The sequence below is a fragment of the Lissotriton helveticus genome, chromosome 4_1, assembly GCF_964261635.1.
Source record: "Lissotriton helveticus chromosome 4_1, aLisHel1.1, whole genome shotgun sequence".
Lineage (NCBI taxonomy): Eukaryota > Metazoa > Chordata > Amphibia > Caudata > Salamandridae > Lissotriton > Lissotriton helveticus.
In genome coordinates this window covers 1813073339-1813217517 of record NC_136063.1, presented here as the reverse complement: position 1 = coordinate 1813217517, position 144179 = coordinate 1813073339, and positions in this window count along the sequence as shown.

The window sequence follows — 144179 nt, the reverse complement described above, 5'->3', positions numbered from 1 at the left end:
TATCAATTAGTGTATTGATACAGAGAATATTTTAAAAACATTCTCTACGTGGAGAAGTGTGGCTCAATGGTTAGAGCGGCAGACCCTGATGCAGAGGTCTAGCCCGGGACCAGGGTTCAACTCCTCGCCTCGGCTGGTCTTGGGCTCAAAAATTCCATCGACCTGATCATTCTTGCCTCGGTGCTTATTCCAATCATGGAGTCCCACTCTGCAACTCTGGGCAATAGCTTGCTTAATCTCCACAACGGCCCCCACAACGCTAAGGATGCCTGGCCTCCACCTTGGGGGTGCCCAGGAGTGGACACCTCACAGGGAAAGCTAGGATGGGTTCCACAGTGGTATTCGTACAAGCGCCTTAAGACCCTTGCAGCTGAGTAGTGCGCTATACAAGTATCAATTTACATTTACAGTCCCCTTTCTATTTTAAATGCCAGTCAATGCCCCTTTTATTAATACCATGTGTTAAATACACATTTGAAAGACTGAAGGGTCACTTGCAGCTAAGCAAGTTATTTATTTAGCTTACATCTCACTTACCAACTGGTGACATTACAGTCCTCCAATGATCCCACTTCTGACACCATTTTGATGGGAGAATACTGGCACCAAGAGCAAATGGATGAAACTCACTAGACATAGCAGGTTGACTCAGAAACAGAGTGAAATGTATGTATTGGTACCAAAAGCATGCATCATTGCTAATTAGCAAGGAAGAAGTTAAATCTGCCACATTAGGGGCTCTCAGACTGCTTCTTCCCAGAGTGACCAGTTTCTAGGTGTTATATACAGTATGAAATGCAGTATCAGCGGAACTAGAGTAAGGCACCAAGCCAAATATGGCAAACATGGGTGTGCAATGTCTGCACCATGCAAATTATAAGCAGCCACGTATGGGCAGACCAGAAAGGCTGGCTCAGCACTGTGTAAGCAACTTGCACAACCAGATTAAGAAATATCATGTAGCCAGGACAAGCAAAGTGACCTCTAAGGAAGTACAGAAGAGCTTGTTGAAGCTTGTCCAGTCAAGGTCAGATAGGAAGTCATTTTGAGCTCCAGGCCTCATGTTAATGTGATCTATCTAAGCATGATATCTTTTGAAGTGCATACACAGGAATTTGTATGGCTATTCATATATATTTTAAAACAGGCACCACGTTGAAGGGTGTATAGTGACATACACTCAGCCATAATTAACATGCTCTGCCATGGTGTAATCAAGACTCAGTTCCAAATGTGTGACCTACTCGAGCACAGCATAGGTCGCGGGCAGTAGTCCACATGGGCCCACATGCATGTGTGGTTGTGATGCTACAGATTTGCATATAGCCATGTCTGAACTAGGGTGGCTGGGTGAGCTAAAGAATGGTGATGGATTAAACCCAGATCAGTTGACTGGGGGTGAGTGTTTGATTTGCTCAAACGCTCCGTCCATCATCCCCTTTTGTATCGCTTTGTTCGCCCTAAGTGTGGCAGGGTATGCTCAGATGTGAGTCCCTTGCTCACTTGGCCACTGGATTCAAGATAGCCTGGCTGATGAGGATTAGGAATCCTAAACCGGTCCCAGGATGCTTGTTTCTGGTCAAGGGAAGACATGGCTTGGCAGTTCGGGCTGGACTGTTCCCATGAGGCACAGGGTCAGACTGATTTGCATATAGCCATGTCTGAACTGGCGTGGCTGGGTGAGCTAAAGAATGGTGATGGATTAAACCCAGATCAGTTGACTGGGGGTGAGTGTTTTATTTGCTCAAACGCTCCGTCCATCATCCCCTTTTGTATCGCTAAGCACAGACTTGGTGGCACCACATCGAAGGGAGTATCATGATTTCAAGTCAGCCATCAACATCATCCTCTGCCATGGTGTAATCAATACTCTGTTCCAAATGTGTGACCTACTAGTCCGCAGTGTCAGGTGGTAGAGTATATAAATGAGAAAGGAGTCCTGCGCGCTTTGCTCGCGGAGGCCGTGAATGTCGTAGCAGGTTGCCAGCGTTGCAGGCATTGGGCTTGGAGTGTGCATCAGCACTTGTTGAGCCCTCTTCAACACACGCCGGTGTCAGCAGGTGGGCATTGAGACCTGGGGGTGCAGGGGCGGCTCAGACAGGTTCGGGGATCAGCTTCCCGGGGTGCAGCAGGCACACAGGATCGCAGGCAACCCCACTCACGGCGACGGCATCAGCCTCGTAGTGGGATGAGAGGCACCGCCCTGGCAGAGACATTGGGCATTCCCGAAGAGGACCGCGCCCAGAGTTACGTGCCTTTTATTCAAACCCCTATGCTGGCCAGGCGTATGCTGGGGCAGCCCACTCTGCTCATGCTTATGTGGGGGAACATAACAAGCTACAGTCCTGCGGTCTTCCTCACTGGCAGGGGTGATATGGTTGCATCCACTGTCCACTACACTCCAGACACCAGCAGTGTGTGTCGACATGTATATGTGTCTGTGGTCTGCATACCGTAGTCTGGCCATCACTCCATGCCACACTTGGCATTGTGTACATTCTCATTCATCTGTCACATGCCTCCTTTGCACATGACTGGTCCCCACCTCTTCCGACATTTTGCTATTGTGTGGCTGAGGTTCCGTGCCATATATGGCTAATGTACATGGCTGGGTCACGTTCCCACAGTGAGTTGTGCTGTCGTGTCTGGTGGGTGTGCATGTTGTATGTGAGCTTGTGACGTGTGCATTTCCTGTGTTGTGAGTTGCATGATTGTGGACTTGACGTGTGTGATGTGTACAGTTGGTATTAGCCAATGAGCAGTGCATTATCGTGGGTGCCCTCCTGATGGCGCAGGTTGATGATGAACTGTCGGAAGTGTATGAATCATACACACTGCCTGGTTGGATGGTGGCGACATTGGCGGAGATTCCCCGGTGGTCCACTATTGCCTGCACATTGGTGGGATACGTGCACTTTCTGTAGCGCTTATTGTGTGCAGTGTTGCCAGGGGGCACACGTGGAACATGTGTGCAGTCAATTGCCCCCTGACATGTGGGGGAATCCAGTTGTGGGGTAGATGCCTTGCTTGGTCTCCAGCTGTTCCTGCGCAGTGTGTGGGATGTATAGATTGAGGGGTACCAAGATGATGGTGTCATCCATGGGCATTGTGAGGGACCTGGATTGGCCTGGCTGTGTGACTCTGCCGACTCGGGCGGTTGTTGGTTGGTGGGTACCAGAGGCCAATACGTGCATCACGGCCAGCATCTTTGTCTGAGGTGGGATGTTGGTTGTCCGCTGTGTGGTACCGTCAGCCGGTGGCCAATGGTGGTCAGGATGCGGAGGTGGTTTGTCCCTTTGAGCATTTTGTGGGCAATGAAATTCTCTGCTGTTGGGTTTGCGTGGTTGGTGCATTTCCTGGGGTCGCTGTCTTTGTCTGCGCTGCCTCAGTGTTGGTCCGGGGTGGGCGTTGGCTTGTAGGGGGTCCTGGTGGTGGTGGTGGTGGGTTTTGTGGCCCTCTTGGGTGTCCGTCGCGCATGTTCAGTGGCTCCATAGCATCTGTTGTTCTTCAGGTGTGGCTCTGGGCTGGCCTCTCTTTTCTGGTGCAGGTTTTGGTCTGACTTTGCACCAGGTCAGAGCAGGTGTTAGTTACCTGCTGCTAATGCGCCTTATCGCTTGTTCCTTGGTCTTTTTGCCTATCTGGCTGGTCGTTGAGAATGTTGCAAAGTGGTGTTGTCGTGGCTTTTGGCACAGGAACGCCTACTTTGCATCTCATTAGCAATAGTTGCCGGGATCATCTGTGGTGATGTTTTTTGCGGCTGCTATCGCAGGTAAACTGGTGCTATGGGCTGTTAGCACCAACTTGTGAATGGGGTGATAACTTTATTGCGACTTTGGCTTCGATAAAGTGCTGTTAACTCGGTGATAGCTCCTTGAGAATATGCCCCTTAACTCCTAGAGCCCAAAAACATGCAAGTGCTGCTCATGTAAAGGGCTCCAATGGCCTTGGGCTGAGTTTGCGCTGTAGAGAATTGCAACAACAATAAAAAAAAACAGCAGCACAAGCAGCAGCATGTGCACAACAACATGCATGTGCATAGCAGTGGCAAACTATACAAATATAATGGAGTTGAAAAAGTGCCTTTATCAGTTTGCCACTGTTCAAAGTTGCTTTAACGAAATAGTGATGGGGCACAGTCAGTTTAAATTGGAGAATAGTAAAAATCACATAACGATCTTTGCCATCCATACAGGGGAGGCTCCTCTGCTATGGCGGAGGAGTGTCACCCCACTGATTTGTAGCAGTGTGAGAAACAAAAACATAATATGGTAACAACTTTAATTGTTACCATTTTATGTTTGCTTTGCAGGTGGGCAGGGTGGGCAGGTGGGCCGGGCTTCTCTGCTCTCCAAGCTCATTGGAAAAAATACCGGAAAGAGAAGAGGTTTGTGGCAAGAGTACCCGTGGAGAACAGTAATTACGGAGCACGACGCGACCCGCATTACATAGTCTGCCTGGTCGAGATTCGGCTTTTTGACATCATAAAAAGGGATGCCTCCTTGATCAACTACAATTATTAGGAGCAGCGCTGTCGCATTCATTTATTCATCGCCTTAAAGAGATACATTTATGATACTTGCTTCAAGCTAATATATAGTGAGATTTGGTCCTGATGAGAACCCCTAGACTAACGGGGGTTCGAAACGCGTAGATCTTTGGAGCCACCAAACATTTGTGTCGTGTAAATAGCACGTTCATTCAGTTGGATTCATTTCAAATTAATGGGCTTTTGAAATGTAAAAAATCTTGTGAAAATTGTACAGTCATTTTTTCAAACAAGACTTGTAAGCAACAATGTTTGGTGTGCAGTATGTGTGTATAATATTGTTTCTTTTTGAGGTATGATAGGTTTGAATGTGTAACGAGTGGGGTGGCGAGAATGATGAGAATTGTTGAATTCCAGAAACAATTTTTTTAATCATTTTTGTGTATGATCTTTTGTATAGTAGTCAAGTGTATAGTGTTGATATATTTTCTATATTGAAAAATCCTGAAAATGTTGTGAAAATAAGTGATGAGAAATAAAAGCTACTGATGAGCTTTAAGATGGTTTGATAGTTGATCCGCACATCTTGCTGAATTAGATTTCGAATAAGCAGCAGTATTGGCAATTCTTTGTGGTTGTTGGTTTAGAAGTGCTCAGCCTTGCTGCTATAGAGCCTTACCCTTTGTGTTATTGATAAGCTTTCTAAAAGTGGCATTCCTAAAATGGTGATGTAAAATCCAACTTTACCATTAAACCTGATTTATTTTACCATTTCAAAGATACAAAACATGATGCAGCTACACCTTTCTAATCATGAATTACAGCTTAAAAGGGTATTAAGGAATTCCCAGTGCTAGCCTATGAGAGGAGTAGGTCTCACAGTGAAAAATGAATGTAGCTGTTTGTCACAACCATGACATGCAAAACGTTAAAGTACATGTCCTACCTCTTACTTACAAAGCACACCGCCATTAGGACAACCTAAGGCCTATTATAGGTGTGACTTATTTGTAATAAAAAGGAAAAATAAGGCTTGGCAAGTAGTTTTAAATGCCACGGCGAAGTGGCAGTAAACTGCACATAGAAGCCCTGCAATGGCATGCCCGAGACAGGTTTGAAAGGCTACTTGTGGGTGGCACAGTCAGTGCTCCAAGCCTATTAGTACTACTTAATTGACATGCCCTGGGTATATTGTATATCACCTTACAAGGGACTTACAAGTAAACTAAATATTTCAACAGGGTATACACCAATGTTACCTTGATTAGAGGGGAAGCACTTGCACTTTAGCACTTGTCAGCAGTGATAAAGTGCTCAGAGTCCTAAAGCCAACAAATAGGCCAGAAAAATAGAAGGAGGTAGGCAAACAGTTTGGCGTGACTTTCAGAGAGAGCCATTTTCCAACAGATGTGTAGCCATGCTGTGCATTATAGCTAAAAGTAATATTAAAAAAGGGACTATGATGCATCTAGTTCCAATGCACTTTTAAAAAAGAAAGGCATTAGCTCCGGCTGCTTCATAGCGCTTTTTTTAATTCTTTTTAGCCACATTGCAAAGCATCCATGCTGCTGTACAATATGGCTACAAAACATTGCCAAGCCAATAGCTCTTTTTATGGGGTGTTGTTTATCTGGTTCTGTCACTGTTGTAATGGTGCTCAAGAATGCAATGAGGTATTGGAATCCTGAACACTGGCACCAGTCACAGTTGTAATGGGGAAAGCAGGGAACCCTCACTGATGGACCTGGGCATCAATAAATCTTGGGAAATAGCAGAAATGTATCAACGTGTTTACTTCAATTTAGCCACGAATGCCTGCCTTAAATTATCCAGCTACAGTGGGTCAGAACCCAAGCTTAATGAACTAAATATCTGCCTTTGCTTGGCTGGGGCCATGACCAGGGTGTTATGACATTCATCAGTTTATAGTGAAGAAGTGCCAGAACTTCTCCGATTTTTTCCAAGTAAGCAGCGTGGGTGTGATACTGTGAGTCTCACAAATAAATGGATTTTCGAGGAAAACTCAGGGGTCCATTAGGATGGCGGGTGGACTTTGTCCGCCCGCCACCCTAACAGAGATCGGGACGCCCACCTAAACGGCGAGGGTCCCGACATTGGCATTAGAATGCGCCCGCCACAGTGGCGGGCGCATTCCTCAATTTAACATTGTGGCGGGCGGTGCTCACTGCACCGCCCGCCACAATGTTAAAAACAAATGCACGCATTTGCATAATCGAAGCGGCAGGAACCGCGCGGTGCCTGCTGCTGCGATTATGCAAATGCAGGGGGGTACCACCGGTCCCCCCCGTGTGCCACCCCCCTTTGGCCGTCACTCTGGGGGCCCACAGGGGGCCCCCAGAGTGAATACTGCATTCCTTTCCGCATTGCAAAATGCCCATTGTAATATGGCTGGCGGTGTCTCATAGACACCGCCACCATATTCAACATTTTCCGCCCTGGCCGCAAGGCGACCGGGGCGGAAAAGTGGCGGGCGGTGTTTTCTTCCGCCGTGGTCCCCCCACCATACTAATATGGCGGGGGAATTCAGGGAAGGATGTCTTGCGGATTGCCCCCGCCAGGCTTTCGGTGGCTACCGCCAGCCTGGCGGGGGCAATCCTCCCTACATCCTAATGGGCCCCATAGTGCGAGGCCAGGAAATCAGAGGATGAGGCAAGGAAACCTCAACTTGAGGCAAGACAACAGCGTAAAGCCACCAAAGAAGAAGACAGTATGTGATTCACACACGTGAATAAGGGGCCCTACTTCAAGCTAGCAAGGCTTACTGAAGCATAAGCCTTTGCTATACCCCCAACTCTGCTTCATAAAGTTGTGGCGCAGCACAATTCTGCACCACTTTCCTTGTTTGGAGGGTGGAGCTGATGACCATTTGGAGCAGCAGAAAAGGAGGAAGGGCTAATTTCACAGAAAGGCAGGGCTACATGGTGGGCAAAGAGTTATTACCAATAAAGAAGGACTATAGTGTAGTTAATAGTGGGAAAACTTAATTCCACTGAGACAAATAAAGGACCACAACTAAAACCATTATGGAACGTCAAGCAGTGGTAGCTCCTGCCATGTTTCTTCAGCAATTTGGTGCTCCCCCTTTTGAATGGGAGGAGTGGATTGCGGAATTTCAAAAATTATTTAGAGGCAATTAATGGTTTGAGAATTTGAGCAACATGGAAAAAAGTGCTAATGGTAAAAACAGGAAGTGCATCATATTTTTTATGTTTTTGCCTGTCGTATCGGGAGCGGACAGTGAAGAAATTGAGGATCCAAAATTGGAAGCTAAGAAAAGGTTAGAGACTTATTTTGAAAAATCAGTAAGTGCAATGCCACAAATTCTATATACAGCCCCTGAACACATCCATAGACCAATTTGTTACAGGGCTAAGGGGGTTAGTCATAAAATGTGACATTGGTGCATACCTAATGAAATGATTGGGGACCAATTTATTGTGCATAGCAAGAATAAAATAATGCAGGTGTGGCTATAAGCTGTGAGAATTCCAACATTGCAGGGCCCAATGGGAATAGCAAAAGTTGTCAAGGAGTCAGATGCTTGCTTGAAAGAAATCTAACAGATGGAAACAAGGCAGTTGGGAGAAGTCAACATATTGAGCAAGAAAGAAGGAGCAGCAAGAACATCTAAGGATGTGGATGATAAAGACAGAGAATGGGGCACGCTGCTGTATTACAGAGGATGTTTCACAAGGGACAAGGGGTGCAATACGTGTGGCAGGAAAGGACATTTGGTGAAGTTCTGCAAAGATTACATAAAAATAAAGTAGCATGGGTGGAGGAGGACAGAGCACTTGAATGAGTACTGTCTGTTGATGGTAAAGAAGAGAGAGAAAAGAACAAGAGGCAAATTTGAAATGAATAGACCCAGGGAAAATGTATACTATCATTCTGAATAAAATAAGATACTGAATGGGCAGGTTTAAAGCTATAACCCAGTGACATTCAAACCAAATGTTGTGGGGAGACAACATACATAATCTTGGATTTGTGGAATCCAATTTTGAGTTTAAAGGAAGAAAGGTAGTAGGAAAAATGTATGTATCCTAGGAGGATCCAGCTATACTGGGTTTAGTGCAAAAGTATGATTTGCATATTGTGTTAGATCCTAGGTCCAGTGAACACGTTTTGGTGGTTCAGGATGAGGAAGGTTTGGATAATTTTTTGGGGGTGTTTAAGAATTGCATTGAGGCTCTAAAGATCAAGGAGGGTGCCAAACCAGTAAAACACATGGTGCATAAGTCTCCCATAGCAGTTCGGAGTGAGTTAAAAAAAATGTTGAATGACATGCAAAGAGAGGAAGTGATCAAGCCAATAAAGGTGTTGATACGGCTATTTCCGATAGTGATCACCAAGAAAGGGCATGGCTATTTGAGATTTTGTGTGGACTTAAGATCGTTGAAGTACATTAACTCAGGTGCCTGAGCCTAGGGAAACAACACAATTTACATGCACAGTGCCATGGGGCTATGATTCCAGATGATTGAACAAGACCAAGCGTGATATATATTCAAAAATATTTTTTATATAAATTCGTTTATCTTTTTTTCTTTCATTTTGATTTAGTTTACATTAAAAAAATACAATTCAAAGATTTAGTCAGTGCAACATATATGATTATTACAATACAGAAGGAATGAGCAAACACAACAATGAAAAAATATTAGAAATAATATAATAAATCAGAAATGATTAGTGAACAGATGAAGTTAGCAAAGCGGTAGATGTAAACTGAGTTTACATCTACCGCTTTGCTAACTTCATCTGTGCATGTAAATTGTGTTGTTTCCCTAGGCTCAGGCACCTGAGTTAATGTACTTCACTACTGTTCTTTTTCAAAATAATTATTGTTAGTCCCTACCAGTAGTGAGTCTATCATTAGTAGGGGTCCCCTCCATTTCCAAAGCTTAAGATCGTTGAATCAATGTATATTGATGAATAGTTTTCCCCTTTTGAGTGGTTCAGAAATTATATTGTTGCTCAATGATCCAAAGTATTTCTTGAGATTAGATTTAAAATCAGTGTACCATCAGATCAAGTTACATATTCCAAAATCCAAGAAGTAAAGAGCATTTATCACGCTGGAAGGTGTATTTCAATTCACTAGACTCCCTTTTGGTTTGGCGTTTGTGTCAAACATTTTCCAACATATGATGAATACGTTGTTTGGAGATGTTGCTGATGTACATTTTTTTAAGGCTGACGTCTTCATTTTTGGAGCAACATAGGCAGAGCACAATAGGAACCTTTGTAAGGTGTTAAAAGTGTTGAAAGAATCAGGATTGACACTTCGTAATGTTATGTTATGTTATGTTATGTTATATTTATTTTTATATAGCGCACGGCTACTCAAAAAGAGTGTCCCGGCGCTTTAGTAATGAGACCTACGATGAAATAACACAACACAGCAATAAAAACAAAGTGGAAAGCCCAATAAAAAGAAGAAAAAAAGAAAACCTAGAGAGTAAACAACCAGGTCTTTAGACCTTTCCTGAAAGCAAGTAGACTGGTGGCACCCCGAAGTGTCAGCGGCAGAGAATTCCACAGCTGTGGTGCCAGCAGTCCGAATGAGCGGCCTCCAATACGGGCTCTTCTTACACGTGGCACTGCCGCCAGAAACAATGACTCCGATCTGAGAGAGCGGGCCGGGTGATAAAAGGCAAGTCTCCTTTGGAGATACTTCGCTCCCCCAGCATGGAGGGCTTTGTAGGCCAGGGTTAATGCTTTAAAGGTGATCCACTTGCGGATAGGCAGCCAGTGTAGGGACTGCAAAAGACACGCAGCACTGGCTCGCCTATTTAAGCCATAAATGGCTCTCGCAGCAGCATTCTGCACAACCTGGAGCCGCTGCAGCAGATACTCTGGCAGGCCCAGGTAAAGAACATTAGCGTAGTCCAGCCTGGACCCGATTAAAGCCTGCACGGTCAGTTTCCGATGTTCTTCCGAAAGAAGGGGTAAGGAACAGTGTGAGTTCTTGTTAAGAGAAATAGAATACTTGGGATATACCGCATGAAAGTGAGGGGGTCAGACCCAAGGAAGATTTATTAAAGTCGACCAAATTAGCCCCAACCTTGAAGGGAAAGGATCACTTGTGTTCATTCATGGTATTGGTGGAGCTATGCAAAATTTCTACATGGCTTTTCTAAAAAAAATGGCAGCGTTAAGGGAATTGCTAAGGAAGGGAAGAGAACTTGTGTGGGGTGAAAGACTAGAGCAAGCATTTTCAGGGGTCAAAGCTGAAATAGCTGCTTCAGAAATTTTAACCCCAGTTGATCCTCAAAACAAGAGTAATTTGGCAGTTGTTACCAGTGCCCATGGGACTGGTGCGGTCCTGTCGCAACACAAGTGGGGAGTATCGTTCACTTCAAGGTGCCTGAATCAGATGGAACGCAATTATGGAGTCATAGAAAGAGGCATTGGTGACTGTATGGGGTGTGGAGTGCTTCTGCATGCATTTGTGGGGTGTCTGTTTCACATTACGAATGGACCACGAACAATTGGTGAAGGTATTTAAACCAGGAGGTGCAGATAAGGTTTCCGTGAGGTTAGCACGTTGTGCGTCAAGGTTATTGGGGTATCAGTACAAAGTGAAGTATGTTCCAGGGTGTAAGAATGTACAGGCTGAGGGGTGTGATTTACAAGCCCCTTTTGCAACCAGTAGGTCACTTTTTCCCCTTGTTAAAAGTTACGCCCCGACAGCACAAGGGGCTTATAAATGAGCCTCTGACTGCTCATCAAGGTTGCATCAAGAGATGTACAAGGAGGTATAGGGAGAAAGTGAGATGGCGTGTGTGGTAGCAAGTGTAGAGGATGGGGTGGAAAGTGACCTTGTTACTGTCATGTGGGAAGAATGGGAAACAGCTCTGCTGAAGATGAAGTTTTCAAATATCTTGTAAAGACTGTTCGGGAAGGGTAGTGACTGGAAGGTGATATGAAAGCTTCTTTGCGAGGTTACGTGAAGTTGCAATTAGAGTTGCGCCTAGAGCAGCATATGCCTTGTTGTTGATGGGTGGAAGATACGTCCCTTCTGAGGCACTTAAACGAAAGTTGATGATGTTGCTGCATGAGGGCCATTTAGGGCAATCCTTAACAAAAAAAGTTTGAAAGAAAGATTTTGGTGGCTAGGCATTAACAATGATGTGAAGGATTAGGTTTGAAAAGTGTAGTTTGTGTAGGGAGAGTCAGAAAGGATTAAGGTTGGAGTGGAAGGTATGGGTTCTTTGAGTGATGGGGCAGGTGCATGGACGAAAGCATGTTTGGACTTCATAGGCCCATTGATCATTTGAGTGATTCTGAAAGATTTGCAGTGTTATTGGTGGATGTCTTTTCCAGGTGGGTGACAGTGGAGTTTTTGAGAAACTTAACTTCTGAGAATGTGGTAAGAATTTTGAAAGACTGTTTTTGAGAGAAGATTGTCTGGCAGTGCTGATGATAGATAATGGTATGCAATTTACCTCCACTATTATGCAGGGCTTTTTGCGCAAGCATGGTATCAGACATGTGCGCACATCAATATACAACCCACAAGGCAGTGACATGGCGGAGCGTGTGAACCCATGGTTAAATGTACCATACAGATGGTAGTGAGTAGTAGGAAGAAAGTTGAGAATGTAGGGGATAAAATGGTATGGGCGTAAAATACCACAGAAAATGGAATTATGGGTAAAACACCTTTTGTGAGACTCAATCAATCAGTCAACATTTCTATAGCACAGCACTGTCACTGGGTGCTGAGGGTGCCATGTCTCTGTTGAACATCCAGGCCTTTATTTTCTTTCTGAATTCCGCCGGGGAGAATGCTGTTCAAAGGTAGAGGGGCAGGTTGTTCCAGTTCTTGGTGGTAATGTAGGGGAAGGGGCAGCATCCACTGAGGCTGTGATGGGCATGGGGGATGTGGGTGAGGGCAAGTGAAGCAGATCGTAGGTGTCTTGTGAGAAGGTAGAAGTTCAGTCGATGGTTAAAGTAGGATGTTCGTTGATCCTGTAGAGCTTTGTTGGTGTATATGAGGATCTTGAAATGGCACCTCTTCTGGATGGGGAGTCAGTAGAGGTTTCTCAGGGGGAGGTGATGTAGGTCTATTTGGTGAGGTCCAGGATGAGTCTACCTTCAGTGTTCCGTATAGTCGGGAGGCTTATGAGGAGCTAGGTGGATGAGGGGAAGAGAAGCTAGGACAAAGTTGTAACCACAGTGGATGAGTGGGCATGGAACTAGGAAAAAGGGAGTCTACATGTGAATGGTGGAAGGATTAAAGAAGGGGACTATGTGAAAGTCAAGCTGGGAAGAAGGAGTGATGAAGTAAAAAACATTTCAGATCCTGTGGAAGTGTGCAAAGGGCACGAATGGCATGTTGTGCAAAGAAATGGGCAGAGATTGAATAAGAAGAGGGTGGCATTGTATTGAAAGAGGAGTAATGGGGCATGGAAAAGGTGTAAAGGTAAGGAAGGAGAGAAACAGATGGATACATGTTGATGGAGGATACAGAAAGGGTGAATGTGGTGGGAAAGAGTGGAGCAGTGGAGTTATGTGAAAGTGTTAATGTGCAAGGTAGAGGCAGCCGACAGCATTGCATTCCTCATAGGTTTCAGGATTATGTAACATAACCTTAAGTTGTTTTAGGGGAAAAATAGTAATAGAACATACATGTAATTTAGTAAGAGGTAGTTATGTAGGACATGTTTGCAATTTTATAATAGATAATTATGTAGTTTTGTAATAGAAAGCATGTTTCAATTGTAATTATATGTTTTATACCTACAATGATTCTTTATTGTGTAAAGAAAGGAGGTATGTTATGGGGTGCAATTTATCTGGTTCTGTCACTTTTGTCATGGTGCCCAGGAATGCAATGAGGTATTGGGATCCTGGACACTGGCAATAGCGACAGCTGGAACGGGGCAGGCTTTAAAGCCTCACTGATGTAGCTGGACATGAATAAATCTTGTAAATAGCAGCAAAGTATCAATATGTTTACTTTAGCTCTAAGATGCAAAACCTATTGGCTTTGTTAGAGCTTGTTATGTCAGTTAAACTTTTTTAAATCTCGAGTGCCTCTTTAAACTTGTCCATCTTTTTCATCTTAACAAATGTATGGTACCTTCAAGCATTTTTGGTGTTCATCTTGGCTTTTAGCATCAAATAAAACAAGCATTGGGAAAGCCAACGGGTTTTGCATTTTGGCTAAACTATTGGCGTTGCTAATGCTGGCTAGCACAGGCAAGCAAACACATGCATCAAGACATATGTGCATGCTTGTCCAGCAAACATTTTGAAATGACTTTCCTATTAACAGAAAATAATTCCACAATAACTACTTGTTAGAATTGGGGGTCTCTAGTTGGCACAGGTAGGTACTTGTGACAAGCAGAGACCTCTCTCCTCTAGTTATGGCAAGGGAATTACTCTCCCAAAATAACCCCTGCTCACTCTCTAGGCGGTGTGGCATGAGCAGTCAAGGCTTATTTCAGAGGCGATGTAAGTTCAGCAGTTGTGACCACATGCAGTAACGCAGTGACAACACTACAAATGTACGCTGGCTTGTTAATCAGATGCAGACACTGGGGAGTCACATTATCGCGCAGCGGACCCGCGAGAGCTAAGCACAGTCTTTAACAACAAAAGAAGGTATTTATTTGCATTTCCCGGTTCTCATTCCTAAAACTCCATTGTACAAAATGGCGGGGGTCTAAAAAACTAAAAACTAAGGCCATAAATCACCTACTGTGCCCACGAGGCTCCCTCAAGATAAGACTCCCTCACAGTATGAAAACGAAACTGCTCTCCCTGCTCACAAAGCAAGAACAATAAACAGAGGACTAATGTCTCTTTCCCCCTATGTGGCGGCCATTTTTGTACAGTCTCTCTCTCGGATCGCCATCTTGGACTAGTCATTGTTGCTGGGCTATCAATTATTTCACTATCTGAGCTGACACTAAGAACTCACCTCTTTAGGCTAAGCCCAACTACTACTACTGTACTTTGAACCACTGTACTTTGAACTACGGTTCTTTGATCTACTGTACTCTGATTCACACCTATCTGTGTCATGTAACCGACTGCCTGCATTTGCATTCTGCTTTATAAGTATTATATTCATTATATATTATTTATAGGTTTACTTGTTAACAGAACTATTCCCCCAATTGTACACTGCACTACTCTGCACAATTCTGCAGCCTGCACCCATTTTTCATTTTTTCTCTCCTGTTATGCTACCGCATATATTTTAGGTCTATAGTTTTTCAGAACTATTCCTCCAATTGTACTCTGCACTACTACTCTACACAATTCTGCAACCTGCACCAATTTTTCAGTTTTTCTCTCCTGTAATTTACCGACTGCTACCTACCTCATATATATAATGCAGTCGCTCAGTAGTGATACTTTTGCTCCCTAGGGTCATTTCTGATACGCGTAACCTGGTGTTGGCATTGGCAGCGTGCATCCAGCACATTTATGCAACCTGTATTCACTTTACTTTTCTCTCCTGTAATGCACCGACTGCTACCTCTCATATGCTGGTCGTCTCACTAGTGACATTTCTGCCCGCTAGTGCCATTTCTGATCCAGATAACCTGTTGTGTTTGCATGTGCATCTTGCTCCTGCATATCATTATTGTTCACCCCCCCCGCGCTACATTGCTACCATACCAACATGGAGCTCATCGGCAAACACACATATAAAATAAACTACCCTTCCGTGCTCACCAAAAAAGCTGCTAAACGCTTTAAACACGACTTCCTTAGGTCCCACCCAGAAACACCCTTTGCCGACACCTACTTCTCATCGGTCAATGGACCCTTGAACACCGACATCATTTTCCACACCACACGCAGAGCTCAATGGAAAAAAGTGTTCCTCACCCTACTCACCGTCTCCACCACCAGGAAATCCGCACATGGCCTAACACTCTCCATCACATCGTCCCAACTCTTCCCAGGCAGAACCACCATCACTATTTACAACAACGGGATTGTCCTAATTCAAGCGACAGACAGGAACCTGGAACTACTTGACAACCTGTTCCCCTCTCTCAAAGAGCACCTTTCCAACCCTCGGACTTACACGCATATCACCTCCTGTCCTACCTCCCCTGATGTCACAGCACCCACCCTTAATTCTCCTAACCCAGTTCAGCAACAGGAAGACACTCACCTCACCTTCACACCCTGCTCCACAGTCAATCACCCGCCCGTCGCAGCTACCCCTCCCCGCCCCTCAAACACAGACATAGACCTCGCCCCTTCAACACCACTCGCTTCCCCAGCCCCCCTACTAACCTTCGTACCTCCGCTCATCTTCCCGTCCCCCCCCCACACTTTGCACTCCCGTCCCGTCCCCGCACAAATATTCTCAGAACACCCCTCCTCCCCCATTGGCACCCCACACAACATGACTCTCTCTCCGACTTCCCCCCCCACACTTAGCACCCCCACCACGCCTAGCCTGCACCCCTCCTTCAACCTCCCACCCCCCTCGCTCACTCCTCACTATCCCACCTCCTCCCCCACAACAGCCAGCCTTCACATCGCCCCCATTTTCCCTTCCCCCCCTAGCACTGATGCCCTTCCCAATAACACCTATCCTCTCGCTAATACCCCCAACCCCTTCATCAGCTCCACCTCTCCACCCGGACTCCCCCCTGTCTACAGCAACCTATTCGCCGGTTCAGCGCCAGTACCCCCCCCAACACCGCGCCCATCACCACCTTGGACATTATTATGTCCACCCTCCTCCAATTGAAAGAAGAATTACACTCCATTAAAGAGTTGCTCATCACACACCCCAGACACCCCCCTCCCACCACCACCCTTACACCTAATACCACTTCCCCCTCACCTCCTACTCGCCCTACCACACAACACTCCACACACCGGACCTCTATCCCCCCTCGCAATGCCAACAATCGCAATAACAATTGCAATCACATCACCACCAAGAGTAATACTCCTTCTACACCTAACAACACTTGCTCCTCACCTCCTACTCGCCTCATCACACATCTTTCCCCACATTGGACCTCTACCCCCTCTTGCAATACCACCAATCGCCCCAGACGCACTACCAACACGATCTCAGACCATGACGTACACACCCTTCTCCACTCTTACGTCCCGGCTCCCCAAAAGCCACTAGCTACCAACAACATGTCCATCCCAACGATTATCTCTAACCCCCTCAGGCACCAAAAGGATAACAACAGAGGCGCTGTCCCCAACAACCTCACTAATGTACCCCTCATTATAGAATCGTCCTCCACCCTTTGCACCCCTAGCCTTAAATGCATACTTCTCAACTGCAGATCGGCCCAAAGACATTCCACGGAGGTCGCCGACCTCATCATGTCCCTGGAACCGGACCTAGCCATTCTGACTGAAACATGGCTGTCTGATTCCTCTACACCTATATTGGATATCCTAGTCCCCCCCAACTACTGTATCATTAGACTTGACAGGGCCAAAAGGACAGGCGGTGGAATTGCCTGCATCTACAGAAGCAACCTCTCAGTCTCTAAAGTGGCCGTCCCCTCTCTTACTTCCTGTGAATACCTCTGCCTTGATATCATCAGCGAAAGCAAACCGGTATGCTCACTACACATTATATACCACCCACCTGGGGACAAGCTCTTCTTCGTCCAACAACTCATGGATACAATATCAGCCAACTCAGGACGGCAGCACACCCAAATTTTCCTTGGCGACTACAATCTCCACTGGAATGACAGCAGTGACACAGTGGTAAACAGCCTCAAAAGCTTTCTCAACGCACTTGATCTCAACCAAATATGCAATAGCCCGACCCATGAGAGAGGTTCTATCCTTGACCTTATCATCTCCAAAGAGGGCGCTATTCAACTGGAGTCAATCCAACCTTGTGACTGGTCAGATCATCATATTGTCTCCTTCCTCATCAAGGTAAAAATTAGACTTAACCCAGTTCAACCCCCTAAGCACAAAGCGTGGAAAAGAGACTTGAAGAAACTCAACCCAAACTCCTTACCGCCTAACAGCTGCAATCTCCTACTTCCCCCTTCCGGCGCTACGGACGTTCAACTTCTGACTGACCACTATCTCAATACTATGTCCAACAATAATCAATGAGGCGGCGCCCATGCAACTGAAAAGAGTTTCGTCCAAGAAGACTTCCAACCCATGGTATGACGGAAGCCTCAATGAGGATAGACGGGCCATGCGAATGGCAGAGCGCACCTGGAGGTCAGCCCCTTCTGCAGTGCACCTAAAAAGTCTAAAGAAACAGAGAAACGCCTACTTCAGGAAAATAAAACGCTCAAAAAGAGATTTCTTCAGCCTCCAGCTCGCCCAAGCTAAAAACCGCCCAAGAAAATTGTTTGAGTTAGTCAGAACACAATCCAAAGAGCAACCCCAGACACTCAGCTCCATGGGCGTTACACCTTCCTGCGAAGACTTCTCTGCCTTCTTTATCCAAAAAACTGAGAGAATAAGAAGCGATCTCCTCAATGACGCTATCCTGCACTCCAACCCCCGACACACAGCAGTGCCTCAACCAAAGAACAATGCTACTTGGTCATCCTTTGGTACCTACTCCGAAGAAGAAATTGGCAGACTGCTCAGCACCTTGAAACCATCCAATCACCTCTCTGACCCCCTTCCTGCTAACGCTGTAAAAGACTTTTCCCCTTGGCTTCTCCCACTCTGGTCTAAGATTATCAATAGCTCTCTTCAACAAGGATCCATCCCCAACGCCCTCAAAGTAGGGCAAGTCACACCGCTACTAAAAACACCAACAGCAGACCCCACTGATCTAAACAATTACCGCCCTATTACAAACATTCCCACTCTCGCTAAACTGTTGGAAAAATGCGTACAGCTACAACTGACTAAACACATAGATAAGTTTGATCTCCTAAACGCTCATCAGTCAGGCTTCCGAGCAGGGCACAGTATCGAAACTGCAATGACTCACATAGTGGACGACGCCCTCCAAATCCTAGACCAAAACGATACCTGCCTCCTCATCCTTCTGGATCTCTCCTCAGCATTCGATACAGTTAAACATGAGAACTTACTCGAACTGTTAAACACAAGAATGGGCATATCTGGGACTGTTCTCAAGTGGTTCACCTCATTTCTACACAACCGGACACAAAGAATCAAAAGCAACAACCTGCTGTCCTCTCCGGTACCTGTATCGCTAGGCGTCCCTCAAGGATCTTCCCTCTCCCCAACACTGTTCAACCTAGTTATGGAACCTCTCACTACTTTGCTACAGGCATCTAATGTTCACTTTCACATGTATGCCGACGACACCCAACTTTATCTCAAAATACAATCTCCCAAGGACATCATGCTTCTGAACACCACGATCAGAAACACCCAATCCTGGCTTGCTGAGAATCACCTCAAACTCAATGCTCTCAAGACCGAGTTCCTCCTGATCTCACCTCCCGCTAAAATATCCACGGCTCAAACATGGCTTAAGCACTTAACGGCTCTAAATGTACAGCCCATCATCGTAGACTCAGCAAAATCTTTAGGCATAACACTTGACACCAATCCCAACATGCAGCAGCACATCAGCAAGGCAACCAAAGGAGCGAACTTCCAAATCAATACCCTGAGAAAACTTAAACCCTTCCTTCCTGCCAAAGACTTCCAAACTGCAGTAAAATCTATAGTCATCCCGCACATAGAATACGGTAGCACCGCCCTCTGCGGGCTCCCCCTAACTACAACGGCACCCCTAAGAGCGTCCCTTAACGCCGCAGCGAGACTCATCACCGGCTCAAAAAAACACTCGCATATTTCCCCGGACTTTAAATCACTGAACTGGCTACCTTTTGAAGCCAGAATACATCTGAAAATCGCATGCATGACACACAAGGCTGTTCACATGAACTCACCCGCCTACCTCACTCAAAAGCTGACAATTTCGGGTGGCTCTAGAACTACTAGAAGCACAAACAATATTTTGCTGAAACCTCGAAGATTTCGGAAGGAAAAAACATATAAACGCTCCTTTTCAGGAATGGCACCCAGGATCTGGAACTCACTCCCTCCTGAAACAAGGCTCATCTCCTCCCACACACTTTTTAAGAAAGAAGTTAAAGCGATCCTCATGGCAAAATACACATGATCTACTATTCCGTATCACTCATGAATCTGCTCTGTAAGACCTGCCCGACCTCCCTGGTCTATTGTACTACCTGTATTATCGAGTTACTTGACTGTATACGCTCACTCTTTGTATTTTGTTATAATGTTTGACGCACCTGTGTGACTATGTATATTGTTATATTGTTGACGCACCTGGTTGACTTTGCACACTTTACTCACACCACCTCAACGATCCCTACTTCTCTACTACTGTCGCACCTGTGGGACTATACATCCTGCACACACCCACCTCAACTATGCCCACCTTTAAGCTCTAAATATTTTAAACACGCTTAAGCAAGTATATGCCACTTATTTTTGTACTTTATATTATTGACGCAACTGTTTGTCTATGCACCGTGTACCGACACTACCTCACCTGTGACCTACTTCATGTTCTTTGACTTACCTATGTAACTAAGCACCTTGTACCTAACTACCTCAAATATTACTTTGTATATACTCCTTATTACTTTGTATTTTTATCCCCGTGTCCTTGTAAAGCGCTCTGATATCTGCAAAGATCTTGTTCGCGCTATATAAAACTTTCAAAATAAATAAATAAAAATACAAATGAACACCACACAGGTTTATATAAAAAATAAGTTATGCTTTATATAGAGTTACCACAAGACCAATAAACGACAAAAAGAATCCACAGTACTATCAAATTTCAAGAGTTCAGGTTTAAAAAGCTTAGTTCAAGGTTCTGTGTGAGTCGGTAGCCTTGTCCGGCTACAGCGTTGCTGAAAAGAACACAGAGTCTAACAAATGCAGCGGACCGCGGTGGACCGGGCCCACTGAAATGTCGACAGACTCAGTCACAGTACCTTTTCCTTGAGACGGCCAGCACAGGTGTGCGAGCCGGTTCCAGGGTTCGTCACGGTGTAGAAAAAGAAAGAGTTGCAGGACATGCTGTCCTTCCAGTCGCGGTGCAGGCTCCGGCTCGTCGAGTCAGTGAGCTCGGAGCTTGATTTGTTCAAGGCGGAGGTTGCTTGTTGTGGTGCTCCCAGCTTTACAGTGCGGCGACAGAGCCGGAGTTTGGGAGCTGGCGTCAGTCAGTCCGGACAGCGGTGCGAGTCGGGCGGTACGTCGCAAAGCCTGCGAGGAGGTGCCCAACTCCGGTGCAGTCACAGGACTCGAAGTCAGCAGCAGTTACGTGTCGGTCAGACCAGTTCGAGTCGGTGTAGCGAGGCGTTGCACGTTGCAGTGTCCTTCCAGTCGCGGTGCAGGCTATGGCTCGTTGACGGCGGCGAGACGGAGTCGGTGAGCGCAGAGCTTCAAGGTGGACGGTGCTCAATGCGGTGCCTACAGGACACCAGGCCGGTCGTGAGAGTCGGTGTCAGCTCCCTGCCTCTGTAGCCACTGGAACAGCAGCAATTCACAACGGCTGGTGAAGTCCACTGGTCCTGGGACTTCGGTCAGGGGGCAAGCTCTCTTCCAAGCCCTTGGAGTTCTCTGCACAAGTTGAAAATTAAAGGTAAAGTCCACAAAGTCCTTTCTCCTCTCTTTGGCAGTCAGGCAACCACTGCAGGCCAATCCCCCAAGTAGCTTGGGAATAGTCTCTCCTCGGTTTCTTCAGGTTCCTTCTCCTCAGCAGAGGTTTTGTCTTGTCAGTTCCAGGAGTGATCTAATTTCATGGGCTCAGGGCCCCAATACTTATACCCCAAAATACTTTGTTCTCTGAGGGGAGAGGGGCCTTTGCCCAGTCCAAACCAGTTCCTGAGCACTCTGTTTACCAGACTGCTCCTTTCCTTTCACCATGCAGGGCAGGAACATCAGACGCGCCCCAGGAGGTGGAGCCAGCATTGTGGAAGGCAAGTACAGTCCAGGAGCACTTTATTGACAGTCTACCTTCTCTTCTTTCAGTGTGCAGGGCAGAGACATCAGACACACCACAGGGTTTGGAGCCAGCATTGTAGAGGGAAGGCCCAGCCCTATTCAGGTCCCAGGTGCAACTCCTCCCTCCCATCTAGATGCAGATCTCCCTATTCACCACCGGACAGCCCCAGCCTGTCTCCTGGAATTCCCCAGCCCTGTCACACACAAACCCAGACAAGGAATACACAACCTAGCAGAGGCGGGCTCAAATGGTTAGGCAAGCAAATATCTGCTTTCTAAAAGTGGTATTTGCAAACACAGAATATTAAAATAAACTTTACTAAAATATGTATTTTATTATTCTGAGTCCAGGCATACTAAACTCGAATTTCTACCATGTTCTCTGAGTCTGTTAGGATTATAGAATGTAATAATTCTAACAGCCCATTCTGGCCTATGGAGAACAGGTAGCCTTGCAATAGTGAAAAACGAAAATGGCTGTAATTCACTATTAGGACATGCCACACACATCAGGACTTGTCCTACCTTATGCTTACAATGCACCCTGCCCTTGGGCCTACCAAAGGGGTGACTAATATGAAGACAAGGGAAGGTTTAGGGACTGGCAAGTGGGAGCACTTGCCCAGTCAGTATGACAGTACCAGACTGCACGCAGGCTCTTGACCTTATAGTATTAAATGGCAGATTCCCAGAGGACTCTCCTGCAGCCTTCACCTTTCACGGGTCACATGGAAATTCCCTTCTCGATTATATGGCAGTGTCATTTCAACTGTTCGGGGTATGCTCCCAGTTTAAGGTTCTCCCAACTAATTTGAGTGACCACAATATATTGGCTGTTAAGATTTCTTTAAACTTCGAGAAACCCGAACTATGGAACCAGGGGAAAGAGATAGTAACATACTCTCGAAGTAATGGTCGTACTTGTTGGTCACATAAGAACCTTCCGAATCTACATTGGGTATTTAAGAACATTGCGTTCAGTTTAATCTGGGAGAACCCGATTGTGAGGTATGAAAGAGTCATGACTGCTGTCAGAAAGCTGGGAATAAAGATGAAAGGTGAGGGTGCTGCACCCAGAGTAACTCCTCTTAATGAAATTAAAACTTTTAATAATAAGATAAATGGGTTGATTAGATTGCAATTTACAGACCCATGGCCATCAAGACAAAAAGAGATATACAGATTAAAACAGGCCCGGAAAAGAAAAATAGCTGCAGTTCGCAGGGCCTCTGAAGACGAAAAATGGGTTAACCTTCGGGAAGTGGCAGCCTCGGGGGACACTAGAAAGTACTGGGCATTGATTGCCAAATACTGTGACAGTAGAGTAAAATCCCAGCCCATGTTGATCTCTGAATCTGAATGGTCTACTTATATATCCCTATTGTACGACCCCAATCCTACAGATGTTGGGATTGAGGGGTTTAATGGGATTGCATCATCCGTAGAAGAGGTAGAAGCACCTGTAATGAGCGAACTTGAGGGATACATTAAGGGGGCGAGATACTCCGGGGCAATGGGGCCGGATGATGTCCCTGTAGCGATAATAAAAAAAGACTGCGGCGATTGGGCAAAGTTGTTACATCCCCTGTTCGTCCATTGTTATAAGTTCGGGGATATCCCTAATTCCTGGAAGGGCAGTATAATACTACGTCTATATAAAAAAGGCCCTAAAAATTCACCTGCAAGCTATAGGCAAATCTCCCTTTTGGACGCAACGGGAAAACTGTTTGCAAAAAGCATCCTTGTCCACTTGCAAGAGTGGGTATTCGGTAGTAACTTGATTCCCCTTGAACAGTCTGGTTTTCGGAAGAATAGTGGCACCCTAGACGGCAAACCTTAATTGATAAATATCCTGCGGGGCGGAGGATACCACTGTATACTGCATTCATTGACTTCTCCACAGCGTTTGATAGGGTAGACCGGGGGACGCTGTGGAGGAAATTGATAAGGATGGGGATCCCAGGGAATTTGTTAAGAGTAATAATTGCTCTCCACTCCTCTACGTGGACTCAAGTTCTGTTGGGGGGGACTCAAGGCCTATCAAAGAAAATCACTACCCACAATGGGCTGAAGCAGGGGTGCCTCTTGGCCCCTTTACTCTTCTCAATCTACATAAATGACCTCCCTAGCCGGGTAGGGGAGAGTAAAAGGGACCCTCCACAAGTGGGTGATCTAAAATTAGGTTGTTTACTGTATGCTGACGACGCAATCATCATGGATCTAACTCCAATTGGGTTGCAAAGACGTTTGACGGAGCAGGTCAGGTACACTAAAGAATATTTTTTTAAAATAAACACTTCTAAGAGTAAGGTGATGATTTTTAGTCAGAAAGGCTGTAAGGTTAGATCAAATGTGAAATGGTATTTGGGAGATGAAAATATGGAAATAGTGAAATTTTATCCTTATTTAGGACATTTTTTTACAAATAGGTGCTCTGCTATCAGACATTTAGATCACTGCAAAAGTAAAGCTATTTCACAAGCTTCGGCAATTAACCGCTTGTATAAGCAATGCGGGAAAAGACACCTTTTACATACTATTGCAGTGTACAAAATAAAGATTCCGCCGACCTTGAATTATGCCAGTGAAACAATTGACGAATGTTAGTGGGTTAAGTTCGATTAAGTGGAAGGCAAAATCTGGTGCCAAATATGTAACCTGAGTCACGCCGCATTAATTGCGGCTCTTAGGCTCGAATTTGGCCTCCTCTCAACATATGTTTTGTCATTGGCAGGGTCTTTAAGGTGGTGTAATGCTTTGATAAATGGTCAAGAAAATCTATTAAGGCTAGCTCTGAACAAGGAAATTTTTGATAACTTATTGTGTAAAAGTGTAATTTTTAGAAACTATTTAAAAGCTTTAAGTACCTTTGGTTTGGACATAACAGGGGCAGCAGGTTTAAACAAAATAGAATTAAAGCATATAATTAAAAAAAACATATATGTGATCTCACGAGAAAGAGATCTGGAAATATGCCGAGGGAATGGTAAACTGGATTGCTTAGCGGAGAGTTCAATTGTAAAAAATCCTCAGCCGTATGTTCTTTGGAACTTGAAACATGGTGTACGCAGAGTGATTTTACTCCTAAGAATGAATTTGTTGCCGCTGAGGATAGTAACAGGAGCTTGGGAGGGTATCCCCAAAAATGAAAGAATTTGTGATTTATGCAATGGAGGCATCCAAGATTTTAATCATGTTTTGATTGTGTGCCCAGCACTTAGTTCAATGCGACGCAAATTTCTAAGGCCTGGTTTTTTACATTATAATATTTCAACAGCAGATCAGGCACGCAACTTTCTTCTGCATCCCCCGTCAAAACAGATATGTTTTAAGATTTTCTGTTTTTTTAAAGAATTTTTAAATATATATTAGAAAGTCTATAAGTAGGGGGTACAGTGGTTCATGTAGTTCCTTGTATAACTTCCCTTGTCTTAGCACTTTTCAAGCACTTTAAGAATTTGTAATACTTGCAACATCGGATAAGTATCATTGTTTAGTAGTGTGTTTTAACAAATTTTGTTTGCTACTTAAATTTTTCAGTTCTTTGTTCCGAGTTAATTTGGCTACATTGTTGCTAGATAATCATCCTGAGTTCTGTCCTGGATTAGGGTGTCGATGCACTAGCACTTTATCTTGATATATTTGCACTTTTAGTATCATCTTGCACAAATCATCTGCTGTTAACACTGTTCTCTGTCCTCGACATAAGAAATATTTTAATTGCTTTTGTTAACTACTGCCTGTATATTGGATAATAATTGCATAAATGTATATGATTTTAGTAATTTTGGCCTAAGCTAAAAGGGTTGATTCAGGTATTAGGCCTGGATTAGGATTATGGTTTCTTTACGTCTGCATATTGTAGATGGCATGTGCACTTTATACGGTACTTTATAGAAATCCTGCCGCTGCTTTCATTTAATATTTATCTCCCATAGATAAGATTTTAATGGTGTAACTCTTTGTACTTTTTAATACTGTTTTTTATGAATTAATGTTTTATTGTAATGTTATGTGGAATTCCTTGGAATTCCAAATCATAATAAAATGAATTGAATTGAATTGAATTGCACGCAGGCTCTGCAATGGCAGATCTTAGACATGTTAGGATTATAGAATGTAACAATTCTATCAGCCCATTCTGGCCTATGTAGTACAGGTAGCCTTTCAATAGTGAAAAACGAAAATGGCTGTAATTCACTATTAGGACATGCCACACACATCAGTGCTTGTCCTACCTTATGCTTACAATGCACCCTGCCCTTGGGCCTACCAAAGGGGTGACTAATATGAAGACAAGGGAAGGTTTAGGGACTGGCAAGTGGGTGCACTTGCCCAGTCAGCATGACAGGACCAGGCTGCACGCAGGCTCTGCAATGGCAGACCTTAGACATGTTTTAGAAGGCTGCTTCTGTGGGTGGCACAACCAGTGCTGCAAGCCCACTAGCAGCATTTGGAGTTACACACCCTGGGCACACTCAGTGCACTGTACTAGGGTCTGACAAGTAAACCAAATATCCAATCAGGGAACTACTAATCAATACATCAATTTACAGTAGGGAGCACTTGCACTGTGGCACTGGACAGCAGTGGCACAGTGCCCAAAGCATCTATTACCAGAAAAACACATGCGGCAACAGCGAAAAATGGAAGGGAGACTCACTCCAATGATGCCAGGTCTAACACTACTCATGATGCAATCGTGCACATGACAAATTCGCATGTTTGCAGATAGACACTGATGGAATTTATTTAAACTTACCATTCCAAGATTGGAGACCCCATCGTGGAGTTGTAAATGTTTTAAAATAACAAATCAATGTCTTTGAAAGTTCATTTTAACCCCTTCGACGCTCATGACGAGCTGGGCTCGTCATGAGGTAGCCTCCTCGCACGCTCATGACGAGCCCAGCTCGTCATGTAAAGTGCGAATCCCTAAAACCCAGCGTACGGGCGGAAATCCTACCGCACGCATGCGGTTAAGAAACAAGTGACCCCATAGAAAGCTGCAGCTGACAAGCCTTCCAACAAAAATTTATTTTAAAAGATCATGTGGGAGAGTGCTTGGGGATCAATGGTAGAGTGTGTGTGAAGGGTTTGTGAATAGAAACAACAAATAAAATGCAGAATTTGGAGAAAGGAGGATGTGAAGTGGTAAACAAAACAAAAGGGAGAAAGCAAGATCTTTGCACAAGTTGAAAATTAAAGGTAAAGTCCACAAAGTCCTTTCTCTTCTCTTTGGCAGTCAGGCAACCACTGCAGGCCAATCCCCCAAGCAGCACTTCAGCTTGGGAATAGTCTCTCCTCAGATTCTTCAGGTTCCTTCTCCTCAGCAGAGGTTTCGTCTTGTCAGTTCCAGGAGTGATCTTATCTCATGGGCTCAGGGTCCCAATACTTATACCCCAAAATCCTTTGTTCTCTGAGGGGAGAGGGACCTTGGCCCAGTCCAAACCAGTGCCTGAGCACTTTGTTTACCAAACTGCTCCTTTCCTTTCACCATGCAGGGCAGGAACATCAGACACCCCACAGGAGGTGAAGGCGTTTGACTCCTAGAGAGCAATGAAAAGAATAATTAAAAATATCCTGCTTAACTAAGCAATGAAAGAATACAACACATTCAATCAGAACAATGGAAACCCGAAATGCTCCTGGGAGAGACAAACAGGAAAGCCAACAAATCAAGAGCAGCTAAGTGAGATAGACAGTGAAGTCATTCAATTATGAGCTAGTTACTGACCCAAACCTCACTCTTTGTATATGCGTAACAATATGTTTGGCCAACATTCAGCTAACGTCTATCACCACAACTCTAAAAACACAGTATTTCCTCTTTTTAGGTCTGCCACCGCAGCATGCATGCGCTGCATAGGGAAAAGACCTTTTGAAATCGATTCAGCTTTGCAGCCAAAAACGTGCACGCGTTTCATTTCTTTCAATAGCAACGCATGCACGTTTGACGATTCCCTTGCGGGAGCGAGCTTTGAAACCATTAACAGATGGTTCCAGCTCGCTCTTTTTTTAAAATTTTGTCTGTTAAGCTCCCAGTTTCCTCCCTCGTGTGTGTTTTGTACGTTTGTACTTTGATACTAGGTAAACCAGGACCGGAACAGAAGACTGGTGGATTGTCCCTATGCATTTCCTATACATCACAGGAGCGTTGTTGTGGCGAAACAGAAGTGTGCTCGTGGACAGTGATTTTACAGGCGTGACAGCACGTCTCACAGTATTTGCCAGGTGCTGGTGCATCAGGGATTTCAGATAGTCATATTTCATTGTTTTACTTTTCCTTTCCTTCAAGTTGGTGGTAATTTGCGATTTCTTTGAAAAATGCACTTTATAGCATTTTTCAAAGTGCAATGTGAAGCACATATATGCCCTTAGGGCATGTATGTGCGCCACAGGTGCACCCATGCTTATTTCAGGGGTGCAACAGGGCGTCCTGTTGACACCCCTGCACCCTTGAAATTGCATTCTCAATTTGCGATTCGCTAATTGCTAATCACAAATTGAGAATGTTTTCCCAGTCATTCCTATGGGCCTCTAGGCCCATAGGAATGAATGGGGAGGTATTCCTTAATTGCGAATTGTAATTTGCGATTCGCAATTAAGGAATATGTAGGATTCGCAAAATGTATTGCAAATCCTACATACATAGCATTTTGCGATTCTCAATTAGTGATTCACAACAAATCGCTATTTGAGAATCTCAAAATGATTTTTTGATACATATGGCCCTAAGTCACGACGCACAATGTGTAATTCTGTAGTAAGTATTATGTTTATTACTCCAAAGAATATCGTGCAACAAATATCCACGTGCCCTTTGTTTGCAGATAGTGTGATGCATAGCGTAACGATATTTGAGAATTTGGCGATAAAACATGTAATATTGAGAGAAAAAAGCACGATTTGTTTGTCTAAGGCACTAAAGAGCCCATTGAAGATTCTCATGAGTGAGTCTACGTTTCAAAGCTTGAGGCACACAAAAAGGTGAGTCCTGGGCTTCATTCAAATGATGGTGAATAATTTACGATTGCTCCAAAATGAATCAGCGAATAGCATAAATCTTGAGGATTTAGGACCGTTTAAAGATAAGCACATAGATTGTGTTGACGTGCCTCATTTGTACTTCCGTGAGAAGGGGGAGGGGGGGGGTTGTTGGTGTGTTGAAGACATTAACTTTTACACTCTTCATTTTCTCTCGCATTATTTCGTGGTGTGGTTGTAAACTTTTGCAAGCCACGAAAAGTTGGACTAGGACAATAAACGATAAAGAAAAGTTTAGTTTAGGAAGCCGTGGTAGTTTTCTGCCCTCCCTCGTGCATTGCAAATGATGGACCTTAGAGAGGAGCACAAGGGCTGAATGCACCGTCACAAGTCCAGGAAGGAGGAGAGAGGCTGCTGCCAGCAGCAGCCGAACTCTGGGCAGGGGGGAAAGGTGGGCTGAGCTGGACCAAGGAGCAGGAGCACCCCTCCCTTCTGCGGTCCACTTTTCATCAGTTTATGCATCGTGCGTGTTGCCGTTTACTCTTCCATGGGTCCACACATCTGAAGGACCATAGATGAGTGGCTTTTGTTTGCCGTGGGCTTATAAAAGGATGCTGGGGTATTTGTGGTAATTTTTTTTACGTTTGTAGGGTCGGCAGGGATATGATATCCTCTGTACAGTTTCATCCACTTACAAGGTCCCAATGGCGAGACCTATTGGCTATGCCAGTGCTTGTTTTATAAGGGCACCACCAACAGTGCCAAACAAAATTAGCTTCCCAAATAAGCATTTTATATTAATGTCTCTAGCCATTATTTTTCACTTCTACCTTGGTCATTCGTACTTTTTCCTGTAGTACACATCTTAACAGCTGCGGTGTCTCATTCAGAACTTGGGCTACCAACATAAACAGCTCCACCTCTGTAGTCTTCACCATTCTTTGTCTGGTGGGCCATACCTGTTGTCTGACTACAGTCTCCTTGTTACCTGCAGAAACACCAAGTAAAGCAAATCTAACCTTTTGGTGGTCTTATTTTGAGAAGGATTATGGACTACTGAGGCAGGTAGGGGAATAATGGCCTAGCCTTTAAGAGATTCTACAAGGTACTGAGCAATATTTATATATTCTATCATCCTGGGGTGGATGTGAGTCCAGGTAGGACCTGCTCGGAGAAGGACACCATATTTCTCCTCTTCTGTCAGCAAGGACATTTCAGTCCACACTGTTGACCCCTTTCCAGTAATTGCTGGATGGGGGGGCAACCCACTTTATTCTGCCGTTTTACTGCAGGTTTGGGCACATAAGTGTTTATTTAAGAAACCCCTTTATCCTCAGATCAGGTAATGGGAACATTCTCCAATGTTCTACAATGAATGCCTAAGTTTACTCAAATAAACCCGTGTCAGGTCCTCAATGAAAAATGTATGAACTGGTTTCCGGAATTAGAGGTCAGGACAGAGTTGTTGTTTTTTTAGCCCATTCACAGATCATAATAGTGAATTGTGAAGTTCTCCAGACTCTTAAGTGATTTCTTTTTAAAATATTCCAAGTTTGTCTCATAGGTTGGACGATTGATGTCCCCCTGTTGTATCCTGAGTGGTATTGATACAGCATGGACGCACTTAAGCATCTCTGCTATTTATAGATATCTTAATAAATGTCAGGACGCAAAAGTATAAATTAACACTTGAAATTTAAACATTTATGTCAATGTCCACTCGGTACTGAAGGCATGCTGATCCTCACCGTTATTCTGCCATACTGCTCAGAAAAAACATCCCGATTTACAGGCACTGTAAATTATATAAGATGCCTTGATGTATGGCTGGAAATTAATGCAAGATTTCTAATAAAAACCTCAACAGGGGACTAAATCGTTTGTCTCTTTAATAATACAAACATTATCCTTATGAATGTGGTGCCACACTGGCAGACTGCACTTCTCGTTATGGATATGACTCGGTTGGTAGCCCCGGCTGCTAAATTGATCTCCTTACAGTAAAATGTTAATTGCAGTGAAATTGGGTTTTTGAACAACAAACAACGGGAGGTAGTCACTTTTGCTGAATTAATGAGTTAATCTAATTCCATTTTAGGAGTAATAGTAATATATATTATTTATAGCAATTTCCTCTTTTTTACATCTGTTTTTGAAGCTACAAGAGCCTTTCCTCACATGTATTGATTTCACATAGAACAGGAATTTTCCTGAATGAGTTTCTTATTTTTAGGGCTATTTTTGACATTTGTGATAATAAATGAACTGACATTTACAAATATGTGATGCCACATAATACAGTGAGTGGAATAAGGCAACTTGAAATGCTCTCTGCTCCTTGTAAAATGTGGTAAGGCACACTAAACAATATCTTAGGCTAGTTGCTTCATAGGTTTGTAATTGTCATAGATTATGCAAGGCCCCTCTGAGAATTGGGGCCTCTCTTGATATCCTCAACTAGCATACAAAAAAAACACATAACCCACCGAATCAGTACGTTTTTTTGTTTCAATCTTATTACTTTGGATTTTGATTAGACTGATACCTCATGATACCTTAATAAAGGCATCGCAGAGCACAATAATTAAGCACAATATATGTATGTCCATGTAAATGCACTGAAACAAACATTTCTTAATTTCAATTAATTTGTAGAGCGCAAAATCAGCTACGAAGTGTTCCACCGGGATGAACGTTGCCATATATTCATCATATAATGCAGGAACTTAAAAAAGCACGTGCACATTAGCGTGCGCGTATTACTAATGGAATATAAACTGAAAAATTAAATATATTAAATTAACAAGAGGGGTAGTTGGACCTCCCTCGAACAAGAAAGAGTGACTAATGGAAAATAATAAATACAAATCTTTGTAGAAGGAGGGGATTTTACAATTTGAAGAGTAGGGCTCTGTAATGTAACAACGACGCAGGAAACAGGAGAAGGATCGGAGCTTTTTGGTATTTGGTGTTCTTGATGTAAAGTGATTCTCTGCAACTTTCTTGCCCTCTGGATCCACCAGACGTTATGGGCCTTAATTGTTCACAAATTGTTTTATCTGTGTATTGGTATTTATAAAGCACAAGCCTAAAAGTCGATTCGATTCATAAACTTTTATTCGGTTACAAATCACGTAACCATAAAAAGTACACAAATATAGTATTACGATAAACATATAAAAAATCAATGGATGTTACATTAAAAACAGTAAACATAAAAACCATAATTATAAACAATTCATATAAATGGTGCGAAATACTTCAAAGATTACAACGAAATTTAAGACATGACTTTAAGAAGCAAGCTATGCATTTAGCGGTATATTGAGAATCCAGGAACTGCAAGGCTAAATAAGCGGGCCGACAAGTTCTTAGTCCCATTTTCCGTAGCAAAGGAATGATCCAGCGCCTGCGAGGTATATCATAGTATCTGCAAAACAGAATTACATGAATTGTTGATTGTGTTGATATACCATCACAAGGGCATTTCATAAGGGTGTGCGACCAGTCCTTTGCTGTTGGAAAAGTGACTAGGCGTAAAAAGGAATCAAAACGAAACCTAGTCAGAACATACTTTTCATGGTTTGTTAAATAATAAGACAAATAAGGCTGGATTCCAAAAACAGTCTGGACAGACAGAATCTGTACATGTGAAGTTTTCGTAATTTCTTGTGTAAGACGCAAATCTCTCAGGTGGCTTAAACACAGTTTTTTTTAGCTCTTTCCTGTTGATATCAGCCAATGAACAAGGGTCTGAGAAATAGGATGTACGATTCAAGTCATTAAGGAAGTTAGAGACGTAGGAAAGCCAGGGGATTTTGTTCCAGTTTGCCAAAGACAGGCAGTCAGTTATCAGAGAACGGGTAAGATGGCATTGCTCTTTAAACCAAATACGATGCCATAACAGGATCGGCTGGCATTTGATGTTGTCTGTCAGGTAATCTATACCCAGCTCGACATGGCATCCGTACGATGGGGCACTTTGTGGTAAAGCCAAAAGATATTTTAAGAACCCATTCTGAACCATTTGGAGGATAGCAGTAGCAGTGTACCCCCATACCCATGCTCCATAGGTTGCTACGCTGTGACATTTGGCATGGTAAATTTTTAGCAGCTCTCCTGGGGCTGGTTTGCCCAGTTTCCTAGAAAAGTTTCCACAAAAGTTTGTTGTCAACTAAAATTCCTAAATAGGGATATTCTCTGGTGCATTCCAACCTGTCTTGATCTATAAAAACTGACTTCGGTTTTTTCGCCTTGGGGCAGAGATGCATGACAAAGGTTTTATTTTTGTTGACTTTTAAGCCTAAGGATAGCATGAAGTGGCAGTACTTATTTAGCTGTTTTTGTAGCTGGTTTAATGTTCTGGCTAGAATCAATGCGTCTTCCGCGTATAACAGAGCGGGAATGAGGCGGTGATTAATAGTTGGGAGGTCCTGGCAGCCTTCAAGCATGGCAGCTTCCAAGCCATTAGTGTATAAATTGAAGAGAAAGGGAGCCAGGACACAACCCTGTCTTACTCCTTTAACAACAGGGAATGTTGATGTTAATTTTCCGCCGATGCCATATCTGACGCACGCAGTAGCGTCAGAATAGAGCTCGCGGAGAAATTGAATAAGAGGGGGATCCACCCCCAAATTACCTAGTATAGACCACAACCTGGTGTGAATAACACAATCGAATGCTGAACTAAGGTCAACATAAACTAGGTAAAGGTTACCTTTTTTGGCCCCCACGTATTTACCAATTAGAAGGGCCAAATTCAGCGCTTGTTCTACAGTGCCAAGGCCCTCCTGGAAACCGTACTGGAGATCAGTCAAGATGTTGTTAGAGGATGCCCAATCCTGTAGGCGTTCCAGGACCAGCCGACCAGCGACTTTCCCCAAGGAGTCCAGGAGGGAGATAGGCCTGTAGCAAGCGGGGTTGTTACTATCGCCCTTCTTGAATATAGGGAGCAGAATGGAGGTGGACCATGAGTCTATTAAGCCAGTTTTTGTAACTGCTGACATGACCACTGTGATAAGGGGTGTCCAGAGTTCTAGATTATGTGCAAAGATATCCAGCGGGACCCCGTCCGGTCCGGGAGCTTTACCAGTTTTTGAGGTTGACAACGCCGTAATGACCTCGTTGTGGTCAAAAAGGAGGTCAACAGGGAATGTGGATTCCGTGGAAGGGTTACCTGATGAGCACACCTCAGCACTGGTAACCTCTGGGGGACTACTAAAAATCTTTGAGAAATGGACCACCCACTCATTTGCTGTCACTGCCACGTCAAGGTGCTGAGGAGATGTGGCTTCTGACAGAAAAGGAGATTTTACTGTGCGCCAGAACAGTGAGCTGTCTTTATGTAGGCAGCTCACGTGTAGTTGGGCCCACAAATTCTTTTTGATTTTTTTTCTACGTTTATTAAGCGCTTGATTGTAGTTCTTTCTGAGTTTAGAAATTTCAGCGCGATCTCTAGGTTGTTTGTGAACCACTTTTTTTAGATTAGTTAAAGCTACACAGCAGGTAGAGTCAAACCAGCCTTTAAAGTCTAGGTTTCTGGATTTTTGTTTACGAGACAACTCATCTCGTATAATTTTGATAATTTCCGAAAAGCTGCTTAGTATGAGCTGTGGAGAAGAGTCTGTGGATAAACAGTTGTTCATCCATGGTAAAGCTCTGCTTACCACTTTTCTAGTTATTGCTTCTGGGTCGGTCTTGGACCACTTTACAGAGAAGCCATTTACTCTATCCATAGACAGGGATTGTTGATTCAATACACTGTCCCTAGATGTATGAGGAAGGGGATTTTTGAGTATTATATCAATACTAATGGGAAAATGATCGCTAGTAATATCAGAGCCTATATTAAAATTTTAAGTTGACCCTTAATTATCTGTGAACATAGAATATAGTCGATGACACTTGAAAGATCCCTACCGTGAAAAGTTGGAGTAAAGTCAACGGGTGGGTCTACAAGGTCATTTGCATATTCCAGTTCCAAGGAAAACAAGCAGTCATTTAGGCAGTTTCCTAACTTCATGTGGGAAAAATGGGTCATAGGGCAACCATTATCATCCTGTAGGCCACATGTGCCGTTCTTATAGTTGTTGCATAATTGTGCGTTAAAATCGCCCCCCCCAAATCACATACGGGATTGAAGTAATGAACCTATTCCTCTGTTTCCTTACATACGATGTAATCTCGGTCAAAGTATTAACACAGTCATTAGGATGAAGATTGTTATAAAAATTAACCAGAAAAAACAACATACATTGATTAAGTAAAACCTTTAAAATCTGAAAATTTTCACCCGACAATAGGACAGTTATATCCATTTCAGATAGTTTATTGGAAATATATACTGCAAGGCCACCTTTTGGTCTGCCCAAGGATTTTGAGCTAGCTGGGATGTGATAAGTTTTATAGCCTACAATATGGATGGCTTCAACAGCCCAGGTTTCCTGAAAGCATGCTATTTGGTGTGCGTTAACTACGTCCGACCAAGATTTAAGTTTTGTCTTGGAACGCAGACCAGCAACGTTCCAAAACACTACTGATAAGGTCGGTGTTAGGTTTATCGGAGCAATAATTTCAGGATGAGCGTTACGGGGTCTTGTACCAGGCGGAGGGAGCAGATCAGGCCACGAGGCTACAGAGGGGTTAGTAGCTAAATCATTGTGCGTAGATGGAATTGCACTAGGTAAACCTACTTCTGCTGCACTCGCGTAAAGAGTCTTCCCCCCATTACCGAGTAACTCATTTAATTCATTTAGGTTAGCGTGGGACTGTTGGAAATCAGGAGTCATTTGAAGGGTAAGTATGGATACATCCTTCATCAACGCCAAGGCTTTACTTGGGCGGGAAGTTCTTACAGAATTAATAGATGGGGATGGGGTTTGGAGTCTTATGGGTAGGGGGCCCTTATGTGACTGATCACAAGCCAATGGTGGTCAATCAACCATTTCTAGGCAGTCGTATCTATTGGCGACTGGTGGTCCTCTCCAACTTATAGAGGGGGCTGAATCTCTAGCATCGTATCCTGACCAATTAATCCAGTCTCTTCGCCTATGCCGGCTTCCAACATGGGTCCAGTTCCAGGATAAGCTGTCATTATAGCGTGGTTTTGGAGGATAAAAATAAGCAAGTCTTTTTGTGTCGACCCCGTCATTATCGACTTGCATACCCCAGGAGCAAATTTGCTCAGCTGTAAAAGGATTGTCAAAGTTAACTATGACGCAGTCACCAGAGAGTCTTTTCGGCTCATTGCCTATCCACGTGACCCTACGAACCGCAGACACTCTGGTTGTAGAATATGGTGGTAGAGGTCTATTTGTGGATAACCAATGCAGCACCTTATTTTTTAAAGACCATTCTGGTTCCTCCACATTGGAACTCAGCTCGGGAACCCCGGTCATAATTACCACGAAGGGACTTGATTCTGGTGGCAAATGTATTGGGTACCCACCCCTCCCCCTTTGTCTGTTATTAGTAGTTTTGCTTCCTGGAGGCTTAGCTTGGTTGTGTTTCAAAATGGTGGGGGGGACTGGAGTACTGGGTACCACAGGATTTTTTGTTGCCACTGGTGTTTTTGTTATCACTTTTTTTTTTTTGTCATTGGGGTTTTCTTAGCCCCTACTGGTGGTAGTTTTGATTTAGCAGTTGTTACATCAGCGGGGGTTTTTGGGTCTTTTGTTGCTTGCACGCCAACCTTGGAAGTTTTAGTACACTCTAATAGACCCCCTGTTTGAGCCGTTCCCTCCCCCTTGTGGGCAATTTGGGGTTTTGGTCAGGGTGGCTATCTGCTTTTCTATCTTAATAAGGGACTGTTCAATGGGATGCAGGTACGTTTTAACTAAATCGCCTAATCTGACTAAAAGTTGGTTGCTTATTGCACATACTTTGCACCCTCCGTCCGTGGTGCAGTTTAGACTAATATTTGCAGTATTCGTGGAGAGGTTAATAGTTTCTGTGGGTATAGTGTTTAACTCTCTTATTGATGGACTGGCTTGTCCTACTGGGTGAGTTATAGATTGCTCCTTATGCTTTGGGTGTGTCTTAGGGTGTTTTGCTTTGTGCGATTTCTTTTTGGTTTTTTGTTTGGGAATCGCACCCTCCCTCAAACCCCACTAGGAGCTAAACTAGGGTCCTCCCGGGTCAGACTTGCAAATAAAGCGGGGGTGTTTTCTAGCAGCAAAGATGATTCAGAGTCCGATAGCTCGAGTGAGGCTGACAAATCGACCGTACTTGGCATTTTGTGTGCTTCTGCCTGAATGTGTGCTTCTGCGTGAAAATCAGCTTGCACTACCAACAGGGGCCGAACTTCCTGATGCTGTGTGGGTGTGTTAGCTACAGCTATAGAACCTAACGAGGAGCGCTTGGCCATGGCCAAATCCATCGATACCCTACGTTCGAGTAGGATTATACCCTGATCAATAGCCTCGTTCGCCCTTGTTATAAAGAGGGCAATTGGGCCGGTTATAAGTGCGTTCCCCTGTGCCGTTTTACTCCTAATACCTCTAGTAGACATAGTTGGTAGGTAGGAGGTGACAGTGATATAGCAATAGGGGAAAGGCAGAAGGTAATGTCCAAACAGCAAAGTTCAGAGTAAGTAGTATCAAAGTTCAAACGTAAAGGGGGTGGCCCAGTCCAGTCTTACCCGGTCTTTAACGGGCTTAAATGGGCCCGCCCTTGGCCCGGGCTTCGCCCGGCGCTCCCGCGCGCTCTCACGCAGCGAGCGAGTAGCGCAGTTATATTACGTTTCTAAGGCGTCCAAGGGGCGGGGCTAGCAGGGGGCGCAAACCAGCTCACAGAGGTCAGGCAGGGACTCCTGGTAAAGCGAGTCCCTGCAGCGCAACACCCCTGTGATGTTCGAGCCTCACCCCAGGCACACACTCCAGGTCCCAAGGCAATGGTTGTAGGCGGTAAATCACCAGGCGCGCAGCGGCACCCGCGAAGCGGGTGCGGCCAGTCGTAGCTGCAGAGGCGAAAAGGTGAAGGCAGATGACGGCGTCCCAGGTAGGGTCTCCACAGCAAATTTGAAAGTTCCCACTCACAACCGGGAAAGGAGATTGATTTATGCTTCGTGTCGTCCGGGTGGCGGGGCTAGCAGGGGGCGCAGACCAGCTGACAGAGGTCAGGCAGGGACTCCTGGTAAAGCGAGTGCCTGCAGCGCAACACCCCTGTGATGTTCGAGCCTCACCCCAGGCACACACTCCAGGTCCCAAGGCAATGGTTGTAGGCGGTAAATCACGAGCCGTGCAGCGGCACCCGCGAAGCGGGTGCGGCCAGTCGTAGCTGCAGAGGCGAAAAGGTGAAGGCAGATGACGGCGTCCCAGGTAGGGTCTCCACAGCAAATTTGAAAGTTCCCCTAAAAGTCAAAAGCAACGGTGAGCTGTACATTGCATAGGGTTAAGAGACATCAGATTAAGAGGCGAAATTACCACAAATACATTTCAAATTGTTAGGTATAGGGAGATAAAGTGATTTGTCTAAAATCATATGATGTTGAGCCAAAAACCAAGACTGGGCCTTCCTACCCCTGCCAAACTGACGGTCCACCCACGGTATTATGAGTGTGCGGGTTGGACCTACATGAGACTGCCGGCTAATCTGGGATCAAGGATCCAGCTGCGGCAGTGGTCTGGAAATTACCAGGAATATGCTGATGGAATATGCTGGTGGTGGAGTGCCGACACTACTCTGCATATTCCGATTTAAATATCCACCGCCCATTTCATGGTGGTTAGCATGTCATGAAAAGGTGGGCGTACATGCAAGGAAGGGAGTCCTAACAGGGCCCATAGCCGCTTGTAGGCTTGGGGGTGCATGACTGGGGGCATATGTTGCGTTCCCTGGAAACGCACCCCCATTCTTGCATGGTGTTTCATGAATGGCATGGTGCAAGCCACACCATGCAGGAATGTGCTGCAGGCACTGTCATGGAGGCGGCCTGCTGTTAAGGATCTCCTATGAGTCTAACAGACCACTGCTGTGAGCCTGCCACAGACCCACCCGCCTACCATGGATTACACTCATAATGCACCAGGAGGTCACACTACGGGCTTGGTGGTCCTGTCGGCGCAGCAGTGGTGTCCCAACAGGAGGACCACCAAACTCGTAATAAGGCCCTAAGTCTCTACCAGCTCTCCGCCTGTGCTCTGTCTTGAATAGGTACCAGAATGGTCAGAAATACATCCCAGGAGCAAACATTACATGGACCCGATTTGGCAAAGATGACTCCTCTGGACTTCACAGAATATGTAAGGTGGGGGTTTGCTATAAATGTGGTCTCTAGTTGGCAGTGGTTTGCACCTTGCCCATATAAGGACCCATAGACTAGTCAGGGTAAGTGTACTACATACTTGGGGGCATGTTAACAAGGGCTTTATCTTAACAGCGGAGATAAAACTATCGCTAATCGCATGTTAGCACCCTTTTTCCCAATGCCTCCCTTTGCATCTTTAATGAGATGCAAAGTGGGCATCACTGGGCGTACCCCGGATGGACTACCTTGTAAAATATCACTGATGTTCACATCGCGAAATTTACAAGGCAGCCCACAGGATTTTAGCACACATTAGATTTTGGCGAAAACAGCGGTTTTTGCCAAAAACTAACGTCTGCCCAAATCCTGACTTATCTATGCTTTACATAGGGGGTGGATTATGCTGATACGACCACAGGGTCATATCAGCAAGGTTATCGCCGTTTTGCAGAGAACATCGCTGGAAAACCAGCGATCTTCCCTGCCAAACGGCGATAGCCTGGCTATATCTGGAATTTTTATTGGCCTGGAGAAACGCGTTGTTAATAACGTGCTACCAGGGCGATAAAGTCCAGAGATAGCCTGTGATCAATCAATCAACCATTTGTAAAGCGCACTACATACTCGTGAGGGTCTCAAGGTGCTGGGGAGGGGGGACCGCTACTGATCGAACAGCCAGGTCTTGAGTATCCTCCTGAAGGTCAGCAGGTCTTGAGTCTGTCGTAGGCTCAGTGGGAGGGTGTTCCATGTCTTGGCGGCGAGGTGGGAGAAGGCTTCCCGCTGGTGGTTGTTCTTCGGATGCGCGGGACGGTGGCGAGTGAGAGGTCGGCGGAGCGGAGCTAGCGTTTGGGGATGTAGAAGGATATTCGTCTGTTGAGGTAGGCTGGTCCGGTCTTGTGGAGTGCTTTGTGTACATGGATGAGGAGCTTGAAGGATATCCTCTTGTTGATGGGGAGCCAGTGCAGGTTTCTCAAGTGGGGGTGATGCGGCCATGTCGTGGAACGTCGAGGATCAGTCATGCTGAGGCGTTTTGGATGCGTTGTAGTTGTTTGATGAGCTTGGTCGGGGCTCCCGCGTAGAAGGTGTTTCCGTAGTTGAGTCTGCTGCTGATGAAGGCCTGGGTGACTGTCTTTCTTGTATCTGTCGGGATCATCTGTAGATCTTGCGGAGCATGCGGAGTGTGTTGAAGCAGGAGGAGAAGACGACGTTGACTTGCTTGGTCATTGAGAGCGTTGAGTCGAGGATGATTCCCAGGTTGTGTGCGTGGTCGGTGGGTGTCGGGGTTGCCCCCAGTGCCTTCGGCCACCAGGAGTCGTCCCAGGCTGAAGGGTTGGAGCCGAGGATGAGGACCTCCATCTTGTCCGAGTTCAGCTTCAGACGTCTGATCTTCATCCAGTTGGCGACGGCATTCATTCCTTCGTGGAGGTTGGCTTTGGCAGTGATGGGGTCCTTGGTGAGGGAGAGGATCATTTGAGTGTCGTTGGCATAGGAGATTATGTTGAGGTCATGCTGTCGGGCGACGTGTGCGAGCGGTACCATGTAAATGTTGAACAGTGTCTGGCTGAGGGAGGATCCCTGGGGTACGCCGCAGATGATTTTGGAGGCTTTGGAACAGAAAGGGGGAAGGTGGATGGACGCTCTGGGTTCTGCCGGAGAGGAAGGAGGTGGTTCATTCCAGAACCTTGTCTCGGATCCCTGCTGCGTGGAGGCATGCACGTAGAGTGCGGTGGCAGACGATGTCGAAGGCGGCGGAGAGGTCTAGAAGGATGAGTGCTGCAGTCTCACCATTGTCCAGCAGGGTCCTGATGTCGTCAGTGGCGGCAATGAGGGCCGTCTCGGTGCTGTGGTTGCTGTGGAACCCTGACTGGGAAGGGTCCAGAATTCGGTGATCAAAAATGTATCAATAAGCACGGCCAGCGATAATTATCGCTGGCCGTTGATAATATGCCCCTAAGTTTACCTGTGCTCACCCTCTGCTAGCTTGGCTCAGAGCAGTCAGGATAAGCTAAAGAGGCAATATGTAAAGTTTATGTGCACACACACACACACACACACACACCCATGCATGCATGCACACATACCCACACACCCCCACACACACACATACACACACACACACTAACACAGTGAAAATACCACAAAAGTACTCCAACCAGTTTAGAAAAATAGCCAGCATTTACCTACTCAAGCACTACTCAAGCTATGAATCTTTAAAGACTAAATCAAAATGCAGTGTTCCGAAGTCTATAGCTCCAACTGCGGCTATCTGTTCGCGCTTGACTGCGACAAATCCAAAAAGTCTGACCGCTATGGAGCGTGGGCTGTCTACAGGAATCACGCAGACCCCCTAGCAGTACCAAAGAGGTTTAAAGAAGATGTGTAACGCAGAGGAGGTGAGTAATGGCTGACGCAGGTGACACATTGATCCCTCAAGGCAGTGCAGGGTTGTTGAGCTTCCACGCTTGGGGACGATCCATTGCTCAGAGGAGGTGATACGTCGGTTGCGGGTATGAGGCCTTGGTTTCTAAAGGTGACCCAAGGTCAATGATGCATTGATGTCAAGAGCACACTGCGTCAATTCCACGACGGAAAAATTGAACCGCTGGGCTGAAAGTGATGCGTCGGTCAATAGTCATGCAGGGCCTGGGCTGCGTCGGAGTCTGAGCAGTGCGTCATGGAGTTCGGATATGCAATGCTTAAGACTCCTGCAGCAGCAGTTCTTGGAGGTGGTGGGTAAGCAAAGTTGGGGCTGCTTTGAAAGTCGAGGTCTTTGAATTACGCACTCGGCGAGCAGTGTCCACTACTTCGGTGCAGGTAGCAGCAATGCGTCGGTTGTGCAGGGATGCACCTGTTACAAACAGACTAACGGTGGGCGTAGTGGGCGTAGTGGGGCTTCGCGAAGCTACGCGAAGTGGGCAAAAAACTACGCCCACCCACGCACTTCGCGTAGCCCCACTACGCGCCACCCGCCTCCCTCCCGCCTCCCTCCCGCCCTCCCTAAATGCTTAAATGACATTATAAATGAATTCTAAAACCACTTACTTTGTCCGCCGCGTCTCCGGGGCTCCCTCTCGTCATCGCGCTGCCGGCGCGCGCGTCTTGGATACTAATGCGCATGCGCGGCTGCCCGCGCATGCGCATTAGTATCTAAGATGGCGGCGCCGGCGGCGCGATGACGAGAGGGAGCCCCGGGGACACGGCGGACAAGGTAAGTGGTTTTATAATTCATTTATAATGTAATTTAAGCATTTAGGGATGGCGGGAGGGAGGCGGGTGGCGGGCAACTTCGCTACGCCCACGAAGTGGGCGTAGTGTTTCCTGCTTTGCCTACTTTGCAAAGGGCGAAGTAGGCAACACTACGCCCACTTCGTGGGCGCAGCGAAGTTGCCCGCCCAGGGTTAAAACAGATGCTTGGAGTCGATCCGTCAATTTCTTGGTTGCTGCCCCAGAATCACCTCAAAGGACCATGACTGTAGTTGGCACCAGTTGGCAGGTCAGGCCTCACAGCAGAGCAGCACAAGTTCTGGTAGTAATATACAGGTGAAGTCTTTGATGTCCCTGAGACTTTATCAACAGGAGGCAAGATCAGTCAAGCTCTTGGAGAACTTTAGAAATCAGAATACAGAGAGTAAAGTCCAGTACTCTCACTCTCATGGAAAGAAGCAGCAGACAGCAGGCCAACACAGCAAAGCAAGCAGCAATGTGGTGGTCCCTCCTTGAACTACAACTCTTCTTTCTGGAAGAATGTCCTCAGTGCAGAAGTGTCCTGACTACATGTTGTTAGAGGTGCAGTACTTAAACCCATTTTAGCTTTTGAAGTAGGAAGACTTCAAAAAAAGTTATTTGTAGTGCACAAGACCCTGCCCTTCCTGGCCCTGGCTCCAGACACTCCACAGGGGGGTATGCAGCCTTTTTGAGGGGATAGTCACAGTGTCGACCTCGCCTAACACTCTAGCTCAGGAAGACCCTTCAGCCCGGTGATGGGCCATCAGTATATGTAGTGCACACTTCAGCTCCCTTTGTGTGTGACTGTCTAAAGTGAATTCACAAAGTCCAACTGTCATCCCTCCCAGGCATGTATTATAGGGATGGACAGAGGCACAGGATGGTTAAAGTAAGAAAACCCCAACCTTCTAAAAGTGGCATTTTCAGACCTGCAATTGAAAACCAACTTCACTAAAAGATGTGTTCTCAAATTGTGAGTAGAGACACCAAACTCCAATTTTCTATCTGGCCTTCATTGGAAGATACACTTGTAAAATGTTACACTGCAGCTCCAATGCCAATCTATGGGAAAGTTAGGCCTTACTGTTGTAAAAAACAAATGTAGCAGTTCTTTAGAACATTTTCTACCCTTTACATATACTCCATCCTGCCCATTGGGGTACCTAAGGCCTATTTCAGGGGTGCCTTACATGTAATAAAAGGGAAGGTTTGAGCCTGTCAAGTAGGTGAACTTGCATGTTGACATGGCAGTTTTAAGCCTCTGCAGTGGCACTGCTGAGACACGTTTGAATGGCTACCCATGGGGTGGCACAAACAGTTCTGCAGGCCCACTAGCAGTATTTGATTTACAGGCCATAGGCACATCTAGTATACTGCACTAGAATGTACATTGACCGATAGGAATTTACACAGGGTCCTGTCAGCCAATCTGAGGTGTGCTATAGATATTTAGCTGGCATGAAGGGAATATAATACGCCGATTTCGAATAGGAAGAAAGTTCTCCTAACTGAATGCTGGGAAACCCTTTGTAAGGCAGCTAGTATAAAAAAGGGTAATATATTTTGGTCCACAGTAAGGGACCTCCATTCAATGGGCCAGTTATCAATCCCCATCAGCTGTAACATTTGCAGCGAGACCTGGAAAAATAATTTCTCGAAATGTATGCCACCCCCCAATTAGAGACAAAACATTATGAGCTTGGTCCATTGGCTACCATAGAGCTAACAATCATAGAAGTAGAAGAGGCCATCCACCCGAGTATAGGGAACAATGCACCTGGGCCAGACGGGTTGCCAATTGACCTAATTAATTGAAACCCAGATTTTTGGGCCTGCTACTTTTGAATGTTTTTAATAGTCTAACTCATGCCACTTTACCTGATACATGGGGTAAGAGTATTAAAGTCCCAATTTTTAAAAAAGGAGACAGGTCCCAGCCGAGTAATTACAGACCAATGTCATTGGTTGATAATACCCTAAAAATATTGGGGAGAGTTCTGTGTAAGAAAATTCTAACCTGGACAGAAGAAAATGGCATTTTAGAGCCATGCCAGCTAGGCTTCCGAGAAAAGTGGGTACAACTGAACAATGCCTTAACCTTAATTTGGTTATTTGGAAATACACCATTACACAGAAGTCTCTGGTCTATTTGGCCTTTATGGATCTCTCCACAGCGTTTGACCTTGTCAAAGGTCAAAGCTTTGGACAATCCTATTGGCATATGGGCTGGATGAGCCTTTAGTACATTTGTTAGCGTACCTTCATAAAGATCTCCAGGCACAGTGGAGGATTGGCATGGGTGGAGAGGTCTCGGGACTTTTCAAGGTAGGAAGGGGTGATAGACAAGGTTGTTTCTTGGCCCCCCTTCTCTTCATTATCCACATCAATGGGTTGAATAGCTCTCTGAAAACTGCAACTCATGATGTTCCCATAATTACTGGGAAACGTCTTCCCGTGTTATTATTCACAGATGATGCGGTGCTCATAGGCCGCACTCCAAATTCTCTGCGCATTTTAGTACAAAATTTTGTAAGATAAATGGACGGCTTGGATTTGGGTGCTAATTTAAAAAAATTGCTTATAATGTGCTGTGGTCCTGGGAAGCTAGAGATAAGCTCTGTTTCAGTGGTTAGCCTAAAACTGACATGCACTCGCACATTCCTTTATCTTACGTTGGCCTTTGCTGGGAACGGCTCCTGGAATGAGCACCTTGCCCATTCCAGGAGCAAGTTCTCAAAGGCCACCAATTCAATTCTTGGTCTTCCTTGTCCTAGAACCACCGGAGCCATTTTAGCTATTAAAAAAATCTATAAATTACAGTGCACTCTTGTGGCCACATATGGGGCTGAGATTTGGGGTAGTGTAAACAGTTTATGCATCCTGAAGGAAGAAAATAGGTTTTGTAGGTAACTGCTGGGTATCCTAATCTCTACCTCACAATATATATATCACAGAGAACTTAACCTTAATTTTATATCTGCCTTTATACGTGCTCGACCTGCTCTTTTTTGGCTATCAGTATGGAAGAACCAGGCTTCCTCCCTCACTCGAGAGATTATTAATGACTGTGTTATGTGTGAGAAAGGGATGGATATCCCTTTGTTGAGTGGAGTGCAACAAATTCTGTACAGGATCAATAAGGAATCTATTTTCTTAGATCCAAGTACAGCTGAAACTGCGTCTAAAAAGGAATTAAGAGATGCCCTCTATTCTTTATATAACACAGAACGGATTGATCTGGAATCTATGAAACCTTCTCTTAGTTATATGTGCATTGAACAGTATTATCACCCTTTGCCTATATATCTCACTTTACCCATGAGTCATTGGGAAAGGAGCCTATTATTTCGTCTACGAGCAGGAACTGTCAGATTTGCACTGTGTTTTCCTCTTGGTTACCACCCCAACCTCAATCACACACCATGCCTTTGCAATGGAAAGAGTGGTCAATCAATCATACATGTTTTATTCTTTTGTAAGTATGATATCAAATACTCTAAGTGGCTTTTAAATCCATTTTTTAAAACGAGAAGGCCTATTAGTTTGTATAAGGCTTATTTGTGCATAGTAACTCTGGACGATGAAGATCTGATTTTTCGTATAAGCACTTTCCTCAGAATTGCTATTAGAGAACTCAAGTCCATGTCTGATCCCTGAGACTCTATTTTTGTATAATTGTAGGATGATTTAATGTCTAATATATTAGTAATTTATTCATATATTTATTACCAATGAAGTCATTCCTGATCTGTAAATTTAATTAATCAAAATGTTGTGTAATACCATTGTAAACTTTTATACCGCCGTGTGTTCTCTAACTCTCCGATTGTTATTTTAACTTGTTATTACATTGTGCTTTTATGGGTATCAAGGTACCCGAATAAAGTTTATGAACTGAACTGAACTATACTGCACTAGGGACATAGCGGTAAATCAAATATTCCAATCATGGAAAAACAAAATGGCATCACATTTTAGACACCTAGCACATGCACTTTAGCTCTGGTCTGCAGTGGTAAAGTGCCCAGGGTCCTAAAAACGAAGTTCAGCACACCATCAAAAACAGGCAGTCAGAATTAAAAAAAAACTGGTGAAACCATGCCAAAAGAGGTCTGTAGAGCTATATGCAAATCTTGGGGTGCATTTGAAAGGAATACAACAGGATGGCAAGACATTTATTGTGTATCCAATGTCTGGTTGCTGGACGACCCTGCTTTTGTTCTACTTGATTATTGTCTCTGGGTCTCTGGGCTGTTGGTCCAGTGCCTGCCTCAAACTGGATTTAGTATTATATATGAGAGGACACTAGGATCATATTAGCCCACTTGCTAAACACCCCTCCAACCTTAAGAACCCAGGTTTAGTGTGGCTGAGGTCTTTCACCATCTCAAAAATGCCTTGACAAATGGCATTTTAGGCTGAAAGGAACTACTGACAAAGTGGGTAGGGTTGGACCATGGAATGTTTGCCCCATTAGATAGGGCATGCCGAGGAGTCATCAAACTCCTAATTTGTTTTACGCATAAGTGAAGCTGAAACCAACATGCGACTCAAGATGGCCGACTGAACAGGAGGGTTCCTTTGAGCTCCCAGAGGGTAGGGATCTCTATCCCTAAAACTCCCCACCATCCTCAATCCAAACTGACCATAATCGATCAGGTAGACACACAGACCAAGGGGAGCAGAAACTCATCAACCTGAGACCCATTTCAGCAGATCTGCCATCGCTTGATGCATTGGTTCAGTACTCCATTCTGCCCCTGCGCCACCAGACCTCACAGTACAGAGAATGCAAAGCAACCTGATACCCAGGACTCCAGACCCCAGCTATGAGGGTCGAAATGAATATATTTATGACATCAGTGCACTTGACTAAGCTCTAGGCAATATGCGGATTGACCCGATTCTGGAGCCAGACAGAAGCCATGACTAGCAACAATGAAGATAAAGGACCCCCTGCCTGCCTTGGTCTGAATCGCAACATGATCCCTGCTGAGGTGGTGTAGGAGATGTGTTCCCAGACAGGAGCTCCACACTCAGTATTTAGTCAGCCACTGGTGACCTAAACCTGAGCCGTGCAGTGTACTTAGTATGTACTGCTTTGTCTAAGCATGGGACAGCTTGTAATCTCAAAACTAATCTATGCCTCAGTCCCAGTCTGACCCACAGGCCCTGTGAAATTGATGAGACACAACACATATGTGTCTTATTTCGGAGCTGCGTTTCTGCACTTGAGCTGGCTCCATAACTCAATATAAATCATCCTCAATACGGTGCTTTCTCAGGACATCTCGAAGGCGGAGTGGTTGGCGGTCTAATGGACCTCCTTGCTCTGGTAGAGAAAGCAGTCAAATGAGGTTCGGATGCTGACGGCAGTCAATTGTGCCTTATGTGGAAGGAACCACTGACGCTAACATTGTAAACTTACCCAGTGAGCACGGTAAAATCCCCAGCTCCTACCGGAAGGGAGTCAACCTTTGGAATAGAATGTCATGTGAAGTGGACCCTGCTGCACACTATCGGTTGGGGTTACTGGGTTCCCATACCCCTGCTTTTGGCAGCCATATGGGTGCTCACACAAGAGAATCTCAGTAAGATCAAGGGAACTCCACAAACTGAAAAGGTCCCTATCAGCCCCTCTTTATTACCACAGAAACAGAACTGAAACAGCAGGAACGGCAGCCATCGTGGATTGGATAGAACAATAGAGAGAAGACTGAAATACCTACAGCGGCGGCCATCTTGGATTGGGTATACACTCACCAACTAAAAAACCCAGAACACTGGCCATCTTGATGGGCCTGCTGCTCACTAATGCTCAACCCTACTGCTCATGCACCCTCTCCTCCCCACGACCAGTGACACATAAATAAATAACTTTTTGGCCTTTCTTTCTTGAGAACATCCATGAAGAGTCAGAGTTTCTTCTCATCATCAACTGAAATGTAGACACCTATATAATTACTGATATCTACAAATACATAAACATGCACACCTCCACAGCATCCTCAATCTCTACACTTTTCTCCTTCATCGTAATCTAACTCCTGAATCTTGGGTAATGCCACCAAATACCTCAAACACATAATGATCAAGTAACACCCAGAAGCACTAATAGCTGATATCTCCAACAATTACTCCAAAAGGCTTAGGAAAACTAATCTCCTCTTCCACACATATCAACCAGCAAAATGGTGCTCTACCCTAAATAACCTCCTTAATATTACAAAATCCGCCAACATCCCATATGTCCGAAAACTGGCAATTTGCCAACTCTTCCACCTTCAAGGACAAAGCCACCATAACCATATAAAGGAATGGAAATATCATGATCCAAGATAATTACTCAACCTACGTTCCTACGACTCCATCTTCTCAACACTGCAGAACACCATTTACGTCAAGGCCAACCTCTACCTCCCAATCCAACTTCCACCTCAGACTATAACACCGGATGGCAAACACTCAAGACCCGCTTATCATCCCTGCTCCTCCCCATAACTCTCTGTGCCCACGTCACTGCCCCAACATAACCTCCCTCCTCCACCACCTCGAACACATCACATCCCCTCACCCTCGAATGGTAGATCACCCAGCTAAGTCAACTACGGAGAGCAGTCCAACTCTTAGCAATACCAACAGCCCTAATCTGCAAACCTTCAACACCTCTGTCAACCCTGACCCAAACCTACCCCCTTCTCCCTCCCACCTAGACCTAGAGGCGCCTGCACCCAACAATCCCAAATGGCCTGCTATTTCATTCGACTTGACGAAGGGTAAAGTACAAAGATACTCCCTGAATCCCAACACCAACCCTGACCAAAACAGAGTAGAAGCACATCGCAACTCCTCCTTTGCCCTCACCAACCTATCTATACCCTCTGAAATTAAAATGCCTCATACAAGCTAAGCCTCACCTCATTCATTCCTCTCTCCCCTCACTAACCCCGTGCCAATGACTGAACTAAAGGAATGGCTAACTCAAATGCAAAATCAACTTAATAAAGTAACGCAGGGCATTAACAATATCCTAATGATACTCAAATCTTATCCTGAACTGGCCCACAGCCCACAGCTTAAAGATTTACTTTTGTGAATCAGGCACTTTAACCCTTCTTGTACAAGTGTGATAGCCAGAACCAGATCTTGTTTTCTTTAGTAAATGCCAATGTGCATGTTGGCAGTTTCAAACTCCTACTACCAGTGGGATCAAGAAAACTATATGTCCTAGAATGCAAAGTAGTGTTGCTTAAAAGCCAGGAATGATTGAATGTTATGCACATTACATGAATGTGGATATTATGTAGGCATCTAGAATTTTCTACACTGTATTTCCAGTGATGTTCAATTGCTAACAGCTAACATGAAATTGTTTTATTTCTTATTTTTTGATTGGATGTTCTTATTTAAGTGGGTGCGTTTCGAGAGCGAGTTGAAATATTTTGTTCCCTCTTGCAATATTCTCAGCAAGATTATCTTCCAATATAAAGTCAATTTAAATTGTTTTTTTGCGGACACCAGTAACTGCTCACAGGTAGCCTTGAAAAAAGGGGACTCTGTAGGATTAAATATTGATAATACACAAACTGGCGGTGAGGGTGGCGTAAAGTGCGCACAGGTGTTTGATCTGGGATACTTATTCGCAAAGCTCTGATCACACCCTACTTTATGTCGTCCTACCGCCAAGGCCACCATCAATAACTACAATCTATACAAAAGGAGTGTGTGATTCATCCAAATATTGATCGCGTTCCAAGCAATGCACTAATATATCGTCCATTCTATGTGTATCCAATCAAGACAATCCCAAGGGAATCTTATTTAATTGGAAAGCCAATTCCGAATTTATTATTCAATCCAATTTTTCAAAACAAAGATACATTATCCAATTTATCCAGCCAGCGTGTTTCGTCCTACACGAACATCATCAGGGCTGTAAATTGAAAACAAGCCAGTCAGTAATAATTTTTAACATACATATTTACACTTCACCATAACATAAATTTTCAATCAGTTACAATGAATATATTAGTTCAAACTCCCTACATATATCCAATCTAAAAATCAAAAAAGACATGCTCATTTACAAGTTTAAAGTAATTCAGTTGCTAGTTCCAAAACATAGAACCCAGTGTCCCCATTCTGTCCATTATATTTGCTTCATAAATTTTACATCATGCACAAAGTATACATTGTAGACCCTCTACATTACAACTTTCTTTACTTCTGCACCCTACAATGAATAATATTGTGCTACCTTAGAATATCAAGATAATCACATGACTTTAAATTCCATGCGGTGTGTCCATCCTTCTTCTAGTATCTAGAAGAAGACTCGCACCCTGCCCTCCTAAAAAGGGACTTAGCCCTACATTTTACTTATTATTCTCAATATAGGTGTAATAGTCCACCACATCTAATGTCACAAAACTCATGTCCTGATCCCAAACCACATCTTGCAATGTATTAGGGACATGATGGATGTCCTTAATACATTGCAAGATGTGGTTTAGGAGGGCGGAGTGCGAGTCTGCAGGAACATTAAAATATGATTTTAGAAATGAGTGATTTGATACTCAAGAATAATTTGTTCCTGTTTGAAGGGGAGTGGTTTCATCAAATCAGGGGTACATCAATGGGATCCAGGTTTGCTCCCTCATATGCCAACCTCTTCATGGGGTGGTTTGAGTTGGAGCATGCTTTGTCAAAGAATGCGAGTAAATGGATGGACCTGATCCTATTTTCGGGAAGGTTCATCCACGAAATTTTGATGATCTGGAGAGGAACTAGCATTGAATTGAGGGAATCCTTGGAATATTTGAATACAAATAGTCATAATGTGTCACAACTCTAGCCATATTGATTTTTGGACGTTCAGTTATTCATAGTAGGTAATACCACCCAGAATAAACTTTTCTGTAATGACACCGCAACCAATATTATTTAAAGAGCAGATAGTTCACATCCTCCCGCAGTAACTAGGGGTATCCGCTTTGGGGAAATGATAAGAACCAGAAGAAACTACAGCAAAGAGGAGGATCTTGAGAAAGGGTAGCAAGGCTTCGAGGCGATGACTAGTGGCCAGGGGATACACTAAGTCAAGTTTAGATGTAGCAAAAATATGAGTTCAGGGATTCAAAAGAGAGGAAACATTGGTGCAAAGACCTATGCGAGAAGCACAGGGGAAATTGGCCTCCATTTCCACCTATAATACTGAGCATAAAAGGATTTTTAGTATTCTGAACAGGAATTGAAATCTCTTGAGGGGGCTCCCAGGTTTAACTGACATCATTACCGACAAACCAGTAGTGACATATTGGAAAAGCCCTATTATAGGGAACTTGATTGCAAGAAACTATTTGGAACGTGTACAAGAACCAGCCACTAACTGGTTGCCAAGCCAACCAAATGGTTTTTATACTTGTGGTTCATGTATTATTTGTGATTTGGGGAGGAATTGTATGAAGTATTTCAAATACAATACAAACAATATTGTATCATTGAATTCATAAATTGCAACAGTTGTGGTTTAATTTATGTAATCAAATGTGAATGCAACAAAATGTATGTGAGAAGCACCAAGAGGGCTCTGAAAGCCAGGATTGAGGAACATCATTGTGCAATTATAAATAGTGATATTAGATCCCCCATTTACCAACATATTCAGGATAATCATCCGGCCTTGACTGGTTTTAAGTTTCATGGACTCAAAGGGTTGTAGCTGACAGAATGGGAGGGGGCAGTGACTGGGAGCTTAAAATACGTCAAGAGAAGGCAAAATGGATCGGCAGATGAAGATCTGTAGAGAAAGGCCAGAACAGTGATAATGAGTTTCATTATTTTCTATGATGCTTTTTGAGCATGTGTTTGAGCCTCTGGTAACCATGGAAGGTCATGAGTGAATGGACTGTGGCTATTGCGATCATTGTTTCCCTAATGACAAGATAGAACTGAGCAGTATTAATTAGGTGACTGGGATGTCCGGTAATGTCAGATGATAGAGGATATAATATTGAACAAGTTCCATTATTCTCTATTTAAGATTTTGTAGCACAGTTTGAACCACTGGTAGTGATGAAGAGTCGTGGGTGAATGGACCACAGTTATAGCGATCAATGTTCCCCTAACAAGCCGACTAATAATATTGAGGTGACTAGGATGTCAGGTGGTGTCCCTTCGGAGTTTCTTTTCCAACAGGCACCAAATGGGACCAGGTTGATTGATAGAGAGTGGGTGTTTTACCCGAATAGAAAGAACAGGAATTACTGAGATTCGTATCTTGATAGTAAGAATTGGGAAAGGAAGCATGTGCTGGGTAATGTTGTTTGATACAGTGTTGAGACGTAGAGGGTATTGGAGTTGGATGGTATGGAATTATAAGTGGATAATGAGTGCAGTGGGAAGAGAAAATAAGAATTTATATTACAGTATTAGTAGTAAACATGGATGTGGTGTTTTACTGTGGGTAAGTCATGTTGATTTTGATTATTTGCGGTTATGTATATCAAGTTGAAAAGTGAAGATCTGTATGATGGCTTGTTACGGCTGGAACAGGAATGATGAGAGGAACACTAAGGGGTCGATTAGGATCGCGGACGGACTTGAGTCCGTCCGCGACCCCTGAGGAGGAGGGAACGTCCGCATGGGCTGCGGCGTTCCCTCCGATCTGATTAGGATGTGACCGCCAGGGTGGCGGTCACATCCTCTATCTCTAACATTGCGGCGGGTGCAGCTTCAAGCTGCACCCGCCCCAATGTAAAAAATGCATGCACAGCATTTCCGTGCACAAAGCGGCAGGCACCGCGCGGTGCCTGCTGCATTGTGCACGCAAATGCAGGGGGGTACCATAGGTACCCCCCATGTGCACCCACCACCACCCCTTCACCCAGGGGGCCCGCAACGGGCCCCCGAAGTGAAGGTCCGTATGCTTTTCCATGGCGGCAATGCCGCCGTGGAAAAGCATATTTACACACACATCATAATATGGCGGACGGTGTCTCATAGACACCGCCTGCCATGTTATGGCTTTTCCGCCGCGGTCGGCTCCGACCGCGGCGGAAAAGCGGCGGACGGAATTCCAGACCCACCAGCCATCCTAATTTGGCGGTGGGTCTTTGGAGTCTCCGCCGCGGTTTTTCCGCATCCTCCAGGCCGGCGGACACTTCCGCCGGCCCGGAGGATGCGGAAAAACCGCCATCCTAATCGGCCCCTAAGTGTTGTCTTTAGACAGGGTGAATGAATGTTTAAGATTAGGAAAGGATACAGCTAATTTACGTCCAATTTTGTGTTAAAATCTTGGATTTTTTAATAGGACCGTGTACCCATAGTGATAAGAGTTTAAGGTTGTGTAGAATATGCCACGGACTGTGCAGATTACATAGGGGGTGGTGTCTTGCCATGGGCTGAATTAGTTGAAAAAGGAAGGCTCGAGAATTATCAAATGAATGTGAGGGCAACGCCTTGGGTCCGGCAATACAGGCAGAAGGCGGCACCCGAGTGGGTGAGAATGCATGTGATTGGCTGCAGGACAGGAGAACCAGAGAGGAAACCTGATTCGGAAAACAGAATGAATGCTGATTAGTGGAATATCATTTTGAACTAGCAAAATCAACGTGATTGGCTTGAGGACAGGAGAACCAGAGAGGAAACCTGATTTGGAAAACAGAATGAATGCACATTAATACCACCTTGATGAAGTTTCTCGAGGGAAATCATCTCATCGATGCTTCCCAGATGGGTTTTCGCCCAAAACATGGGACAGAGACTGCTCTATTGGCTGTGACTGAGGAGGCGAGACGGATCTTGGATCGTGGGGGGTCAGTGGCAGTGATCTTCCTCGATCTGAGTGCCGCTTTTGATACGGTCCATCATAAGATTCTGCTGAACCGTCTCGCCGACCTAGGAGTGTCTGGAGAAGCCCTGGTCTGGTTCAAGTCTTTTTTATCTAACAGAACCTTCCAGGTCTTTGACGGCACATCCGTCTCAGCGAGCAGGCCTTTGGGGTGTGGAGTTCCTCAGGGCTCATCATTGAGCCCTACGCTCTTCAATGCATATATGAGGCCGCTGGCTGGGATTGTTCGTCCGCATGGTATCAACATCATTACCTATGCGGACGACACCCAGCTGGTGGTTTCCCTTGTACAGAAGAGTGGCCTCCAATCACCGCCTAACTTAGCAGTGTGTTTGGAGGAGGTGAGGAGCTGGATGATGAGCTCATGTCTGAAGCTCAATGACGATAAGACCGAGCTCATGCTTTTGGGCCCGGCGGCCCCCTCCACCTCGGAGCTGCTATGGCCCGCGAGCATGGGGACGTGCCCTGCCCCGAGAGATAACATCAAAAGTCTGGGGGTATGGCTAGATAAGTCGCTGAGCTTCAATATACAGGCCACCAAGGTGGCGGCCACCTGCTTCGGCCTCCTTAGGGTGATCAAAAAAACCCTTCCCCTTCTTCCATTTGAGGCCAAGCAGATAATCATACAGGGCCTTGTTCAATCCCGTCTGGATTTTAACAACGCCCTTTATCTTGGAGCACCGGACTACACCCTAAAAAAACTTCAGCGCGCCCAAAATTGTGCTGCTGGTGCGCTACTTGGAGTCCCACGAAGAACTTCAATAAAAGCTGGGTTAAGAACGTTGCACTGGCTGCCTGTCAAGGACAGAGTAAAGTTTAAATCTTTGTGCATCGCCCATCAGGCTTTTTGGAAAATGGGCCCAGAAATCAACTGTTCTTTGATTTTACCTTATCTGCCCAACAAGGCGCTTCGTTCCTCGTCTGCATCTCTGGCCAAGACTCCCAGAATCTTTAAAGCCAGAGCAGGAGGACGTTCCTTCTATTATAATGTATCAAGACTATGGAACACCCTCCCTCTGCACATGAGAAGCAATTCCAACCTAACCAGCTTTCGGAAGCAACTTAAAACTTTTTTGTTTCAGTAACCAGAATCTCTGTTTGTTCGCCTGAGGGCAATCCTGTTTAGTCACAGCGCCTGGACGCCTGAGGGCAACTGTAGCGCTTTATAAATTCTATTTTCATTTCATTTCATTTCAATGCTGATTGTTGGAAGAAGATTTAGAACTAGCAAAATGGAAACTAAGCAGAATTTATCGAGAATCGTTTGAATGGCAGATAGAACCTTCTGATTGATAACGTGACGCCTTGGGTCAGGCAGGACTGGTGGAAAGCGGCACCCGCGCAGGTGAGAATGAACTTGATTGGCTGGAGGAAAGAAGGACCAGAAAGGAAACCTGAACCAGAAAACAGAAGGAATGCTGATTGGTGGAAGTAGATTTTGAATTAGCAAAATAGAAACTAGGCTGAATATATCAGGAATTGAATGATCGGTAGATTGAATCTACTGAGTAACAAGGCTATAGATTGCTTGAAAGATGCATGGACCAGAAAGGGAACACACTGGAGACTTTGAGTGAACACTGATTGGTGGAAGTGGAGTATAAAAGAATGGGTTAAAAACCAGTTTGGACATGACGGTGTACGAAAAAAAGGCACTGTTGGAGACGAGCTAGAAGGAAGCATGGAACGTAATTGGAGAGTGCACAGTTTTTTTTGAGGAAATGTTCATAGAGACAGAGGGCATAAAGAGAGATGAATTGATATGGGACAGTGCAAAAAGAAGGAGTTATTTAGTATCATGCTACTAACCTTGAGGTCTATTAACAGGTAGTGATTGGTGGGTATACTAGTTCTGGACAGTATGGAGTTTATTGAGACACAGCAGGACCATGGGGCCCTGTAGGAGCATGGGAATTTGGGAATAGGTGATAATGTGGCCTCAGGGTTGTCTTGCATAGCAGACTTGAACTAACATTACATATACTGGAGCAACTTGGTGTTTTCTCTCATATTCTAGACTTTTGCAATAAACAAAGATTGAAACTAGAAGGAGGATGGGCGCGCGACATGGAATGTAAAGTCATATGATTATCATGATATAAGAAGGTAACGCAATATTATTAATTGTAGCATCACTGTGTGGTGTGGCAGTAACACATCAGGGGCCGGATTTGGAATGTTTGCCACACTGTGTGGCACTGACACTTCAGGGGGCGGAGATGTGGATGGAGTGATAGCAGCAGCATTCATCCGCGCCAGGCCTTGTGGTGGCAATGTCATGAAGAGGATCTGCAGGGCATGGAAGATCACAGCTACATCTTGCTGGTGTGAAGCCGTGGCAAACATTCTTTCAGCCTGCATCCGTTCCAAGCTTCCCATCATTCTCCTTATGTGTCCCAACTACCGGCTGACATCCCTGGAGCCACTCTGACTCGACAGTTGTTCTTGGCTCAGAGTCATGACTCCAGTGATGTCAGCCATGGATTGTTGGAGAGCATGGAGTGGACAGTGGTTGTCCGTTAGGGACTGTAAGTGGTCCATGATGGGACTTAGACACCCCCGTATTTCATATAGTTTGACTGCCATGAGGTCGAACCCCAACCGCAGCTGATCAGCCATCTTCTCCTGGCACCCTAACACTCAGCGTTGGAATGCTATGTGTTGGTCGTGGGGGCCCTGAGAGACAGCAGGTGGTGGGGTCTCCTTGAAGCAGCTGGGCTGCTCTGCTCCTGGAGGTGGGGTGCCGGAGCTGTCCATGAGCTGTTGGAGGGCGTCGGTGTCGATGTTAGGGAGGTCCTCTTCATCATCAGTGCTGCGTTGTTGGGTCTGCTCTGCCGGAGGTGTTGATTCTCCCTCTGCAATGTGAAGGGGAGATGCAGTTGACATCATGTTCATATGTATGTTCACGCATTGTACAAGTTTACTAACAGACTGCATGACAAAGTACATTGTGACTGTTTGTGAGGAGATGCCTATTTGATGCAGGAGAGTTGCCATTTCTATACCATCACAGATGTGAGGTTGTACTTGTACATTGTCATCTCACAGTTTCCTGCTATGCCAAATGCGAATGGCCATTTTCTACACACAAGCGGCAACAGTTGTGTCCTCTGTTCTGTTGTGAAAGCGTTGCAGTTTGTATCACATTGTTATCAATGTTGAGGTGCTCTGATTCTTATGTGTGTGTGCTGCATTGTGGGTGAGTTGCCCTTTCAGCACTGATTTGGCTGCCCCTTATCCCTTTCAGGCGGCGTGCCTTTCACTTCTGTGCTTATACCAGTGCTGAGATATTGCAGACTTGGGTAAATTGGACTCTGCGTCGGAGTTGTGACTCTTGAGCATGGTTTGTCCGCAGATGTGCTATACTTAATTGTGCATATGTGCCATTGTGGTCATCTCCCCCGTCACCCCAGTACCTGGCCGTTACTCACCCTGTTGCTGTTGGCTCAGGTCATGTTGTGCAGTGTCCGGTCCCCCAACTCCTGCCACCATCTCCCCAATGATGGTCCCAGGCTGGTCCACCGTGGGGCTTGTGGGGTTCTGTTTGTCCTTTGTACTTGCTCCGGCTACCTCCATGGTGCTTTGCAGTTGTTTGTGTTTTTGTTGCCGCTTTTATAGTGATTTTTACCGCTTGACTTGTGGGACTTGCAGTTGAGGCCCATCGCAACATTTTTAACATTCGGGTTTAGATTTTTATCACCGTCCCAGTGATTTTATCATGGATATTTGATAAGTTATCAGGAATCTATCGCATGTTACCGCTGTGTTGTGAATACAATGTTAACACAGAGTTATTTTCCCGCGATAGACGGGGATATGAAAATTTGCGTTAACCTATTTTGACAAGGATTATCGCACGTTCTTGAGAATATCCCACATTGTTTTTTATGCTGCCCCCTATGTACAAGGGTGTCATACATAGTAGGCAGCGCCAAAATTAAGACCAGGTAAAACCTGGCCTTAAGTTGGCGAATTGAGGAGAAATGCATTATTTCTCCTCGTTTTTGCTTTTTCCATGTGTGCTGCCTTGTTCAGCACACATGAAAAAAGCAAAATATCAAGGGATAAACAACCTACACATAAACAAGCCTCCCCCGCATGCAGAAACCCTTGCACTATGGTGCAAGGGTGCCTGCGCTGGTGCAAAGTAGGAGGAAAGTAAGGCTGCACCACATTCTTGTAAATATGGTGCAGCCTTGCGTTTTAGAAGTGGAAGAGAGAGGCATTAAGCCTTGACGGCTAACGCCTTTCTCCGCCGCTGCCTTGTACATATATCCTCTATGTTTCTTACTTTGTGTGATGTGATGCCGTGCTTTGATGTAGCTGCAGTTGCATTTTGTTTTTCCCACGCTTTTCACAGGCCCGAAGGCGCATTTAAGTACATTACTGCAAGAATGCATGCATCCTTGATTATTTGGACATGTGGTTAGAATGTAATATCTCTCTTCTAAGTGACGCTTTGCCAAGGCCTTCGCAGAAAACCACTCCTCCCTTCGATTATTTTCCGTAGATGCCTTCCGATAATGTTTCCCATTTGGTGAAGTTGTTTTATGGAATTTGCTTGTCATTCTCTGGACAATTTATGGGTCTGCTTTGGGCGGACAGTATATGTTTGACGGTTGTGGTGCATTCTCTGTAATTACCTACTGGCGGTCGCCAGTAGGTAGTTATAGTTAGGACCTATCTACCATAGGAAATCCGCAACATTCTATTGGGAATAACTCTGGCGCCGTTTGAGGAATTTGTGTGTAATTTTCCAAAATTTTGGCCAGCTCCGCTCCTTCCCTGAAAGTTTCGGGGGGATTCGTGAAGTGGGGGCTGAGAAAAAAGGGGAGCCCCAAAACGTGTTTTCCCCATGTTAATATCCATAGGACGGTCTGACAAGTCTACAGCCCGAACCGCTGAACGGAATTACGCGAAACTTTGCCAAATTGTCGGGACTGGTACGCAGATGTGCCTTTGCTATATTTGGTGAAAATTGCTCCAGTGGTTTTTTTGAAAATTAAGTTCAAAATCACATATATATCTATAGACGAGCTCCGAGCGCTCACCGGTACGCATACCGGGGAGCGCACCCAGAGCGCTACGGGAGTGCGCGAGCGGAAAGCTGATTGGCTGTTGGATGTCTGTCAACATTCTAAACAGTCCGGAGAGTCCGCCATCTTGTGTCTCGATAGAATGGGGACAAAAGAGGTTAAAAAAAAGGGGGAAATGATTAAAAGGGGGCAGGGTAGACACCCCCTGACCCCCTAGGTTTTCTGAGGGGGCCTAGAAGGACCCTGAAGGGCAAAAAAACTTTTTTTTTAAAATAATTTCGCGGGGTAAGCGCTGTGTGCGTTCCCATGTACACTCACCGGTACGCGCACCCAGAGCGTACCACTGGGAAAAATATTGAAAGAAAATAGTGTTAAATAAGAATTTGGAGTGCTTAGAGCTAGGGTAGCTCTAAATAGAGCTGTTGTGTTATGTGGGTGATCTAAGTACCTACAAGTAGGTACCGATTCAGAGTCTAAAATTCACTTCAATACAATCACTTCGCTACTACTTCATAACTTAGATATATGTCAACTAATTTTGAATTTGTAAATATTAATTTATTGTTCAGAATGTTCATAATTTAATAGAACTTGTAGCATGTCCTCATCTGGAATTTCCTCTTCAATCATATGATCAGGAATGTCCTCTTATAAGTGTGCCATGATGATTCTATTGTATCCAAACATTCGATTAATTCTTCGTTAAGATATTCATCCCAAAAAATTTCTGTGTCATCTTGAATTTCAATAAATATTGTTGAAATTTCAAATGAAATTTCCTTGGTCTCCTCATTTTGATTCATTTTATTTTCAAATTTCTTGCTGTAAATTGCAGAAAAAAGTAATCATTTTCAATTATCGTTTTTAGTAATACATAACATAAAAGTAGCTTAATCAAGTATTTAGTTCTTTAAAATTAATTGGGCAGTGTATAGTATCAGGCAGGAACTAGAAATATAAAGCACTGCATGTGATGAAGCCTATCTTAATCCATAATTATAACAGAAGGACTGTAAATAACTAACAGAAAACATTTTCCAAATTATCTTAAAGTGTACAACATAGTTCCCTTTAGATATTACCAACTCACCTTTTTGAAAGTAGAAGAGTAAGTACTGTGTAATTGAAAGTCCAGAAATTGAGCAGCCAAAATTCCTCTCAAAAGTACCTAAGACAGGAGTATCACAAAATGGCCGTGTTTTCCTCTCATTTAAGATATATACATAACCAATCAAACTTCATCACACACAAATTCAAAACTAAAGTAATATTTTGATTGGTTCTAAATTTCAATACTTTCAAATGTGTTTTCCCCATGCAATTTTCCATAGGACATTTAGACAAGGGTACAGCCCGAACGGATGAATGGAATTACACCAAAGTTGGCAAAATGATAGGTACTGGTATGTTATAGGGCCTTTTCTAGATTTCTTTGAAATTGCTCCAGTGGCTTTTATGAAAAGCAACTTAAAAAAAACATATATATCAATAGGCGCGCTCCGAGCGCTCACTGGTACGCGTACCGGGGAGCGCACCCGGCGCGCTATGGGAGTGCGCGAGCGGAAAGCTGATTGGCTGTATGATGTCTGTCAACATTCTTAACAATCCGGAGAGTCCGCCATCTTGTGTCTCAGGAAAACCGAGACACCTGAGGTAAAAAAAAGGGGGAAATGATTAAAAGGGGGCAGGGTAGACACCCCCCGACCCCCTAGGTTTTTTGAGGGAGGCTTAGAAGGACCCTCAAGGGCCCAAAAACAATTTTTAAATTTTTTTTCGCGGGGTAAGCGCTGGATGCGTTCCCGGGTACGCTCTCCGGTACGCGCACCCTGAGCGCACCACGGGGGAAAACAGTGTAAAAAAATAGAGTAAAAAAAAATGTAGAGTGTTTAGAGGTAAGTTAGCTCTGAAAAGAGATGTTATTTTATGTGGGTGTTTTTTGTACCTACAAGTAGGTACCAATGCAGAGTCTCAAATTCAAGAGGAACACTCTATTCCCCTCATCTGTAAAATGTACACCATCTCTCCTATAGATGCCTTGCATGTTGTAACGCAAGTTGTTGTGGTAAATGGAACCCATACCATAGTCTCTGAGGAAAGCAGAAACAGATTTATTTACATGTTTCCTTGCTTTCTCAATCTGTGGACAAAATTGGTTGGACCAGTTCCATTTTTGCCTTTGGCATATATACCAAGGCAGTTTTTGGAAAAAGTGACATCAATTGCCCAAAGATGTCCTTTAAAAGCATTTCCAGACCTACGCCAGTCAAAGTGCCCAAGTCATTGCCACCACAGTGCACAATTATAAGGTCAGGGTGAGGAAGATGCATAAAGGATTTTATCAATGGTATTAATTGGTGACTTCTTAATCCTCTATGTCCAATCCACACAATGTCCACATTTGTTAAATCAAGGTTGTAAATCCCTCTGTTGCTTGAAAATTTTTCACTCCAGAAGACATAGCTATGACCCACAAACCAGACTTTTGGCATCTTGAAGGTAGATGTGCTTCTATTCAGATGAGTTGTGGAAATGAAATGGCAGTTTGAAAGTAGGATTTATTAAAAAAAAAGTGGTTGAGATTCAGTGCACTTGAAAACCCAGAAATGATTGGTGCTTTCTTAAAAATATTCACTGGAAATTAGGGTGCTTGCTTTTTTTTTTAAATAAGTCATTTCAATGGTTGAGAAAAAGTTATTTAAAGAAAGATTGCATTTGATTAGCTAGTATATTGAGAGGTCAAACACCCTTGCTGTATTCTTTTGCAACATTGTATGATGAACTTCTGAACTGTGTGCTGGGTTAGGAGGGAGTTACCATGGTAACAAGGTGAATGAGCACTGGGGGGATGGGTGAATGTCATGTGAGTTTCAAAGTCTTCACATGTACAACCAATTAAAATGTGCAGTTTAGTTTTGAAATTTTGTGGGAACAATTTTGATTGGTTATGTACAAGAATATGGGTCTGAAATGAGTAAGAATCTGTGCCATTATTCTCAGGCTCCAGTGAAAGAAGCATTATTCAGAGATTCTGCTTAAGAAAATCTGTTGAGTGTGACTGACACTGTTCTACATCTTTCAAAGCATTTTTAAATGTGAGTAATGATTCTTTTAATAAAGATAGAGTGCTGTATGTACTATGGGGAAGATTAAGAAGCATATTGTGCTTCTTTATTCTTGCATTTTGTGTCATTTTTTTGTAATGCTGTTTAAAAATAAAATGGTGCATATTAGCAATGTATTTTGAAAATGAGTTAGGTTTCTGATTTGTTTCTGTAGTGGTCATTTAAATGAGCTGTGCTTTGTGTCAAAAACGATTTAGTATGCAAAATCTTTTCTGGAAAAAAGTCTGCTTTTTAAATTTTGGAGAAGCATTACACTGACTTTCTGTTTGAAAGAAGAGAAAACATTTTCACATTTTTCAATAATGTCACCTGTGCCTTGTAACAGTTTGCCTCAATTAGCTTAAAGAGTATTCTTTGCTTCTGTCTCACGTTACTTTGTGCCTGTGTGTAATCTGATATATGATTCATTTAATGAAGATACACTGCTATTAAAAATATGGTAGTATATGTTATTTGTAGACATGCTAGATTACATGTAAAGTTCTGGTCATGTGCCTAAGATCACACTGATGGATGAATCAAGCTTCAGTCACAGTGTGATCTTAGGCACATGACCAGGATGTTACATGTAATGAGTAATTAATGTTATGTCTTGCTTATATATAGGTGGACTGTTTTTGGCCTGTAGAGACTGTGAAATTATATGAGTTAAAACACATATACTGCTTGTAGAGACAGACATGGTAGATTATATGTAACATCCTGGTCATCTGCCTAAGATCACACTGTGAGTCAAGCATGATTTTTAATGGATGTGGGTGAATAATGTGATTAGTTGATGTCTTTAAAAATATGGAAGTACATGTTTTTTAAAGATATGGTAGATTACATGTAACATCCTGGTCGTTGTGCCGTTGTTCACACTGATGGGTCAACCAAGCTTCACTCACAGTGTGATCTTAGGCACATGACTAGGATGTTACATGTAATGAGAAATTACTGTTATGTCTTGCTTATAAATAGGTGGCCTGTTTTTTGCCAGTAGAGACAATGAAATAATATGACCAGAAACACATATACTGCTTGCAGAGACAGACATGGTAGATTACATGTAACATGCTGGTCATGTGCCTAAGATCACACTGTGAGTCAAGCATGATTTTTAATGGATCTGGGTGAATAATGTGATTAGTTGATGTCTTTCAAAATATGGAAGTATATGTTTTAAAAAGATATGGTAGATTACATGTAACATCCTGGTCATGTGCCTAAGATCACACTGATGGGTGAATCAAGCTTCACTCACAGTGTGATCTTAGGCACAAGCCCAAGATGTTACATGTAATGAGTAATTAATGTTATGTCTTGCTTATATATAGGTGGCCTGTAGAGATAGGGAAATAATATGAGCAGAGACAAGGATACTGCTTGCAGAGACAGACATGGTAGATTACATGTAACATGCTGGTCATGTGCCTAAGATCACACTGTGAGTCAAGCTTGATTTTAAAAGGATCTGGGTGAATAATGTGATTAGTTGATGTCTTTAAAAATATGGAATACATGTTTTTTAAAGTCATGGTAGATTACATGTAACATCGTGTACATGTGTCTAAGATCACACTGATGGGTGAATCAAGCTTCACTCACAGTGTGATCTTAGGCACATGCCCAGGATGTTACATGTAATGAGTAATTAATATTATGTCTTGCTTTTATATAGGTGGCCTGTGTTTGGCCTGTAGAGACAGGGAAATAATATGACCAGAAACACATATACTGATTGCAGAGACAGACATGGTCGATTACATGTAACATGCTGGTCATGTGCCTAAGATCACACTGTGAGTCAAGCTTGATTTTAAAAGGATCTGGGTGAATAATGTGATTAGTTGATGTCTTTAAAAATATGGAAGTACACGTTTTTTAAAGATATGGTAGATTACATTTTACATCCTGGTCATGTGCCTAAGATCACACTGATGGGTGAATCAAGCTTCACTCACAGTGTGATATTAGGCACATGACCAGGATGTTACATGTAATGAGTAATTAATGTTATGTCTTGCTTATATATAGGTGGCCTGTGTTTTGCCTGTAGAGACAGGGAAATAATATGAGCAGAGACACATATACTGCTTGCAGAGACAGACATGGTAGTTTACATGTAACATGCTGGTCATGTGCCTAAGATCACACTGTGAGTCAAGCTTGATTTTAAATGGATGTGGGTGAATAATGTGCTTGGTTTTTGTCTGGAAGTACATGTTTTTTAAAGATATGGAAGATTACATTTTACATCCTGGTCATGTGCTTAAGATCACACTGATGGGTGAATCAAGCTTCACTCACAGTGTGATCTTAGGCACATGCCCAGGATGTTACATGTAATGAGTAATTAATGTTATGTCTTGCTTATATGTAGGTGGCCTGTGTTTGGCCTGTGGAGACAGGGAAATAATATGACCAGAAACACATATACTGCTTGCAGAGACAGACATGGTTGATTAACTGTAACATCCTGGTCATGTGCCTAAGATCACACTGTGAGTCAAGCTTGATTTTAAATGGATCTGGGTGAATAATGTGATTAGTTGATGTCTTTAAAAATATGGAAGTACATGTTTTTTAAAGATATGGTAGATTACATTTTACATCCTGGTCATGTGCCTAAGATCACACTGATGGGTGAATCAAGCTTCACTCACAGTGTGATCTTAGGCACAAGCCCAAGATGTTACATGTAATGAGTAATTAATGTTATGTCTTGCTTATATATAGGTGGCATGTGTTTGGCCTGTAGAGATAGGGAAATAATATGAGCAGAGACAAGGATACTGCTTGCAAAGACAAACATGTTAGATTATATGTAACATGCTGGTCATGTGCCTAAGATCACACTGTGAGTCAAGCTTGATTTTAAATGGCTGTGGGTGAATAATGTGCTAAGTTGATGTCTTTAAAAATATGGAAATACATGTTTTTTAAAGATATGGTAGATTACATGTAACATGCTGGTCATGTGCCTAAGATCACACTGATGGGTGAATCAAGCTTCAGTCACAGTGATCTTAGGCACATGCCCAGGATGTTACATGTAATGAGTAATTAATGTTATGTCTTGCTTATATATAGGTGGCCTGTTTTTGGCCTGTAGAGACAGGGAAATAATATGAGCAGAGACACATATACTGCTTGTAGAGACAGACATGGTAGATTACATGTAACATGCTGGTCATGTGCCTAAGATCACACTGTGAGTCAAGCTTGATTTTAAAAGGATCTGGGTGAATAATGTGATTAGTTGATGTCTTTAAAAATATGGAATACATGTTTTTTAAAGTCATGGTAGATTACATGTTACATCGTGTACATGTGTCTAAGATCACACTGATGGGTGAATCAAGCTTCACTCACAGTGTGATCTTAGGCACATGCCCAGGATGTTACATGTAATGAGTAATTAATATTATGTCTTGCTTTTATATAGGTGGCCTGTGTTTGGCCTGTAGAGACAGGGAAATAATATGACCAGAAACACATATACTGCTTGCAGAGACAGACATGGTAGATTACATGTAACATCCTGGTCATGTGCCTAAGATCACACTGTGAGTCAAACTTGATTTTAAATGGATGTGGGTGAATAATGTGCTTAGTTGATGTCTTTAAAAATATGGAAGTACATGTTTTTAAGAACATGGTAGATTACATGTTACATCCTGGTCATGTGTCTAAGATCACACTGATGGGTGCATCAATCTTCACTCATAGTGTGATCTTAGGCACATGACCAGGATGTTATATGTAATGAGAAATTAATGTTATGTCTTGCTTATATATAGGTGGCCTGTGTTTGGCCTGTAGAGACAGTGAAAAAATATGAGCAGAAACACACATATTGCTTGCAGAGACAGATGTGGTAGATTACATGTAACATGCTGGTCATGTGCCTAAGATCACACTGTGAGTCAAGCTTGATTTTAAATAGATCGTGGTGAATAATATGCTTAGTTGATGTCTTTACAAATATGGAAGTACATGTTTTTTAAAGACATGGTAGATTACATGTAACATCCTAGTCGTTGTGCCTTTGTTCACACTGATGGGTCAATCAAGCTTCACTCACAGTGTGATCTTAGGCACATGACTAGGATGTTACATGTAATGAGAAATTAATGTTATGTCTTGCTTATAAATAGGTGGCCTGTTTTTTGCCAGTAGGGACAGTGAAATAATATGACCAGAAACACATATACTGCTTGCAGAGACAGACATGGTAGATTACATGTAACATGCTGGTCATGTGCCTACGATCACACTGTGAGTCAAGCATGATTTTTAATGGATCTGGGTGAATAATGTGATTAGTTGATGTCTTTCAAAATATGGAAGTACATGTTTTTTAAAGATATGGTAGATTACATGTAACATCCTGGTCATGTGCCTAAGATCACACTGATGGGTGAATCAAGCTTCACTCACAGTGTGATCTTAGGCACATGACCAGGATGTTACATGCAATGAGAAATTAATGTTATGTCTTGCTTATATATAGGTGGCCTGTTTTTGGCCTGTAGAGACAGTGAAATAATATGAGCAGAAACACACATACTGCTTGCAGAGACAGACGTGGTAGAATACATGTAACATCCCGGTCATGTGCCTAAGATCACCCTGTGAGTGAAGCTTGATTTTAAAAGGATCTGTGTGAATGACATGCTCAGTTAATGTCTTTAAAAATATGGAAGTACATGTTTTTTAAAGTCATGGTAGATTGCATGTAACATCCTGGTCATGTGCCTAAGATCACACTGATGGGTGAATCAAGCTTCACTCACAGTGTGATCTTAAACACATGACCAGGATGTTAGATGTAATGAGTACTTCCATGTTTTTTAAAGACATCAACTAATCTCATTATTCACCCAGATCTATTTAAAAAGAAGCTTGACTCACAGTGTAATCTTAGGCACATGACCAGCATGTTACATGTAATCTACCATGTTTTTAAAAAAACATGTACTTCCATATTTGTAAAGACATCAACTAAGCATATTATTCACCAAGATCTATTTAAAATCAAGCTTGACTCACAGTGTGATCTTAGACACATGACCAGGATGTTACAGGTAATCTACCACATCTGTCTCTGCAAGCGGTATGTGTGTTTCTGCTCTTATTATTTCACTGTCTCTACAGGCCAAACACAGGCCACCTATATATAAGCAAGACATAACATTAATTTCTTATTACATATAACATCCTGAGCATGTGCCTAAGATCACACTGTGAGTGAAGCTTGATGCACCCATCAGTGTGATCTTAGACACATGACCCGGATGTAACAGGTAATCTACCATGTTCTTAAAAACATGTACTTCCATATTTTTAAAGACATCAACTAAGCACATTATTCACCCACATCCATTTAAAATCAAGCTTGACACACAGTGTGATCTTAGGCACATGACCAGGATGTTACATGTAATCTACCATGTCTGTCTCTGCAATCAGTATATGTGTTTCTGGCCATAGTATTTCCCTGTCTCCTCAGGCCAAACACAGGCCACCTATATATAAGCAAGACATAACATTAATTACTCATTACATGTAACATCCTGGGCATGTGCCTAAGATCACACTGTGAGTGAAGCTTGATTCACCCATCAATGTGATCTTAGACACATGTACACAATGCAACATGTAATCTACCATGACTTTAAAAAACATGTATTCCATATTTTTAAAGACATCAACTAATCACATTATTCACCCAGATCCTTTTAAAATCAAGCTTGACTCACAGTGTGATCTTAGGCACATGACCAGCATGTTACATGTAATCTACCATGTCTGTCTCTGCAAGCAGTATATGTGTCACTGCTCATATTATTTCCCTGTCTCTACAGGCCAAAAACAGGCCACCTATATATAAGCAAGACATAACATTAATTACTCATTACATGTAACATCCTGGGCATGTGCCTAAGATCACACTGTGACTGAAGCTTGATTCACCCATCAGTGTGATCTTAGGCACATGACCAGCATGTTACATGTAATCTACCATATCTTTAAAAAACATGTATTTCCATATTTTTAAAGACATCAACTAAGCACATTATTCACCCACAGCCATTTAAAATCAAGCTTGACTCACAGTGTGATCTTAGGCACATGACCAGCATGTTACATGTAATCTACCATGTCTGTCTCTGCAAGCAGTATATGTGTCTCTGCTCATATTATTTCCCTGTCTCTACAGGCAAAACACAGGCCACCTATATATAAGCAAGACATAACATTAATTACTCATTACATGTAACATCCCGGGCATGTGCCTAAGATCACACTGTGAGAATTCGTAGACAAATTTTTTATAACAGAATTAGATCTAATTTATTAAAAAATGTAAAAAGGTATCAAAAAAGACCGCTTTTTACAAGAAAAAAAAACATAGTTAAGATTGTGGATGAAGCATTTAAAGTGAAAAATAAATTGTTTAGTTTAGCGATGAATAGAATTTGTACACTCAATAAGGTAATCAATGTGTTCAAATCAAAATGTAAGTGGAGGAGAGTAATTAATTGGACTAATTTTTGTGATGTTTTTTCTGGAGAATGGAAGCATAGTTCAAGTTGTGAGCCATTTTTTAATGAAGAAAGTTACTTTCAGGATAATGATTTGGTGCATGCAGTTGACACCAGTGGTCAAGCATATGAGGTGAAGGACGGTTGTCCGGTTGAAAAAGAAGAGATTGTGCCTAGAAATACAGAAGAGGTGTTAGCTGATAAAGTTTTAGGGAGATGTCCTAAGGCTCCAGTGTATACTTGGAATTGTAGTAGTATTTGTAGTGTGCGACAGGATTCAATTGATTTGTTTTTCACTTTCTTATGGACATATACTAAGAAAAGTTTGAAACAAAAAATGAAAATTTTACAAGAGTTAGATCCTTGTAGAGTGAGAGAAAAAACATGTTTGCAAGGGCATTCACTGGCTTGTCTTTCAAGAAAAGTATGTCAGAGTTTTTTCACCATTTTAGGATGTTAGCAGTGCATCATAATAAAGTGAGAAAATTAGTGAGCAGGTTGTATTATGCAAAAAGTCCAGCACTTAAACTAAAACAGTTAAACAGTGCTCTTTTGCATGGAACTGAATTAGATGTCAAAAACATTTGTGATGAAATTGAGTTTTGTTACTTTGGTGAAAAAGAGGTCAGTGCAGAAATTGATACAGTAATAGAAGGTAATGTAGAAGAGAATGTAGAGATTTTAAGTACAGAAAAATTTGAAAATGAAATTACAAAGTTTAAGGTCAATTTAAGTGAAAGGCCTAATTTTACTTGTGTGTGTTGTCGACAAACTCATTATAAGCATCAGACTAGATTAGTTGATTTATATATAAAAAGCGAAAAGATAAATAATAATGAGTGGAAGGGTTTTGCAACTTATATGTTGGTTGAAAATTGTTTTGATTTGGGTTCTGATCAACGTATTTGTAAATATTGTTATAATAAATTAAATGAAAACAGAATGCCTGCTAGAGCTGTTCGTAATAATCTGGAGTTGGTAGACATTCCTTCTGAATTGATGGATTTAAATACCTATGAGTCTATTCTGATTTAATGTGTGCATCCTTTTCAGGCTATTGTTCGCATGGAGCCTAAGACAGGGAAATTGCCTCCTTCAGATATACAGAGAGGATTAAAGGGAAGAGTTGTTTATTTGCCTCTAGATTTTATGAAAAATATTGATACAATTGGTGTCGAAAAAGTAGAAGAGGAACCTCTGGTTATTCTAGTTAATGGTGTTCCGACAAAAAGTAAGAAAATCTGGCAAGAATTAGTGGATGTTAGGAAAGTCAAAAAGGCAACGTTGTATCTGGTAAAAAAATAATCAATACTATAAAAATGTGTATGTGGGAGAAGAGGAAACAACTGTACAAGACGACACTGATGTCTCTGTTGGGCAAATAGAAAAAGTTGATGTCTCTAGAAGTGAAGAAATTTATGAACATTATAGTGTTCATCCATTGCATTCCAAAGAAGTAATGGGGAATGCTATTGACTTGTTTCAGATGAAAACAGCCAAAGGAAGTCCCATTAGTGAATGGGAAGAAAGTTTGGAAGCTCATTGTTTTCCACAGTTATTTCCAACAGGTGAAGGTGGACGATATGACGACCGACCTGTTCAAATTCCTGCATTTGAATACCGGACTTCAAGATTATATGCAGAAGATCCAAGGTTTCGTCAATGCATTCCATATTTGTTCCATCTACTGTTTGAGAGTGATTTGTCTGGACTTTCCTATGCAGTAAACCATATACTGAAAAGTAGAACACATCTTCAAAATGTTTCGGGAAGGGATTTTATGGATAAAGTGAAACTGCAAGACAGTGTTTTGGGATCTCAGCGAATTAATCTCATGGCATGTCAGCGTGGTACTAACGAGTATTGGTACCATCGTCATGGGGAATTGAAATGTATGCTTAGAAACTTAGGAACGCCTACATGGTTCCTCACTCTTAGCTGTGCTGAGTATGCTTGGGAAGACTTACTTGAATTTCTACGAGAGGCAAATAAAAACATTGAAAATATTGAATACAAGACACCTGGAGAACTGTGCTCTTTGGATCCAGTTAATGCATGCAGATATTTCAATCATAGGTTTGAAGCTATGATGTCTTTTATTACAAACAAAAAAAATCCTCCGCTTGGAGAGGTGTTGGATTTCTTTTGGAGAAAGGAGTATCAAGCAAGAGGTGCTCCTCATATACATATGCTGTTATGGATTAAAGATGCACCAACATTTGGAACAGATTCAGATGAGAAAGTGATGAGTTTCATTGAACAGTATTCTACATGTGCTGTTCCAAAAAGTACAGAAGAAAACAATTTAAGACATCAAGTTTTACGCTTTCAAACCCATCGTTGTGGGAAATACTGTCGTCGGAAATACATATCCAAGGACAAGTTCTACACGAAATGTCGTTTTGCATTTCCACGTCCAGTAACATCGAAAGGAAGAGTCAACAATTTTATGTCTTCTCTGCGACATACTGTGACAAGAAAATCACCCAAAAATACATACAATCTAAGAAGAAATGAGGAATCCAAATTCATTATTGACTACAACCCAGTCATTTTGTCCATGTGGAATGCTAACATGGGTATTCAATATGTGGCTGACAACTCTATTGCTGTGGCTCGATATGTGACGTCTTACATAACAAAATCAGAAAAGACGGAACTCAAGGAAATGTGGGAGGAAATTTCACATGAAAAGAGTCTAAGCAAGAAATTATACAGTTACAGTCTGAAGATGTTGTCGCATCGAGAAATTGGAGCATATGAATGTTCTGATCGGTTATCATCAGCAAGTCTATATGCCAAATCTAGAACAATCATTTGGGTGAGTCTAGGTCTTGCTGCAACACGAAACCGAGTTTTGAAATCTGTACAAGAAATAGAGTATTTGGCAGAGAAAGAACCAGACAGTACAGATATTTTGAAGACAAACATGTTGGATACATACTATCCAAATAGAAGTGCTCACCTTGAGAACGTTTGTCTCTATGAAGTTCTGCAAACCTATACTTTTAAAAACAACGTCACAGAAGACATCAATAAAGGTGTATATGCAGTAATTGGTTGTGAAGGCTGTCTAGTGAAACAAAGAAAAGGCCATTTGATTAATCATCGAAAATTGAGTTGTGAATCTCCAGACAAAAGGGAATTTTATTACTTAGCTCTTTTGCAACTCTTTAAGCCTTGGCGTACAGAAGAGGAACTACTTGGAGATTTTCTTAGTTATGAAGATTCGTTCAATGCAACCAAGGATACCATAAAATGTCCTGTTTTTTCAAATTATCTGCAAATGTTGAACGAGGAAATACAGCAAGAAGCTACAATTGCAGCAGAGATTGGTAGAGACAGTTCTCAAGATAGTCAGAGTTCTGCTTCATTGAGTCAGGATCCACTAGGAGGACCAATTATACAAAATGAAGCTGCCACTGCCATGGATGAAGTTGAAAGAGCCATGGAACAAGCTCAGGAGGATGGAGTTCACTTAGAAGATTTGGAAAAAGAACTAAATGTTGAGCAGAGACAAATATATGACGAAGTCACAGAACACATTGAGCATGGTTTATCTCATGACAAAAAAGAGTGCTCATGTACATCATTTATACCTGTCCGACTGTATGTGAGTGGAGAAGCAGGAACTGGAAAAAGTTTCCTGATTAAAGCGATTGCAACATATTTGCAAAAAACAACAGAGTCATCGCTCTCTTGTGTTGTTACTGCTCCAACTGGGTTGGCAGCACACAACATTAAAGGGATTACTTTACATCGCTTATTGATGCTGCCAGTGGAGCATGATAACAAATTACAATACCACAAGCTATCTGGAGTAGCTTGTTGTGAAGTTTCAAGAGTCCTAAAGAAAATGAAACTTCTTATCATTGATGAAGTAAGCATGGTATCAAATGTAATGCTTGCTTTTGTGCATTTAAGAATGCAAGAAATTCTTAAAACAGAGTATGATGTGTTTTTTGGAGGCAAACACATCATCGTTTTTGGAGATCTACTGCAACTAACTCCAGTGAAAGGACAGCCAGTGTTTAAAATGCTTACGCATGAAGATACCAGGAAGTGCCTAGGAAGCATTGGAAATGTTAACATATGGTTAAATTTCAAATATGCAGACCTGCTACAAAATATGCAACATGCAAAGGATGAAGATTATAAAAATATTCTACAAGATGTAAGAATTGGAAAACTAACTGAGCATGGCAAAGAAGCTTTACATGGACGATTAATTTCAAATTTGTTTCCAAAAGAAAACATTCTCCCATAGAATATTTTTATGAAAATTCCTGAAAACAAATCTGTTATATGCTTGATGCCAACTCTAAAAGAACGGTTCATCTTCAACAACAAAATGTTAAAGTTGGAAAATCAAGAGATTGTGAAACTGGAAGCTATTGATAAACTAGAACATGAAGGAGCAACTATTGTTTTGTCTGAAAATTTGAAATCAAAATTGGATTCTTTAGAGAAGACAATATCTAAAACTGCTGGATTAGAAAAGACTCTGTATGCATCTTTAAATTGTCGTATAATTTTACGACGTAATTTACATGTGGAAAGAGGTTTAGTAAATGGAGCAATGGGTCATGTTGTTGATTTTGTGAATTATCGAAATAGAGATGGAATTGAATTTATAAAAATTAAATTTGATGGTATTGAAGAAGTACAACAAATCAGTCATTGTTCTGCTCGATTTTTGCTTGTGAAAGTTTATATGTCCGCCGAAAACAGTTTCCTGTTTCTTTGGCATATGCAGTGACTATTCATAAATCTCAAGGTTTAAGTGTGGATACTGCTTTGGTGAATATTGGAAGTTCTGTCTTCAAGGAGGGTATGGCATATGTTGCTTTATCTCGAGTCAGAACTTTATCTGGATTGTACCTGATTGATTTTGATGAGACAAAGATAAATGCAGATCTAAATTGTGTAAAAGAATATAATAGGTTAAGAAGAGAGTATGCTCCAAATTTACCTCAATATCCTCTATTTGAAAAGCGTGTGGTATGCTGAAAAAGAAGAAATGATGAAAATTGTAGTGAAGTTGTAGCAAAAAGAAAAAAGTAGATTAACCATTAATTGTAAGCAGAAAGGAAAAGGATTCAGGTAAAGATGTTGTTGGATTTCAGTTTGAAAACAGTTCTGGAGTCAACTGCTATGCTAATGTAGTGGTTAACGTTGTTTTTTTTCTCCAAACTGTACAAGAACAGATTGCTGAAAATCGTGATCAAACATTTTGTTGTTTATTAAATTCTGTGTTTGACAAATGTAGCAGTGATAGAACAAAAATACAAAGTGTTTCTGAAATTCGAAATGTTTTAGACATATGTTCTGGTCAAAAACTATTTTCACAGAATATTCAGCAAGATTGTCAGGAATTTCTAATGTATATGCTGGTTGTTTTACAAGATGAAGGTGTAGATGTAGAAAATCTTTTTGGCCTTTCCTATAAATGGCAGCATGACTGCGACAATTGCTCCTTTTCAAGTAGTACTACAATAAGCACTGAAAGATTTATATATTTGACTTTACCAGACTGCAAATCAGTGTCATTTAATAATCTAGTTAGACAAGCAAATCAAAGCATGGTCTCTACTCAATGTAAATCTGCAATGCTATCAACATTATTCATACAAAGATATGGACAGTATGTAATTTTAATGTTCCAACGATGTAGACCTGATGGAACTAAATTGACAACTTTAATACAAAATTTTGTGGCTTCTCAATTATCAATTTCAGGAAGAACCTTTACAACTACAGCAATTATTTACCATGATGGTCCTTCAACAACATCAGGACATTACACAGCTTATTTACAGTGTCATAAAGGATGGAATCACTGTAATGATACTCAATTGACTTTCAAACAACGTTTGCCTTCTGACTTACAAAATTCTTACCTAGTGTTCTTACAACCGAAATTTTAGGGAAGGGTAATTGGCCTATGAAGATTACAGCCAGCAGTTATTAAAATTTAGTTTGCTGCTGTTCAAAATTACTTTCCAAGTGACAGTGATGAAGATCATCAAAAACATGTAGTTCTGATAGAGGTAGTATATGTATTTCACATAGTATGTGCTGTGAGTATTATAGAAAATATTAGTAAAAAGTAAGCTAGAGGTGGAAATAAAACTATTGTTTCATAATGTAAAAGATGTTGGAGCTTTTCTTTCAGAAACTTAGGTAAATGAGAGATTAAGAAGACTCTTGACTAATTTCCAAAGAAAAGGACTTTCCATATACTATTTGGCCTCGTGGAAAAGTAGATAGAACAAAAGTGAGTGTAGATATGTTTTTTCAAAATTTTACATTATTTAAGAAAAGATTGTATGGGTTTTTTAAACACAATCATTTTGATTGTGGTTTTTTTTGCCCGCTGTTATATGATGAGTACTATTGAAGTCACTGTTTTAAGTGAAATTCAATATATTCTGAGAACAGCAAAAATAAACCATGTAACATGTTGTTGAAATTATTTTGTATTTTCTAATATTAAATATATATTATTTTCCCATTCTCTTATGCTCACTTACCTATTTCCACCCTCAATCACTCCTCTTAACTCACCCTCACTGGCCTTTTTTCACTCTCCCTCACCTTCCTTCCCTTATTCCACTTTCCTCACTTATTCTCATTAACCACTCCTTCACGGCCCTTTCCCTCTCTCCCATCCACTACTTTCCAGCAGTCAGTCACTCTACTTCACTCCCCTTCCCCTTGTTTCCTTTCTTTGTTACCTCAATAATTCTCCTTCTCTCACTCACCTTATTACACTTCACTCACTCCTTCTCTCACTTCCTCTGTCCTCTCACATCCTCACTCCCTTTCCCTCACTCCCTGTCTCTTATCTTCAGTCTCTCAATCCTCTCACTCTCTCACTCCTCTTCCGTCATGCTTACTCCCTAAAACTCACCCATACTCCCTTACTTACCTTTCTTTGCTCTCTTACTCAGTTCCTTTCTGCCACTCTTTCCTGCACTACCTCTATGTTCTCACTCCTTCACATCCTTTGTCTCAAGCTCACTTGCTTTTATCCTCTTTTTATTTTCCCTTTTTCATCAACCTCACTTTCCTTCACTCACCCTCTCTCACCCTTGTTCCCTTACTTCAGTTCCTACAGTTATCCTCATTCATCATCTTTAAATATCCTTCTTCTTTCTCTCGTCACGCACTCACCTTTTCCCAGTCCCTTTTTTTTCAGTTTTCTTCCCTTTCTTCCCTTCCTTTGCTCCCTCAGTCATTCTCCTTCCTTTACTCACCTTACTCCCGTTTAGTCACTCTTTCTCTGACTCACCTCTGTTCTCTCATATTCTCACTTGTCCTCCCTCTCTGTTACCTTCACTCCCATTGTCTCCTCACTGTCTTACAACCCTACATTCACCCTCACTCACCTTCCATGCCTCATTGTCATTAATCCACCGTTATTCACTCCTGCTTCTCTGTCACTCACTCCCCTTTCTTTACTCCCCTTTCTGCCTTTAGTTTTCCTAATGCATATTCCTTTAGGATCTTACTCACCTTCAGTTTATTTCTCTCTCCTGCTCTTGTTCACTGTCACTGAATGTATCCATGTCATTATCCTTTTAGTAATTTGCTCTCTCTCCATTTCTTTTTAACTCTCTCTGACCTTCACCATTCCTTTGTTTTTCTTTCTGAGTCCTTCACTTCTACTTTATCTCTTACTAACCTTTTATGACTTTTAATCTCCTACTTTGTCTCTTGTATTGTAAAATATATATTATAAATATTATAACTTACTTTTTTTTGTCTTTCACAGATATATATTTTAATGAAAATATGTAATTAAGTTTACATTACTTATAAGGTAAGTTTGATGTACAAAATTTACTTTCCCTATACTCTTTTCCTTAACTTCACTACTCTTCTCTGATGCTCCCACACCTCTGTTCCCTAATTGCGCTTGCCTCACTTATTCTGAATCCCCACGTTTACTCCCCTTTTCCTCACTCCTCTCTCACACTCACCTTCTTTCAGACCATCTCCTTTACTTTCTTTCCTCTCTCTTCTCTTACTTCACTCCTTTACTATTTTCCCTTCCCTTACTCTCCTTACTCCACTTCACTAACTCCTCTTTCTTCCTCTGTCCTCTTAGTTCTGCACTCCCCTTCCCTCAATCTCTCTCTGTTAGCCTCATTCTCTCCGTCCCCTTAGTCTCTCACTCCTCTTCTGTCACGCTCACTGCCTATAACTCAGCCATACTCCCACAATCACCTTCTTTCAGTCCTTCTTCTTTACTTTCCTTCCTCTCTCTTCCCTTCTTTTGCTCCTTCACACTTTTCCCTTCCCTTACTTTCCTTACTCCACTTCACTAACTCCTTCTCTTACTTCCTATGTCCTCTTAGTTCTACACTCCTCTTCCCTCATTCTCTCTCTGTTAGCCTCATTCTCTCCATTCCCTTAGTCTCTCACACCTCTTCTGTCACATTCACTCCCTATAACTCAGTTATAATCCAACGCTCACCTTCTTTTAAACCTTCTACTTTACTTTCCTTCCTGTCTCGTCCCTTCTTTCGCTCCTTCACACTTTTCCCTTCCCTTACTCTCTATACTCCACTTCACTAACTCCTTCTCTTACTCCCTCTGTCATGTTAGTTCTACACTTTCCTTCCCTCATTCTCTCTCTGTTAGCCTCATTCTCTCCGTCCCTTTAGTCTCTCACTCCTCTTCTATCACGCTCACTCCCTATAACACAGCCATACTCCCACACTCATCTTCTTTCAAACCTTCTCCTTTATTTTCCTTCCTGTCTCTTCCCTTCTTTTGCTCCTTCACTCTTTTCCCTTCCCTTACTCTGCTTACTCCACTTCATTAACTCCTTCTCTTACTCCCTCTGTCCTCTTACTTCTACACTCCCCTTCCTTCATTCTCTCTCTGTTTGCCTCATTCTCTCCGTCCCCTTAGTCTCTCACTCCTCTTCTATCACGCTCACTCCGTTTAACTCAGCCATACTCCCACACTCACCTTTTTTCTAACCTTCTCCTTTACTTTCCTTCCTCTCTCTTCCCTTACTTCATTCCTTTACTCTTTTCACTTACCCTACTCTCCTTAGTCCACTTCACTAACTCCTTCTCTTACTCCCTCTGTCCTGTTAGTTCTACACTTTCCTTCCCTCTTTCTCTCTCTGTTAACCTCATTCTCTCCGTCCCTTTAGTCTCTCACTCCTCTTCTATCACGCTCACTCCCTATAACTTACGCATACTCCTACACTCACCTTCTTTCAAACCTTCTCCTTTACTTTCCATCCTGTCTCTTCCCTTCTTTCGCTCCTTCACTCTTTTCCCTTCCCTTACTCTCCTAACTCCATTTCACTAACTCCTTCTCTTACTCCCTCTGTCCTCTTACTTCTACACTCCCCTTCCCTCATTCTCTCTCTGTTAGCCTCATTCTCTCCGTCCCCTTAGTCTGTCACTCCTCTTCTGTCACACTCACTCCCTATAACTCATCTACAATCCAACACTCACCTTCTTTCAAACCTTCTCCTTTACTTTCCTTCCTGTCTCTTCCCTTCTTTCGCTCCTTCACACTTTTCCCTTCCCTTACTCTCTTTACTCCACTTCACTAACTCCTTCTCTTACTCCCTCTGTCCTGTTAGTTCTACACTTTCCTTCCCTCTTTCTCTCTCTGTTAGCCTCATTCTCTCCGTCCCTTTAGTCTCTCACTCCTCTTCTATCATGCTCACTCCCTATAACTCAGCCACAATCCCTCACTTATGTTTCTTTCCTCCCTCACTCAGTCCTCTACTCTCACTTTTTCCTTCACTTTCTTTGTCTCTTCACTCCCTTACTCCCCTTGTCTCACACTCACTTGCCTTTATCCAGTCTGTATCACCACTATTTCCTCAACATCACTGCTCTTTTCTTACCCTTCCACACCCCCGTTCCTTTACTACATTTTCTTCAGTTATCCTCATTCCCCTTGTTCACTCCCCTTTTCCTCACTCACCTTCTTTCAGTCCCCCTACTTCACTTCCCTCCCCCTCTCGTCCCTTTCTTTGCTTTCTCACTCATTTTCCTTTCCTCTCTCACTGCACTCCACTTCAGTTACTCCTTTTGAATTTGTTAGGAATACAGCTCTTTTTTGAGAATTGGAGGTAGTTCTAAAAAGAACTGTTTTTTTCTTCTTTTTTATGTTTTTTTCAGAACAAAAACAAAAACAGGGAATGCAAAACTGCTCAACAGGAGCAAAAAAAGGGGGAAAAATTAGGGCTGGGGAGGGCAGCGGTGTTCTTGCCTCCTGCGTGCAATGAGCTTGATGCTCTGCTCACCATAGCAAAGCATGTCATCGCATTGCTTGCACTTTATAGTAATGTCACGAAAAACAGGCTTTATGTTCGGAATCATCTCCAATTCCGCTGCACGTCCTCTCCCTGATGTTGTGGCTCCTCCAGTAGATGTAGAGGCACCATCCCTTGGGGGATTACGTGCCAGTTCTCGGACACTCTCCCGGGCATAGTTCTGGGGGTGTCTCCGTTGGACGTGGCGAATCATGGTGGAGTTGCCAAAACTGTACTTCCTTCTGGGGTCTCCTCGGGACAGCACAGTTTTGTAGATTTTGCATTCCACTTTAGGAGCATTCACCTTTTTTAATCCTGCAGGTATTGAAAAAAACTTCCAAATAAAATGCTCCTTGACCTTGGGCTGAGGAGGCTCTTCCTGAATGAAGTCATCTGACTCCTCACTGCTGCTTGGTGCTCTGGCAGCCATTCTTTACACAAAATGGTAGGACAGAAAAGAACAGGTCTTGCTGTCTCCAAAGTGAAAGAAGAAGTGAAGGATATGGGTGGGGTTTTCATTAGTTGTAAAAAAACTGTTAACAACCAATGAAAAGAGTTATTTTAAGGTCACATGACTTGACGCGCTTACGCTGCGCGCACCGGAGCGCTTCCAGGGGCTCTTACGCGGCGCGAACGTAGGCATGACGTTTTGCTAGCTTTTTTTACGCACGTGGAAATAGCGCTCTTGCTGCGTTCTCGGGTGAGCTTACCGGTGCGCTCACCCTGAGCGCTCCAAGACAAAATGAAAAAAAAACATGAAAAATAGTTTGTAAAAAAAAATTTGTAAAACACCCCCAAAAATAATAGTTATAAAAAACAGCTAATAAAAAAAAAACAGTTTAAAAATCTTAGGTTACAAACTCGATATATAAAGGAATTAGCTTTTAAAAAAACTATGAAATTCACTGAAAAAACCATATGTTTCACAATCGGTATAGTTAGGAATTAGCATTTAAAAAACCTTTGAAATTCACTAAAAAACCATAGGTTTCACAAGCGTTATAGTTAGGAATTAGCATTTAAAAAACCTTTGAAATTCACTAAAAAACCATAGGTTTCACAATCGTTATAGTTAGGAATTAGGATTTAAAAAACCTTTGAAATTCACTGAAAAAACCATAGGTTTCACACCAGATATAGCTAGCTGAACATTTTACTCATACAAAACCATTGAAATTCCCATGTTATAGTTAGTTGGACTCACTTTAACTCGCGCGCCCGCAATCCACTGCTGATGATGTCACATATTACATCATTCATGACATGGTCAATGACATCACTGATGACATCACTGATGACATCTCAAATGACATCACTGATGACATCACTGATGACATCATCCAGTAAATGTGTGTTCCTGTAAATTAAAAATGTGTTTAACATATTGTAGAATGAGTGTATGTATGAGTGTCTGGAAAATGGATTTAGTAGGTGCGTGACTGACTGTATGAGTGGGAGAATAAATGTGCCTTACTGAATGCATGCGGTGACCTGACCTGACTCTGGTCGGTGACGGTCGCTCCACTCGCCTCCCCGTGAGTGTGCCCGGTCTCCCTACCTGCCTGTCCCTGCTCGCTTCCAGTGCTTGTTTCTTTCCCTGTTCTAGTTTCGGTTCTCGCCGTCTTCTCGCCCTCCCCGCTCCCTGCCGCTGCTCCCCTGCGGCCCCCGGCCCCCTTTTGCCTGTGTACGCGATCCCCTCTCCGCGCCACCCTGCTCCCGCCTCCCAGCTGCTCCTCCCTCCCTCCGGATACTTAAGTGGTTGTAGCGCGATGGGGAGCTGTGACCTGACCTGACTCTGGTCGGTGACGGTCGCTCCACCCGCCGCGCACCTCCCCATGAGTGTGCCCGGTCTCCCTACCTGCCTGTCCCTGCTCGCTTCCAGTGCTTGTTTCTTTCCCTGTTCTAGTTTCGGTTCTCGCCGTCTTCTCGCCCTCCCCGCTCCCTGCTGCTGCTCCCCTGCGACCCCCGCCCCCCCTTTTGCCTGTGTACCCGATCCCCTCCCCGCGCCACCCCGCTCCCGCCTCCCAGCTGCTCCTCCCTCCCACTCCACCCCTCCCACTACGCCATTTATGGCGGAGTCCGCACTCACGCGCAGCGCGGTGCGCCAAAGTCAAGCCCGTCTGCGCCCGTCCGCGTCTGGACCGCGCCCAGAGCCAGAACCCCTGGCCCCCGCAGATGCCAGCCCACCCGCGGCACCTACGATGCCGCCACACTCAACGCTCTCAACACTGGCCTGATCCCCGGCTGCTACAGAGCCACCCCTAGATGCACCCACTGACCCTTCACCTGCCAATTCCTGCAAATTCCCGTCCGCATCACGACCAACTTCGACGACAACCTCTCAGCCGCCGAACATCTTCACTTCCAGATACACACCGACCCCAAGACCACCCTCAGAGGCACCCTCATCTACAGACCTCGAGGACCTCGCGCACAATTCAGCGAAGACATCGCAGACTTCATCAGCCCACACGCCCTCGCCTCTCCCGACTACATCCTCCTAGGGGACCTCAACTTCCACCTGGAGAACAACAACGACAACAACACCACCACCCTGCTGGACAACCTCGCCAACCTCGGACTCAAGCAACTGGTGAACACCCCCACCCACTACGCCGGACACACGCTGGACCCTATCTTCTCCTCCAGCAAGTACATCTTCTTCAGCCACTCCACCGGACTCCACTGGACAGACCACAGCTGCGTCCATTTCAGCTTCAGAAGAACCACGACTCACCACCACCCGCAACAGGTTCCCCGCAGGAACTGGAACATTATCACCACCGACCAGCTCACCACATCCCTGAACCAGAACCCTCCCGCCAGCTCAACGGACCCCAACCAAGCAGCCAACAACCTCGCACAGTGGATCACCAACTGCGCTGATGAACTCGCACCCCTGAAAAACCATCCCAGCAGGCCCGGCAGCAAGAAAGCCACCTGGTTCAACGACAACCTCAAGAAATCCAAGAAGAACTTCTGTATCCTCGAGAAAGCCTGGCGTAAAGACCCGACTACTGACAACATGACCGCCCTCAAGCACGCCTCCCGCAAACACCACCAGCTGATCCACACCACCAAGAAGACAGCATTCAAGGAACGACTAGACCACAACGCACACAACAGCAAGGAACTCTTCAGCATCGTCAAAGAGCTCTCCAACCCCAGCGCAGGAAACAACGACATCACTCCCTCACAAGACCTCTGCGACTCCCTCGCCTCGTTCTTCCACAGCAAGATCGTCGATATACACAACAGCTTCGGACCACAAACCACGCACCCAACCACCGAGCCGATGCCTCCCACCAGCACCCTCCGCGACTGGACCCCAATCAGCACCGAAAACACCATCCACACGATGAACACCATTCACTCCGGATCACCAACCGACCCATGCCCCCACCACATCTTCAACAGGTCCGACTCCGTCATCGCACCCCAACTCCGGGATATCATCAACTGCTCCTTCAACACCGCCACCTTCCCGGAGAGCTGGAAGCATGCCTAACTCAGCGCCCTCCTGAAGAAATCATCAGCAGACCCCATCGACCTCAAGAACTACCGCCCCATCTCGCTCCTCCCTTTTCCTGCCAAGGTCATCGAGAAGACCGTCAACAGTCAGCTTGCCGCCTTCCTCGAGATGAACGGATCCCTAGACCACTCGCAGTCCGGCTTCCGAGCCAACCACAGCACCGAGACCGCCCTCATCGCAGCCACTGACGACATCCGAGCCCTACTCGACAACGGGGAAACAGCGGCCCATATCCTCCTGGACCTCTCACCAGCATTCGATATCGTCTGCCACCGCACCCTAGTACAGCGCCTCAGTAACATCGGAATCCATGAGAAGGCTCTAGAGTGGATCATCTCGTTCCTCGCTGGAAGAACCCACAGACTCCGCCTCCCCCCGTTCAGATCCGAGGCCACCGAAGTCATCTGCGGCGTACCACAAGGATCATCACTCAGCCCCACCCTCTTTAACGTCTACTTGAGCCCCCTCGCAGCCATCGCACGCCAACACAACCTCAACATCATCTCCTACGCTAATGACACCCAACTGATCCTCTCCCTCACCAACGACCCAGCCACCGCCAGAACCAACCTACACGAAGGGATGAAAGACGTAGCCGAGTGGATGATGAACAGCCGTCTGAAATTGAACTCAGACAAGACGGAAGTCCTCATCCTCGGATCATCACCCTCTGCCTGGGATGACTCCTGGTGGCCCCCTGCCCTGGGCAGCGCACCCAAACCAATGGACCACGCATGCAACCTGGGTTTCATCCTGGACTCCTCCCTCTCGATGACCAGACAAGTCAACGCCGTCTCATCCTCATGCTTCAACATCCTACGCATGCTCCGAAAGATCTTCCGATGGATCCCCACCAAAACCAGGAAGACGGTGACCCAGGCACTCGTCACCAGCCGACTGGACTACGGAAACACCCTCTACACCGGAACCACAGCTAATCTTCAGAAAAGACTCCAACGCATACAGAATGCCTCCGCACGTCTCATCCTGGACATCCCCGGACACAGCCACATCTCCGGACATCTGAGAGACCTGCACTGGCTCCCCGTCAGCAAGAGAATCACGTTCCAACTCCTCACCCACGCACACAAGGCCCTCCACGACCGGGGCCCCAGGTACCTCAACAACCGCCTGAACTTCTACACCACCAGCCATGCCCTCGCCGCCGTCCCACGCATCCGAAGAGCCACCATGGGAGGAAGATCCTTCTCCTACCTGGCAGCCAAGATTTGGAACTCCCTCCCCATCCACCTCTGCCTGACCCAAAAATCACCTCTCCTTCAGGAAGCAACTCAAGACCTGGCTGTTCGATCAGTAGCAGACCCCCCCTCCCCCAAGCGCCTTGAGAACCTCCGGGTGAGTAGCGCGCTATATAAATGCCTTGATTGATTGATTGATTGAATGCATGGGTTAGTGACTAAACTGTTAGAATGTGTGCATCATCATGTCTGTTGTTGTGTAACCTGATGCATGTATTGATTAGTAGCTATATGACTGGCTATATGGGTTAATGATTGGTAACCCAAGTATTTGCATGTGAGGGTGAGTGTGAGTGGAGGTGGCTGAGAGGTGTGTGACTCTGTGCATAGATGTGTGAGCAGTTGATTCACTTGGTGTATGGGTTCAAGAGTGCATGAGGAAACAGCTGTATAGGCAGTTTACTGTGTGCATGGGTGTGTTGGTGACTGAATGGATATCTCAGTGCTACATGTCCAAGTAAGTACATATGTAAAACACAGTGCATGTGAAAGTTGTCATATATAAATGACTATATATAACAGCCTGGGATTGCATAAGTGACTGTATCTATCAATATGTACTTGTATCAGTGATTGTAAAAGACAGTAAGTATGTGTTAGTCTATGTTTAAATAAGCAAGGTTTTGTGTGTATAACTGTATAGTTGTGGAAATGGGAGTGTGATTGATTCTTTACATGACTGACTAGGTGTGTGAGTAACTCCATGGATGAGTGGCAGTGTGTGAGTCTCTATATAGGTGTATGAGTGCATATGTTGGTCTTGTATTGATGAGTGACTGTATGTATGAAAGATTGTATGGGTGAATGAGTGGATGTGTGTGTAGACCTAGAAATCAGTGAGTGCATGTGTGGTAAGTGGTTTTACTGTGTCAATGGTTTCAGGAATGGTATCCTGTATTTAACACTGGGTGTATCATAGGTTAGATTAGAGTGTGAGGAGGTGTATTGTATTATCACATGGATGATGTCATCAGTGATGTCATTTGAGATGTCATCAGTGATGTCATCAGTGATGTCACTGACCATGTCATGAATGATGTAATATGTGACATCATCAGCAGTGGATTGCAGACGCGCGAGTTATAGTGAGTCCAACTAACTATAACGTGGGAATTTCAATGGTTTTGTATGAGTAAAATGTTCAGCTAACTATAACTGGTGTGAAACCTATGGTTTTTTCAGTGAATTTCAAAGGTTTTTTAAATCCTAATTCCTAACTATAACGATTGTGAAACCTATGTTTTTTTAGTGAATATATATATATGTACATATATATATATATATTCACTGAAAAAACCATAGGTTATAAACCATATATAGTTAGGAATTAGCATTTACAAAACCTTGAAAATTCACTGAAAAAACCATAGGTTATACACCATATATAGTTAGGAATTAGCATTTAAAAAACCTTATTTTACTCACACAAAACCATTGAAATTCCATATATAGTTAGTTGCACTAACTATATATCGCGCACCCGCAATCCACTGCTGATGATGTCACATATTACATCATTCATGACATGGTCAGTGACATCACTGATGACATCACTGATGACATCTCAAATGACATCACTGATGACATCACTGATAACAACATCCAGTGATTTTATGTTTCTGTAAAGTTTAAATATGTCTTACATATTGAAGAATGAGTGGATGTATAAGTGTCTGGACGAAGGATTTAGTAGGTGCATGACTGACTGTATGAGTGAGTGATTAAATGTATCTCACTGAGTGCATGGGTTAGTGACTAAACTGTCTTAATTTGTGCATCATTATGTCTGTTGTTCTGTAAACTGCTGCATGTGTTGATCAGTAGCTATATGAGTAACTATATGGGTTATTGATTGATTGTCCAAGTATTTGTATGGGAGACTGAGTGTGTGTGTGGCTGGCTGGGAGGTGTGTGACTCTGTGCAGATCAATGTGTACTTATATCAATGATTGTATAACAAGGTAAGTATGTGTTAGTATATGTTTGAAAATGTAAGGTGCTCTATGTTTAACTGTATAGACAAGAAAATGGAAGTGTGATTGATTCTTTACAGGACTGACTAGGTGTGTGAGTAACTCCATGGATGAGTGGCAGAGTGTGAGTGTCTGTATAGGTGTATGAGTGCATATGATAGTGTTGTAAAGATGAGTGATTGTATGTATGAATGATTGTATGGGTGAATGAGTGAATGTGTGTGTAGACGTAGGAATCAGTGAGTACATATGTAGTAACTAGTATTGGTGTGTCAATGGTTTCAAAAATTATACTCTGTATTTAACACTGGGTGAAACAGAGGTTATATTAAAATGTGAGGAGATGCATTGTATTGTCACATGAATGATATCATCAGTGATGTGGTCATTGATGTCAAATGAGATGTTATCAGTGGAGTCATCAGTGATGTCATTTGAGATGTCATCAGTGATGTCATCAGTGATGTCACTGACCATGTCATGAATGATGTAATATGTGACATCATCAGCAGTGGATTGCGGGTGCGCGATATATAGTTAGTGCAACTAACTATATATGGAATTTCAATGGTTTTGTGTGAGTAAAATAAGGTTTTTTAAATGCTAATTCCTAACTATATATGGTGTATAACCTATGGTTTTTTCAGTGAATTTTCAAGGTTTTGTAAATGCTAATTCCTAACTATATATGGTTTATAACCTATGGTTTTTTCAGTGAATTTCAATGGTTTTTTAATAGCAAATATCTATAGCTGTAAAATGTATTCTTATTTAAATCCAAAAATATATTTTATATGTTTATTAATAATTTTTTTTAAATATTTTTTTTGTTTCGCTCCCGGTCCGCGGACCGGGAAGCTTCCCGTTAGCTCAATTTGATGCCGCGACCCGGTCCGCGAACCGGTAAAAAATCAACATAGTGACGGTATCGCGTTGCCGCGTGATGCGTCTTATGACGTACTGCGTTAGCGCACCCGGAAGTGCCCCGGGGCGCGGACCGAGGCGCGAAACGCAGCTCCCCGGAAGCGATCCGCGGCGCTTTGCGAAAACGCGACGTATCGCGTTGCCGCGTAATGCGTCTTGTGACGTACCGCGTTAGCGCACCCGGAAGTGTCCCGGGGCGCGGACCGGGGCGCGAAGCTTAGCGACCCGGAAGCTAACCGGGGCGCGTTCCGCAGCGCGTAACATGAGCGTGAGAGGTCATGTGACTTGTTAATAAAACTTTTCATTGGTTCATTTCACTTTTGGTTTCATAATGATGTAAGGCTAGGTCAGGTGACCTAAAAATAACACTTTTCATTGGTTGAGAAGTATTGTTTTTCCCAAATGATGAAAACCCCTCCTTCTTTCCTCATTTTGACTTTCATCATTGTGAGAGGAAGACCTATTTTGCTTGTTGGAAAATGGCTTCATTGGTAGCTTCAGCTGGTGGACCCCCACCACCACCTCCACCTCCTCATGGGAAGAGAGAACCACCTCCCCAGGTCATTACCAACACTGAGGAGCAAGATGAAGAAATGGATGAGGAGGGAGAAGAACCACAGTTCTTAGAAGAGGTGCCCCGGGTTTCCAGAAAGAAAGCCAGTTTCATCTGGCAGTTTTATTCGATCCCTCGTGGCCAAAAAAAAGTCAATGCGAGGTATGTCACCTGCCGCATATGCAAAGAACAATTGTCCAGAGGGACGGACAAAAAATATAGCTATGGAAATCACACAATGCACAGGCACATGACAAGGAAGCATCCACTAAATTACAGCCGGGCGGAAATAAGGGATATGCTTGACAATCCAAGACCAACTCCTGTGGCCAGACCAACAATACCGATTTCTCTAACACCAGAAGAGGCACGGGAAACTGTGCCAAATATTCAAGAAAATTTGGGGCACATGATTCACTTATGTATGCACTGTCGTGCATTATTAGCTTGTGGCAACATGAGCATCAATGCACTCAACCTGGCGTATGAACACCATGATTGCCCTAACCGCCCCCAGTAATTTTTTTTTGCTCCTGTTGAGCCCTTTTCAACGCCTGTTTTTTGTTGTTTCCCCCCCCCCCAAAAAAAACCAAAATAAATATAAAATCGTTCAAAAAATACAAAAAAAACAAAAAATGTTAAAAAAAAAAATATATATATAAAACAACAAAAATATAAAAAAAAAGTTCTTTTCAGAACTACCTTCCCTTTCAAAAAAAATTGCTAGAATGTTTAGCACTCTGGCAAGCTCTATTTCTTTTGGTTCGCTCCCGGGTTAGCTTCCCGGTACGCGGACCGGGAGCTAACCAAAAAAAAAAAAAAAAGTGTAAGTATAAGGAAAGTAAACAGAGAGTGATGTTAAAAAAAAGACAGCTATAGGGAGTAAAGAAGAGATACTGTTTAATAGATCTATTTACCGAAGAAAAGACAGAAGAGGGTATAATTGTGAAAAACAAAATAGATAACGAAGTGAAAGAAAAAAAAAGAGAGTATAACATTAACAAAGAAGAGTTTCTTGGAGAATGTGAGTGAATGTTCAAAATGAGATTAAAACATGAGGAATAACAGAGAGAAAAAATAGAAAACAGAAAACAAAAAATAACAGAAAAAGATTAATTGAAACAGCAAAGAAATGTAAGTAACATAGAGCCATATCATCAACATAGGCAATAAAAGTTTTGCAGCTTTTATTGGCAGAAATGTGTCGCTAAAGCTGCTTTTGTGGCAGAAAACTGCCGCTAAAACCACTTTTGCACCAGTTTTCTGCCAATAAAAAGAGCAATAATTTTATTGGCTGTGTTCATAATATTCCCCTTAGTGTGCTTCAACTACACAGAGAAAGCATTATGAACAAGTAGTGATAGAGTGATCAGTCAAAGACACTAAGAGTAATAGAGACGGAGTGAGTGAACAAGACTGAGGAACTATGAGAAGAGAGGGACTGAGGAAAAGAGTGGAAGGAGTTGAGTAAGTAGGTAATAGAGAAAGGAATGAGGAAAGTAGCAAAGGCAGGAAACTGAGGGTTAAAGAAATGAAGCTGTGGAACTAATAGTAGGTGAATGTGATAGAAATGTAACGAAAAGAATACAAAACATTTACCTTATAATTGTCGTTAAATTACTCACTTTTTGTTTTTATACTTTCAATCTGTGAAAGAGAGAACAAACATTTGAAAAATATTAAAACATGTATTTAAAAATTAGAAAAGACAAGGGAAAAGATTGAAGGACAAACAGTTTTTCAACAACTTTGACACTTACAGAAGCTTCTGCTTCTCCAGGCCCCCTACACAGTCCTAAAGATATACATTTTAAACTAACAGTATCTTGATGCAGATGAAGTGAGGCCTATCTTAAAACATGGTGCATCTTTTGCATTGCTGTTGTTTCAGAAAAGTGTCGCAAGACACTAAAATTTTAAATAATTGCTTCAGGATGCCAATAAGATGTCTACTATCCAGAGGTTTGTTTGAGGTGAGGCCTACTCAGGGTTGCAGATGAGATTTACACTTGTTGAAGAGTACAGAGGAGATAATACATGTGAAGGTCTACCAATGAAGTGAGTCATGTCCACTGCACTCTTCAACAAAGTCCAAACCTCCTATGTTTCCCTGGACAGACCTAAACTTGATCTGCACAATGTGATTCGTAATGATAGGAAACACAGGTGATGTAAATGAAATACGTGCAATTTATTTTGCTCATTTCACAATCACATCACTTGTGTTTCCTTTGCTTAGGTATCTCATTGTGCAGATGTAGTCCAGCATATGAAAGAATACGCAGAAGTGCAGCACTGCATGCAACAACTTTGACACTTACAGAAGCCTCACCTTCTCCATGCCTCCTACACAGTTCTACATATACATCATAAATGCAAACAGTACAGAATTAATTATACATGTTAAATGGTTTATTTTTGCTGTTCTCAGAATGTATCAAAATTCACTAAAAACAGTGACTTGAAGGTATTCATCATATAACAGCGGGGAAAAAAAAACACAATCAAAATGATTGTGTTTAAAACACCCATACAACATAAAGGACTCTGACTGGAACCACTACAAAGAAAGGATATTGAGAAAGGGCCTCAAGCAATTGAAAGTGAGAAAGGACTTTAGCTCTCACTTAGATAGAGAAACAAACGGCCATCTTGGAACAGTGAACAACTTGCGTTAACAACAAAACACCCTCACTCAAGACTCATATGTTAATAAGGAAAGAAAAAGAGAACAAAGTGTGAGAAAAAAGAAAAAGGACTAAGAGAGTAGCAATCTACAAAGTGAAAGAATGAGGTCAGGCAAGACACTGGAAAGAGGAAATAAGGACAGCTAGAATGTAAGAAAGAAAACTTGTGAAATTTGATAGGACAGAACCGTGAAACACTTACAGACCTACACGAACTAAGAACCATTATGGCGGTCAGGTACACAGAGCGGGAAGACATGAACGCGCAAGTCATAACATATCCACACAAGATCTCGAAGAACGCGGCAAAAAAGGCCAAACACAACCTACTGAAGAACAATCCGGAACATCTGTTCTTGGACCCCTCGTTTAGCACAGATAGGGGCATCATCATAAATGACCTGATATTCTTCACCAGAAGGACGGCTACCTGGCGTAATGTCGTGACAAAAAGACTAAATATCGAAAATACGACCAACATCCCACACGGCACTAAAATTAGGAGCAAACCTTCAGCATGGTGCAATGCTATCCTAAACATAACTATATACAAAAATGGAATTGTACTCATCCAAGCAGCTGACAGAGAACTAGTAAAATTTGACAAAGTATTCTCATTCTTAAAAGTAGAAGTAGAAAACTCAAGACACCAGACACCTCGAACACAACGAGTAGCCAATATAGTACAGAACAGTTCTTCCAATACTGATGGCATACCAAACATAAATCTGCAAGATCCACCTCAACCAACACGCCAAGGAGAAAGACCCAATCAGCAACAAAACATGACCTCACCAGACATCACAATTGACACAACCAACTCTGTCACCAGAGAAGCTGACCAAACGAGCGGCCAGAACGAACTTATACCTAACGCCGGAGATCTACTTGAAACTGTGATGGCCATACCGGAGAAGGTGATTAAAAGGATAACTGTATCCCCGAACCCTCGAAACAATGAGAAGAACCATGCACCAAAAGAAATGCCGTTACCGATACTACATGACGCCACAACGCCTGGAGAGGATGGCTCAGCTCCGAATGAGACCGCCTACGAAGATAACTACAAAAAGAACAGGGTAGAGGGTATCGACCTTCCCCAACCGGTCCGGAGTCCGGAGTCCCATAGATCTGTACCCGCAAAAACACCCTCTGCACCTAATAACATAAGAAGCAATGGAGACACCCCGAATAAAATCGAGAATCATAACAAAACTAAGGTTACAACGGAAAGATCAGTGGGAATGAGGACAGTCCTTGCACGGAGAGCCAGGCCAATCTCACACAAGAAATCAACCCGAACACTGAAAGAAGTCAATAAGCTCAAGAAACTAATAGGCAACCTGGCACAAGTATCGGTGAACATCGCAAAGACAATGGAGGAAATCTGGGAGACTACGTTAAATACGCACACAAAGGTCGCACAAATCCAGAATCTCGTACTCCGACCCAACAGACCAAACAGGACTAACCCCTTAACAAATGAAGAAGCCCTGGCCTTACTCCGATCTTATGAAAAACCGGCTCAGGGAAAGGAGGGATATATCGAAACTGTACCCATTGACTCTAATAGAGCGTCCAGAAAGAACGACAGGAAAGCAATTCTCCACAACTTACAACATATTCAGGTGATCACAACCGACACTGATAATGGAGACCCCGTTAACTCACAGAAAGCCCTGAAATGTCTACTTCTTAACTGTCGTTCGGCAACGAAACATGCGTCAGATATAGCTGCCCTCATCATAAACAAGGGAATTGACCTGGCCATCCTCACGGAAACATGGCTCAGTGAATCATCATCTCCTACCATTGATCTCCTAGTACCACCTCATTATAACATTGTCAGGTTAGACCGACCAAGGAAAGTGGGAGGATTTATAGCTTGCATTCACCGGGCCGAGATTAAGGTCAACCAATTCCAATCCGACCCCATAGAATCCTGTGAATATCTTGGTCTTAACATAAGATCAATAAATAACCAAAGCTATAACCTACACGCGTTCTACCACCCACCAGGAGAGAACACAAAGTTCACAGAGCAACTAATAGAGATAATAACGGCCAACTCTAACTCGGAGGCCAACAACATATTCCTAGGAGACTTTAACCTCCATTGGGACGATGGCAATGACAAAATGGTTAATGCGATTAAAGACTTCCTAAATGAGCTAAACCTCATGCAAGCATGCACCCAGCCCACTCACTCAAAAGGAGCGACTCTAGACTGGATTATTGCAAGAAACAAAGAGATCTCAATCCTTGCTATAGAGCCGTGTGATTGGTCTGACCATCACGCCATAACATTCGCGATACCCACAATGAAAAAGGGTAGGACCGTGCAACCCCGCAAGTGCAAAAAATTGATTCGTGATACAAAAGAAGCCAATATTGAATTACTGGTAGAAAGATGCGAAAAAGACTTGAAGCCTCGTAACAATAGGCAGAATGTCAATGTCAATGAGCTGACGGATCACTACTTAGCCTCGATCGGTAATATAGTCAATGACACCCTGCCTCAAAAACTGAAAAACGTCTCTGAAAAGCCAAAAAATCCTTGGTTTAGCGAGGCATTGAACGAAGACAGGCGAAAACTGAGAATGGCAGAAAGGAAATGGAGACAACATCCCTCCTCCCCTGAGCTGAAAGACCTCAGAAAAACTAGGAAACAGTATAACAAAAAGATAATCAACACCAAAAAAGAATTTATAAGGGCTGAACTCGACAACGCCACAAATAGACCAAGAAAACTCTTCGAGATCTTAAAACAACAGTCGAATAAACTAACCAAAACGACTCAAGAGAGCTCGAAAACTCCCATAAGCTGCGAGGAATTCTCCACATTTTTCACAGAAAAAAACAAACTACTAGAAGTTGAGCTCACAAGTGCAGCAGCTAACATCATGACCCTAAACGAGGCTAAGACGGCATCTGAAGGTCCTCAAACAAAAAATAAGGCAAATTGGGACACATTTGAACTATTTGACCAGGGAAAGATCGCCAAAACGCTAGCTGAACTCAGACCGAACAACCACTATCAAGATCCTCTACCGGCAAAGTGTGTTAGAGAAATCAGCCACACCCTAACTCCGATCTGGACTGAGATAATAAATGCGTCACTTGCTCAAGGAACTCTCCCTGACTGCCTAAAAACGGGACAGGTAGTTCCCATCATCAAAAAACCGACAGCGGATACAACAGACCCGAAGAATTATCGACCTGTGACCAACATCCCGCTACTTGCCAAGCTTATTGAGAAATGCGTGCAGGGTCAACTGAGTCAGCACATCGCTAAATACTCACTACTAGATGACTGCCAATCTGGCTTCAGAACTGGACATAGCACTGAAACGGCGATCCTGCATATTGTTGACGATGCCTTACAAGCCCTAGACCAAAATCATGCGTGCCTATTGATCCTACTAGACTTGTCATCAGCATTTGACACTGTAAATCACGAAATACTGCTGACCAGGCTACGAGACAGGATGGGTTTATCCGGAAACGTATTGAAATGGTTTAACTCCTTCCTTCAGAACAGGACACAACTATTCCTGGTCAACCAAGTAAGCTCATCCCCGTGCCCTAACACATTAGGAGTCCCACAAGGCTCGACGTTATCCCCAGATCTATTCAACTTGTATGTAGAACCCCTCACGGAGATTCTTGGAAAATCACAGATCTCCTATCACATGTACGCAGACGACACGCAAATATATATGAAGATCACCTGTCGGGATGACATTGTCCTAATGAATGAAACACTAAAGGGAGCACTACAATGGCTAACAGCCAATCATCTAAAACTTAATGCTGACAAAACAGAATTCCTATTAATATCACCTGCAAAGAGTCAACCAGAGGTAAAAGAATGGACTAAACTGGTGACTGCTCTAAACTGTACCCCGACCCTAATCAATTCAGCTAAATCACTAGGAATTACGTTAGATAAGAACCTCGACATGAAAGACCACATCAACACAATGGCCAAGAGCGCCCGTTTCCACCTGAATTATCTAAGAAAATTGAAACCCTTTATCTCAGAAGCAGATCTAAAACTGGCTACCCAATCACTAGTGATCTCGAGAATTGAATACGGATGCACAACATTAGCTGGCCTACCGAAGACATCCACTGCACCACTAAAAGCCTGCCTCAACGCTGCGGCAAGACTCATCACGGGAACGAGAAAGTTCGATCACATATCGCCCCACTTAAAGGCACTAAACTGGCTATCGTACGAAGCGAGAATTAAAATGAAGATGGCATGTATTACCCACAAAGCGGTTCACCTCAACACGCCAATATATCTAGCCAAGAAAATTAAGCTATCAGGAGGTAACAGACCAACTAGAAGCGCGAGGGAGCTGCTACTACGACCGGCCTTCTTCCACAAGAAAAAGACCTATGACCGTGCATTCTCCGGAGCCGCCCCCAGAGTCTGGAATTCCCTCCCCCCTAACATCAGGATGATTCAAAATTTTGTAAAATTCAAACGAGAACTGAAGAACCACTTAATGAGTAAATAACATACATAGAGATCCCCACCGACCATTAGTATGAACACTCAAGACAAAGAAGGTCGGACTCATCTTGAATAACAGGAAGATCAACTAGACAATGACCGAGTCCCGTTCAAACAGCGGCTATACACTTCAAGACTACCTCAACTATACGTAATCTCTACAATACATTTCACACCTTTAATGATATAATTACCTACCCTACTTAGCTACCTATTTAATCCTTACCACATGCCAAACCTATTCAACTCTTATTGCTATTTAACCATGGAATTGCACTGATAACACTATGTAACCTACCTCACCGAGCCTGAGGATATGACTATGACTCTAGCCGTATCTTTGCACCTCTTAAGGCTTACGTTACAGACTTTAAGAAGATACTTATATAAGCACCACTGTTAACATGTCGCCTACTACCTCATATATGTTTGTTGTTACAATGGCTATTATAATGTCAATCGGTAATTTTGTAATCTTGTCTATGTTAAGCGCTCTGATACCCACGGGTCTTGTCCGCGCTATATAAAACTCTAAATAAATAAATAAATAAATAAATAACATAAGAAATCAAAATTCAGAACTCCTTAAAGTTAACTTACTTTCCATGATGGCGAAGGATGTCCTATGAACAGCTTACACTCTTTTGTGCTGTTATTACTTTCAGCCCGCCACTTTCTGAAAGAAAATCTCCATCGTTTTTAAAAACACGTTACATGCAATAAATGACTTCTTGCTCTCTACCACAAGTTTCCACAAGGCCAAATCTGGTCAGAGCCATTTATAACTCTTGGATTTCTTGTAAGCCAATCCCGTCATTTGGCATTTCCGCAACTTTCAGAATTAAAATGTTGAAGATCATTTTCACAATCCTGGAATAGTAATATCTTCCCCTTCTTGCTCAGTCATGTTCTACATTTCCTATGACACTGATACTGCTTACTATGAAGCAGACTTACACTACCTCTATGACTACTACAATTATTTAATTCTCTACATCACTTTTAATCACAAAGCAATGTAAAACAGTAGACAGCATTCCAGACTTACATTCCCTCTACTCCATGTTTTGATTGGCTGCTTCAATTAGCTTATAAAAAGAAACAGTTTTTCTGAACTCATTCAAAGTGCACGTATTTCTCCATGACGTCCAGTCCTATGGTTAGAAGTTATGTCTCTGAACTACACTTATCCTCAAGGCCAAATTGTGTAGGAGCCATTAGAACTTCTTGAAATTCCACAGAGCACATCCCGAGATTATTTCCCTAAAATTTTGGTTTTAAAAACACCAGGTAAGAGTTTTTAAGGTCATACGGCAATTTTTTTGTGAAAATTAAAACAGAATCATTGCAGAATGACCAGCCATTTCTAGACTTTAAATAAGCTGTGTAATGTCCTGATGTTATTGAAGGGCCGTCATGATATATAATTGCTGCAGTTACAAAAGTCCTTCCTGATATTGACAACTGCGAAGCTACAAAATTTTTAATTAAAGTTGTCAATTTTGTTCCATCAGGCCTACATCGTTGGAACATTAAAATGACATACTGGCCATATGTTCGTATAAATAATGTGGACATCATTTCAGATTTACATTGGCTACACTCCATGTTGTGATCAGCTGCTTTTACTAGCTTATTAAAGGAGACTGATTTACTGTCTGGCAAAGTTAAATATATAAATCTTTCTGAGTCTACACTAGTAGTACTTGATACCATACAGTTCTCGCAGTCATGCTGCCATTGATAAGAAAGCCCAAACAGCTGATCTACATCTACACCTTCAGCATGTAATACATCAAGCATATACATTAAAAACTCCTGACAATCTTGCTGAATATTTTGAGAGAATTGTGTTTGGCCTGAACATCTGTCTAACAGATTTCGAATTTCAGACACACTTTCTATGTTTCTTCTATCAGTGCTACATTTCTCTAACACAGAATTTAACAAACTGCAAAATCTTTGATCAGAATTGACCACAATCTCTTCTTTTACATTTTCTAGAGAAAACAAAACATTAACCACTACATTAGCATAGCAGTTGACACCAGAACTGTTTTCAAATTGAAAACCAACAACATCTTCAACAGAATCCTTTTTGTTTCTGCTTGTAATTTTAGGTTCATCGACTTTTCGTCTTTTTGCTACAACCTCCCCAGTATTGGTCACATTTCTTCGTTTCCGGCCTACCACACGTTTCTCAAACAAAGGATACTGAGGCAAATGTGGCGCATACTCTCTTCTTAACCTATTGTATTCCTTAACACAATCTAGATCAGCACAAATGTTTGTGACATCACACTCAATCAAGTACAATCCCGATAAAGTTCTAACTCGTGACAATGCCACATATGCCATACCCTCCTTGAACACAGAACTGCCAATATTCACCAATGCACTGTCTACACTTAAACCTTGCGATTTATGGATTGTCACCGCATATGCCAAGCAAACAGGAAACCGCTTACGGCGAACATATAAGTCTTTTACAAGCAAAAATCTAGCAGAGCAACGACCAATTAGCTGTACTTCCTCAATGCCATCAAATTTAATTTTTAAAAATTCAATTCCATCTCTATTTCTGTATTTTACAAAATCAACAACATTACCCATTGATCCATTTACCAGACCTCTTTCAACATGTAAATTCCTTCTTAAAATTATACGGCAGTTCAAGCACACATTCAGAGTCTTTTCAAAACCTGCAGTTTTAGATATACTCTTCTCTAATGAATCCAATTTTGTTTTCAGATTCTCAGACAAAATAATTGTTGATCCCATATGCTCTACTCTGTCAATAGCTTCCAGTTTCACAATCTCTTGCTTTTCTAAATGCAACATTTTGTTGTTGAATTTGGCACATTCTGCAAGAGTTGGCATCAAACATATTCCAGATTTCTTATCAGTAATTTTCTGAAAAATATTCTCAGGCACAACATCTTGTTCTGGATATAAATTTGACAGTAATCGTGCATGTAAAGCTTCTTTCCCATGCTCGGTCACTTTTCCAATTCTAACATCTTGTAGAATAGTCTTGTAAACTTCATCCTTCGCCTGACGCATATTTTCATGCAGTTCAGCATAATTGAAGTTTAACCATATATTGACGTTGCCAATGCTGCCTAGGCACTTCCTGGTATCTTCATGCGTGAGCATTTTGAACACAGGTTGCCCTTTCACTGGTGTCAGCTGCAGAAGATCTCCGAAAACAATGATGTGTTTGCCACCAAATAACACATCATACTCTGTTTTGAGAACTTCTTGCATCCTCAAATGCACAAAGGCAAGCATGACATTGGAAACCATGCTTACTTCGTCAATGATAAGAAGTTTCATTTTCCTCAAGATTCTTGAAACTTCAAAACAAGCATCTCCAGATAGCTTGTGATATTGTAATTTGTTGTCATGCTCCACTGGCAGCATCAGTAAACGATGTAAAGTAATCCCTTTAATGTTATGTGCTGCCAGTCCAGTTGGAGCGGTGACAACACAAGACAGCGATGACTCTGTCCTTTCCTGCAAATAGCATGAAATTGCTTTAATGAGGAAACTTTTTCCAGTTCCCGCTTCTCCACTCACGTACAGTCGGACAGGCTTCAACGACGTACATGAGCACTCTTTCTTGTCATGACTTAATCCATGATCAATTTGCATGGTAACTTCGTCATATATTTTCCTCTGCTCAACGTTGAGTTGTCTTTCCAACTCTTCTAAGTTAACCGCATCCTCCTGAGCATGTGCCATGGCTCTTTCCACTTCATTCATGGCAGTGGCAGCTTCATTTTCGATAACAGGTCCTCCTAGTGGATCCTGACTCAATGAAGCAGAACTCTGACTGTCCTGAGAACTGTCTCTGGCAATCTCGGCTGCAATCGTTGCTTCCTGCTCAATTTCCGCATTCAACATTTCTACATATTTGGGAAAAGCAGGACATTCTATGGTCTCCTTGGCGGCATTGAAAGAGTCTTCGTAACAGAGGAAATCTCCAAGCAGTTCCTCTTCTGCACGCCAAGGCTTGAAAAGTTGCAAAAGTGCTAAATAGAAAAACTCCTTTTTTTCAGGAGATTCGCCACTCAATTTTCGATGGTTTACCAAGTGGCATTTTCTTTGCTTGACCAGACATCCCTCACTTCCTATTACAGCATACACTCCTTTCTCAGTATCTTCTTGAATATGTAATTTTGAAGAACCTCATACAGACAAACATTGTCGAGGTGACTGCTTCTATTTGGATAATATGTATCCAACATGTTGGTCTTCAAAATGTCGGCACTGTTTGGCTCCTTTTCCGCCAAATACTCAATTTCCCGCACAGGTTTCAGAACTCGATTACGCGTTGCAGCAAGACCAAGACTCGCCCAAACGATACTCCTGGACTTGGCATAGAGACTTGCTGAAGACAACCGGTCAGAGCATTCGTAAGCTCCAATTTCTCGATGCGACAACATCTTCAGACTGAAACTGTACAACTTCTTGCTGAGGCTCTTTTCATGGGAAATGTCCTCCCACATATCCTTCAATTCTGTCTTCTCTTTTTTGGTGATGTAAGACGTCACATACCGAGCCACAGCCATACAGTTATCAGCCACAAACTGTATATCCATGTTAGCATTCCACATGGACAAAATCACCGGGTTGTAGTCGTTGATGTACTTGGACTCTTCGTTCCTCTTCAAATTGTATGTGTTTTTAGGTGATTTCTTCATGACATTATGTCGCAGCGAAGACATCAAACTGTTTACTCTTCCTTTAGAAATCACCGGTCGTGGAAAACCGAAACGACATTTGGTGTAGAACTTGTCCTTGTTTCGGAATTTACGACGGCAGTACTTTCCACATCGATGGCTTTGGAAACGCAGAACTTTTTCTCTTAGGCTTTTCTTCTCCTTTGCGTTTGGAACAGCACACGTAGAATACTGTTGGATGAAACTCATCACTGAGTCTTCTGGATCCGTTCCAAATTTAGGTGCATCCTTGATCCACAGCAACATATGTATATGAGGAGCACCTCTTGCTTGGTACTCCTTTCTCCAGAAGAAATCCAACACCTCTCCAAGAGGTGGATTCTTCTTATTCATGATGAAAGACATCATAGCTTCAAATCTATGATTGAAGTACCTACATACATTGACTGGATCCAAAGAGCACAGTTCTCCGGGTGTCTTGAATTCGATGTTATCTACGTTAGCATTTGCCTCTCGTAGAAATTCAAGTAAGTCTTCCCAGCCATACTCGGCACAGCTCAGAGTGAGGAACCATGTGGGAGTACCTAAGTTCCTCAGCATACATTTTAAATCACCATGACGACGGTACCAGTACTCATTAGTACCACGCTGACACGCCATGAGATTAATCAGGTGAGAATCCAAAATACTGTCTTGGACATTGACTTTATCCATAAAGTCACTTGCCGAGATGTTTTGCATGTGTATACCACTTTTCAAGATGTGGTTCACTGCATATGACAGTCCAGACAGATCGCTTTCAAACAGGAGATGAAACAAATAGGGAATGCATTGTCGAAACCTAGCATCTCCTGCATACAATCGCAAAGTCCGGTATTCAGAAGCAGGAATTTGATGAGGTCGCTCATCATATCTTCCTCCCTGACCTGTTGGAAAAAGCTGTGGGAAACACCGAGCTTCCAAACTTTCCTCCCAAACACTAATGGGACTCCCTTTGGCTTGTTTCATTTGAAACAACTCAATAGCATTCCCCATGACTTCCTTGGAATGCAAAGGATGAACACTATAATGTTCATATATTTCTTCACTAGTAGAGGGTTCTACTTTCTCAATTTGACCAGCACACAAATCGCTATCCTCTTCCTCACTTACTTCCTCTTCTGCAACATATACATTCTTATAGTATTTATTATTTTTTTTCAAATATAATGTTGCCTTTTTAACTTTCCTAACATCTACTAAATCTTGCCATATTTTCTTATTCTTTGTCGGAACCCCATTAACTAAGATAACCAGAGGTTCCTCTTCCACTTTTCCTACTCCAATTGTGTTAATGTTTTTCTTCAAATCTAGAGGCAAATAAACAACTCTTCCCTTTAATCCTCTCTGTAAATCTGATGGAGGCAATTTCCCTGTCTTTGGCTCCATTCTTACAATAGCCTGAAAGGGATGGATACTTTGAATCAAAATAGATTCATAAGTATTTAAATCCTTCAATTCAGAAGGAATCTCAACCAATTCCAGATTATTATGAACTGCTCTAGCAGGCATCTGGTTTTGATTTAATTTGCAAGAACAATAAGTACACACACGTTGATCCAATCCCAAATCAAAACAATTTTCTACCATCAAGTATGTTGCGAAATCCTTCCATTCACTATTATCTTCCCTTTCACTTTTTGCATATAAATCCACTAACTTAGTCTGATTCTTATAATAAGTGCGTCGACAACACACACAAGTGAAATTAGGCCTCTCACTTGATTTCACCTCAAACGTCGCAATTTCCCTCTGGAAATTATCTGTACTGGAAACCTGTACACTATCTTCCACATGACCCTCTTCTTCTTGCTCAATTTCAACATTCTCCTCTTTACTTCCAAAGTAACAAAACTCAATTTCTTCACATATATTCTTCACATCTATTTCAGAACCATGCAAAAGAGCAGCGCATAATTGTTTAAGCATAATTGCTGGACTCTTAGCATAATACAACATTCTAACTAATTTCCTCACTTTATTATGATGCACTGCTAGCATCCTGAAATGATGAAAAACACTCTGGCATACTCTCCTGGAAAGACAAGCCAGTGAATGACCATGCAAACCTGTCACTTCTCTTACTCTGCAAGGATCTAATTCTTGCAACAACCTTATTTTCTGCTTCAAACTTTTCTTATTAAATGACCGTACAAAATCACAAAGCAAATTGATGGAATCCTGTCGCACACTGCAAATACTACTACACTTCCAGGTGTACACAGGACCCTTAGCACGTCTTCCTAAAACCTCATTACCTAACACCTCTTCTGCCTCTGTTGTCACAAGTTTTTCTTTTTCAACTGGACAACCATCTTTCACTTCATAAGCACGACCACTGGTGTCAACTGCATGCACCAAATCATTATCCTGGAAATAACTCTCCTCATTAAAAAATGCCTCACAGCTTGAACTATGCATCCATTCTCCAGAAAAAACTTCACAAAAATTACTACGATTAACTATTCTCTTCCATCTACTATTTCTTTTGAAATCATAAATTGCCTTGTTTAGCTTCCTAATTCTATTGATTATCAAAATAAATAACTTACGTTTAATTTCAAATGCCTGATCAATAACTTTCTCAACTTTTTTTTTTCTCTTATAAAAAACCAGTTTCTGTTGACCTTTCTTAATATTTTTTAACAAATTGCCAATTATCCTGTTGCGGAACATTCGTTTACGAATCTCCCTAAACTGTTGTTTCCTTCTACTATCATGCACAGAGTTATCTCTTGCTCTAGCAGTAACATTTTTGATTGGCCTTTCCTTTCCATTTGAATTCCTTCTCGTTTTATGGACTGAAACATTTTCTGTAGTAATATTTTTTTTACTACACATATTTCTTATGAAATATTTTGTGCTCTTACCCGGTGCTTTCTTCGTGACTTGACAAATCTTTTTGTTAGAGGACTGCTGCTTATTTTCTTTCACCTGCTGTCTTTGACGTTTTGCAGCCTTTCTCTGTCTTTCTATTGTTGGCATGGTGAAATCTTGAAATGATCTGCAGTTGAATCTGTGGTAAAATATAATAAAAATTTTTATTAACCATTATTACCAAACAGTAAAACAATAACAGTGATCAAAAACTTAACACACTACTTGACATTTTAAATAGAAGATTTTTTAGTCCTTGCAAATTTACAATACAGAAATAGCAGAAAAGAAATGACATTTATATTTATGTTACCTGTGCTATTTTATATGTGAATCTGATCTAATTTTATGAGCATATTTTAATATTTTATTGAAGACACTACACATAACCTGCTTTTGAAGGTGTCTTTATTTTTAAATTAAACGGTTTACCTTTTTACTTTTTATTAATTATAAATTTTAAAAATAAATGTTTATATTTCCATAGGCTCAAGCAGGTCAGCTTCCCATCCTATGTCATATAATTCGGACAAATCTGCATCCTCATCACGCTCTTCTTCATCCTCAGGATTTAAATCATCCAAGGGATCAACATCCACTGATGTTTCAATTACAAGTTCAATGATGAGGTCAAAATCAACTGATTGCAGATTGTCGCTCATGTTGAGGTTGTCTTTATCTTTAAAGAAAGATAACAACAATGAGATGTTGCAGAGTAAGAGACAAATCTCAGAGATTATAATAGTAAAATTGTTTAACAAGAGTAATATTTTGCAGCTATTATTTAGCCATGTCCAGCAATGCTGAGCAGGTGAAGACTATGTCTAAATTTTCAGTGAACAGGACTCATCTCTTCTTAACCTTGGATAAGCATCACCGACTCTGTGTGTCCTGCCCATACTTAAATGTAAAGGGGCAGATTTATGTTAAATGGCACATCCCCAGGCATGCACCAGTTAACGTGCACCACTACTCTGCCACCCATGGTGTGCCGTATTTACAATCAGATAGGAGAAAGCTTCGTCAAAACCCTGCGCCTGCTTTAAGCAGGCATAGGTCTTGACGCAACATTGTGGAGATGGGGCACCCCTGAGCCTTGCTTGAGCTGCATCGCACTTGCGATACAACTCCAGCAATCACTACCTTTACAGCACAGATACGTCACGCATCTGTGCCATTTTTGCCCCATGATGCCCCGTATTCTAAATGCAGCACACCATGGGTGGCGGAACAGCGGCGCAGGATGACTGACACATCCCTGGTGATGCACCAGTCATCATAAATCTATCCCTAAGCTTCTTATCTTGTTACAGATGAACCGCCATATGTAGCATGAAACTATTTTGCATTTCCTAAATAGCGAATTTTAAGGAATAAATAGCAATTCTTTACCATTCCTAATTTGCAATGAGCAAATTGCTAATTGCAAGTTACCCATTCATTTCCATGGGCTAGGAGGCTCATAGGAATGAAGGTTTAATTTGCGATTAGCAATTTGCTCATCACAAATTAGGAATTTTTCCAAGGGTGCAGGGGTGTCTCAAGAACACCCTGCTGCACCCCTGAAAAAGAAATTTGGGGGCATATGGCACACATACATGCCCTAAGGGCATGTGTTGGCGTCATATGGCACCTTTTGTTTTTTTGAAAAAAAGCTTTTTGAAAAGAATTCACAAATTACCACCAATTTACCACAATAGTTTCCAAATCCTTAATGTCATTTTTTACATATTTTTTGTTTGATACATTGCATTTAAGTAGTCACAAAATTTGCAAATCCTTCAGTGCAATTGCAAAATAAGGAATAGCAAATTTTGCTACTCCTTATTTTGCATCAAACTTGTTTGATACATACCATTTGTCTAATTAACATTCGCAAAGGCCGAAATTCGTAGAATTTTGATCTTTGCGAATGCTAATTAGCTTGATACATATGGCCCCAAGTGAGGCCTGTCTTGCGACATGGTGCATCTTTTGCATCACTGCTGCATCGGTTTCATGTGGTACGTTTTTTTTACACCATGACATATCTGCCTAAATGCATCAATTTGTAATGTTGTCGCCTCATAGCAAATCTTTTGCACCGCCGCTGCATCATAAAAGTGACGCACAGTGGCACAAAAGAAGCATACACCTATTATAAATCTGTCCCTAGCATTTTAAAAGATTAATCCAGGATGACGATAAGGTGTGGCCTATCCAGAGGTTTGTTTAAGGTGAGGCCTACTCAGGATTGCAGATTAAAGTTACGCTTGATGAAGAATACAGAGGAGATAATACATGTAAAGGCCTACCAATGAAGTAAGTAATGTGCACTTTATTGCGCCAGTCATCATAAATGTATCCCTAAGCTTCTTATCTTGTTACAGATGAACCACCATATGTACCATCAAACTATTTTGCATTTCCTAAATAGCAAATTTTAAGGAATAAATAGCAATTCTTTACCATTCCTAATTTGCAATGAGCAAATTGCTAATTGCAAATTAGCACCGCCGCTGCATCATAAAAGTGACGCACAGTGGCACAAAAGAGGCATACACCTATCATAAATCTGTCCCTAGCATTTTAAATGATTAATCCAGGATGACAATAAGGTGTGGCCTATCCAAAGGTTTGTTTAAGGTGAGGCCTACTCAGGATTGCAGATTAAAGTTACGCTTGATGAAGAATACAGAGGAGATAATACATGTAAAGGCCTACCAATGAAGTAAGTAATGTCCACTTTATTGCGCCAGTCATCATAAATGTATCCCTAAGCTTCTTATCTTGTTACAGATGAACCACCATATGTACCATCAAACTATTTTGCATTTCATAAATAGCAAATTTTAAGGAAAAAAAAGCAATTCTTTACCATTCCTAATTTGCAATGAGCAAATTGCTAATTGCAAGTTACCCATTCACTTCCATGGGCTAGGAGGCTCATAGGAATGAAGGTTGCAATTTGCGATTAGCAATTAGCTCATCACAAAATAGGAATTTTTTCAAGCGTGCAGGGGTATCTCAAGAACACCCTGCTACACCCCTGAAAAATAAATTTGGGGGCATATGGCACACATACATGCCCTAAGGACATGTATAGGCGTCATATGGCACCTTTTGTTTTTTGGAAAAAAATGCTTTTTGAAAAGAATTCGCAAATTACCACAAATTAGAAGTTGGTCGTAGTTTCCAAATCCTTAATATCATTTTTTACATATTTTTTGTTTGATACATTGCATTTAAGGAATCGCAAAATTTGGAAATCCTTCAGTGCAATCGCAAAATAAGGAATAGCAAATTTTGAATTAAGGACATTTTAAGTAATTTCCACATGTGCAGTGTTTTCAAATTATGATTTGAAAATCGTTTTTGGGGAAAAGTAATGGTTTGCAAATTTATGACAAGGACATAATGGTGTATGCTTCTCTATAAGGCATTTCAGTGTCTCTGATGTCATTTTTCCCATATTACATTATAAGACCTTTCCCCGTGGAGCACATTCCTTGTAAATATGCTCCCACCTGTGCATGGTGAATTTAGATTTTGACTGTTTGAGTCACATAGCCATGTTAAAAGTCACCACAAAAAATTGCAAACGCTTTAAAAAAACACATTCATGTGTCTTAAGGACATTTTAAGTCATTTCCCCGTGGACAGTGTTTTGTAAGTGGCGCAAAAGAGGCATACACCTATCATAAATCTGTCCCTAGCATTTTAAATGATTAATTCAGGATGACGATAAGGTGTGGCCTATCCAGAGGTTTGTTTAAGGTGAGGCCTACTCAGGATTGCAGATTAAAGTTACGCTTGATGAAGAATACAGAGGACATAATACATGTAAAGCTCTACCAATGAAGTAAGTGATGTCCACTTCATTGCGCCAGTCATCATAAATGTATCCCTAAGCTTCTTATCTTGTTAGACATCAACCGCCATATGTATCATATAACTATTTTGCATTTCCAAAATAGCGAATTTTAAGGAATAAATAGCGATTCTTTACCATTCCTAATTTGCGATGAGCAAATTGCTAATTGCAAATTACCCATTCATTTCCATGGAGCAGGAGGCCCATAAGAATGAAGGTGCAATTTGCGATTAGCAATTAGCTCATCGCAAATTAGGAATTTTTCCAAAGGTGCAGGGGCGTCTCAAGAACACCCTGCTGCACCCCTGAAAACGAAATTTGTGGACATATGGCGCACATAAATTTTAACAACATTCCTTTACCTCAAAAACGATTTTCAATTCATAATTTGAAAACACTGCCCACAGGGAAATTACTTAAAATGTCCTTAAGACACATGAAAGTGTTTTTTATTGCCTTTCCAGCATGGTTGGGTCACTTTTAACATGGCTATGTAACACAAACATTTAAAATCTAAATTTCCCATGCACAGGTCGGAGCATATTTACAAGCAACTTGCGCCACAGAGAAAGGTCTTACATTAAAATGGGAAAAATAACATCAGGGACAGTCAATTGCCGTATAAAGAAGCATACACCATTATGTCCTTGTCATAAATTTAAAAACAATTCCTTTTCCCCAAAAACGATTTTCAAATCATAATTTCAAAACACTGCACATGGGAAAATTACTTAAAATGTCCTTAAGACACATAAAAGCGTTTTTTGATTGCCTTTGCAGCATGTTTGTATCACTTTTAACATGGCTATGTAACACAAACATTCAAAATCAAAATTTTCCATGCACATGTGGGAGCATATTTACAAGCAATTTGCGCCACATAATTCATAATTTTCTCCTAAAAGCACACTATTCTCTATCTAAATTAAAGAAATATTTTCTCACCTTAGCAAATACTTTGAGTTTGAAAACAGTCTCAGAAACACACCAATTTGTCTTCAGCAGAGCAAAAGGTATGCACTCCAGAGTCTGCAGCTATCAAAAGCACAGAAATGCTGTAATTCTTCACACATATCTCTCATGTCACCCAATCAAAACTCTTCCCTCACTTTTTTTCAAATGAAAACCCTTCCCCCCTCTGCCCTTTCTGCCTTTTCTGCATGGCAACCACCTCTTGGAAGACTTCTGGTGTTTGCAAGTTCACACAACTTTGTTGCAATTGAACTCTGAACTCTCAGTGCACCTGCATATCCAGTGCATTCTTTCATTTAATGATTTTTTATTGACCATTCAAAATACATCTTTCAAAGAACACATCCTTTCTGTCTTACTATTAATGACACCCTCTCTTTTTCTGGTGCTCTAATCTATCGTCCACCTGGCCCGCGGACAGCTTTTCTGGACAGTGTGGGAGACACTCTGAGCGAGCTCACTCTTAGGTTCGCACATTGTACAGTATTGGGAGACCTTAACCTTCACCTGGACTCCATTAAAGAGCCAGGAACTAGTGATTTTATGGATATCATAAACACACTCGGCCTTACTCTGCTGACATCGGAACCTACACATGCAGCGGGCCATGTCCTGGACTGCATCTGTACTAACATGGAGAGCTTGTCTGTTAAGGCCCCATACACCTTGACATGGTCAGATCACAAACTCATTCCATTCAACCTTTCTGCAAAACAGAAGGTTCCGATTCCTAAGGCAGACTCAAGTACGGCCGACCACAAGCCAAATTGGATTAATGCCCTGGCGCGTCCATTGCTCATTGAAAAGCTGAGGGCTAGCAAACCCGGTTTAACGGGTTGCACTTTAACAGATAACCAGCAATACTGCGATTGGTTATCAACTTTTGGCTCATCCCTAGATGCAAGGAAAAAGTGTGGTTACACACATGGTTCCATAAATAAAAAGAGCGCCCCTTGGTTTACATTAGCTCTGAGAATGGAATTAAGTGCAGTAAGATCCCTGGAGCGCAGATGGCGAAGGAAATATGAGCCAGCTGCACGTCATATCTATACAGTTGCACGTAACAACTATCACGTGGCAATTAAGCTGGCAAAAAAAAACTACTATCTGAAGGCTATTTCTTCCTCTGAAGGGGGACAGAAGGAAATCTTCAAGATAGTTAAGAGTTTTACTAATCCCATTGCGCTTTCCCAGGAGATCCCCTCCTCGCAATCATTGTGTAATGATATAGCTGATTATTTCGAAAAGAAGGTCGTGGATATTGTCAGGGATTTTCCAGCGAGCTCCCCCATTCCGCCTAGTCCGGACAAAATGAGGACAGACGCCTTGACATCCAGGACCTCTTGCTTGGAATCATTTGCACAGGTCTCTTTGGAGGACTCACACCAAGCCATTTCGGCCATAAAATCTGGTTCCCCATTTGATCCATGCCCGCCCATAGTTCTTCGAACTCTGGTTGCGGATTTAAATCCAATAATCAACAGTATCATTAACTCCTCGCTGGCTACTGCTGTAATCCCAGAGGATTGGAAATGCGCAGCGGTTATGCCGCTGCAAAAGAAAGCCCTGTCAGACCCAACCACCCTGTCTAACCTGCGACCAATTTCCCTATTACCGGCAGTATTTAAACTGACGGAGAAGTTTGTCAATCATCAACTGTCAAATTTCCTAGAGGAGAATAACATCCTTCACTCCAATCAATCGGGGTTTCGGTCCAAGCACTCGACTGAGTCCGCTCTTTTGTTCTCGGCCGAGACATTACGCATGGCATTGGACCAGGGGAAGAAGGCCGTCTTGATTTTACTCGATCTATCGGCGGCCTTCGATACGGTCGCCCATCCAATCTTGATCGACCGCTTGAAGAATGCAGGTGTGGGTGGAACTGTGCTGGCATGGCTTGCTAACTTCCTGTCTCTGCGTCGTCAGGTAATAGTACTAGGTGACTACAAATCGGAGGAAAAGACTATCAACTCAGGGGTCCCACAGGGCGCTAGTTTGAGTCCTGTCTTATTTAATCTTTATATGGTCCCCTTGTTAGAGCTGATTGTGTCTTATCGGATTGAAGTCATAGCGTACGCTGACGACACTCAGTTGATCCTGGTGCTGGACAGGGAGCTGCCAGGGGCAGAAGAAAACTTGAGGAACTGTCTCCGGGCTACCTTTGAGTGGATGACCAACAATCACCTCAAGTGTAACTCGGGGAAGACAGAAATAATATCTTTTGGTCCTCTAAACATGTTTTCCCCCTCACAATGGTGGCCTGAGGGCGCTGAAGCTCCCCCTAACACTATTGCCTCTGCACAAAATTTGGGAGTCAAATTAGATGCCCAACTTTCTTTTAAACCGCAGGCAGTAGCCGTGGCGGGCTCGTGTTTCCAGATCATCAGATCACTGAAGAAGTTTTTTGATTTGCTGCCTTTAGAGGCCAGGAAGACTGTTGCAGTGGCCCTTATAACATCCAGACTGGACTACTGCAACAGTCTTTATGCAGGCACCAATAAAACGGTGCTGCATAGGCTGCAGATGGTTCAGTATGCTGCAGCTCGCCTGGTTTTACGCTGGCCAAAAAGATCATCGGCCACGGCAGCACTAAAAACTTTACATTGGTTGCCAATTCATAAGCGAGTTCTTTTTAAAATTCTCGTGATTGCTTTCAGAGCCTTTCAGTCCCAAGGCCCTAAATATCTTCGGAGGGGATTTCAACACTACACGCCAACGCGATGTTTGAGGTCTGCCAATCAAAACCTTTTAGTTGTCCCTAGATTTAGATTAGCCACTAAGGGAGGGAAGTCCCTCTTCGTGCTGGGTTCAAAAGCCTGGAATAAACTTCCAGCTCAGCTCCGTTGTATAGTCAAGGAGGTTGACTTCAGAAGATCATTGAAAACATGGATCTTTTCGCTCTCTGACGCAGCCTGCAGAGCTTTGGTGTAATAATTGTACAGTGTGTCACTGCCTTCTGTCTACCAACTCATCTCCATCAGGGTTGGGTGTGGAGCGCCAAGATGCTCCTCGGAGCGATAGCCGCGCTATAAAAATGTGTGCTTACATTACATTACATTACATTACATCCGTGCACCCTAACTTTCTGTTTTCAGCAATCAAAATCCACCAATCACTGTTACTGCTTCATGAACACAGAAACTCCACAGTTTTTTTCATTTTAAACTCTCATTTTTTCAACTGCCATTTCATTGCCACACTTCATCTGACTGCAGGAGAACCTTCTCTCACCATGTTTTCTGTCTGGATTGTTGGACATAGTTATATTCACTGGGCTCAAAGGTACGAAACAGGAAATTACCTAACCTCAATTTACAAGATGTGGAAATTAAGTGGTTTGGCCACAGAGGATTAAAATGTCACCAATTGATACCATTGGTGAAAACCTTTATGCATTTGCCCAAACCTGACCTGTTAATTGTGCACTGTGGAGGTAATGACTTGGGCACTTTGACTGGTGTAGGTCTGGAAATGCTTTTAAAGGACACCTTTGAGCAATTAATGGCACTTTTTCCTCAGACTGCCTTGGTATATTCAAATATATGCCAAAGACAGAAATGGAGGTGGTCAAACCAATTTTGTCCACAAATTGAGAAGTCGAGGAAGCATGTAAACAAATCTGTTTCAGCTTACATGAGAGACCATGGAATGGGCTCCCTGTACAACAATAACTTGCGTTACTACATGCAAGATATCTACAGAGGAGATGGAGTTCACTTCTCAGATGAGGGCAACAGAGTTTTCACTCTGAATTTAAGAATGTGCATTGGTACCTACTTATAAGTACCTAAATGTACCATAAACCCAAAAGCTCTTCTCAGAGCTACCCTACATCTGATCACTCACAATTATTATTTTACTCTAACATTTTTCACTAATTTTCAACAAAGTACGCTCCCTGGGGCGCTTCCCGGTACGCGAACCGGGAGCTAACCTCGCGAAATTTTTTAAAAAAATGTTTTTTTTTCGCACATATGGGCCTCCTCAGCCACCCTCACAAAACCTAGGGGGTCAAGATAAGTCTACCGTGCCCCCTTCTACCCATTCTGAACATTATTTGCCCTCCATCTTGTATCTTAATTCGACCGAAACACAAAATGGTGGACTCCCGTTACGCTTAAGGTTCGCGAACCGGGGCGCTCAACGGTTCGCGTACCGGGTCGCTCCCTGGGAAGCGCACCATCAAAAAAGGTGGGAAAGTAGTTCACAGAAAAGCCACTGGAGACAATTTCACCAAATATAGACTAGCTCATACTACATACCAATCCCTACCATTTTCACAAATTTGATTGAAATTCCATTTAACCATTTAGCCTGTAGACCTCTCTAAATACCCTGAGGTAAATTACTTCACAAAACACATCTGAAGTGTTGGAATTGACAACCAATTAAAATGTTACTTTCATTTTCTACTTTTTTTACCTGACATTTGATTGGCTATGTACCTGAATATATATAAAGGAAGAGAAGAAAACACAGCCATTTTGACTACTACTTCTTGCTGTACATTTCAATAGTATTTTCACTAATTCCTTCAACTTCTTTCTAAAGGTAAGTTTTTATTTTTAAAACTGAAGTATATTGTGCACTATAAGTTAATATGGTAAACTTTTTCTGATAGATATATACTATCCCTCTGTAGTAGTTATAGATTTAGAGAGACTTCTCTGTTATAGTTATGGATGGAGTTAGGCTTCTCTTGTATAATTATGAATTTACTTACGTTAAATCACATACACTTTTTTATATTCCTACTTCCACTCTGATACTATACACTGCCCAAAGATAAATTCACTGATAAAAAATGCCTATCTAAAATTATTCCCAACATTGCCCTATCTCTACTAATATATATTTTTTTAATCCAAATTTCAGGCAAAATGGAAGGCGAAAACAAAGTTTCTTTTGAAATGGACCTGCAATAGAGCAGCCAAGAATTGATTGATACAATTGATCAAATTGACACTGAATTTTTCGATGAAACTTGGGACAATGAACTACTGCAATGTGTACAAGCAGTAGATAACCTCCTTGCAAATGAGGAAATTTTACACCCTCAGAGACTACAATGTATATTCCATGATAATTATGAAATTTCTGACAATGAAATGTTAGAAAGTTTAATAAATTATGAAACACAATCACAATAAAAAAAATGCTTAAAAAATAAAAAAAATAAAAAATAATCAACAAAAACAACAATCAATTAACATACAGCATTTGAAAAGTCTATCATTCATTTTTCATTGCAGTACGCTGCCCAGAACGCTTCCCGGTTCGCGGACCGGGCGCTCCCCACGCAAAAAAAAACAAAAAATTTTTTTTGTTTTTTTTGCCCCGCGGGGCCCTTTTAAAACCTCCACATTAAACCTAGGGGGTCAGGGAGGATCTACTATGCCCCCTTATGGTCATTTTCGCCTTTGTTTTGGCCTCCTCTTGTCTCTCAATCCTACCGAGAGACAAGATGGCGGCCGCTCCGGACTGTTTAGAATGTTGACAGACACCGGAGAGCCAATCAGCTTAGCTACGCGAAGTTCCGGTACGCTTAAGGTCCGCGGACCGGAGCGCTGCCCGGAGCGCGCTTACAGATATATATCTTTTTTTAAACGTTAATTTCTCAAAATCCACTGGAGCACATATATTGAGACCTAGAAAAGGCACATCGGGCTACCAGTCCCTACAATTTTGCCAAGTTTCATGCAAATCCATTCAGCCGTTCGGGCTAAAAGTGAGGCCAACCGCCCTATGGAAAACTCAATGTTAAAAACACGCTTTGGGACCCCCCTTTTTTCTCGGCCCCCCCTTGACGAAACCCCCCCAAATTTCCAAGGGCTGCTCAGAAACAAAATGTTCCATTTTCCAGAAAATTTCTGCCAATTCCGTCCACAAACGCCAAAGTTATTAGACATAGAATTTTCAAAAATCCCATAGGGAAAAAATCCTAACTATATATACCTACTGGCGACCGCCAGCAGGTAATATATATATATATATATACATATATATATATATATGTCATCAGTGATGTCATTTGAGATGTCATGAGTGATGTCACTGACCATGTCATGAGTGATGTAATATGTGACGTCATCAGCAGTGCATTGTGGGCGCGCAAGTTATAGTTAGCTGAACTAACTCTAATGGGGGAATTTCAAGGGTTTTGTATCAGTGAAATGTTCAGCTAAGTATAACATATGTGAAACCTATGGTTTTTCAGTGAATAACATATATATATATATATATATATATATATATATATATATATATATATATATATATATAATTTGAAATATTCAATAGCTTTGTCACGTACCAAGAGTGGGTTGGACACCTCGTGGAAACCGCAAACCTAGAAGGTGGCACAGTAGTGCCAGATGGACAAGCCCCCAGACTTGTGATTGGGAAGTCGTATACGAGGCAGAGGGAAATGCTCCCTGGGGAGTCTGGTGATTTTTGGGGCTGGGACCTTGCCACTCCGCGTTAAGCCTCCGGCCTCACTCAGTACGCAATGTATTTCTTTATTGCGTAATTAATTCAGATAATTATAATACATGTACAAAGCTTAAATGTAAGTCAGGTTTTATCAGAAGAGAGAGAAAACTGTAAAAGTTGCTGTCATGGGCATAAGCCGGCTCAAGATAAAGCAGATATTTAGGCCATATCTAATAAATACCATAACCATTGCAAGTTTGTGAACAGTGTCTATGACAAATGCTAGATCATAGGTGTGCAAAAGTAGAGTGGCTGTGCAAACAATACATGTAGGGGCTTATTTACAAGAATACATTTCTCCTCGTTGCGCCTCCCTACGCCTCCCACGGTGAGGCGTAGCATTCAGATGTATTTCCAGGTATACTGATGAAGCAAAGCTTCGCATATTTTGCGACTTGCTGTATTCATGAACCTCGTTTGTGTGTAACAAGGTAATAAGTGTACGTCTTACTAACGTTTATATTTAGTTTAAGCAAAGTTTATGAAGCTTGCCTATGTGTATTCCTAATGCATTTAATCCATGTCCGTAAAATATGGCCGCCGCTTGTATTTAGTTACTGCGCATGCGTCAGTCACACTCACGTGTCCTGACGTGTCTGCAGAGTTGGAGGGAAATTTATGCGCATGCGTAATACATAGCTTTGCCAGTAACGTGGTACTGCTCATGCCACTGCTCTTGTGCCTGTTATATGTAGCTAACATTTAGACTGCATAAGTATATTTTATAGTGATAAGTTGAAAGTACAAACCCTGTGATGTGTTTTCATAATGTTATTTCTATGTATTAATTTGTTTTCGCTTACTTTTCATGTACCGCGGGGAATGGGGGTCTAACTGCACCAAAAGCCATCTTGGAGGTCCCTTCTACGCATGTGCGACTTTCTGGGGCACCGACAACCTTGGCTGATGGAACACCGCCAGTTGGCAGTGATGGGCAAGATGCTCCTGAGAACTGACCTGCAACCCTAGCAGGACGGAATCACATGTTCTTATTCCGAAACAATGTAATATATCTATTGTATTTCTATGCAGTTTCTCATGGGAACCCCAATCTCGCTAGGCGGTACCCAGATATGTAAATGAAGCATCCAAATAGTGTGTTATGATTGGTGTATTACCCAAATCCTACCTTAGGACCAATTGAAATTGGGGATTCTGACACTTTGCAACATTTGGGGGGTGGTACCCTGTCCCAAAACAGTATATCTACCCTGGGTTCACCTAGGGAATTTGTCCGACTTGTCTGGTTTAGCTGACCTGTCACTGACCCATCGTACTCAATAGGTGACTGAAGATACAGAGCGCTGCAGAGCAGTCTGTCCGAAATTGACCATAGACTAAGGTTCTACTGAACCTTAAAGTGCTGGCGAAGCACTTTGCTGGGAGTTCGCTGACCCAATCGGGGTCTTGATCGATAGCTGCAGAGAGGGTGGAGCGCAGGCGTTGCTTCCAAACTGCGGGTGCGGTCCTGTCCTGAGCGGTCCTGTCACGAGGGTTTGCTGTCCTGTCCTGAGGTCCTGTCCTGATTCCTAATCTGAGGGTATCCTGTCCTGTCCTGGGTGTCCATTCTGCACCTGCTGTCCTGTGAGGGGTATCCTTCCTTGAGGGTTTCCTGTCCTTAAACTGACCCGTGGCCAGGGTTTGGTTTCCACACCAGTCTAGGTAAATACTGCTCTAAGTTCTTTAAACTTGCACCTTTCTATTTTTCTGTCTTTGCTTTAATAAAGACACACCTTTGCACATGTTGATTTTTCCATGCTTTTGCCGCAAACTATTGAATCATAAAGTCAAGTGCATATATTCTTAAATTGTTCCTATGCTATCCTACCTTTTGGAAATCATATTTTGCATTGCAGTTTGTCATTTTCTGATATGGTCTAGAACGGCCTTACTTAAACTGTCTGAAAACTCCTGCCCTTGAATGCATAGCATTTTTCTTTATCTCATAATTACATTTAAATGGTTACCCTGACTTTATTTCTCTATAGTTATGTACTTTTCATTATCTTGGTTATTGACTGCCTTATTCTTGTAAGTTTAATGCTTGACGAAAACGAACTTTAGATAAACATTTTAAAACTTCCAGTTGTCCGTGGTCCTTTTACAAACAGTATTGAATGTCATTTGAATTTGCATTTGTTGCCTTTCCTTTTACAGCTAGGCCCCTGATCCGTTGAAGTTATAGGTACCCGTGTCGGTGGATGGTAAGTCGGGTACACTAAGTAATAACAGTAGGGAACACACACAATTGGTAGCAGCCCGTGAAGTCGCCCTGTCAATGAATAGTGTGAATTGGAAGTATATGGGCCCTGAAGCCGGAAACGGCGGAATCATTGGCTGGGTGACCTCGCGCGCTCTATCAGTTTTCTGGTAGATCAGAGGATGGTTAGGGACTAGCTAAAGGTTAGGTAGGACTAGTTAGACTAGTTAAGTCGGTAGCTGCTAGTACATTAATGCTGCTATAAGAGCGGCTGTTCCGACGGGACCGATCACTCTCTTGTGAATACGCTGCTGAAATCAATGAATTGTTTTTTCATTATTATTCTTGTTCTTATATTGTTATATGTATTAATCCATGCATTTGTAAACCGTCTCGTATTGTGTTGTCCGAACTCCCCGGGGAATTGAAAGGGCAAGTGGTGAATAGAATCCATTGTCCTGAGGTCACAGGCTTAAGGAAAGTTAGGTGCAGGTTAGGATAACCGGGAAGCACTAACTAGGGTTTTCTGAATACATGTGTGAATAAATGTCAGTAACGAGGTTCATTGGCAAACTTCCCATAGTGGCGTAACCTAGTAAGGGTCACATCGGAAGAGTAGCAGGTTCCTCGGAGCTTGGGTGAAAGCAGAGGGGTCCGCTGGGAAACCTTAGACTCGGATATATCCCGGAGAAGTGGATGAGTTTAGGGGAATAAAAGGTTCACCGATGCTAGAGTGAAGGGTAGGCGGAAGAGATCTACCCGCAGCGCGTGAAAAGTAAATGGAAGTAGTTTACTTGCAGTAAAACAAAGCTATCCTGTCTAGACACTTGAGCACTGTGGCGAATGTGTATTTGTTGTAAATTAACCAAGCACTGAGCACTTTAAAAGGAAAGAAAGTTTCCGTTACCTTGTGAAGGGAGGGAGTCAGTCGCGAAGCACCTCTGACGTCACTCCATGCCGCGCTGGGATTGGTAGAAGCAGCGGGCGGGTAGCGGGGCTGGAATTGTGAAGGAGGGGTGAAGCGCCGGAGCGTGAGAACAGTCTCACGAAGGGGCCGCGCACCCATTGGCCGAAAATACTTGAACGCGTGCACCTCATTGGTCGCACGGAATTGCAAGACGCGTTCTGATTGGAGGTGAATTTGTAAACAGAGTTAAGCGTAAAAATCGTATGTGGCACTCGTATTGTCCAGAGACTAGACCCGATCCAAGAAACCAAGGGTTTGAAAGGGATCAGTGGAAAGCTAATAGATACGATATTATGTACGGAGCTAAGAGAAAGATGTCCCTTGTAAATAGGGTAAAGAATTATTTCAAAACGGACAAACCGATTAAATCTAGAGAGGGTGTTACTATCCCGCCACCGAATACTCCTGCCTCATTCATGATGTTTGACCGAGGGTACAATACCTGTGTGTGGTTGGAGAATTGGGTAAGGTACACAAAAGATGACGGAATATTGGCTTTTCCGTTAGACGGTACCTTCAATGGTAGGATTTTATTCAATTTGAGAACCCGCATGAATGAATTACATCCCAGACCGAGACTAACGCAGTATGAGGCATTAGAGGAATGGGAGATTGAGGCTTTTGAAAGAGAGAAACCCCGGATGGACAAAGGTCTGACCAAGTGGTACCCAAGGCTGAAACAGGAGACTAGGGACAAGAGGATGAAACAGTGGAGACAGAGCATGATTGTTGAGGGTCTGTTTCCCATGATGCCAGCATGTACCCCTTCGGGGGAAGAGAAAAAGACAGAAAAATGTAAGCATTGGGGAGCCCTTGGAGAGTCAGATGATGAATTGTTAGATGACATCTTTACGAGAAGTCCGCCCCCTTATGAAGAGGGAGCCCGACTTTCCAGTACAGGAGGGAATCCCCAGCGTCCATCTATTAAGGAGGAGGACAGATCCCTATGTAGGGGGGGAGGTGGCCAGGTGTTGCCCTATTTTGAAAATCCCGGACCCGCAGAGGTACGCAATATATATCCTAGAATGCCCGAGAGCTCAGAGGAAAAATATTCCCGTGAAAGAACATTTTTTCCCAGACCTCTGTATGAAAACGAAGAAAAGCCAGTAAGTTCAGGAGTACCCTTTTTGCAGCCTCCATATGGGGAAGAGCGTAGGTCATTTGGCACAGGAACTTTGTTCCCAAAACCAAATTATGGCGGAGGACCAAGTGAAACGCATCCTACTGCCCCGAGTCTTACCCCTCACCTGACCCCACAGATGATACCTGACCGGACATTAGGAAGAGTACTAGATGAAAGGGAGCAAGAAGTCCTAGCTAGACAGAGGACAGAAATAATTCAGAAAATCTCCCAGTTAAATACCAGTCCTGAGGCTTTGACTATTCCGGTAACGATCGGACCAGTAGTCCCGTTGTATGGGAATAGTCAAGGAAGTTCGAACCCTCCAGTTATGAACCCGATAATGGCCCCGCCGAGGCAAGAGCCCCTACTGATAGACGATCAGTCCAGTGAGTGCGAGTCCGAAGTTGTGTTCTTGGATCTGCCAAACAAACAGACCGGAAAGGGAGTGCAGAAGAGGCATAATCCTTTTGATGCGAAAGAAATTAAATTAGAATCAGCAACAGGGACTAGGAGTGTTTCCTTGGTAACTCCGGAAGAGATTGAAAGTTGGAGTCGTGATTTAGAAAAACAGGCTCCGCAAAAGAAACCTTTAGACCTCTACAAGCTGAGGGTAGAAATAGAGGAATTGATGGCAGGAAATGTGGGGTTAGACAGATTAAACACCTATTCTGAAGAAGAATTGCTGTTCATGTGTAAAAGCCTTACCAGAAGTACCAGGGTGCTCCACGAAAAGCTGACAGACACCGCAGCTAGTATGGGGGTAGATATTTCAAGATCCAAGCCCTTACAAAAGCCTTACAGAGCTGAATTCTCAGACAAGGAGTTAGAGAACCTGAATGTGTCAGGGAAGAAGGTGCAGATTAAAGAGTTGCTTGCAGTTTTGCAAAAATGGGGAGATGTGGAAAGGTGGAGAAGCAGGTGGGCAAGAAAGAAAGATGAGGCTCGATCCAGACAAGCTACCCCTGAGTTCCCTTTAAGAGAAGTAGACAAGCCTGAAACATTATGCCCCATGCGTGAGGTACCAGGTGGGAGGTATGTGCACGTTCCATGGTCCAGACAGGATATTGTGTCCTTTACTAACGATTTCCCGAAACTGCGCGAGAAGCCGGTTGAATGGTACCGGCAAGTGGAAAGGTTCGTAAAGGTGCAAAAATGTCTGTGGAAAGACCTCGATGGGTTTTACGATATTGTGGTCCCGGTCGATCTATGGACCGAGTGTAAGATAGGCATAGGTTGGCCTAGTGAGGAGTACCCGAGGGACTCCGCAACAGGGGAGCCGTCAATTGAAGTGATGAAAAAATATGAACAAGTGATTCAGCATTTGAAAAACAAGGTGCCAGCAAAGGAAACTGATTGGACCAGGATAGATAGAACAACGCAGGAAAGAGAGGAGACAGTGCACTCCTATTATGAAAGGTTGTTGCAGGTGTTTAAAACATACAGTGGTATAGATAACATCGAAATGAAGGATATGACGCATTTCATTTACAGGTTTGTAAACGGTTTAAGGCCTGAAATTTGTCAGTGGATAAAAGATAATAAAATCTGTTGGCATACCAAAAAGGTAGACGAGGTCCTGCGGTACGCAAAGTACTGCGAGGACGAAATGGCAGAAAAGAAAAAGGCTCTCAAGGAGAAAGTGATGTGGGCTCAGGTGAAGCTTGCAGAACAGCAGGAAAAGCAGTTGAGTACAATGGTCAAAAATGCTAAGAACGAAGGTCCTGGGGGTGGGGGAGGAAGTAAGCCCCGGCCCAGAATGAGCAGGGAGGAGGCTATGAAGAAATTTCCCTGCCATCAGTGCGGCGAAATTGGACACTGGCGTAACGAGTGTCCTTACTTGCCCGATGATAACCCCAAAACACCTGATTTAACTCCACAGACGCAGAAAGAAAGACCAAGAAAGACTCAACCACAGGTAAAGACAGTGCAGGTGCCCCGCGCACCAAAGCAGGTATATATGGGAAAACAAGCAGAGGGAGATGAGATAGAAGTCTGGGAAAGCAATGAGAACAGAAATGCAGCAACTTCGCAGTATCTATTAAATGATACCTTCCTTTGTGATGACCAGTACTGACGGGGCCTGAGAGGGGAGGACGAGGAGTGCGTACTTGGCGCCTCCTTGCCGGTAGACCAGTCGGGACCATACATTGAAGGAAAGGTTGACGGAAATGATGTCACCTTTCTGTTGGACACTGGTGCTACCCGTTCTACTGTGAGAACAGTGGACGTTCCAAACCTACCCCTCTCGGGAGAAGCCATCCAAGTAGTGGGTGTATCTAATTAATTGATTAGTACTCCTGTTACCAAGCCCATGGAGATCTCAATTGGAAACTTTAAGGAAATGCATAGATTTGTCGTTTGCGACACCAGTCCAGTGAACTTGCTGGGACGTGATTTGCTGTGCAAAATGAACTGTACCATCTTTTGCACACCAAAGGGTGTTGAAATTCAGACCCCAGATGGAGACGGCATTTACAAAATAATGTTAGTCCGCCCTGACTCGGAAATTAAACGAATGACCATGCAGGATTTACCCAAAGAACTCCAAGAAGCAGTGAAGCCAGAGGTGTGGGACTTTACTGGGAAAGATGTAGGGTTAATGAAAAATGTGGACCCCATACAGATAGCCATCAAGGACAATGCAGTATACCCCAATACTAAACCCTACAGAATGAATGCAGAAGTGAAAGCTGGTGTTACTCTGGAAATACAGAAATTGCTAGAAGAAAACATCATACAGGAAGTAATGAGTAGCCCATGTAACTCCCCGATTATGGGCATTAAAAAGCCTAGTGGCAAGTACAGAGTAGTGCAGGATCTACGAAAAATCAACAAGATAGTAGTCCCCTGCTGCCCTATTGTCCCGAATCCAGCAGTGATTCTGTATCAGATTCCCTGGGATGCTGAATGGTTCACTGTGATAGACCTATGTCATGCATTCTTTTCCATTCCCTTGCATCCAGATAGCAAATTTCTTTTCTCATTTGCCTTCAATGGTCACGTGTATTGCTGGAACAGGGTCCCTTAGGGTACACAGAGAGCCCCTCTATCTTTAATCAGATCTTGAAAAAATGTTTGGAAACTTTGGTCTTACCTGGAAACTCTGTCTTAGTGCAATACATAGACGACCTCTTGGTGGCGTCTAAAAGTCATAGGGATTGTGTGATTGACACCATTGCCCTCCTGAATCATCTGAGTGAGAAAGGACATAAAGTGGCCCCTGACAAATTACAGTTCTGTGCAAAATCAGTGAAATATCTGGGGCACCAGATAGAGAAAGGGGTCAGGAAAGTGACGTCAGAAAGAGTGAGAATAATACAAAAGATGCAGTTACCCCGTACTCAGAAAGAGATCAGAATGTTCCTGGGTGTGATAGGATACTGCAGGCAGTGGATTCTGGGATTTGCAGTCCTAGCTAGGCCCTTGATAAAAATGACCAAGAGAGGAACTCCAGATGTTGTAGAATGGGATGATGAAAGCTTAACAGCCTTCACGAAACTGCGAGATTGTCTGTGTACAGCCCCTGCATTGGGAATGCCAGACTATTCCAAAGAATTTGCCCTGTTCTGTGACACTCGTGATAATTTTGCATTGTCGGTCCTGACACAAGATCATGGCACAACGAGAAGGCCTGTGGCATATTTCTCTGCCACCCAGGATCCAGTGGCTGCTGGATTACCAGGTTGTCTGAAAGCAGTAGCTGCTACCTGCGCAAGCTTAGAGCAGAGTGAGTCCATTGTCATGGGACATCCGGTAACTGTGTATGTCCCACATGGAGTGGTAATTTTGTTGACCAGAACAAAAACTCAGTATCTCACCCCTAGTCGGCTGACTAAATATGAGAGGATTCTTGTGGGTGCTGCAAATGTAAACATCGTTAGGTGCAGTATTCTGAACCCAGCCACCTTACTTCCCGACCCAAAGGATATGGAGGGGGGGGTGGATGATGAACATGATTGCATAGACTTAACAGAATTCAACACTAAGCCACGCCCAGACATAAAAGAAACGCCATTGCCTGAGCATGACAAAGAATTATTTGTAGATGGTTCATGTCTAAGGCATGAACAAGGAGGCCTGAGTGCTGCCTATGCGGTAGTCTCCTTAGAGAAAATTGAGGAAGCAGGTTACCTATATCATATAAAGTCTGCACAAGTAGCCGAATTGATTGCTATGATAAAAGCTTGCCAAATTGGGAAGAACCTGCGCATAACAGTGTATACTGACAGTCAGTACTGTTATGGGGTTGTGCATGACTTCGGCCAGTTGTGGCTACAGAGGGAGTTCCTGACTTCATCAGGTACCCCTATTCGAAATGGAAAGGTTGTTCAGGACCTTTTAGAGGCAATCCAGTTACCAAAGGAACTGGCAGTGGTAAAATGTGCTGCTCATAAGAAGAGCATGGACAAGGTATCACTAGGAAACGATTATGCTGATCGAGTGGCCCAATGGTGCGCAAGAGATCGGTATATCGTAAATCCAAAACGAGGGGGGCCAGGAACCAGCTGCCAACTTCAAGTGTTTGAGGAAGTGCCTACATGGGATGAAGTGAAAGAGTGGCAGCAGGCGGCACCTTGGCAAGAAAGAGAGAAGTGGAAGGACGATGGGTGTAGACCAAGACGTGTGGATGGTGTCATTTTAGGTCCAACTGGTATGCCTGTGTTGCCTAGACACCTACTTAGCACAATGGCGAGGTTGATACATGAAAGATCACACATTGGTAGGGATGCCATGATTCTAGTGTTCCAACAGACTTGGTACAGTAAAAAGTTCAGGAAAGTAGCAGAGTCCCTCTGCCAGAGGTGCCTGTCATGTCAAAAGATGAACCCAGAGAAGAGGACTGTGGTGGAACTGGGAAAAATTGGGAGGTCCGGGGGTCCCTTTGTAAGGATACAGGTTGATTTCATCACCATGCCCCGTTGTGAAGGGAAGCGGTATGTCCTTGTCATGGTCTGTTTATTTTCAAAATGGGTGGAAGCTTTCCCTACTCCCCAAAATGACGCAAAAACAGTAGCTAAGTGTTTATTAAAAGAACTGATACCTAGGTTCGGGGTTCTAGTCACTATTGAATCAGATCAAGGCTCACATTTTCAGAATGCAGTGATCGACGAACTCTGTAAGGCCTTTGGAATTTCACAAAAGCTTCACTGTGCCTACCGTCCAGAGGCTTCTGGAGTAGTGGAACAAATAAATGGAACTATCAAGAACAGAGTAGCAAAACTGTGTGATGCAACAAAATTGACCTGGGTGAAGGCCCTGCCCCTGGTCCTGATGGGACTCAGAAGTATTCCTGATCGCAAGACAGGCCTAAGTCCCCATGAAATCATTATGGGAAGAGTGATGAGACAAGCATGGGTGCCAGGAAGCAAACTGTTGAGTATTACTGATGATTTGGTGCTTGAATACTGCAAGAGATTGGGTGACCAAGTGCGTTCTATCTCTCGCCAGATCGGAGAAGACGCCATCCTCAATCCAACGACTCCTCTCCACAAACTGGTCCCGGGGGACTGGGTGAAGATAAAGAAGCATACTCGGAAGAGCTGCCTGGAGCCAAGATGGGGAGAAAAACGTCAGGTGATTCTGGTTACTACCACAGCAGTCAAGTGTGCAGGGGTTCCGCGTTGGATACACGCCAGCCACACCCAGAAGGTACCACCAGACGAAGTGCCTGAAGCAGAAGGACGTCCCGCAGAGGACTCTGCAGGAGCCAGACCAGAAGTAGCTGACGACGTACAGCCCAGTACCAGTCGAGCTACAGAATCAGCAGACGTTGGCCCAAGAATAGTTGACAACGAACTACCAGGAGCCCAGCCTGCTGAAGGGGTCAAAGAAGATGAGCCAGAAGTAGCTGAAGACGAGCTGCCGAGCATATGGCCAGAGGAGTGGATTCCCTTGATTGATCTCACCGAAGACCCCATTCGAACAAGTGAACGACTTTGGGAAGGTAGAGAGTGGACTAGAGAGGAAAAGCAAGGCACAGGCGAAGAACCTCAGACTCTTGAGATTCACATCAAAACTGAGGAAGGAGAAGGTCAGACAGGGACAGAGCACGTGGTTGATACAGAACAAGTGCATGCTGCAGAGCCGGTGCCCGATACTGAACAAGTGAAGGATCCTGAACAAGTGAGGAATACAGAGCAAGTGATTGATACTCCTCCACTGACACCTGATATCGGGAAGGGACAGACTAGACATAGTGTAATAGTTCGAGCAGAAGAAAGTCCAGAGATCGAAGTGCTTGAACAGGATCAGATAGAATTAGAAGAACGTGTTCAGGAAACAGAGTCAGAGACACTTGAAGAGCAAACACACAATTTACCTGAACAAGGCCAGATTAGTACCCAGGCAGAAGAAACAGATGCTAGCCCTGGAATTAGTCAGATAGAAGAAGAAGAAACTGAGACAGAATTGCCAACAGTTAATGAGAACAAAAGGGCAAGAGAAGGGAACGAAGTTCAAGTACCAACAAAAAGACTTAAGAAAAGAAAGCATCTTGAGCCTAGATACATAAAGAAATTGAGACTGAGAATAAAAACAGTAGAAGAAAAACGTGCAGAAGAAAGGAGAAGTGCTCGCATAGCAGAACAACCAGAAGACACTTCCAAAAGAAGGAGTGATCGGATAAAGAGACAAAACAAAAAGTACAAGTCACCTGAATGGACACTTGTGTTAGAAGAACTTGAAGATCTCGATATCACTGACGTAAGCGACGGAGAGCCCGTCCCTGAGTACTCTGACGAAGAGGAAGAAGAGCCACCGTGAATTTGCACAAAGTAAGATACTTGTGTAGAGACACAAAGAGGGGTTGAGAAACTTCTTCTGAAGCCAAAATGTCTGATTCAAATGTGAATGGTAGACCTAGTCGCAGCGGTTGCAAAACTTGCTGCAAGGTATGTGTCTGTAGTATAGTTGTCCTGATATTACTCTGGATAGGACTAACAATTTTCATTCCCTTTGCTGTAAGCAAAGATACTAATATTGTCCCTACTGAAATTGTAAATACTGACAGTGAAGAGCTGACAACACAGAGTGTAGCTAGACATGAGAGAGCACTGAGACAAACAAAACAAGACTTAAAAGCATCAGATGAGGGAGAACTACATTATCATAGAATTAAAAACAGGACACGCTTAAATGTTTTCGCAAACTTATTAATACACTATGTAGAGACTATGGAAATTGAAGATTGCTATGTCTGCATGAAGCTACCTACCTCTGTAGCTGAAGGCGTGACATACCATCACTTGCCGCTGACATACGGAATCTCCTGTAGCATTTTAGCTAGTTTATTTTACAAAAGAGGACCGTTACAGTACTATTACTCTAATAATGACGTGATCTTTTCTGAGCTTCCTATACGTGGGAACTTGAATCCTGTACATACCAAAAGTGACGTGATACGATATATGGGAGACTATTTCCTGACTATTGGTGATATTGACATAGGTGAAGCACACAGAGATAACTTGACTTGTTCTTTGCATGAGCAGGAAAAGATGTTCCTAAACATGGCAGAGAAAAGGAGAATTAAAATACAAAAGAAGGCTAATGACGAAAGTCAGAAAAAGCCGAGATGGGCAGAGAACATGGAAGGCACCTCAACTGGTGGGGCGGGTCCTGCTCTGTTGCTGGATTTTGAAAAGAAAGGCAAGCTATGTCTTCACCGCGAGAAGACTAGCTATTATAGTAACATTTTCATTGGTTCCAGTGAATGCGAACATAATTACAAGGTAATTGGAGGTTGGGGTTTCAAAAATGGGTCAGAGCCTGTGTTTCCTGGAATTTATTATATTTGTGGGGACAAGGCTTATTTCAAATTGCCGGATCACTGGTATGGAAGCTGCTATTTTGGCATTGTCTTCCCGAAAATATACCATGTGAATGGAGTTGCTGGAAGCAGTGAAAATACTATTGGCTTGGTGCGTAGTAAAAGAGAAAGTATAGGTGAGATTATGGGTAGTATTTTCAGTGCACTGATACCTGGAGTGGGAGTGGTTCTGAACACTCACAGAATTTGCAAATTGTCCACTATAGTGGATGTGTTGTCGACTGAGACAGCTCATGGATTTCTGCTGGTCAATACCGAAATGGTTGCGATCAGATCAATGGTTTTACAGAATCGACTTGCTCTTGATACCTTATTGGCGAAAGAGGGCGGAGTCTGCCGGATGTTGAAGGCGCAACATTGTTGCACTTATATTCCGGACAAAAGTGTGCAGCTCAAAAGATATGTGAGAAACATTACTAATTTGGCAAAGGAACTCAGACCACTCGAGGTTGATAGTGCCTGGAAGAGACTGGTAGATGGTCTCTCAAATGTAGGTCATTGGTTCGCTAGTATAGGTAAAGGCTTATTGTTTAAAGTACTGATGCCAATTGGAATTATAGGTCTCATCCTATTTTTCATATTTGTCTGTTGCAAATGCCGAAAGCACACCAGAAAGCATGAAGTGAATGCAAGAGGGGTGAAACGAAGTGTGGATGAGCTCGAATTGGAGGAAGTGAATAATCAGATCTATAAAAAGGTGAAGAATTCTCACCCTACTAAAACTGAAAGGGAAAAACTGGAGAAATTGCTGGAAGAGATAGAGTTGTACAAAGTGTGAAAGAAAGTTGGCATCTGGTTCCATTAAAATTTTGTGATGATAGTAAATATCATCAAAGAGGGGATTGATGAAGCAAAGCTTCGCATATTTTGCGACTTGCTGTATTCATGAACCTCGTTTGTGTGTAACAAGGTAATAAGTGTACGTCTTACTAACGTTTATATTTAGTTTAAGCAAAGTTTATGAAGCTTGCCTATGTGTATTCCTAATGCATTTAATCCATGTCCGTAAAATATGGCCGCCGCTTGTATTTAGTTACTGCGCATGCGTCAGTCACACTCACGTGTCCTGACGTGTCTGCAGAGTTGGAGGGAAATTTATGCGCATGCGTAATACATAGCTTTGCCAGTAACGTGGTACTGCTCGTGCCACTGCTCTTGTGCCTGTTATATGTAGCTAACATTTAGACTGCATAAGTATATTTTATAGTGATAAGTTGAAAGTACAAACCCTGTGATGTGTTTTCATAATGTTATTTCTATGTATTAATTTGTTTTCGCTTACTTTTCATGTACCGCGGGGAATGGGGGTCTAACTGCACCAAAAGCCATCTTGGAGGTCCCTTCTACGCATGTGCAACTTTCTGGGGCACCGACAACCTTGGCTGATGGAACACCGCCAGTTGGCAGTGATGGGCAAGATGCTCCTGAGAACTGACCTGCAACCCTAGCAGGACGGAATCACATGTTCTTATTCCGAAACAATGTAATATATCTATTGTATTTCTATGCAGTTTCTCATGGGAACCCCAATCTCGCTAGGCGGTACCCAGATATGTAAATGAAGCATCCAAATAGTGTGTTATGATTGGTGTATTACCCAAATCCTACCTTAGGACCAATTGAAATTGGGGATTCTGACACTTTGCAACATTTGGGGGGTGGTACCCTGTCCCAAAACAGTATATCTACCCTGGGTTCACCTAGGGAATTTGTCCGACTTGTCTGGTTTAGCTGACCTGTCACTGACCCATCGTACTCAATAGGTGACTGAAGATACAGAGCGCTGCAGAGCACTCTGTCCGAAATTGACCATAGACTAAGGTTCTACTGAACCTTAAAGTGCTGGCGAAGCACTTTGCTGGGAGTTCGCTGACCCAATCGGGGTCTTGATCGATAGCTGCAGAGAGGGTGGAGCGCAGGCGTTGCTTCCAAACTGCGGGTGCGGTCCTGTCCTGAGCGGTCCTGTCCTGAGGGTTTGCTGTCCTGTCCTGAGGTCCTGTCCTGATTCCTAATCTGAGGGTATCCTGTCCTGTCCTGGGTGTCCATTCTGCACCTGCTGTCCTTTGAGGGGTATCCTTCCTTGAGGGTTTCCTGTCCTTAAACTGACCCGTGGCCAGGGTTTGGTTTCCACACCAGTCTAGGTAAATACTGCTCTAAGTTCTTTAAACTTGCACCTTTCTATTTTTCTGTCTTTGCTTTAATAAAGACACACCTTTGCACATGTTGATTTTTCCATGCTTTTGCCGCAAACTATTGAATCATAAAGTCAAGTGCATATATTCTTAAATTGTTCCTATGCTATCCTACCTTTTGGAAATCATATTTTGCATTGCAGTTTGTCATTTTCTGATATGGTCTAGAACGGCCTTACTTAAACTGTCTGAAAACTCCTTGCCTTGAATGCATAGCATTTTTCTTTATCTCATAATTACATTTAAATGGTTACCCTGACTTTATTTCTCTATAGTTATGTACTTTTCATTATCTTGGTTATTGACTGCCTTATTCTTGTAAGTTTAATGCTTGACGAAAACGAACTTTAGATAAACATTTTAAAACTTCCAGTTGTCCGTGGTCCTTTTACAAACAGTATTGAATGTCATTTGAATTTGCATTTGTTGCCTTTCCTTTTACAGCTAGGCCCCTGATCCGTTGAAGTTATAGGTACCCGTGTCGGTGGATTGTAAGTCGGGTACACTAAGTAATAACAGTAGGGAACACACACAATTGGTAGCAGCCCGTGAAGTCGCCCTGTCAATGAATAGTGTGAATTGGAAGTATATGGGCCCTGAAGCCGGAAACGGCGGAATCATTGGCTGGGTGACCTCGCGCGCTCTATCAATACGATTTCTCGTAAATCTGGAAATGTGTCAGGTTCCATGGGTGCTGTGTGGGAACTCCCAAAGCAACACCCATGAAACGCCACTTTCATGCAAAGTGCTGCATGTCAAGGGGACCGTATTTACAAGGACAAGAAAAGCCACGCAAGGTGGCTTTTCCTGTCCTTGTAAATATGGGACAACAAAATGCACAGCTAGTGCATCACAAAAAGTGACTAACCCACGGCACAAGGGGCTTGTAAATAAGCCCCATAGTCTTAAACACGAGCATAGGTAAAGTCGATTTTAAATAAGTGCCATGAAAGATTAGGAGTCATGAATGATGCCTGAGGCTATATGTCAGCTCAAAACTGTGCAAAGTAGTTTAAGTGTGCAAAACGTTGCATGTAGTGCATGTAGACTGGAAGCTGGGAGAGCAGCTAGTAAAAACATTTAAAGGGATCTATCCAAGCGGATGTTAAAAAACCTGCCATGAAAAACGTTAAAAATCATTTCATATCTCTGTAATCAGTCTTGGTGATGTCCTTAAATTGAAAAATGCTTTTGAACAACCGAAACGTGTCTTCGGGGCATACTAGCAAGAACCTCGTTAAAATTATCGCCGTTTTAGCGGCAGGAAACTGCCGCTAAAATGGCGATAATGGGCTTGATAATATGCCGTGGAGAATTCCAATTGAAGCCCAGGTTAGATGTCCTGCACATCTAACTAACCTGAGCTTCTATTGGAATTCTATAATGCCTGTTAGCAAGCCCATTATCGCCGTTTTAGCGGCAGTTTCCTGCCGCTAAAAGGGCGATAATTTTAACGAGGTTCTTGCTAATATGCCCTCCTGATTTTTCAGTCTTCGTGTACGTGCCCTCATTCTTGAAGAAGGTGGGGGCATATTATCAAGGAACAGCGTTAAAATTATCGCCGGATTAGCAGCAGGAAACTGCCGCTAAAGTGGCGATAATGGACTTGATAGTTTGCCGTAGAGAATGCCAATTGAAGCCCATGTTCTGGTGTTAACATGGGATGCTATTGGAATTCTCTACGGCATATTATCAAGCCCATTATCGCCGTTTTAGCGGCAGTTTCCTGCCGCTAAAGCAGCGATATTTTTAACGCCGTTCCTTGATAATATGCCCCGTGGAAGGTTGGATAAATATTATTTAAAATGTCAATTTGCTAAATGTGCTTTTCTTGGCTCATAGGTGTTTGAAAATATACTGGTGAAAAATCAAGTTTCCTTTTAAGCGTTAGTTTTGCAAAAATGTTTCAGGGAGTAATCAGCACAATAAATCACATTTATCCTTACCCAGTCTGACTAATGCCTTTGAATGGTTACATTTGCACATGTGGAGAAGTAATGTATTCACATTAAAAGGAATACGTGTACCAAGCAGTAGTAAATCTAACCCAACACTCAAAATTGAATAAAAATTAAGGAATATTGTTCTGAACAGCAGTAGTGCGTAGCTTATAATTGCCTCCATATTTAGGCATGCGTTCACGACCATAAATTACTGCTTAGAACCGCGTCCCAAAATTAAAATTTCACACCTTCGATATTTTATTTCTGCAGGTCCAATAAAATGAATTACAACAAACAGCATAATCCGGCGAATCTGCAAACAACCTTGATGACGTGCCTTCAGAGATAAAAAAAACAATTACTGATATATTAGTGCCATCTAGTGGTCAATTTATTTTAGGAGGCTCCTGATTAAGAAGCAGCATCAACGCTTGGCGGGGTTTCTCCCAAATTATACCTAAAGGTCTGGTATTGTAAGATAGCATGCTTGTCTCCTTAGCACTGATCAGTTTGGTGTATGTTGACAATGTATTTTACAACCATATGCCATTTTAACAGATAGAACTATTAATATTGGGCTTGCATTACATATTATGCACATCTGACCAGTGGAGCGCGAACAGTTTTGAGAGTGGGGATGCTCCCATCAATGCTACCTCACTCAATAGGGATAGTGAAAAATAGTGGCATTATACAAAGGACTAGTGTAGCAAAGGCGCATGCCCTTTCAGCAGGAGATTGGCAGGGGAACAGATTGAGCCCAGTGGTGTATTCTGGAGCACCATGCCCTGAATATATGATTAAAGAATTGTATGCTAGGATACTGTCACTTACTGCTAAACATATGGGGCCTCATTTATGAAGGCCTTGCGCCACTGGTACGTCACTTTTTCCCATTTTAACAGTGACGCACCGGCGGCTCAAGACCTTCATAAATAAGGCCCATGGCTTACCAACCATAACGTGTTCAAATCAGGTTTCAGTGCATATTTATCATGTACGCTTAACACAAGTGTCTTGCTTTATTCTGATCCAATTAAAATCCTTGTTCTCATAACACTTCAGAACTACCAAAAGACACAACATAACTCATTTGTACTTTCCCTGGAGATGATATATTTCGAAATATTGTATAGTTCATGTACAACTCCTTAAATTATGTTGTGTGTTAGAAACAGTTGGCATCCCGCAGACTTTCATTTCACAATCTCTGTAATCCTGCAAGAATATCACTTGGTGTACATGAAAAATCCCCCTCACCTTGCAGTTAGAGAAAGATAAAGCAAACATCAATTTCCTTGTTAAAACAAACCGCAATTTATCATCAGATTTTGCTTAACATTCAGTGGCGGCTCCTCCGCTAAGGCGGAGGAGCTTTGCCTCACTGCCAGGAGCAGCAAAGAAAGGAAAAATAAAATGATAATAACTGAATGTTATTATCATTTTATTTTTTCCTCCTGCTGTGGCAGTGCGTGAGGGGGTGGGGCAGAGCTGCAGGGGAGGAGTGGTAGATACTTATGTATGCAATGACTGTTTGGTGGGCCCTCTCAGACCTTCCAAAACAGTCATGAGCACTCCCCTGTTCGCCATGCAGGCTGCACTACAGCCTGCATGGAAATACATGCCCACCCCTACAGCCCTTGGCTGAGCGCTGTCTCATGGAGCTCGGACCAATCACAATGCTCCATTGGAGTGTTGTGGTTGGCTTAGGGGTGTGAGCCTGGCTGAATGGCTGCCTGCTTTCTGTTCCGACCTGGAGTCGGACAAAGGCGAGCAGGAGAGAAGACTAACATTAATCCTCTGTCTTCAAATGCACAGCAAATGCAACAAGATAAAACATAATCTAATGTCCTTTTATAGGTTCAAGGTAGCAGTTAGTCAAACATTGGTGCGAACCTCTTTAACCCCCACAATCCAAAGCCTTTAGTGGTTGATTTATACAAAGTGTTAGAAATGGGGTCTCTAGTTGGCAGAGGTAGGTACCTTTGTCCAAATAGGGACCCTTGCTTCTAGTTAGGGTAAGGGGGATACACACTTTAGATAACCCCTTCTCACCCCATGGGTAGCATGGCACAAGCAGACAGGCCTATCCCAAAGGTAATGTGTAAAGTATTTGTACTCAAAACACACAGAAATACAGTGAGAACACCACAAATGGACACCACACCAGTTTACAAAAATAAAGTATCTTTATCCAAACTCAACAAGACCAAAACGACAAAAATCCAACATACACAGTTAAAAATATGACTTTAAAAACTTTTTAAGAACGTGCACCATACACAAATATGGACGCATGACCTTTACACAAAGTACCTGAAGTTGCGTCAAAATTCACAAGGTCAACCAGCCGCAGAGATGGGAAGTGTCGGAAACACAACACGATGAGTCAGTTCATGAGACCTTGGGGAGCTGATGTGACAATACTGCTGCAAGCAGGGGAAGTGATGCATCGAATCAGGTCTGTAGGGGAAAGTGATGCATCGATTCCAAGACGATTCTGGTCCGCGGGGGATGTGTCAAGAAGACTTGCCGCACAGTTGCAATCAATGTTCCCTCTAATTTCTTTCCTCTGTGTGCGGCAATGTAAGGTCTATGTGCGCTGCAACCAAGGCTATGTGCGCCAGTAACCAGACGCGCGTGTGGGTGCCGCGCCAAATATCACTCGAAACTTTTGTTTAAAAAAAGTGAAATAAAGTTAAAATAGCGTTGGTATTATAATTTTACTTTTCTCAGTTTCAGGGCTGGGTTAGGGTAGCGCTGCATCAGGCTTTCGACTAACGCATTTTAACGCTAGTGTCCGCATCACCGCATTAAAATGCATTAGCCACGCATTCTCAGGCCCCTCTGACAATACTGCAATTGAAGCACACTGCCAATGAGGCAGCACCGTTCAGCAAGCTAAAATTGTCTAACATACATGAGCATGCAACTGCGCCATCATATTTAAAATGCTATGCATCAGAGATAGAATATTCATGAACAGCGCTGAGCAGGCAGGCCAGAATTTAACAGATCAATTAGCCATGCCCCAACCAGCCTTCCTGTGAGTCTACTCTGGAGGTACCAGCCATCACGTGGGTGATCCATGGAGCGGGTCTTGCCTGCTGTTTTTTCACAATCACACCACCCATTTGGTGGCCAGCAGCACACACATGCTTCGAAGATTGGACACACCGGTGGGTTGTAGCTACACCAATGACATACTACACCAGCAGTGCTCCACAGAAGCGGCCGCTCCTCACGCTGCTCCCTGCCCTGCCCCGATACTGGTATCGTAGCGCTATACTGGCAAACTGCTCTTCACCTTTTGGAAACAACTGTGCTTCTGCTTACACTGCTCCTGCAATTATCTATGTGCCTGAATGTAATTTTATCGTAGCGCTTTACTATTGAGCTACGCTTTCATTGTTTAATCGATTGTGCATTGCTGCCTTACCTGCGTGTTTAACTTGTGCCTGTGTGCCTAATTTGTGACTTTACATAGCGATTTGGGGTCACTGTATAGCCGTGTTTGGCTGTTGGCTTAGCTGCCATTTTGTTGTTGTTGATTTTGCCTCCCAGCCCGGCCCTCCACCCCTGCTCACGCCTCCCAGCTGCCCCTCCCTCCCACAGATAGATCAGGCTCCACTCTACAGAACTAGCGCTGTGACCGCCCTGTGCTCCACAGAAGCGGCCGCTCCTCACGCTGCTCCCTGCCCTGCCCCGATACTGGTATCGTAGCACTATACTGGCAAACTGTTTTTCACCTTTTGGAAACAACTGCGCTTCTGCTTACACTGCTCCTGCAATTATCTATGTGCCTGAATGTAATTTTATCGTAGCGCTTTACTATTGAGCTGCGCTTTCATTGTTTAATCGATTGTGCATTGCTGCCTTACCTGCGTGTTTAACTTGTGCCTGTGTGCCTAATTTGTGACTTTACATAGCGATTTGGGGTCACTGTATACCCGTGTTTGGTTGTTGGCTCGCTGCCATTTTGTTGTTGTTGATTTTGCCTCCCAGCCCGGCCCTCCACCCCGCTCATGCCTCCCAGCTGCCCCCACCCCCCTCCAACATCCGCTTATGTCAGATGCTATTGCCCGCAGCGTTCACGCGCAGCAGACACGCCCCATGCACGCTGAAGGTGCTCCAAAGGTAAGCCCGTCTACGCCCGTCCGCGCCTGGACCGCGCCCAGCGCCAGACCCCCTGGTCCCCGCAAAATCCATTCCACCCGCATAACATACGACGCCGCAACCCTCTTAACCCCGGCCGCACACCACAATGCTACCAAGCTGCCCCAGGACACACCCATGGACCCTTCACCTGCCACACCTGCACGTTCGTCTGCATCAGATCACACTCCAAATCCACAAACTCCAAACAGAGCTGCAACACTAACCACCTAAAGTGCATCCTGCTCAACACCCGCTCGGTCCACAGACTCTGGAACCTACTCGACACTACATCTCCGGACGTCGCCTTCCTTACAGAAACCTGGATGAACGCCTCATCAGCGCCCGACATCACCATAGCCATCCCAGACGCCTACAAGATCATCCGAAAAGATCGCATCAACCAAACAGGAGGGGGCATCGCCATCGTCCATAAAAACACCATCCGCATCACGACCAGTTCCGACGATAACCTCGCAGCCGCCGAACACCTTCACTTCCAGATCCACACCGACCCCAAAACCACACTCAGAGGCACCCTCATCTACAGACCACCAGGACCCCGCACACAATTCTGCGAAGACATCACTGACTTCATCAGCCCACATGCCCTCCCCTCCGAGAACTACATACTACTGGGAGACCTCAACTTCCACCTGGAAAAGAACGACAACAACACCGCCACCCTCCTGGACAACCTCGCCAATCTCGGACTCAAACAACTTGTTAACACCCCCACCCACTCTGCCGGACACACGCTCGACCCTATCTTCACTTCCAGCAAGCACATCTCCTTCGAACACACCACTGCTCTCCATTGGACGGACCACAGCTGCGTTCACTTCAACTACAAAAAGACCACGACCCACAACCCCCAACAACCCATTCCTCGAAGAAACTGGAACAAAATCACCACCGACCATCTTTTCACATCGCTTCACCAAAACCCTCTTGCCAAATCATCGAACCCAAACCAAGCAGCCACCAACCTCACACAATGGATCACCCACAGCGCCGACGAACTAGCACCCTTGAAAAACCATATAATCAAGCAAGGTAGCAAAAAAGCCCCCTGGTTCAACGATGACCTCAAAAAATCCAAGAAGCTCTGTCGCACGCTAGAGAAAGCCTGGAGAAAAAACTCAACCACTGACAACCTGGCCACCTTCAAGAACGCCACCCGCAAACACCACCAACTGATCCGATCCACCAAGAAATCAGCATTCAAGGATCGACTTGACAACAACACCCAAAACAGCAAGGAACTATTCAACATCGTCAAAGAATTTACCAACCCCACCGCCGGCACCAACGACATCACTCCCTCCCAAGACCTCTGCGACTCTCTATCCTCATTCTTCCACAACAAAATCGCCGACATACATAACAGCTTTCATAACCAGTCCGAAGACCAGTCCACTCCACCCACCTCCGAACCAAAACCGCACTCTAACAACATTTGTACCTGGAACACAATCACCACCGAAGACACCATCCGCCTGATGAACTCCATCCACTCAGGATCGCCAACCGACCCATGTCCCCACCACATTTTCAACAAAGCAGACTCCATCATCGCACCCCATCTCCGCGATGTCATCAACTGTTCCCTCAACTCCGCTACCTTCCCGGAAAGCTGGAAACATGCCGAACTCAGCGCCCTTCTGAAGAAACCCACAGCAGACCCCACTGAACTTAAGAACTACCGCCCCATCTCGCTCCTCCCATTCCCTGCCAAAGTCATTGAGAAAGCCGTCAATAGTCAGCTCTCCGCCTTCCTTGAATCCAACAAATCCCTCGACCCCTCACAGTCCGGCTTCCGAACCGAACAGAGCACCGAAACCACCCTCATCGCAGCAACAGACGACATTCGAACTCTACTGGACAACGGAGAAACAGCTGCCCTCATCCTACTCGACCTCTCCGCAGCCTTCGACACAGTCTGCCATAGCACCCTCATACAACGCCTTCACCCTGCTCTCACTAGTGCACACCACTCACTGAGTGCATTCACAACTCTCATCCAGTATACTCATAGTCACACAACTCACTGTAAGCTCACACAGACACATCACTCCCAATGCACCCCAATCACTCACCCCAGCTCTTACAGTGGCACACTAATGAACCTCCACACACTCACTCACACAGGCACATCCTTCGGCATGCTCTAATACAGTGGACTTGCATAATTCACTCTGCAGGCACAAAAGCACACCACTCACCATGCACTCGTACAGTCACATATCTTACTTTGTAGTCACACGGGCACTTCACTCACCCTGCACTCATACAGTCACATTACTCTGTATTCACCCTGCATGCACATCGAGGCCCCAAGGTTGCAGCTGCTCCACTCCAGTCAATTGCTCTTCCTGTGGTGTGTTGGGAAGGGTTGTTGTTGTGTAGGCCCTTAGAGGAACAGTCGGGCTGCGGGAGTTTGAGAGTCCACGCTGATGGCTACCCCCCAGAAGTACAAGTTAAGGATAGAGAATGCATATCTTCTGCCCTCTGGATGCCTCCCTTCTGACACGGCAGGATCTTGAGCCTTAGGAGATAAGGAGAGGAAGTAAAAGCAAGGCTTTCACAATCTATCACTTCACTCACTTGTTTGTTCACGATAATCACTTTATTTCTATTTACATGTTCATTGCCCGGGCCGTTGGTCCGCAAATATGTCACCTGGTCCCTGGAAGCAAATGTCGCATTTGGATGCTTGCTATATTTCTTCCCTTAATAGAGAACAGCTGCTGAGTGATTTTGTGCTTTTGTTAACGTTTTCATGTTAATGGCAGTGCCCTTCATGACCTGCAATTAACATGAAAACTTTACCAAAAAGGCACACAATCACCCCGCAGCTCAGCACTATTAAGAGAAGAAATGCAGCCAGTCTACAAACAGAGTGTGTGCTTTTAGGTGATTCTAAAAGCACACGCTGTGTTTGGTGCTGCATTTCTTTTGTTTCCTAGAGTGTGGCTGCTGGGACGATTGTGCGTTTTTTTTTAAAGCATTCATGTTAATTGCAGCTCCTTATGGACTCTGCAATTAACACGAATACACAACAAACCCCAGAGCCACACTCTAGAAAACTGAAGACAGTTAGCAAGTGCTCCCTTCCTGGAGCACTTGCTAAATACCTGAGGTGTGCGCGTGCACAGGCGCACACGTTCAAGGGAACACTGGTTGCAATGCGTGGAAATCCGGGATGCTTCGGCGGTCAATGTGGCAGCGTCGAGCATCGCTGCATCGGTTTTATTCAGCTGCGATTCCTCGATGTGTTGATTCTTGCAGCGGCGACAGGTGTTGTGTTGGTTCTCGCAGCAGGGCGGCGATGCATGGAAATTCTTCTTGCACCGTGGAAATGCGATGCAAAAACAGCCGCAAGATGAGCGATGTGTCGATTTTTGCAGATCTTCAAGTTTCTTCTTTCTTCCAGTTCCCAACCAGCAGCAACAACCTCCAGAGGTCCAAACCTGGCACAGGCACCTCCTGGCAGGTCAGAACTCCCAGCAGCAGAGTTCATGGAGGCTGGGGGGTGAAGTGTTTGTGTCCCTGAGACTTCCGAACAGGAGGCCAGCACACACAGGCCCTTGCAGATCTCCTTCAAGCAGGGACACAGCATACAGCAAAGTCCTTCTCCTTTCCTTGGAAGAAACAGCAACTGCAGGCCAACCCCACACAGCACAGGGGCAGTACTTCTCCTCAGTCTCTCCAGCTCTTCCCCTTGGCAAAGGGCCGTCTTGAATTCCAGGAATGATCTAAAGTTCTGGGGTTTTAGGTCTCATACTTATACCCCAAAATGTCTTTGATGTCTTTGTGTAGAGGAGCTCTGAGCCCAGTCCAAACAAGTTCTGCCCTTGCTGGTGTAGCTTCCTGGCAGGGGGTGGAGACAGGATTGTGCAAGGGAGGCAGGCCCTATTCAGGTGTAAGGCAAATCCCCTCCCACATTTTTATATGCAGCCAAGGTCTATTCGGCTCAGGGCTGAGTCATCCAGGAAGGGCCAGGCACACCTCAACCCATCGTGCCTTTCTATACTGAATGCACATCCTCTGTCTCTGCCACTTCAAACCCAGACAGGCAATCCACAAACAGGCAGAGGCATACAGAATGGTTGAACAAGAAAATAGCCACTTTCTAAAAGTGGTATTTTCAAACACACAATTTAAATACCATCTTTACTAAAAGTTGTGTTATAACATTCTGAGTTTAGGGATACCAAACTCTGTCTTTCTAACTAATCCCTATGGGAAGATATGTTGCAAGATGTTACATAGCATTACCCATTCTATCTTATGTGGACAGATAGCCTTACAATATTGAACAACTATCAGAACATGTCACACACCTCAGTACATGGCCCGTCTTCTACATACACTGCATCCTGCCTAGAGGGGGTACCTTGGGCCTATCATAGGGGGGCCTTGCATGTAAGAGAAGGGAAGATTAGGGCCTGGTAAGTGAGTGCACTTGCCAGGTTGACATGGCAGTTTAAAAACTGTTTGCAGGCACTGCAGTATCATGCTTGCTATACCTTTTCAGGGCTACTCATGTGGGGGCCACAATCAGTGCTACAGGCCCACTAGTACCATTTGACTTACAGGCGCTGGCACAATCAATGCACATTAATATAGGCTTACCGGTGAATCAAATATGCCAATCAGGGAGAACCAATCACAGTAACAATTTGCATAGGAAGCACTTGCACTTTGACGATGATCAGAAGTAGCAAAGTGCCCAAGCATCGAAAGCAGCAAAAACAAAATCCAGCACAACATCAAAAATACAAGAGATAGAGGCAAAACGTCAGGGGAAACCACGCCAAAAATGCCAGGTCTAATACAAAGCAAGTCTGTACATCGCTCAGATTGTAATCCGTAGCTGCAATCTTCAACCTGAATATGGGAACATTGAAGAGAGAGTGAAACTAATGTCCAGGATGTCGCCTTTTTAAGTTTCATGATCTAACCACATATGATGAAATATATTCATGGATGAGCAGCGCCAAGAAAAAATGTAAGAGTAGAACGGTATACACCCGTTACAACGGATCTTTTACTCCGCAGACCCATTACAACGCGACCATTACTCCGCATACCATTACAACGCATTGCGCTGGGGGGCGCTCTAGGATAGGTAATAAGTATAATTTACTATCCAACACCTTCCCTAGGGTCCACGGGGACTGGAGTTAGAATAGTAAATTATACTTACCACTATCCAGCGCCCCAAGGCGCTATGCGTTGTAACGGTATGCGGTGTAAAAGTCGCGTTGTAATGGTCTGCGGAGTAAAAGTATGCGTTATAACGTCATACATCCGAGTAGAACAAGCACAGAACATTGTCTTTACCAGGTAACAAATTTACTGCAGTTACGCGTACTGCATAAGAAGATGGTTGTGAATGAGCATTTGACTGTAGTATCAGCATTAGGTGACAGTATATCGTCATGTTAATGGAAGTGTGGAAATCTCATAAAAAGTTTATAAACAACTTCACTTTGAAACTTACTAAGGAGATCTCCTATATCCGCGCAACTTCAGGTCGATGAGTCTAAGCCACTGGGCCAGAATGGAACACAATCCAAATACATTTCTTCCTCAATTTATAGAATTTAATGTTCAATGATGGGGAAAGGTTTGGTTAAGTTTTAAAAGTTTTATTTTCTCATTAAGATATTAGTGCGTATTTTTGTCTTTTTATTTAAGTTAGTCAAATTAGTTCAATTACAGAAATATCAAGTAAATCTTTGGTTAGAATTAGCATACAAAATACCAGCGTGTTTCATGAAGGAATGAGTTCTTATCTTAATCTAAAGAACTTAACCTATCCTAGCCACAACCCATAAAGAGATTCTTTGGATAAGAGCAAGTGAAAATATAGAGCATCAGGCAAACAGCTGTAGAAAGGTTGAACTCCCCATAAAGAGTAGTTCTGGAAATTTAGCAGAGTTCCCTGACAGCTGCAGTAGCAATCGCTCAAACAGAGAGAAGGAAACAATCACAGCAGTAGCTATGATCAGCATGGAGAAACGTTCCAAAAAGGCATTAGATTAATGAAAAATTACTGTTAGCAGTCGCTTAAAGCAATTGCAGGCAAGAGTAGCACTGTCAAGTGTTAGAGGGCATGGCAGGGGAAGATGTGCATAGAATGCATCGAATGCCACAACTCTGGAAACATGTACTACATAGAAAGTACAAAACATTTTTGCAAAAACAGGTGCTTAAGTCATTTTTTAGCCAATGAAGAAGAATCTTCCAAGAGTGTCATCTTCCTTCTCGATTCCCGCGGTAAATGTCCATGTTGACATGATGTTATTTAAATGTGGCTTCAGCAGATTACAAAAAAACACCTATGAAGGTTCTCATGAGAACCTTTGCAAACCTACTCTGTTCACTTGTTCAGTTCCCCATGGGGTAACAATGGATTGCTCTATGAAATGAAACATGAATATCTAGCATGTCCTGGTTAGATTATGTAATTAAAATCTATAGCAAGCATTTTCTTTCTGCATTATACTTGTTCTTTATAAGCATGTGGCAGAGGAAACTATCAAAAATATGATGAAGTCATGGTGTGAGGAAAGAAAGAAATACATTCTGCAGCAACCAGCACAATTTACAAAGATGTTAAGTTCTGCAGTTCAATAAAGTTCAACCAACATTTGCAAAAAGGCATTTATTTTATTAAGGGGAAATGAAAGGAAAAAAGAAAAATATTGAGGCCTAGCAGTGAAATAAGAATAGAAATAGGAGCTTCCTGCAGAAATAAGTAGCATTTTTATTTTTGCACATTTAATAAGGGCACAGTTTCTCTAACCTTTATCTTGACACACATTTTCTTTGTTCATGTAAAGGCACCTTTCTACATAGTTGTAAGGTAAAGTTGCGTACAAATGTTCAACTTCACAATCCAACATCTCGAGGTTTCCCATCTTAGTTCATTTCAGAGGGTACTTTTGTCATCAGTTGTGTATTGTCTTTTTCTTTTCAGCCCCTCAAATTTTGAAGAGGTAATGTAATCATCATTCATAATGCCCCTCAATACCAAATCCTACTCATTTCATTTGTTTTCCAACCTCTCCTTTCCTTTGCTTAATATATGTCTACAGCTCAAGAACAGTGCACAGACAAAGCTCCACTATTACTGGTGGCATTTGAATAGCCTTCAATATACCCTTTCCTGCTGTTGAAAACCAATTTTCAATTATAGCAACTCACTTTCTAAACTTTTCAAATAAACTTGGTGTTTCCCATTCACATACTTCAGGTTCTAAACCTGAGATGTTCTTTCCCTACTCTATGTATTTATGTACAGCAAAGAGTTAATTTAAGCATTTTGCAGACTCCATCTTTTCTGCATGTAAGATATCTAAGGCAAGTCGGTTCCTGGAAAACCATCGACTGTATAGCAATTCCTTCTGTATGAATTACAAGCAAAGCTTCGGATGTGCTGGTTGCCATTTTTTCAACAACTGTTGCCAGCTTTCTAATCTTTTCAACATTTAAGATTATGCCTAGAGGTGGATTGACAGCTTTAAATACGGCTCCTACTAGGCCAGTTCCTGTGTTAGTACTGTGTTTTTGTATGTGTGTGGGTGTTAATGTCACTGCATCTAAACCCTTCATATGGTAAAACTTTAGAATTAGTATGTCTAAATAGTAGATTCCCTCCCAGTTAGCTGGCAGTAAGAAGTAAACATTCTGTCCACAAATGTAATATACACCTGCAATGAGTTTTTGTCTCCCTGTAAAATGTGCCAAGATCCCCCTGGTAATTCAAATGTGTGTCCACAACTATTAATCCCTACATGTCTAATTGTTTTGGGAGTCCGTCTTCTGTACACACAAATTTTCCCTTTGGGTTGGCTGTCATATCTCAGTTTAGCGTAAACCCTCTTCTTTCTAAAATCGTTTTCTTCTTTCTTCCAAGCATTCTCTAATACATGGCTCCTTTCATCAGTAGTTTCCGGGGGCAGTCTCAGTCTTAGGGCTGGTTTGTTGACTCACTGCCTGCCTCGGAGGTGCCACGTCACATTAATCCTGGCCAGTGCACTCGCAGCGCACTCTCTGTTGTGGCTGGGTGTCTTGAAGAAGGATGTGGCCAATCCAGCAATAGACTACTTGCTCCTCATCCAGTATAGTGGCCATGTAGGGTTAAATGGGTATCTTGTTTTGTCCAGCCTGACATGCACGATTCAAGCCTCCTGAACTCACACCATATTAGGGAGCCTAGGGAACACAGGCACAGCCTTTCTTTCTCTCATGTAGCGTTACATTCACCTGTTCGCTCTCATCCTGGTGCTGCTGTCATGCTGTTTACCTTCATAAACAGTATGAGAGCATCACCTGGATTGGTTGTCCTATTCACATCATCACTCCTCTCTCTCTCCATCGCTTTTCTCCTCTCACTCTGTCTGCCCAGTCCCCCCTGACTGCTCTGATCTCCCCATGCGGCAGCACTGGGAAACCCATGCTGCTCTGTCGCTCCCCAGTCTCTGGACCATCATAATCAGACCCGGGCCACAGGTGCTCAGAAAGGTCCCGGGGGGGGCTACACTGAGGGAAAACCCACCCTTTACCTCCCCTCCTGACTCTTAGAGTATATCCATGTGTATCCCTTCCCTATGTATATAGAGATAACTCTAATCACTAGTATATGCAGTAGACCGCTGTGCTCTCTTCCATTTCTATGTGACTCCTAGAGTATATCCATGTCTATCCCTTCCCTATGTATATAGAGTAATCACTAGTATATGCAGTAGACCTTTATACCATCTTAGAGTATATCAAAGTGTATCGCCTCCTTGTGTGACTTTACATCTTGTACATTTGCAAATTTTTTCCGTGTGTATCCTTTTTGTAACGCATGTAACTGGTGCTTATGTAAAGCGCTCTGACACCTTCGGGTAAAGTTCGCGCTATAGAAAATCGCATAAATAAATAAATAAATCTGTGGATGACGACAATGACAGACTGCCCTAAACGCACAGACTGGTGTCCCTTAGAGCCACAGCTAGGGCTGGGGCAGGAACAGTTTTGCAGATTAGATTGGGTGCTCTAATTGCTGTGCAGAAGAGCAGTATGGAGCAGCCACAAAAACTCAATATTGATGAGTATGGAAGTGGAACAGGAATATAACAAGGTTACGTTTCTTAGAAAATATGTGCAAAAATAAGATCACACTATTTAATTTATTATTTTAATAACAAACTCTTTATTAGACAATCCATTACACTAGAGAGAGTGGCCAAATACTGCATGACAACAGCTAAGGATGTGCTGAGATGACTGTATTTGTTCCTCGGTCATAGGCATGAAGTGGTGACAAGTGGGCACTTTTCCGTGGATTCTTGCTCTTCTCGCATGTGTGTATTTCCCCATCATGCATTTAAAGGTGCATTGGAAAGACCCAGCTTCCGCCATGTCTCATCCCTGGCGTGAACTCTGCAGTAAAGGCTTGTCCACGGAGCCTTTCTCGGACTCCGGGCCCGTTGTATGATACTGGGAGGGCTTAGCACTATCTCTTCGCCCGGACCTGCCCTTTGCTCGGTGTATTCAAAAGATGCGGGTGCAAAGAAACTAGAACGAAGATAAATGAGTAAAACTAGCTAGTTACAGCCCTTCATACCCCAAGCGCACTCCTTTTCTTGTTCTTGACACTTTTGTCTCCAGAGACACTGTACTCCCCACCAGCTCTGCCCTTGTATTACACATTTGCATACTTATGGTCATCAGAGTCTTGGGTGCATATTACCGAGGAGTGCGTTAGAAAACGCACAACGCACAATCCCGTATCGCCGGCTATCGCCGGATTTCATCGCCTTTTTAGCGAGCAATTATCAATGCACACCAGGCAGGCGAATAGAAATCCGGCGATAGTCGGTGATATGGCACATTAGCGCATGAAAACAAATGTTGTTTTCATGCGCTAATGTGGGCCTTGATAATATGGGGGGGTGGATTCAGCTTTATGATCCACACCCCCATGTTATCAATGCCTAACGCCTGGTCAGAGCAGGCGTTGGGAGACCTGCGATAAATGAGTTTATCGCAGGTCTTTTCCTCACATCGCCTTCCTTGGTAATAGGGTGTTCCCACCTCCAACCACATTTTTCATGTGGTTGGACGTGGAAATGCCCACTTTGCATGTCATTAGCGATGTTTATCGCCGACATGCAAAGTGGGCTTGGGGCAGGCTTTAAAATGCCCTTGTTAATAGGGCTCTGGCAGTATCGCCGCTTTCTCGGCACAATTCGCAGAGAAAGCAGCGATACTTGCCCTTGGTAATATGCCCCTAAGTTCTTTGACGTGAATGAGTCTCACACATTTGGGGGATTGGGCTGGCTTGTGTCACTCACAATTGCCATGAGAGGCGCATTTCATTTTCATGGTTATTACCTGCTTCTTTTCAACAGAAGAACATTTGGAGCATTATAAAAAGAAATGTAATACAGTCAAATATACACTGTTGAGGCAACACATGAAAACATTCTCCTAGAGTAATCTAATTTGTAGTGCACGGGTAGTAAGGGAAGCAGAAATAGGAAAAAAAATTGCCCAATAAGGAGGATCTAGGGGTTCAACTGAAATTAAATCCTGGAGTGAAATCCCAAGCATAACGTGGA